The sequence below is a fragment of the Xylocopa sonorina genome, unplaced genomic scaffold (genome assembly GCF_050948175.1).
Source record: "Xylocopa sonorina isolate GNS202 unplaced genomic scaffold, iyXylSono1_principal scaffold0161, whole genome shotgun sequence".
NCBI classification, from domain to species: Eukaryota; Metazoa; Arthropoda; class Insecta; order Hymenoptera; family Apidae; genus Xylocopa; species Xylocopa sonorina.
The window spans coordinates 621597-765775 of NW_027490232.1; positions in this window are offsets into that span (position 1 = coordinate 621597).

Sequence of the window (144179 nt, forward strand, 5' to 3'; positions counted from 1 at the left end):
GCTTACCGGTCCAGAAATAAGGAAACCGACGGATGTCTACTCTTTAGTCTAGCTGTGGGCCGATGCAGTTAAGCGGCTGTCCTCTCTAACTGATCGGTTACCAAGTTTCGACTAAAGGTCAGAGCTCCCTGAATGTATGTGGAAGACGCGAGAACTCGAGGAAGACTTCACGCTAAATTATTATAGCAAGGAATAAAATGCAAATAACGAGAATTGTAGATACTGGTAAAAATACAATATATATATTCTAAATAATACCTGAGCTTACACTTACTACCCTATGCTAAACTTACTAAATACTAGATGTTGAATATAATTAGAATATAGGTGAAGTTAGAGTTAGGAACTTGAGTTAGAGTTTGAATTCGAAGTTTGAATTAGAACGATGTTGAAATAGTATATAACTCCGAGTGAGATGAAGTAAAGCCCGAAGGCATGAAAGTCCGTTCGCGTTGAGCTCAAGGCTCGATCTGATCATCGGCTCGCGGATCCGCGACCTCCTCGGATCGCGGGGCGCGCGAGTCGCAGGGCCCCAGAGTGGGGCGAAACGCTCGGCCCTCGAAGTGGGGCGGTCGGTTGTGGTGGGGACACGCGCGTTCAGCGTGAGCCGCGCGCGTCGGGCGCTCGCTCGGGCGCTTCGCTTGAAACTACTTATAATTAATCGCTTTCTAAAATTAAGATTATACAAGAAAATACTTATGCTATTTCTGTGTGTGTTGTTTTGTGTATGTACATGGAGTGTCGTGTACTTAAATACTAAAATTCGCTCGATTATGGATACAAATATGAATAGTATGAATATGGGTGCGATACGGCGGGCGACTCCTCGTGATACGTGGATTGGTCCTCGTGCGGAGGCTGTGGTTCATCTCTCTCCCAGCTATCTGATAGCGCGTCGTAGCGCGGTTGTGAAGTCGAACTCCTGGTTGCGAGGGTGACTGCCTTGGCACGGCGATCAGGTAGATTGACCATGTGTCGGTACGCTTGTCTCTGTGGCGGTGGCAGGCGGTGTATGTGGCTCTGCCGGGGAGTGCTGGAGGTACCGCGAGGTTCGGCGGACGTTACAGTCTACGTATCGAAGCAATAGATTTCAAATGCTTCTTAAAACGAGATATTGCATCTCATTTCTATGTTTCATGGTAAGATATAATATGATTTGCGAAGTGTCATGTATTCCTCGTCCACACTTCAAATGAATGTAAATGCGACACTTCCGTGCTAGGAAATAGCGTCTGCAGATGTCTAGGTATCGTAGAAATACAGTTCTAATGCTTCTTAAAACGCGATATCGCATCACATTTCTATGTTTCATGGTAAGATATAATATGATTTGCGAAGTGTTATGTATTCCTCGTCTACACTTCAAATGAATGTAAATGCGACACTTCCTTGCTAGGAAATAGCGTCTGCAGATGTCTAGGTATCGTAGCAATAGAGTTCTAATGCTTCTTAAAACGCGATATCGCATCTCATTTCTATGTTTCATGGTAAGATATAATATGATTTGCGAAGTGTTATGTATTCCTCGTCTACACGTCAAATGAATGTAAATGCGACACTTCCTTGCAAGGAAATAGCGTTTGCAGATGTCTACGTATCGTAGCAATAGAGTTCTAATGCTTCTTAAAACGCGATATCGCATCACATTTCTATGTTTCATGGTAAGATATAATATGATTTGCGAAGTGTCATGTATTCCTCGTTTACACTTCAAATGAATGCAAATGCGACACTTCCTTGCAAGGAAATAGCGTTTGCAGATGTCTACGTATCGTAGCAATAGAGTTCTAATGCTTCTTAAAACGCGATATCGCATTTCATATCTATGTTTCAAGATAAGATATAATATTCATTGCGAAGTGTTATGCATTCCTCGTCTACGATTCAAATGAAAGTAAATGCGACACATCGTTGCAAGGAAATAGCGATTGCAGATGTCTACGTATCGTAGCAATTGAGTTCTAATGCTTCTTAAAACGCGATATCGCATCTCATTTCTATGTTTCATGGTAAGATATAATATGATTTGCGAAGTATCATGTATTCCTCATCAACACATCAACTGAATTTAAATGCGACACTTCCTTGCAAGGAAGTAGCGTTTGCAGATGTCTACGTATCGTAGCAATAGAGTTCTTATGATTCTTAAAACGCGATATCGCATTTCATTTCTACGTTTCATGGTAGGATATTATATGATTTGCGAAGTATCATGTATTCCTCGTGTACACTTCAAGTGAATGTAAATGCGACACTTCCTTGCTAGGAAATAGCGTCTGCAGATGTCTAGGTATCGTAGCAGTAGTGTTCTAATGCTTCTTAGAACGCGATGTCGCATCTCATTTCTATGTTTCATGGTAAGATATATAATCTGCGAAGTGATGTGTATTCCTCGTCTACACTTCTAATGAATGTAAATGCGACACTTCTTTGCAAGGAAATAGCGATTGCAGATGTCTACGTATCGTAGCAATAGAGTTCTTATGATTCTTAAAACGCGATATCGCATCACATTTCTATGTTTCATGGTAAGATATGATATGATTTGCGAAGTGTTATGTATTCCTCGTCTACACATCAAATGAATGTAAATGCGACACTTTCTTGCAAGGAAATAGCATTTGCAGATGTCTACGTATCGTTGCAATGGATTTCTGCTGCTTCTTAAAACGCGATATCGCATCTCATTTCTATGTTTCATGGTAAGATATAATATGATTTGCGGAGTGTCATGTATTCCTCGTCTACACTTCAAATGAATGTAAATGCGACACTTCCCTGCAAGGAAATAGCGTTTGCAGATGTCTAGGTATCGTAGCAATAGTGTTCTAATGCTTCTTAAAACGCGATATCGCATCTCATTTCTATGTTTCATGGCAAGATATAATATGATTTGCGAAGTGTTATGTATACCTCGTCTACACATCAAATGAATGTAAATGCGACACTTCCTTGCAAGGAAATAGCGTTTGCAGATGTCTACGTATCGTAGCAATAGAGTTCTAATGCTTCTTAAAACGCGATATCGCATCACATTTCTATGTTTCATGGTAAGATATAATTTGATTTTCGAAGTGTCATGTATTCCTCGTTTACACTTCAAATGAATGCAAATGCGACACTTCCTTGCAAGGAAATAGCGTTTGCAGATGTCTACGTATCGTAGCAATAGAGTTCTAATGCTTCTTAAAACGCGATATCGCATCTCATTTCTATGTTTCATGGTAAGATATAATATGATTTGCGAAGTGTTATGTATTCCTCGTCTACACTTCAAATGAATGTAAATGCGACACTTCCTTGCAAGGAAATAGCGTTTGCAGATGTCTACGTATCGTAGCAATAGAGTTCTAATGCTTCTTAAAACGCGATATCGCATCTCGTTTCTATGTTTCATGGTAGGATGTTATATGATTTGCGAAGTGTCATGTATTCCTCGTGTACACTTCAAATGAATGTAAATGCGACACTTCCTTGCTAGGAAATAGCGTCTGCAGTTGTCTACGTATCGTAGCAATAGGGTTCTTATGATTCTTAAAACGCGATATCGCATCACATTTCTATGTTTCATGGTAAGATATGATATGATTTGCGAAGTGTTATGTATTCCTCGTCTACACTTCAAATGAATGTAAATGCGACACTTCCTTGCAAGGAAATAGCGTTTGCAATTGTCTACCTGTCGTAGCAATAGTTTTCTAATGCTTCTTAAAACGCGATATCGCATCTCATTTCTATGTTTCACGGTAAGATATAATATGATTTGCGAAGTGTCATGTATTCCTCGTTTACACTTCAAATGAATGTAAATGCGACACTTCCTTGCAAGGAAATAGCGTCTGCAGATGTCTAGGTATCGTAGCAATAGAATTCTAATGCTTCTTAAAACGCGATATCGCATCTCATTTCTATGTTTCATGGTAAGATATAATATGATTTGCGAAGTGTTATGTACTCCTCGTCTACACATCAAGTGAATGTAAATGCGACACTTCCTTGTTAGGAAATAGCGTTTGCAGATGTCTACGTATTGTAGCAATAGAGTTCTTATGATTCTTAAAACGCGATATCGCATCTCATTTCTATGTTTCATGGTAAGATATAATATGATTTGCGAAGTGTCATGTATTCCTCGTCTACACTTCAAATGAATGTAAATGCGACACTTCCTTGCAAGGAAATAGCGTTTGCAAATGTCTACCTATCGTAGCAATAGTGTTCTAATGCTTCTTAAAACGCGATATCGCATCTCATTTCTATGTTTCATGGTAAGATATAATATGATTTGCGAAGTGTCATGTATTCCTCTTCTACACTTCAAATGAATGTAAATGCGACACTTCCTTGCAAGGAAATAGCGTTTGCAGATGTCTAAGTATCGTAGCAATAGAGTTCTAATGCTTCTTAAAACGCGATATCGCATCTCGTTTCTATGTTTCATGGTAGGATGTTATATGATTTGCGAAGTGTCATGTATTCCTCGTGTACACTTCAAATGAATGTAAATGCGACACTTCCTTGCTAGGAAATAGCGTCTGCAGTTGTCTACGTATCGTAGCAATAGGGTTCTTATGATTCTTAAAACGCGATATCGCATCACATTTCTATGTTTCATGGTAAGATATGATATGATTTGCGAAGTGTTATGTATTCCTCGTCTACACTTCAAATGAATGTAAATGCGACACTTCCTTGCAAGGAAATAGCGTTTGCAGATGTCTACGTATCGAAGCAATAGATTTCAAATGCTTCTTAAAACGAGATATTGCATCTCATATCTACGCTTCATGATAAGATATAATATTCATTGCGAAGTGTTATGCATTCCTCGTCTACGATTCAAATGAAAGTAAATGCGACACTTCCTTGCAAGGAAATAGCGATTGCAGATGTCTACGTATCGTAGCAATAGAGTTCATATGATTCTTAAAACGCGATATCGCATCTCATATCTATGTTTCAAGATAAGATATAATATTCATTGCGAAGTGTTATGCATTCCTCGTCTACGATTCAAATGAAAGTAAATGCGACACTTCGTTGCAAGGAAATAGCGATTGCAGATGTCTACGTATCGTAGCAATAGAGTTCTAATGCTTCTTAAAACGCGATATCGCATCACATTTCTATGTTTCATGGTAAGATATAATATGATTTGCGAAGTGTTATGTATTCCTCGTCTACACTTCAAATGAATGTAAATGCGACACTTTCTTGCAAGGAAATAGCGTTTGCAGATGTCTACGTATCGTAGCAATAGAGTTCTTATGATTCTTAAAACGCGATATCGCATCTCATTTCTATGTTTCATGGTAAGACATAATATGATTTGCGAAGTGTCATGTATTCCTCGTCCACACTTCAAATGAATGTAAATGCGACACTTCCTTGCTAGGAAATAGCGTCTGCAGATGTCTAGGTATCGTAGAAATAGAGTTCTAATGCTTCTTAAAACGCGATATCGCATCTCATTTCTATGTTTCATGGTAAGATATAATATGATTTGCGAAGTGTTATGTATTCCTAGCCTACACTTCAAATGAATGTAAATGCGACACTTCCTTGCAAGGAAATAACGTTTGCAAATGTCTACCTATCGTAGCAATAGTGTTCTAATGCTTCTTAAAACGCGATATCGCATCTCATTTCTATGTTTCATGGTAAGATATAATATGATTTGCGAAGTGTCATGTATTCCTCTTCTACACTTCAAATGAATGTAAATGCGACACTTCCTTGCAAGGAAATAGCGTTTGCAGATGTCTACGTATAGTAGCAATATAGTTCTAATGCTTCTTAAAACGCGATATCGCATCTGATTTCTATGTTTCATGGTAAGATATAATATGATTTGCGAAGTGTTATGTATACCTCGTCTACACATCAAATGAATGTAAATGCGACACTTCCTTGCAAGGAAATAGCGTTTGCAGATGTCTACGTATCGTAGCAATAGAGTTCTAATGCTTCTTAAAACGCGATATCGCATCTCATTTCTATGTTTCATGGTAAGATATAATATGATTTGCGAAGTGTTATGTATTCCTCGTCTACACTTCAAATGAATGTAAATGCGACACTTCCTTGCAAGGAAATAGCGTTTGCAGATGTCTACGTATCGTAGCAATAGAGTTCTAATGCTTCTTAAAACGCGATATCGCATCTCGTTTCTATGTTTCATGGTAGGATGTTATATGATTTGCGAAGTGTCATGTATTCCTCGTGTACACTTCAAATGAATGTAAATGCGACACTTCCTTGCTAGGAAATAGCGTCTGCAGTTGTCTACGTATCGTAGCAATAGGGTTCTTATGATTCTTAAAACGCGATATCGCATCACATTTCTATGTTTCATGGTAAGATATGATATGATTTGCGAAGTGTTATGTATTCCTCGTCTACACTTCAAATGAATGTAAATGCGACACTTCCTTGCAAGGAAATAGCGTTTGCAATTGTCTACCTGTCGTAGCAATAGTTTTCTAATGCTTCTTAAAACGCGATATCGCATCTCATTTCTATGTTTCACGGTAAGATATAATATGATTTGCGAAGTGTCATGTATTCCTCGTTTACACTTCAAATGAATGTAAATGCGACACTTCCTTGCAAGGAAATAGCGTCTGCAGATGTCTAGGTATCGTAGCAATAGAATTCTAATGCTTCTTAAAACGCGATATCGCATCTCATTTCTATGTTTCATGGTAAGATATAATATGATTTGCGAAGTGTTATGTACTCCTCGTCTACACATCAAGTGAATGTAAATGCGACACTTCCTTGTTAGGAAATAGCGTTTGCAGATGTCTACGTATTGTAGCAATAGAGTTCTTATGATTCTTAAAACGCGATATCGCATCTCATTTCTATGTTTCATGGTAAGATATAATATGATTTGCGAAGTGTCATGTATTCCTCGTCTACACTTCAAATGAATGTAAATGCGACACTTCCTTGCAAGGAAATAGCGTTTGCAAATGTCTACCTATCGTAGCAATAGTGTTCTAATGCTTCTTAAAACGCGATATCGCATCTCATTTCTATGTTTCATGGTAAGATATAATATGATTTGCGAAGTGTCATGTATTCCTCTTCTACACTTCAAATGAATGTAAATGCGACACTTCCTTGCAAGGAAATAGCGTTTGCAGATGTCTACGTATCGTAGCAATAGAGTTCTAATGCTTCTTAAAACGCGATATCGCATCTCGTTTCTATGTTTCATGGTAGGATGTTATATGATTTGCGAAGTGTCATGTATTCCTCGTGTACACTTCAAATGAATGTAAATGCGACACTTCCTTGCTAGGAAATAGCGTCTGCAGTTGTCTACGTATCGTAGCAATAGGGTTCTTATGATTCTTAAAACGCGATATCGCATCACATTTCTATGTTTCATGGTAAGATATGATATGATTTGCGAAGTGTTATGTATTCCTCGTCTACACTTCAAATGAATGTAAATGCGACACTTCCTTGCAAGGAAATAGCGTTTGCAGATGTCTACGTATCGAAGCAATAGATTTCAAATGCTTCTTAAAACGAGATATTGCATCTCATATCTACGCTTCATGATAAGATATAATATTCATTGCGAAGTGTTATGCATTCCTCGTCTACGATTCAAATGAAAGTAAATGCGACACTTCCTTGCAAGGAAATAGCGATTGCAGATGTCTACGTATCGTAGCAATAGAGTTCATATGATTCTTAAAACGCGATATCGCATCTCATATCTATGTTTCAAGATAAGATATAATATTCATTGCGAAGTGTTATGCATTCCTCGTCTACGATTCAAATGAAAGTAAATGCGACACTTCGTTGCAAGGAAATAGCGATTGCAGATGTCTACGTATCGTAGCAATAGAGTTCTAATGCTTCTTAAAACGCGATATCGCATCACATTTCTATGTTTCATGGTAAGATATAATAAGATTTGCGAAGTGTTATGTATTCCTCGTCTACACTTCAAATGAATGTAAATGCGACACTTTCTTGCAAGGAAATAGCGTTTGCAGATGTCTACGTATCGTAGCAATAGAGTTCTTATGATTCTTAAAACGCGATATCGCATCTCATTTCTATGTTTCATGGTAAGACATAATATGATTTGCGAAGTGTCATGTATTCCTCGTCCACACTTCAAATGAATGTAAATGCGACGCTTCCTTGCTAGGAAATAGCGTCTGCAGATGTCTAGGTATCGTAGAAATAGAGTTCTAATGCTTCTTAAAACGCGATATCGCATCTCATTTCTATGTTTCATGGTAAGATATAATATGATTTGCGAAGTGTTATGTATTCCTAGTCTACACTTCAAATGAATGTAAATGCGACACTTCCTTGCAAGGAAATAACGTTTGCAAATGTCTACCTATCGTAGCAATAGTGTTCTAATGCTTCTTAAAACGCGATATCGCATCTCATTTCTATGTTTCATGGTAAGATATAATATGATTTGCGAAGTGTCATGTATTCCTCTTCTACACTTCAAATGAATGTAAATGCGACACTTCCTTGCAAGGAAATAGCGTTTGCAGATGTCTACGTATAGTAGCAATATAGTTCTAATGCTTCTTAAAACGCGATATCGCATCTGATTTCTATGTTTCATGGTAAGATATAATATGATTTGCGAAGTGTTATGTATACCTCGTCTACACATCAAATGAATGTAAATGCGACACTTCCTTGCAAGGAAATAGCGTTTGCAGATGTCTACGTATCGTAGCAATAGAGTTCTAATGCTTCTTAAAACGCGATATCGCATCTCGTTTCTATGTTTCATGGTAAGATATAATATGATTTGCGAAGTGTCATGTATTCCTCGTTTACACTTCAAATGAATGTAAATGCGACACTTCCTTGCAAGGAAATAGCGTTTGCAGATGTCTACGTATCGTAGCAATAGTGTTCTAATGCTTCTTAAAACGCGATATCGCATCTCATTTCTATGTTTCATGGTAAGATATAATATGATTTGCGAAGTGTTATGTATTCCTCATCAACACATCAACTGAATGTAAATGCGACACGTCCTCGCAAGGATATAGCGTTTGCAGATGTCTACGTATCGTAGCAATAGAGTTCTTATGATTCTTAAAACGCGATATCGCATCTCATTTCTACGTTTCATGGTAGGATATTATATGATTTGCGAAGTGTCATGTATTCCTCGTGTACACTTCAAATGAATGTAAATGCGACACTTCCTTGCTAGGAAATAGCGTCTGCAGATGTCTAGATATCGTAGCAGTAGTGTTCTAATGCTTCTTAGAACGCGATGTCGCATCTCATTTCTATGTTCCATGGTAAGATATAACATGATTTGCGAAGTGTTATGTATTCCTAGTCTACACTTCAAATGAATGTGAATGCGATACTTCCTCGCTAGGAAATAGTGTTTGCAGATGTCTACGTATCGTAGCAATAGCTTTCTAGTGCTTCTTAAAACGCGATATCGCATCTCATTTCTATGTTTCATGGTAAGATATTATATGAATTGCGAAGTGTCATGTATTCCTCTTCTACACTTCAAATGAATGTAAATGCGACACTTCCTTGCAAGGAAATAGCGTTTGCAGATGTCTACGTATCGTAGCAATAGAGTTCTAATGCTTCTTAAAACGCGATATAGCATCTCATTTCTATGTTTCATTGTAAGATATAATATGATTTGCGAAGTGTTATGTATACCTCGTCTACACATCAAATGAATGTAAATGCGACACTTCCTTGCAAGGAAATAGCGTTTGCAGATGTCTACGTATCGTAGCAATAGAGTTCTAATGCTTCTTAAAACGCGATATCGCATCTCGTTTCTATGTTTCATGGTAAGATATAATATGATTTGCGAAGTGTCATGTATTCCTCGTTTACACTTCAAATGAATGTAAATACGACACTTCCTTGCAAGGAAATAGCGTTTGCAGATGTCTACGTATCGAAGCAATAGATTTCAAATGCTTCTTAAAACGAGATATTGCATCTCATATCTACGCTTCATGATAAGATATAATATTCATTGCGAAGTGTTATGCATTCCTCGTCTACGATTCAAATGAAAGTAAATGCGACTCTTCCTTGCAAGGAAATAGCGATTGCAGATGTCTACGTATCGTAGCAATAGAGTTCATATGATTCTTAAAACGCGATATCGCATCTCATATCTATGTTTCAAGATAAGATATAATATTCATTGCGAAGTGTTATGCATTCCTCGTCTACGATTCAAATGAAAGTAAATGCGACACTTCGTTGCAAGGAAATAGCGATTGCAGATGTCTACGTATCGTAGCAATAGAGTTCTAATGCTTCTTAAAACGCGATATCGCATCTCATTTCTATGTTTCATGGTAAGATATAATATGATTTGCGAAGTGTTATGTATTCCTCGTCTACACTTCAAATGAATGTAAATGCGACACTTTCTTGCAGGGAAATAGCGTTTGCAGATGTCTACGTATCGTAGCAATAGAGTTCTTATGATTCTTAAAACGCGATATCGCATCTCATTTCTATGTTTCATGGTAAGATATAATATGATTTGCGAAGTGTCATGTATTCCTCGTCCACACTTCAAATGAATGTAAATGCGACACTTCCTTGCTAGGAAATAGCGTCTGCAGATGTCTAGGTATCGTAGAAATAGAGTTCCAATGCTTCTTAAAACGCGATATCGCATCTCATTTCTATGTTTCATGGTAAGATATAATATGATTTGCGAAGTGTTATGTATTCCTAGTCTACACTTCAAATGAATGTAAATGCGACACTTCCTTGCAAGGAAATAGCGTTTGCAAATGTCTACGTATCGTAGCAATAGAGTTCTAATGCTTCTTAAAACGCGATATCGCATCTCGTTTCTATGTTTCATGGTAAGATATAATATGATTTGCGAAGTGTCATGTATTCCTCGTTTACACTTCAAATGAATGTAAATGCGACACTTCCTTGCAAGGAAATAGCGTTTGCAGATGTCTACGTATCGTAGCAATAGTGTTCTAATGCTTCTTAAAACGCGATATCGCATCTCATTTCTATGTTTCATGGTAAGATATAATATGATTTGCGAAGTGTTATGTATTCCTCATCAACACATCAACTGAATGTAAATGCGACACTTCCTCGCAAGGATATAGCGTTTGCAGATATCTACGTATCGTAGCAATAGAGTTCTTATGATTCTTAAAACGCGATATCGCATCTCATTTCTACGTTTCATGGTAGGATATTATATGATTTGCGAAGTGTCATGTATTCCTCGTGTACACTTCAAATGAATGTAAATGCGACACTTCCTTGCTAGGAAATAGCGTCTGCAGATGTCTAGATATCGTAGCAGTAGTGTTCTAATGCTTCTTAGAACGCGATGTCGCATCTCATTTCTATGTTTCATGGTAAGATATAACATGATTTGCGAAGTGTTATGTATTCCTAGTCTACACTTCAAATGAATGTGAATGCGATACTTCCTCGCTAGGAAATAGTGTTTGCAGATGTCTACGTATCGTAGCAATAACCTTCTAGTGCTTCTTAAAACGCGATATCGCATCTCATTTCTATGTTTCATGGTAAGATATTATATGAATTGCGAAGTGTCATGTATTCCTCGTCTACACTTCAAATGAATGTAAATGCGACACTTCCTTGCTAGGAAATAGCGTCTGCAGATGTCTAGGTATCGTAGCAATAGAGTTCTAATGCTTCTTAAAACGCGATATCGCATTTCATTTCTATGTTTCATGGTAAGATATAATATGATTTGCGAAGTGTCATGTATTCCTCGTCTACACTTCAAATGAATGTAAATGCGACACTTCCTTGCAAGGAAATAGCGTTTGCAAACGTCTACCTATCGTAGCAATAGAGTTCTAATGCTTCTAAAACGCGATATAGCATCTCATTTCTATATTTCATGGTAAGATATAATATGGTTTGCGAAGTGTCATGTATTCCTCGTCTACACTTCAAATGAATGTAAATGCGACAATTCCTTGCTAGGAAATACCGTCTGCAGATGTCTAGGTATCGAAGCAATAGATTTCAAATGCTTCTTAAAACGAGATATTGCATCTCATATCTACGCTTCATGATAAGATATAATATTCATTGCGAAGTGCTATGCATTCCTCGTCTACGATTCAAATGAAAGTAAATGCGACACTTCCTTGCAAGGAAATAGCGATTGCAGATGTCTACGTATCGTAGCAATAGAGTTCTAATGCTTCTTAAAACGCGATATCGCATCTCGTTTCTATGTTTCATGGTAAGATATAATATGATTTGCGAAGTGTTATGCATTCCTCGTCTACGATTCAAATGAAAGTAAATGCGACACTTCGTTGCAAGGAAATAGCGATTGCAGATGTCTACGTATCGTAGCAATAGAGTTCTAATGCTACTTAAAACGCGATATCGCATCTCATTTCTATGTTTCATGGTAAGATATAATATGATTTGCGAAGTGTTATGTATTCCTCGTCTACACTTCAAATGAATGTAAATACGACACTTTCTTGCAAGGAAATAGCGTTTGCAGATGTCTACGTATCGTAGCAATAGAGTTCTTATGATTCTTAAAACGCGATATCGCATCTCATTTCTATGTTTCATGGTAAGATATAATATGATTTGCGAAGTGTCATGTATTCCTCGTCCACACTTCAAATGAATGTAAATGCGACACTTCGTTGCAAGGAAATAGCGATTGCAGATGTCTACGTATCGTAGCAATAGAGTTCTAATGCTTCTTAAAACGCGATATCGCATCACATTTCTATGTTTCATGGTAAGATATAATATGATTTGCGAAGTGTTATGTATCCCTCGTCTACACTTCAAATGAATGTAAATGCGGCACTTCCTTGCAAGGAAAAAGCGTTTGCAAATGTCTACCTATCGTAGCAGTAGTGTTCTAGTGCTTCTTAGAACGCGACGTCGCATCTCATTTCTATGTTTCATGGTAAGATATAATATGATTTGCGAAGTATTATGTATTCCTCGCCTACACATCAAATGAATGTAAATGCGACATTTCCTTGCAAGGAAATAGCGTTTGCAGATGTCTACGTATTGTAGCAATAGAGTTCTTATGATTCTTAAAACGCGATATCGCATCTCATTTCTATGTTTCATGGTAAGATATAATATGATTTGCGAAGTGTTATGTATTCCTCGTCTACACTTCAAATGAATGTAAATGCGACACTTCCTTGCAAGGAAATAGCGTTTGCAGATGTCTACGTATCGAAGCAATAGATTTCAAATGCTTCTTAAAACGAGATATTGCATCTCATATCTACGTTTCATGATAAGATATAATATTCATTGCGAAGTGTTATGCATTCCTCGTATACGATTCAAGTGAAAGTAAATGCGACACTTCCTTGCAAGGAAATAGCGATTGCAGATGTCTACGTATCGTAGCAATAGAGTTCATATGATTCTTAAAACGCGATATCGCATCTCATATCTATGTTTCAAGATAAGATATAATATTCATTGCGAAGTGTTATGCATTCCTCGTCTATGATTCAAATGATAGTAAATGCGACACTTCGTTGCAAGGAAATAGCGATTGCAGATGTCTACGTATCGTAGCAATAGAGTTCTAATGCTTCTTAAAACGCGATATCGCATCTCATTTCTATGTTTCATGGTAAGATATAATATGATTTGCGAAGTGTTATGTATTCCTCGTCTACACTTCAAATGAATGTAAATGCGACACTTTCTTGCAAGGAAATAGCGTTTGCAGATGTCTACTTATCGTAGCAATAGAGTACTTATGATTCTTAAAACGCGATATCGCATCTCATTTCTATGTTTCATGGTAAGATATAATATGATTTGCGAAGTGTCATGTATTCCTCGTCCACACTTCAAATGAATGTAAATGCGACACTTCCTTGCTAGGAAATACCGTCTGCAGATGTCTAGGTATCGAAACAATAGATTTCAAATGCTTCTTAAAACGAGATATTGCATCTCATATCTACGCTTCATGATAAGATATAATATTCATTGCGAAGTGTTATGCATTCCTCGTCTACGATTCAAATGAAAGTAAATGCGACACTTCCTTGCAAGGAAATAGCGATTGCAGATGTCTACGTATCGTAGCAATAGAGTTCATATGATTCTTAAAACGCGATATCGCATCTCATATCTATGTTTCAAGATAAGATATAATATTCATTGCGAAGTGTTATGCATTCCTCGTCTACGATTCAAATGAAAGTAAATGCGACACTTCGTTGCAAGGAAATAGCGATTGCAGATGTCTACGTATCGTAGCAATAGAGTTCTAATGCTTCTTAAAACGCGATATCGCATCTCATTTCTATCTTTCATGGTAAGATATAATATGATTTGCGAAGTGTTATGTATTCCTCGTCTACACTTCAAATGAATGTAAATGCGACACTTTCTTGCAAGGAAATAGCGTTTGCAGATGTCTACGTATCGTAGCAATAGAGTTCTTATGATTCTTAAAACGCGATATCGCATCTCATTTCTATGTTTCATGGTAAGATATAATATGATTTGCGAAGTGTCATGTATTCCTCGTCCACACTTCAAATGAATGTAAATGCGACACTTCCTTGCTAGGAAATAGCGTCTGCAGATGTCTAGGTATCGTAGAAATAGAGTTCTAATGCTTCTTAAAACGCGATATCGCATCTCATTTCTATGTTTCATGGTAAGATATAATATGATTTGCGAAGTGTTATGTATTCCTAGTCTACACTTCAAATGAATGTAAATGCGACACTTCCTTGCAAGGAAATAGCGTTTGCAAATGTCTACCTATCGTAGCAATAGTGTTCTAATGCTTCTTAAAACGCGATATCGCATCTCATTTCTATGTTTCATGGTAAGATATAATATGATTTGCGAAGTGTCATGTATTCCTCGTCTACACTTCAAATGAATGTAAATGCGACACTTCCTTGCAAGGAATTAGCGTTTGCAAATGTCTACCTATCGTAGCAATAGTGTTCTAATGCTTCTTAAAACGCGATATCGCATCTCATTTCTATGTTTCATGGTAAGATATAATATGATTTGCGAAGTGTCATGTATTCCTCTTCTACACTTCAAATGAATGTAAATGCGACACTTCCTTGCAAGGAAATAGCGTTTGCAGATGTCTACGTATCGTAGCAATATAGTTCTAATGCTTCTTAAAACGCGATATCGCATCTGATTTCTATGTTTCATGGTAAGATATAATATGATTTGCGAAGTATTATGTATTCCTCGCCTACACATCAAATGAATGTAAATGCGACATTTCCTTGCAAGGAAATAGCGTTTGCAGATGTCTACGTATTGTAGCAATAGAGTTCTTATGATTCTTAAAACGCGATATCGCATCTCATTTCTATGTTTCATGGTAAGATATAATATGATTTGCGAAGTGTCATGTATTCCTCGTCCACACTTCAAATGAATGTAAATGCGACACTTCCTTGCTAGGAAATACCGTCTGCAGATGTCTAGGTATCGAAGGAATAGATTTCAAATGCTTCTTAAAACGAGATATTGCATCTCATATCTACGCTTCATGATAAGATATAATATTCATTGCGAAGTGTTATGCATTCCTCGTCTACGATTCAAATGAAAGTAAATGCGACACTTCCTTGCAAGGAAATAGCGATTGCAGATGTCTACGTATCGTAGCAATAGAGTTCATATGATTCTTAGAACGCGATTTCGCATCTCATATCTATGTTTCAAGATAAGATATAATATTCATTGCGAAGTGTTATGCATTCCTCGTCTACGATTCAAATGAAAGTAAATGCGACACTTCGTTGCAAGGAAATAGCGATTGCAGATGTCTACGTATCGTAGCAATAGAGTTCTAATGCTCCTTAAAATGCGATATCGCATCTCATTTCTATGTTTCATGGTAAGATATAATATGATTTGCGAAGTGTTATGTATTCCTCGTCTACACTTCAAATGAATGTAAATGCGACACTTTCTTGCAAGGAAATAGCGTTTGCAGATGTCTACGTATCGTAGCAATAGAGTTCTAATGCTTCTTAAAACGCGATATCGCATCTCGTTTCTATGTTTCATGGTAAGATATAATATGATTTGCGAAGTGTCATGTATTCCTCGTTTACACTTCAAATGAATGTAAATGCGACACTTCCTTGCAAGGAAATAGCGTTTGCAGATGTCTACGTATCGTAGCAATAGTGTTCTAATGCTTCTTAAAACGCGATATCGCATCTCATTTCTATGTTTCATGGTAAGATATAATATGATTTGCGAAGTGTTATGTACTCCTCATCAACACATCAACTGAATGTAAATGCGACACTTCCTCGCAAGGATATAGCGTTTGCAGATGTCTACGTATCGTAGCAATAGAGTTCTTATGATTCTTAAAACGCGATATCGCATCTCATTTCTACGTTTCATGGTAGGATATTATATGATTTGCGAAGTGTCATGTATTCCTCGTGTACACTTCAAATGAATGTAAATGCGACACTTCCTTGCTAGGAAATAGCGTCTGCAGATGTCTAGATATCGTAGCAGTAGTGTTCTAATGCTTCTTAGAACGCGATGTCGCATCTCATTTCTATGTTTCATGGTAAGATATAATATGATTTGCGAAGTGTTATGTATTCCTCGTCTACACTTCAAATGAATGTAAATGCGACACTTCCTTGCAAGGAAATAGCGTTTGCAATTGTCTACCTATCGTAGCAATAGTTTTCTAATGCTTCTTAAAACGCGATATCGTATCTCATTTCTATGTTTCATGGTAAGATATAACATGATTTGCGAAGTGTTATGTATTCCTAGTCTACACTTCAAATGAATGTGAATGCGATACTTCCTCGCTAGGAAATAGTGTTTGCAGATGTCTACGTATCGTAGCAATAGCTTTCTAGTGCTTCTTAAAACGCGATATCGCATCTCATTTCTATGTTTCATGGTAAGATATTATATGAATTGCGAAGTGTCATGTATTCCTCGTCTACACTTCAAATGAATGTAAATGCGACACTTCCTTGCTAGGAAATAGCGTCTGCAGATGTCTAGGTATCGTAGCAATAGAGTTCTAATGCTTCTTAAAACGAGATATTGCATCTCATATCTACGTTTCATGATAAGATATAATATTCATTGCGAAGTGTTATGCATTCCTCGTCTACGATTCAAGTGAAAGTAAATGCGACACTTCCTTGCAAGGAAATAGCGATTGCAGATGTCTACGTATCGTAGCAATAGAGTTCTAATGCTTCTTAAAACGCGATATCGCATCTCATTTCTATGTTTCATGGTAAGATATAATATGATTTGCGAAGTGTTATGTATTCCTCGTCTACACTTCAAATGAATGTAAATGCGACACTTTCTTGCAAGGAAATAGCGTTTGCAGATATCTACGTATCGTAGCAATAGAGTACTTATGATTCTTAAAACGCGATATCGCATCTCATTTCTATGTTTCATGGTAAGATATAATATGATTTGCGAAGTGTCATGTATTCCTCGTCCACACTTCAAATGAATGTAAATGCGACACTTCCTTGCTAGGAAATACCGTCTGCAGATGTCTAGGTATCGTAGCAATAGAGTTCTAAAGCTTCTTAAAACGCGATATCGCATCTCGTTTCTATGTTTCATGGTAAGATATAATATGATTTGCGAAGTGTTGTGTATTCCTCGTCTACACTTCAAATGAATGTAAAAATGCGACACTTCCTTGCAAGGAAATAGCGTTTGCAGATGTCTGCGTATCGAAGCAATAGAGTTCAAATGCTTCTTAAAACGAGATATTGCATCTCATATCTATGTTTCATGATAAGATATAATATTCATTGCGAAGTGTTATGTATTCCTCGTCTACGATTCAAATGAATGTAAATGCAACACTTCCTTGCAAGGAAATAGCGTTTGCAGATGTCTACGTATCGTAGCAATAGAGTTCTAATGCTTCTTAAAACGCGATATCACATCTCGTTTCTATGTTTCATGGTAAGATATAATATGATTTGCGAAGTGTTGTGTATTCCTCGTCTACACTTCAAATGAATGTAAATGCGACACTTTCTTGCAAGGAAATAGCATTTGCAGATGTCTACGTATCGTAGCAATGGATTTCTGCTGCTTCTTAAAACGCGATATGGCATCTCATTTCTATGTTTCATGGTAAGATATAATATGATTTGCGAAGTGTCATGTATTCCTCGTCTACACTTCAAATGAATGTAAATGCGACACTTCCTTGCAAGGAAATAGCGTTTGCACATGTCTGCCTATCGTAGCAATAGTGTTCTAATGCTTCTTAAAACGCGATATCGCATCTCATTTCTATGTTTCATGGTAAGATATAATATGAATTGCGAAGTGTCATGTATTCCTCTTCTACACTTCAAATGAATGTAAATGCGACACTTCCTTGCAAGGAAATAGCGCTTGCAGATGTCTACGTATCGTAGCAATAGAGTTCTAATGCTTCTTAAAACGCGATATCGCATCTCATTTCTATGTTTCATGGTAAGATATAATATGACTTGCGAAGTGTTATGTATACCTCGTCTACACATCAAATGAATGTAAATGCGACACTTCCTTGCAAGGAAATAGCGTTTGCAGATGTCTACGTATCGTAGCAATAGAGTTCTAATGCTTCTTAAAACGCGATATCGCATCACATTTCTATGTTTCATGGTAAGATATAATATGATTTGCGAAGTGTCATGTATTCCTCGTTTACACTTCAAATGAATGTATATGCGACACTTCCTTGCAAGGAAATAGCGTTTGCAGATGTCTACGTATCGTAGCAATAGAGTTCTAATGCTTCTTAAAACGCGATATCGCATCTCATTTCTATGTTTCATGGTAAGATATAATATGATTTGCGAAGTGTTATGTATTCCTCATCAACACATCAACTGAATGTAAATGCGACACTTCCTTGCAAGGAAATAGCGTTTGCAGATGTCTACGTATCGTAGCAATAGAGTTCTTATGATTCTTAAAACGCGATATCGCATCTCATTTCTACGTTTCATGGTAGGATATTATATGATTTGCGAAGTGTCATGTATTCCTCGTGTACACTTCAAATGAATGTAAATGCGACATTTCCTTGCAAGGAAATAGCGTTTGCAGATGTCTACGTATCGTAGCAATAGATTTCTAATGCTTCTTAAAACGCGATATCGCATCTCATTTCTATGTTTCATGGTAAGGTATAATATGATTTGCGAAGTGTTATGCATTCCTCGCCTACGATTCAAATGAATGTAAATGCAACACTTCCTTGCAAGGAAATAGCGTTTGCAAATGTCTACCTATCGTAGCAATAGTGTTCTAATGCTTCTTAGAACGCGATATCGCATCTCATTTCTATGTTTCATGGTAAGATATAATATGACATGCGAAGTGTTATGTATTCCTCGTCTACACTTCAAATGAATGTGAATGCGACACTTTCTCGCTAGGAAATAGCGTTTTGCAGATGTCTACGTATCGTAGCAATAGAATTCTAATGCTTCTTGAAACGGGATATCGCATCTCATTTCTATGTATCATGGTAAGATATAATTTGATTTGCGAAGTGTCATGTATTCCTCGTCTACACTTCAAATGAATGTGAATGCGATACTTCCTCGCTAGGAAATAGTGTTTGCAGATGTCTACGTATCGTAGCAATAGCTTTCTAGTGCTTCTTAAAACGCGATATCGCATCTCATTTCTATGTTTCATGGTAAGATATTATATGAATTGCGAAGTGTCATGTATTCCTCGTCTACACTTCAAATGAATGTAAATGCGACACTTCCTTGCTAGGAAATAGCGTCTGCAGATGTCTAGGTATCGTAGCAATAGAGTTCTAATGCTTCATAAAACGCGATATCGCATTTCATTTCTATGTTTCATGGTAAGATATATGTTTTGCGAAGTGTCATGTATTCCTCGTCTACACTTCAAATGAATGTAAATGCGACACTTCCTTGCAAGGAAATAGCGTTTGCAAACGTCTACCTATCGTAGCAATAGAGTTCTAATGCTTCTAAAACGCGATATAGCATCTCATTTCTATATTTCATGGTAAGATATAATATGATTTGCGAAGTGTAATGTATTCCTCGTCTACACTTCAAATGAATGTAAATGCGACAATTCCTTGCTAGGAAATAGCGTCCGCAGATGTCTAGGTATCGTAGCAATAGAGTTCTAATGCTTCTTAAAACGCGATATCGCATCTCATTTCTATGTTTCATGGTAAGATATAATATGATTTGCGAAGTGTCATGTATTCCGCGTCTACACTTCAAATGAATGTAAATGCGACACTTCCCTGCAAGGAAATAGCGTTTGCAGATGTCTAGGTATCGTAGCAATAGAGTTCTAATGCTTCTTAAAACGCGATATCGCATCTCATTTCTATGTTTCATGGTAAGATATAATATGATTTGCGAAGTGTTATGTATCCCTCGTCTACACTTCAAATGAATGTAAATGCGACACTTCCTTGCAAGGAAATAGCGTTTGCACATGTCTACCTATCGTAGCAATAGTGTTCTAATGCTTCTTAAAACGAGATATCGCATCTCATTTCTATGTTTCATGGTAAGATATAATATGATTTGCGAAGTGTCATGTATTCCTCTTCTACACTTCAAATGAATGTAAATGCGACACTTCCTTGCAAGGAAATAGCGCTTGCAGATGTCTACGTATCGTAGCAATAGAGTTCTAATGCTTCTTAAAACGCGATATCGCATCTCATTTCTATGTTTCATGGTAAGATATAATATGATTTGCGAAGTGTTATGTATACCTCGTCTACACATCAAATGAATGTAAATGCGACACTTCCTTGCAAGGAAATAGCGTTTGCAGATGTCTACGTATCGTAGCAATAGAGTTCTAATGCTTCTTAAAACGCGATATCGCATCACATTTCCATGTTTCATGGTAAGATATAATATGATTTGCGAAGTGTCATGTATTCCTCGTTTACACTTCAAATGAATGTATATGCGACACTTCCTTGCAAGGAAATAGCGTTTGCAGATGTCTACGTATCGTAGCAATAGAGTTCTAATGCTTCTTAAAACGCGATATCGCATCTCATTTCTATGTTTCATGGTAAGATATAATATGATTTGCGAAGTGTCATGTATTCCTCGTCTACACTTCAAATGAATGTAAATGCGACACTTCCTTGCAAGGAAATAGCGTTTGCACATGTCTGCCTATCGTAGCAATAGTGTTCTAATGCTTCTTAAAACGCGATATCGCATCTCATTTCTATGTTTCATGGTAAGATATAATATGATTTGCGAAGTGTCATGTATTCCTCTTCTACACTTCAAATGAATGTAAATGCGACACTTCCTTGCAAGGAAATAGCGCTTGCAGATGTCTACGTATCGTAGCAATAGAGTTCTAATGCTTCTTAAAACGCGATATCGCATCTCATTTCTATGTTTCATGGTAAGATATAATATGACTTGCGAAGTGTTATGTATACCTCGTCTACACATCAAATGAATGTAAATGCGACACTTCCTTGCAAGGAAATAGCGTTTGCAGATGTCTACGTATCGTAGCAATAGAGTTCTAATGCTTCTTAAAACGCGATATCGCATCACATTTCTATGTTTCATGGTAAGATATAATATGATTTGCGAAGTGTCATGTATTCCTCGTTTACACTTCAAATGAATGTATATGCGACACTTCCTTGCAAGGAAATAGCGTTTGCAGATGTCTACGTATCGTAGCAATAGAGTTCTAATGCTTCTTAAAACGCGATATCGCATCTCATTTCTATGTTTCATGGTAAGATATAATATGATTTGCGAAGTGTTATGTATTCCTCATCAACACATCAACTGAATGTAAATGCGACACTTCCTTGCAAGGAAATAGCGTTTGCAGATGTCTACGTATCGTAGCAATAGAGTTCTTATGATTCTTAAAACGCGATATCGCATCTCATTTCTACGTTTCATGGTAGGATATTATATGATTTGCGAAGTGTCATGTATTCCTCGTGTACACTTCAAATGAATGTAAATGCGACATTTCCTTGCAAGGAAATAGCGTTTGCAGATGTCTACGTATCGTAGCAATAGATTTCTAATGCTTCTTAACACGCGATATCGCATCTCATTTCTATGTTTCATGGTAAGGTATAATATGATTTGCGAAGTGTTATGCATTCCTCGCCTACGATTCAAATGAATGTAAATGCAACACTTCCTTGCAAGGAAATAGCGTTTGCAAATGTCTACCTATCGTAGCAATAGTGTTCTAATGCTTCTTAGAACGCGATATCGCATCTCATTTCTATGTATCATGGTAAGATATAATATGACTTGCGAAGTGTTATGTATTCCTCGTCTACACTTCAAATGAATGTGAATGCGACACTTTCTCGCTAGGAAATAGCGTTTTGCAGATGTCTACGTATCGTAGCAATAGAATTCTAATGCTTCTTAAAACGGGATATCGCATCTCATTTCTATGTATCATGGTAAGATATAATTTGATTTGCGAAGTGTCATGTATTCCTCGTCTACACTTCAAATGAATGTGAATGCGATACTTCCTCGCTAGGAAATAGTGTTTGCAGATGTCTACGTATCGTAGCAATAGCTTTCTAGTGCTTCTTAAAACGCGATATCGCATCTCATTTCTATGTTTCATGGTAAGATATTATATGAATTGCGAAGTGTCATGTATTCCTCGTCTACACTTCAAATGAATGTAAATGCGACACTTCCTTGCTAGGAAATAGCGTCTGCAGATGTCTAGGTATCGTAGCAATAGAGTTCTAATGCTTCTTAAAACGCGATATCGCATTTCATTTCTATGTTTCATGGTAAGATATATGTTTTGCGAAGTGTCATGTATTCCTCGTCTACACTTCAAATGAATGTAAATGCGACACTTCCTTGCAAGGAAATAGCGTTTGCAAACGTCTACCTATCGTAGCAATAGAGTTCTAATGCTTCTAAAACGCGATATAGCATCTCATTTCTATATTTCATGGTAAGATATAATATGATTTGCGAAGTGTAATGTATTCCTCGTCTACACTTCAAATGAATGTAAATGCGACAATTCCTTGCTAGGAAATAGCGTCTGCAGATGTCTAGGTATCGTAGCAATAGAGTTCTAATGCTTCTTAAAACGCGATATCGCATCTCATTTCTATGTTTCATGGTAAGATATAATATGATTTGCGAAGTGTCATGTATTCCGCGTCTACACTTCAAATGAATGTAAATGCGACACTTCCCTGCAAGGAAATAGCGTCTGCAGATGTCTACGTATCGTAGCAATAGAGTTCTAATGCTTCTTAAAACGCGATATCGCATCTCATTTCTATGTTTCATGGTAAGATATAATATGATTTGCAAAGTGTCATGTATTCCTCTTCTACACTTCAAATGAATGTAAATGCGACACTTCCTTGCAAGGAAATAGCGCTTGCAGATGTCTACGTATCGTAGCAATAGAGTTCTAATGCTTCTTAAAACGCGATATCGCATCTCATTTCTATGTTTCATGGTAAGATATAATATGATTTGCGAAGTGTTATGTATACCTCGTCTACACATCAAATGAATGTAAATGCGACACTTCCTTGCAAGGAAATAGCGTTTGCAGATGTCTACGTATCGTAGCAATAGAGTTCTAATGCTTCTTAAAACGCGATATCGCATCACATTTCTATGTTTCATGGTAAGATATAATATGATTTGCGAAGTGTCATGTATTCCTCGTTTACATTTCAAATGAATGTATATGCGACACTTCCTTGCAAGGAAATAGCGTTTGCAGATGTCTACGTATCGTAGCAATAGAGTTCTAATGCTTCTTAAAACGCGATATCGCATCTCATTTCTATGTTTCATGGTAAGATATAATATGATTTGCGAAGTGTTATGTATTCCTCATCAACACATCAACTGAATGTAAATGCGACACTTCCTTGCAAGGAAATAGCGTTTGCAGATGTCTACGTATCGAAGCAATAGATTTCAAATGCTTCTTAAAACGAGATATTGCATCTCATATCTATGTTTCATGATAAGATATAATATTCATTGCGAAGTGTTATGCATTCCTCGTCTACGATTCAAATGAATGTAAATGCAACACTTCCTTGCAAGGAAATAGCGTTTGCAGATGTCTACGTATCGTAGCAATAGCTTTCTAGTGCTTCTTAAAACGCGATATCGCATCTCATTTCTATGTTTCATGGTAAGATATTATATGAATTGCGAAGTGTCATGTATTCCTCGTCTACACTTCAAATGAATGTAAATGCGACACTTCCTTGCTAGGAAATAGCGTCTGCAGATGTCTAGGTATCGTAGCAATAGAGTTCTAATGCTTCTTAAAACGCGATATCGCATTTCATTTCTATGTTTCATGGTAAGATATAATATGTTTTGCGAAGTGTCATGTATTCCTCGTCTACACTTCAAATGAATGTAAATGCGACACTTCCTTGCAAGGAAATAGCGTTTGCAAACGTCTACCTATCGTAGCAATAGAGTTCTAATGCTTCTAAAACGCGATATAGCATCTCATTTCTATATTTCATGGTAAGATATAATATGATTTGCGAAGTGTCATGTATTCCTCGTCTACACTTCAAATGAATGTAAATGCGACAATTCCTTGCTAGGAAATAGCGTCTGCAGATGTCTAGGTATCGTAGCAATAGTGTTCTAATGCTTCTTAAAACGCGATATCGCATCTCATTTCTATGTTTCATGGTAAGATATAATATGATTTGCGAAGTGTCATGTATTCCGCGTCTACACTTCAACTGAATGTAAATGCGACACTTCCCTGCAAGGAAATAGCGTTTGCAGATGTCTAGGTATCGTAGCAATAGAGTTCTAATGCTTCTTAAAACGCGATATCGCATCTCATTCCTATGTTTCATGGTAAGATATAATATGATTTGCGAAGTGTTATGTATCCCTCGTCTACACTTCAAATGAATGTAAATGCGACACTTCCTTGCAAGGAAAAAGCGTTTGCAAATGTCTACCTATCGTAGCAGTAGTGTTCTAGTGCTTCTTAGAACGCGATGTCGCATCTCATTTCTATGTTTCATGGTAAGATATAATATGATTTGCGATGTATTATGTATTCCTCGTCTACACATCAAATGAATGTAAATGCGACATTTCCTTGCAAGGAAATAGCGTTTGCAGATGTCTACGTATTGTAGCAATAGAGTTCTTATGATTCTTAAAACGCGATATCGCATCTCATTTCTATGTTTCATGGTAAGATATAATATGATTTGCGAAGTGTTATGTATTCCTCGTCTACACTTCAAATGAATGTAAATGCGACACTTCCTTGCAAGGAAATAGCGTTTGCAGATGTCTACGTATCGAAGCAATAGATTTCAAATGCTTCTTAAAACGAGATATTGCATCTCATATCTACGTTTCATGATAAGATATAATATTCATTGCGAAGTGTTATGCATTCCTCGTCTACGATTCAAGTGAAAGTAAATGCGACACTTCCTTGCAAGGAAATAGCGATTGCAGATGTCTACGTATCGTAGCAATAGAGTTCATATGATTCTTAAAACGCGATATCGCATCTCATATCTATGTTTCAAGATAAGATATAATATTCATTGCGAAGTGTTATGCATTCCTCGTCTATGATTCAAATGATAGTAAATGCGACACTTCGTTGCAAGGAAATAGCGATTGCAGATGTCTACGTATCGTAGCAATAGAGTTCTAATGCTTCTTAAAACGCGATATCGCATCTCATTTCTATGTTTCATGGTAAGATATAATATGATTTGCGAAGTGTTATGTATTCCTCGTCTACACATCAAATGAATGTAAATGCGACACTTTCTTGCAAGGAAATAGCGTTTGCAGATGTCTACGTATCGTAGCAATAGAGTACTTATGATTCTTAAAACGCGATATCGCATCTCATTTCTATGTTTCATGGTAAGATATAATATGATTTGCGAAGTGTCATGTATTCCTCGTCCACACTTCAAATGAATGTAAATGCGACACTTCCTTGCTAGGAAATACCGTCTGCAGATGTCTAGGTATCGTAGAAATAGAGTTCTATTGCTTCTTAATACGCGATATCGCATCACATTTCTATGTTTAATGGTAAGATATAATATGATGTGCGAAGTGTTATGTATTCCTCGTCTACACGTCAAATGAATGTAAATGCGACACTTCCTTGCAAGGAAATAGCGTTTGCAGATGTCTACGTATCGAAGCAATAGATTTCAAATGCTTCTTAAAACGAGATATTGCATCTCATATCTATGTTTCATGATAAGATATAATATTCATTGCGAAGTGTTATGCATTCCTCGTCTACGATTCAAATGAATGTAAATGCAACACTTCCTTGCAAGGAAATAGCGTTTGCAGATGTCTACGTATCGTAGCAATAGAGTTCTAATGCTTCTTAAAACGCGATATAGCATCTCATTTCTATATTTCATGGTAAGATATAATATGATTTGCGAAGTGTCATGTATTCCTCGTCTACACTTCAAATGAATGTAAATGCGACAATTCCTTGCTAGGAAATAGCGTCTGCAGATGTCTAGGTATCGTAGCAATAGTGTTCTAGTGCTTCTTAAAACGCGATATCGCATCTCATTTCTATGTTTCATGGTAAGATATAATATGATTTGCGAAGTGTCATGTATTCCGCGTCTACACTTCAAATGAATGTAAATGCGACACTTCCCTGCAAGGAAATAGCGTTTGCAGATGTCTAGGTATCGTAGCAATAGAGTTCTAATGCTTCTTAAAACGCGATATCGCATCTCATTTCTATGTTTCATGGTAAGATATAATATGATTTGCGAAGTGTTATGTATCCCTCGTCTACACTTCAAATGAATGTAAATGCGACACTTCCTTGCAAGGAAAAAGCGTTTGCAAATGTCTACCTATCGTAGCAGTAGTGTTCTAGTGCTTCTTAGAACGCGATGTCGCATCTCATTTCTATGTTTCATGGTAAGATATAATATGATTTGCGAAGTGTTATGTATTCCTCGTCTACACTTCAAATGAATGTAAATGCGACACTTCCTTGCAAGGAAATAGCGTTTGCAGATGTCTACGTATCGAAGCAATAGATTTCAAATGCTTCTTAAAACGAGATATTGCATCTCATATCTACGTTTCATGATAAGATATAATATTCATTGCGAAGTGTTATGCATTCCTCGTCTACGATTCAAGTGAAAGTAAATGCGACACTTCCTTGCAAGGAAATAGCGATTGCAGATGTCTACGTATCGTAGCAATAGAGTTCATATGATTCTTAAAACGCGATATCGCATCTCATATCTATGTTTCAAGATAAGATATAATATTCATTGCGAAGTGTTATGTCACGTCCGGCGAAATAACTTTTCGTATATCCGGAGGCTTCACGACACTAGCCTATTTGTTCGAAATTCGGTCCGCGGAAACGCGTTACGACCGGGTTCGACTATTTCAGCTAACGCGACACGGACAAAACACTCGCGATTCGCGGATATTAGGAGTTGGAAATATTACCTTTGCTGATTTCGTTCTCGATACGTTGGTAAAATTCTCGCCGTGGATCGTTGATTGGTATCGACGTAGGAGCTGGCCTGTTGATTGAGGTTGATAATTCAATGAGCTTCCAGCGAAGCGGGAAACTGCGACTCGGATGCGAAGCGGATTCGGTGGAGACTGTAGATATCGCAGCAACCTCGGCTGCGGAAACAGAAGACTCGGCGTTGCTGGAGACTTCGGAGAGATGCTGCTGAACAGGTGCGGAGACAGGTTGCTGGTACAAGGGGATCCGGGATACGTTACCCACGTATCCACGCACAAGTGAGCGAAGGAAATTCTTCCTACCCGCGCGTCGTGTTCTTCGCGAACCGGGATCACGCCCCATTCACCCAGAGTTTTCTGTACTAACAGACAATGCTCGGAAGGATAAGCGGCGGTCCGCTCTATCGCAACTCTGCAAAGCTGAGTTCTATACTCCTTCGAGGTGATGGGAAGCTACCCAGTTGTATGGAAGAGACACGTGGAAGAATTCGTTGTTACTGTTTGTATTAAGCGCGAGAAGTGGTATTTTGATTTAGTAGATATAGGAATTAGTAGATATGGTATTAAACTCAAAACTAGATGTAGTAAAATAAATGGAATATATTCTAAGTTAAAATTATACAAAGTTGAAATTATTCTAAGTTAGAACTAAGGAAATAGAAATACTAGCGCGTAGCCTAGACCCCACATTGAGGCGGCTAATGGCTCGAGTATAAGAAATGGTACTGGAGGATTCGACTCCTCGGGCTGGAATCTCGAAGTAGACTGACTCTCTGGAGTCGCGTCTCGGACCTCCTCGGTTCGCGAGGCGCTTCGGTCGCGGGCGCTCGTAGTGGGGAGCGCGAAGTCCAGCGAGTGGGGACTCGCGGCTCGTGGTGGGGCTAGCTGCGCGTGTCGTTGGCGCAGGCGCGTCTTAATATATAATCATATACCTACGGACTTAGAATTACGTGTGTGTTGTGGTGTGTTACAATATGTGTCATGAGTACTTAGATTTAGGATTATAATACATGTACATAGATGTAATATATGAGTTAAAAATAGTATACAGGGTCTGGCAATGTTGGTTCCCTAAACTGGAACAGTCCCCATTCCGGTGACGGGCTGCGACTTCTTCCCTCTGGACGGAGTCCTCGATGCGAGGGAGGCGGGGATGCTCGTAGGTGCGAGCGAGACAGCGTTGCTCGTTGGTGCGAGCGAGACAGCGTTGCTCGTTGGTGCGAGCGAGACAGCGTTGCTCGTTGGTGCGAGCGAGAAAGAGGTGTTCCTACGTGTGTGTGAGCGCGTGCGCCCGTGCGCGCGCGAACGCTGCTGGTTGCTGAATCTGCAGGCGTGTACGGCAGGTTGCCTGCGTGCAGGGGTTGATGCTGGAGGCGGTGAGGAGGCTGATGGGTGGCAGGCGCTACGCCTGACGTCACACCTCCCCCCATTGAAAAAGAATTTCGGCAATGCCGAAATCTCTGGACTGTGTTTGTCTGAGCGGACAACTGCGGATGGATTACTCCTTTTCCGTGGCTCTCGTCCTGTTCTCGTCCTTGTAGATGCGAATGCATTGGATTCCGCGGTTGCTGCGGATGCTGTGGATTCTGCGGTTTCAGCGGATTCTGCATCTTCTGTGGATTCAGCGGATTCAGCGTATTTTGTTGGTTCTTCGGATTCTGCGTGCGCTGCGGATGATGTGCGCTCTGCGGCCTCTGCGTATGCTGTGGATACTGCGGATGCTGCGCTGCTGGTGTTCTGGCCTTTTCCTGTGTTGCTACACTGCTGGCACTAGTCACACTTTTAAATGCGTCTTTGGGTTTTGCTTTTACACATAGTTCGTCGTGATTTTCAGTTTTTAGATTAGCGGTGCACTGAACACTGTCACTGGATCTGTCATACGTGCATACGTTCGCTCTCACAGTTCTCGCTTGCAGCCGTTTACAAAGTTTTAACTTATTGGTGTGTACTATCTTATGTCTACCCTTAACGTTAATTTTGGCATTGTTATTATCTAGAATTTCCAAGATTTTATATGGCCCGGTGTATTGAGATTGAAACTTGTGCTTCAATGGCTCTCGTAGCAAATATACCCATTGGCCTGCTTGGAAATTCTGTACATTCAGTTTTTTGTCGTAATAATGCTTAGCTCGGACTTTAGCTCCATCTAAGTTCTTTTTAGCGAGTTCCTGCGAAGTTCGGATCCTATCGCTTAGTTCGTCAAGATAATTGGCGTAAGATTCGTTCTCGGACGTATCTTGAAAAGGAATTGCTGAAGGAGGCCTGGCGATTTTACCATATACGAGCTCGTACGGTGTGTAGCGTGTGCCCTCGTGCGTGCTCGTATTATACGAAAACATTGCAAATGGGAGCCATTTTTCCCAATTATTACGATTGCCGATAAACTGTTTCAAATATTCCGCGAGTACATGATGAGACCGTTCTACAGAGCCATTAGTTTGAGGGTGGAAAGCTGTGGTTTTGAACTGTTGAATTTTAAATCTTTTTGCTATTGTTTTCATGAGTGAGTTAATAAAATTTGACCCTTGGTCCGTAAGGATTCCCTTAGGACATCCGAATTGGCAAATGAAATGTGTGATGAATGCGTCGGCGATATCTACCGCTGTTGTGCGTTTTAAAGGAATGGCTAAGGAATATTTTGTTAGTAGACATTGTATAGTGAGAATGTTAGTAAAGCCGTCTGGTGTTGGAGGTAAGGGACCCATCACGTCCATGGATATTTTTTCAAAAGCGGTGCCGGGAGTGTCCGTTAGTGTCAATGGTTGTCGTGTCTTTACTCGCGTTAACTTTTGTCTCTGGCATTGGTCACAATTATCGATATAAGCTTGTATTTCGGTTTTCATATTGGGCCAAAAATGCCACTCGCGAATTCTAGAATATGTCTTGTTAATTCCTTTGTGGCCTCCGAGTGGCGTGTCGTGGTTTTCGCGAATTATGTCGGTTCTACGTTCCGGTGGTGGAATTTGAATCAAGCCTTGACAAATTGTAATTTGTACGTTTGTTTCGTAGAAAAGATCTAGAAGTATTCTTTTTATTTGAGAGAAAGGTACCGTGTCTATTGAAGCTTGCGAAATACTGAAAGTTTGAATTTGAAGTTCTGTTACGGCGTCATACAGAGATCTTAGTGATTCTAGTAAAATTTCGTTATCGATTGCTTTTCTTTCATGTTCAGTTACAGGAAGAGCGATTTGGAAATAACCGTTATCAGATTTTACTTTAGCTCTTGCTAAAGTGATATGGTCCTTGTGTTGGAAAAATTTTCCTGATTTTTGTAACTCGAGGGCGCCTCTGTCGAAAGGGCGGCCTCCTTTTGTTATAAAACAAACTAGATTATCGCGTCGTGCTGCTATAGAGTCTCTAGTTGTTACGAATACGTGTCGTTGTCGTACGGGTGAGTCGGTGTCGGCGGTCGGTAATTCAGTGGGTGGTGTCGGTAAAGTAGATTTTTCTTGTTTCGTCGAAGGATAAGGGGTATTGAGACTCTCGGAAGAGGATGCTGGCGTTGGCGGTGGAGCGGTTGGAATTGAATGTGAGGAGGGTCGTCGGATGTCGAAAAGGTCGTTTTCAGAATCAGTGGAATTGGAAATTGGTTGCACGGTTACAGGATTACGAGATAAGGCGTCTGCATTCATATTAACTTTTCCTGGTTTGTAAATGATTTCGTATTCGTATTCCGCCAATTTGAGTCTCCAACGAATTAACCTGCTCGATGGGTCTTTCACTGAGTTCATCCAAACTAGTGGCCTGTGATCGGTAACTAGTTTGAACGTTTTCCCGTAAATGTAAGGCCTAAAGAAGTGAACCGCGTATATAATCGCCAGACATTCCTTTTCAATGGTGGAGTAATTTTTCTCGGCACTATTTAGTAATCTGGATGTATAAGCGATTGGAAGGTCTTTTCCTATAGGGCCCTGACTCAATACGGCGCCAATTGCGTCGGCAGATGCATCGGATGTGATTATGAATGGCTTTGTAAAATCAGGATATTGTAAGATCGGAGCTTCGCAGAGCATGTCACGAAGAGTTACGAATGCGTTCTCGTGATCGTTGCGCCAAATGAATTTTGCGTCTTTCTTCAAAAGATTCGTTAACGGTTTTGCGAGTGCAGAGAAATTTGCTATAAAACGACGATAGTAGCCAGCGAGACCGAGAAATTGTTTAATTTGCTTAGGATTTTGTGGTCTCGGAAAGTCCTTTACGGCGCGAACTTTATTCGGATCTGGTTTTACTCCTTTCTCGCTTATTATATGACCAAGATAGTTAACCTCCCGACGCAGAAACTCGCATTTATCTGGTTGCAGTACCAGATTTGCGGCCCGTAATCGCTCCGCGAGTTTATTAAACTTATTTCTATGTTCTTGTAACGAGCTGGCATATATAACGATATCATCGAGGTACACGAACATTTCGTTCCCTTGCAAACCCGTTAGCACGCTGTCCATGAGTCTCTGGAACGTGGCTGGGGCGTTACGCAAGCCAAAGGGCATTCGTTGGAACTCGAAATGTCCGTGTGGTGTCGAAAATGCGGTTTTCGCGGCGTCGGACGGAGACATCGGAATTTGGTGAAAACCACTGGCCAGATCAAACGTACTAAAGTACTTTGAGCTGCCCAGCTGGTCCAGGATTTCCGTAATACAGGGGAGAGGGTACGCATCGGCTACCGATCTTTCGTTCAAAGCGCGATAATCGATTACAACGCGCCACCTCTTGTTCCCTGCAGAATCCGGTTTTTTCGGAACCACCCAGAGCGGGGAATTATACGGTGATTTCGATGGTCTAATTATATCGTCGCTTAGAAGTTGTTCCATCTGTTTCTGGATTTCTTGTTTGTGAACCGGAGGGAATCTGTACTGTTTGACGTTCACGGGTTGGTCATTGACGGTTGGTATGCGGTGTGAAGTTACATTTGTGAAGCCTAATTTGTCGCCGGGTAAGTGGAAAAGATCTTGTGCGTTGGAAATTAAATCTAGGATGTCTGTTTTTTCTTCTTTGTTAAGGTGATCGAGGCGTAAGGCGGATATTATTTTGTTGAACCTACTCTCGGGTTGTGACGCACTCGACTCGCTTCGCGTTATCTCCGGTTTCGGGTTTCGTTTAAGTATATCGGCGTACGAAGTTTTGTTTAGGTTCCCAGCTCTGGGGTTCTTAGAAAAGGTTTTGTTTGTTATATTTTGGTGATTGATATTGACTCGATGGTTTGAATATTTGTTTGAAAAAAAAACTGTGGTTTTTAGAGGTTCGGCATTGATGGATTTGGTATAATTGGATGCGGCGCTTGGTAATTTTTGATCTGGAAGAGTTTGTTGTTCGTTGGAATTTGAAAATAGAGGATACAGCGTAGGATTAGGATTTGAAATTAGACTGGATACGGGAAGTGGATCCACATGTACTTCGGGAATGGGAATCGTTACTTCGCTGTCGGTTGCATTTATTATGCGTGTTACAGCGTATCCTTCTTTGACGCGTACTATAGCGTTGCCGAAATAAACTCCCTCCGCGAGCTCAACTCTGGGGATTATACCCTCATCGACGCTCGAGTTAATTACGCGAACGCGTATACCTGAATTGGTTCGCGGAGGAAGTGTAATATGTTCTATTATATCCCTTGGGGACGCAAATGGTATACGATTGCCGTGCCAAAGGATAAATTTATTTTTAAACGAAATATCCGTGTCCGCGCAGAAGCCTGATCCTAAGATGCCGGCTGTTTTGATAGGAAAATCTGCGCTTACAATATTAAAAGGTATATCGCGTGAAAATATGGATAACGTAACCGTCCCTAAGGTGGTTACGGTGCCATCGGTAATCCCGGTGATTGTTAAACGTTCGGCGCGGTTTATTTGGAGATTTTTCCTAATCGCGCTTTCTTTTATTACATTTATTTCTGCCCCGGTGTCTATCATCATAACGACAGGCTTAATTAGCGATTTCGAATTAATGATGACCGTAGGGACACTCGTTTTTCCAGTTACATTAACTGCGGCTCGAAAATTTACATCTCCTCGATTTCTTCCGTTAGTGCGAGAACGTGACGATTCGATGCGGCCTCGCGTACCGTCTCGCGGCGGGTTGGGAGGCCGTTCGCGTTTCCCTGGTATTGACGGGTGTTATTTTCGATGGCTCTACTAGCTATCGCGTTATTGTGTTGGCGTTTTCGGCACTCATCGATTGTGTGCCCTGGGAATTTGCAATACCTGCAAGTAATTTCGACGCGGTCGCGTGGTGCGTACTGACCGCGCGGAGGTCCCGTTATTTGCGGTCTTGTGTCCTGGACGCGGCGCGAGTCCCTCGGCGGTTCATCGCGAGGGTAAGAGTTATATGGCCGAGGGTTGTTAATAGCCCTACAGTCACGCGTAGTATGATTCCTACTAATGCACTTATGACAAAAGGTTTCTACTCGGCGTTCGTTAGGGACGAATTCGCTACGCGAGCGCGGTGTGACTAATCTTTCCTTGTCGAGTTCGTACCTGCGATAAAGTTCCTTTGCGTGTGCGAACGCGTCGTTGTATGTCTCGTATATTCGGGTATTCATAGATAAGCGGATTTCCGGGATAAGGCCGTCGCAAAAACACCTTAAGGTGAGCGAATCTATCCCCGAGCGCGAACTAATTATTTCGTCCGAATCATAACGTTCGCAGTCAATCGCTGCGTTCCTCAAATCTTTAATTCGGCCGATAAAGTCTAAAATATGTTCCCCGGGTCGCATAAACGTGTTTGCCAACTCGCCACGGTAATGGTCGGTAGATTTCGTTGACCCGAAAGCCGACCGTAGAATTTCAGTTAATTGTCTAATCGAGGTGCACGGTTCGTCCTCGACGGCCAGGTAGGCGCGGCCACGAAGACGGTTAATTATTAGCCGAGTAAGTGAAGGCTCCCCTTCTGGCGAAACTAAGTCCTTTGCTCGTTTACAGGCCCGAATAAATTGGAGCAGTGGAATATTCTTTCCGTCGAATATTGGAACTGTCTCTAGAGCTTCTCGGAACGAAAGTTTGTCTGTTTGCGGCGTTAACGTTTCAGATATGGAGGTAGCAAACGGTTGTGTACGAGGCGTACCGACAGAAATTGTTTCAGCGTTACTTGAACGAGTTGCGCGAAGGGAATCTAATTCTTGCCGTAGTAATTCGATTTGGTTTGTAAGGTTCATAACTGTCTGATCCCTATCTCTATTCGCGGAAGTAGTAGCAATCGGGGTTGTAGGTGCGGCGGCGGCACCGTTTGAAGCGAGCGGTTCATGGAAATCCAAAGTTCGGCGGTGTTCGGTTTCGATAGCGGAATCCTTTTGAGTTTGCAGTCGCGTGCGTTTTATTGGCGTGCGCGTAGCCATGGCTGTTCGCGTACCCTATCAGTCGAATTACAGCAGAGTATGCGCGACTATCCCACCGCTGTCACCAATTTTATGTCACGTCCGGCGAAATAACTTTTCGTATATCCGGAGGCTTCACGACACTAGCCTATTTGTTCGAAATTCGGTCCGCGGAAACGCGTTACGACCGGGTTCGACTATTTCAGCTAACGCGACACGGACAAAACACTCGCGATTCGCGGATATTAGGAGTTGGAAATATTACCTTTGCTGATTTCGTTCTCGATACGTTGGTAAAATTCTCGCCGTGGATCGTTGATTGGTATCGACGTAGGAGCTGGCCTGTTGATTGAGGTTGATAATTCAATGAGCTTCCAGCGAAGCGGGAAACTGCGACTCGGATGCGAAGCGGATTCGGTGGAGACTGTAGATATCGCAGCAACCTCGGCTGCGGAAACAGAAGACTCGGCGTTGCTGGAGACTTCGGAGAGATGCTGCTGAACAGGTGCGGAGACAGGTTGCTGGTACAAGGGGATCCGGGATACGTTACCCACGTATCCACGCACAAGTGAGCGAAGGAAATTCTTCCTACCCGCGCGTCGTGTTCTTCGCGAACCGGGATCACGCCCCATTCACCCAGAGTTTTCTGTACTAACAGACAATGCTCGGAAGGATAAGCGGCGGTCCGCTCTATCGCAACTCTGCAAAGCTGAGTTCTATACTCCTTCGAGGTGATGGGAAGCTACCCAGTTGTATGGAAGAGACACGTGGAAGAATTCGTTGTTACTGTTTGTATTAAGCGCGAGAAGTGGTATTTTGATTTAGTAGATATAGGAATTAGTAGATATGGTATTAAACTCAAAACTAGATGTAGTAAAATAAATGGAATATATTCTAAGTTAAAATTATACAAAGTTGAAATTATTCTAAGTTAGAACTAAGGAAATAGAAATACTAGCGCGTAGCCTAGACCCCACATTGAGGCGGCTAATGGCTCGAGTATAAGAAATGGTACTGGAGGATTCGACTCCTCGGGCTGGAATCTCGAAGTAGACTGACTCTCTGGAGTCGCGTCTCGGACCTCCTCGGTTCGCGAGGCGCTTCGGTCGCGGGCGCTCGTAGTGGGGAGCGCGAAGTCCAGCGAGTGGGGACTCGCGGCTCGTGGTGGGGCTAGCTGCGCGTGTCGTTGGCGCAGGCGCGTCTTAATATATAATCATATACCTACGGACTTAGAATTACGTGTGTGTTGTGGTGTGTTACAATATGTGTCATGAGTACTTAGATTTAGGATTATAATACATGTACATAGATGTAATATATGAGTTAAAAATAGTATACAGGGTCTGGCAATGTTGGTTCCCTAAACTGGAACAGTCCCCATTCCGGTGACGGGCTGCGACTTCTTCCCTCTGGACGGAGTCCTCGATGCGAGGGAGGCGGGGATGCTCGTAGGTGCGAGCGAGACAGCGTTGCTCGTTGGTGCGAGCGAGACAGCGTTGCTCGTTGGTGCGAGCGAGACAGCGTTGCTCGTTGGTGCGAGCGAGAAAGAGGTGTTCCTACGTGTGTGTGAGCGCGTGCGCCCGTGCGCGCGCGAACGCTGCTGGTTGCTGAATCTGCAGGCGTGTACGGCAGGTTGCCTGCGTGCAGGGGTTGATGCTGGAGGCGGTGAGGAGGCTGATGGGTGGCAGGCGCTACGCCTGACGTCACAGTTATGCATTCCTCGTCTATGATTCAAATGATAGTAAATGCGACACTTCGTTGCAAGGAAATAGCGATTGCAGATGTCTACGTATCGTAGCAATAGAGTTCTAATGCTTCTTAAAACGCGATATCGCATCTCATTTCTATGTTTCATGGTAAGATATAATATTCATTGCGAAGTGTTATGCATTCCTCGTCTACGATTCAAATGAATGTAAATGCAACACTTCCTTGCAAGGAAATAGCGTTTGCAGATGTCTACGTATCGTAGCAATAGAGTTCTAATGCTTCTTAAAACGCGATATAGCATCTCATTTCTATATTTCATGGTAAGATATAATATGATTTGCGAAGTGTCATGTATTCCTCGTCTACACTTCAAATGAATGTAAATGCGACAATTCCTTGCTAGGAAATAGCGTCTGCAGATGTCTAGGTATCGTAGCAATAGTGTTCTAATGCTTCTTAAAACGCGATATCGCATCTCATTTCTATGTTTCATGGTAAGATATAATATGATTTGCGAAGTGTCATGTATTCCGCGTCTACACTTCAAATGAATGTAAATGCGACACTTCCCTGCAAGGAAATAGCGTTTGCAGATGTCTAGGTATCGTAGCAATAGAGTTCTAATGCTTCTTAAAACGCGATATCGCATCTCATTTCTATGTTTCATGGTAAGATATAATATGATTTGCGAAGTGTTATGTATCCCTCGTCTACACTTCAAATGAATGTAAATGCGACACTTCCTTGCAAGGAAAAAGCGTTTGCAAATGTCTACCTATCGTAGCAGTAGTGTTCTAGTGCTTCTTAGAACGCGATGTCGCATCTCATTTCTATGTTTCATGGTAAGATATAATATGATTTGCGAAGTGTTATGTATTCCTCGTCTACACTTCAAATGAATGTAAATGCGACACTTCCTTGCAAGGAAATAGCGTTTGCAGATGTCTACGTATCGAAGCAATAGATTTCAAATGCTTCTTAAAACGAGATATTGCATCTCATATCTACGTTTCATGATAAGATATAATATTCATTGCGAAGTGTTATGCATTCCTCGTCTACGATTCAAGTGAAAGTAAATGCGACACTTCCTTGCAAGGAAATAGCGATTGCAGATGTCTACGTATCGTAGCAATAGAGTTCATATGATTCTTAAAACGCGATATCGCATCTCATATCTATGTTTCAAGATAAGATATAATATTCATTGCGAAGTGTTATGCATTCCTCGTCTATGATTCAAATGATAGTAAATGCGACACTTCGTTGCAAGGAAATAGCGTCTGCAGATGTCTAGGTATCGTAGCAGTAGTGTTCTAATGCTTCTTAAAACGCGATATCGCATCTCATTTCTATGTTTCATGGTAAGATATTATGATTTGCGAAGTGTTATGTATTCCTCGTCTACACTTCAAATGAATGTAAATACGACACTTCCTTGCAAGGAAATAGCGTTTACAAATGTCTACCTATCGTAGCAATAGTGTTCTAATGCTTCTTAAATCGCGATATCGCATCTCATTTCTATGTTTCATGGTAAGATATAATATGATTTGCGAAGTGTTATGTAATCCTCATCAACACATCAACTGAATGTAAATGCGACACTTCGTTGCAAGGAAATAGCGATTGCAGATGTCTACGTATCGTAGCAATAGAGTTCTAATGCTTCTTAAAACGCGATATCGGATCTCATTTCTATGTTTCATGGTAAGAAATAATATTATTTGCGAAGTGTTATGTATTCCTCGTCTACACTTCAAATGAATGTAAATGCGACACTTCCTTGCAAGGAAATAGCGTTTGCAGATGTCTGCGTATCGAAGCAATAGAGTTCAAATGCTTCTTAAAACGAGATATTGCATCTCATATCTATGTTTCATGATAAGATATAATATTCATTGCGAAGTGTTATGCATTCCTCGTCTACGATTCAAATGAATGTAAATGCAACACTTCCTTGCAAGGAAATAGCGTTTGCAGATGTCTACGTATCGTAGCAATAGAGTTCTAATGCTTCTTAAAACGCGATATCACATCTCGTTTCTATGTTTCATGGTAAGATATAATATGATTTGCCAAGTGTTGTGTATTCCTCGTCTACACTTCAAATGAATGTAAATGCGACACTTTCTTGCAAGGAAATAGCATTTGCAGATGTCTACGTATCGTAGCAATGGATTTCTGCTGCTTCTTAAAACGCGATATCGCATCTCATTTCTATGTTTCATGGTAAGATATAATATGATTTGCGAAGTGTCATGTATTCCTCGTCTACACTTCAAATGAATGTAAATGCGACACTTCCTTGCAAGGAAATAGCGTTTGCACATGTCTACCTATCGTAGCAATAGTGTTCTAATGCTTCTTAAAACGCGATATCGCATCTCATTTCTATGTTTCATGGTAAGATATAATATGATTTGCGAAGTGTCATGTATTCCTCTTCTACACTTCAAATGAATGTAAATGCGACACTTCCTTGCAAGGAAATAGCGCTTGCAGATGTCTACGTATCGTAGCAATAGAGTTCTAATGCTTCTTAAAACGCGATATCGCATCTCATTTCTATGTTTCATGGTAAGATATAATATGATTTGCGAAGTGTTATGTATACCTCGTCTACACATCAAATGAATGTAAATGCGACACTTCCTTGCAAGGAAATAGCGTTTGCAGATTTCTACGTATCGTAGCAATAGAGTTCTAATGCTTCTTAAAACGCGATATCGCATCACATTTCTATGTTTCATGGTAAGATATAATATGATTTGCGAAGTGTCATGTATTCCTCGTTTACACTTCAAATGAATGTATATGCGACACTTCCTTGCAAGGAAATAGCGTTTGCAGATGTCTACGTATCGTAGCAATAGAGTTCTAATGCTTCTTAAAACGCGATATCGCATCTCATTTCTATGTTTCATGGTAAGATATAATATGATTTGCGAAGTGTTATGTATTCCTCATCAACACATCAATTGAATGTAAATGCGACACTTCCTTGCAAGGAAATAGCGTTTGGAGATGTCTACGTATCGTAGCAATAGATTTCAAATGCTTCTTAAAACGAGATATTGCATCTCATATCTATGTTTCATGATAAGATATAATATTCATTGCGAAGTGTTATGCATTCCTCGTCTACGATTCAAATGAATGTAAATGCAACACTTCCTTGCAAGGAAATAGCGTTTGCAGATGTCTACGTATCGTAGCAATAGCTTTCTAGTGCTTCTTAAAACGCGATATCGCATCTCATTTCTATGTTTCATGGTAAGGTATAATATGATTTGCGAAGTGTTATGCATTCCTCGCCTACGATTCAAATGAATGTAAATGCAACACTTCCTTGCAAGGAAATAGCGTTTGCAAATGTCTACCTATCGTAGCAATAGTGTTCTAATGCTTCTTAGAACGCGATATCGCATCTCATTTCTATGTTTCATGGTAAGATATAATATGACTTGCGAAGTGTTATGTATTCCTCGTCTACACTTCAAATGAATGTGAATGCGACACTTTCTCGCTAGGAAATAGCGTCTGCAGATGTCTACGTATCGTAGCAATAGAATTCTAATGCTTCTTAAAACGGGATATCGCATCTCATTTCTATGTATCATGGTAAGATATAATTTGATTTGCGAAGTGTCATGTATTCCTCGTCTACACTTCAAATGAATGTAAATGCGACACTTCCTTGCTAGGAAATAGCGTCTGCAGATGTCTAGGTATCGTAGCAATAGAGTTCTAATGCTTCTTAAAACGCGATATCGCATTTCATTTCTATGTTTCATGGTAAGATATAATATGATTTGCGAAGTGTTATGTATTCCTCGTCTACACTTCAAATGAATGTGAATGCGACACTTTCTCGCTAGGAAATAGCGTTTGCAGATGTCTACGTATCGTAGCAATAGAATTCTAATGCTTCTTAAAACGGGATATCGCATCTCATTTCTATGTATCATGGTAAGATATAATATGATTTGCGAAGTGTCATGTATTCCTCGTCTACACTTCAAATGAATGTAAATGCGACACTTCCTTGCTATGAAATAGCGTTTGCAAACGTCTACGTATCGTAGCAATAGAGTTCTAATGCTTCTTAAAACGCGATATCGCATCTCATTTCTATACTTCATGGTAAGATATAATATGATTTGCGAAGTGTTATGTATTCCTCGTCTACACTTCAAATGAATGTAAATGCGACACTTCCTTGCAAGGAAATAGCGTTTGCAGATGTCTACGAATCGTAGCAATAGATTTCTTATGATTCTTAAAATGCGATATCGCATCTCATTTCTATGTTTCATGGTAAGATATAATATGATTTGCGAAGTGTTATGTATTCCTCGTCTACACTTCAAACGAATGTAAATGCGACACTTCCTTGCAAGGAAATAGCGTTTGGAGATGTCTACGTATCGTAGCAATAGATTTCAAATGCTTCTTAAAACGAGATATTGCATCTCATATCTATGTTTCATGATAAGATATAATATTCATTGCGAAGTGTTATGCATTCCTCGTCTACGATTCAAATGAATGTAAATGCAACACTTCCTTGCAAGGAAATAGCGTTTGCAGATGTCTACGTATCGTAGCAATAGCTTTCTAGTGCTTCTTAAAACGCGATATCGCATCTCATTTCTATGTTTCATGGTAAGGTATAATATGATTTGCGAAGTGTTATGCATTCCTCGCCTACGATTCAAATGAATGTAAATGCAACACTTCCTTGCAAGGAAATAGCGTTTGCAAATGTCTACCTATCGTAGCAATAGTGTTCTAATGCTTCTTAGAACGCGATATCGCATCTCATTTCTATGTTTCATGGTAAGATATAATATGACTTGCGAAGTGTTATGTATTCCTCGTCTACACTTCAAATGAATGTGAATGCGACACTTTCTCGCTAGGAAATAGCGTTTGCAGATGTCTACGTATCGTAGCAATAGAATTCTAATGCTTCTTAAAACGGGATATCGCATCTCATTTCTATGTATCATGGTAAGATATAATTTGATTTGCGAAGTGTCATGTATTCCTCGTCTACACTTCAAATGAATGTAAATGCGACACTTCCTTGCTAGGAAATAGCGTCTGCAGATGTCTAGGTATCGTAGCAATAGAGTTCTAATGCTTCTTAAAACGCGATATCGCATTTCATTTCTATGTTTCATGGTAAGATATAATATGATTTGCGAAGTGTTATGTATTCCTCGTCTACACTTCAAATGAATGTGAATGCGACACTTTCTCGCTAGGAAATAGCGTTTGCAGATGTCTACGTATCGTAGCAATAGAATTCTAATGCTTCTTAAAACGGGATATCGCATCTCATTTCTATGTATCATGGTAAGATATAATATGATTTGCGAAGTGTCATGTATTCCTCGTCTACACTTCAAATGAATGTAAATGCGACACTTCCTTGCTATGAAATAGCGTTTGCAAACGTCTACGTATCGTAGCAATAGAGTTCTAATGCTTCTTAAAACGCGATATCGCATCTCATTTCTATACTTCATGGTAAGATATAATATGATTTGCGAAGTGTTATGTATTCCTCGTCTACACTTCAAATGAATGTAAATGCGACACTTCCTTGCAAGGAAATAGCGTTTGCAGATGTCTACGAATCGTAGCAATAGATTTCTTATGATTCTTAAAATGCGATATCGCAGCTCATTTCTATGTTTCATGGTAAGATATAATATGATTTGCGAAGTGTTATGTATTCCTCGTCTACACTTCAAACGAATGTAAATACGACACTTCCTCGCTAGGAAATAGCGATTGCAGATGTCTACGTATCGTAGCAATAGAGTTCATATGATTCGATATCGCATCTCATTCCTTTGTTTCATGGTAAGATATAATATGATTTGCGAAGTGTTATGTATCCCTCGTCTACACTTCAAATGAATGTAAATGCGACACTTCCTTGCAAGGAAATAGCGTTTGCAGATGTCTACGTATCGTAGCAATGGATTTCTGCTGCTTCTTAAAACGCGATATCGCATCTCATTTCTATGTTTCATGGTAAGATATAATATGATTTGCGAAGTGTCATGTATTCCTCATCAACACATCAACTGAATGTAAATGCGACACTTCCTTGCAAGGAAATAGCGTTTGCAGATGTCTACGTATCGAAGCAATAGATTTCAAATGCTTCTTAAAACGAGATATTGCATTTCATATCTATGTTTCATGATAAGATATAATATTCATTGCGAAGTGTTATGCATTCCTCGTCTACGATTCAAATGAATGTAAATGCAACACTTCCTTGCAAGGAAATAGCGTTTGCAGATGTCTACGTATCGTAGCAATAGCTTTCTAGTGCTTCTTAAAACGCGATATCGCATCTCATTTCTATGTTTCATGGTAAGATATTATATGAATTGCGAAGTGTCATGTATTCCTCGTCTACACTTCAAATGAATGTAAATGCGACACTTCATTGCTAGGAAATAGCGTCTGCAGATATCTAGGTATCGTAGCAATAGAGTTCTAATGCTTCTTAAAACGCGATATCGAATCTCATTTTTATGTTTCATGGTAAGATGTAATATTCATTGCGAAGTGTTATGCATTCCTCGTCTACGATTCAAATGAATGTAAATACGACACTACCTTGCAAGGAAATAGCGTTTGCAGATGTCTACGTATCGTAGCAATAGAGTTCTTGTGATTCTTAAAACGCGATATCGCATCTCATTTCTATGTTTCATGGTAAGATATAACATGATTTGCGAAGTGTCATGTATTCCTCGTCTACACTTCAAATGAATGTAAATGCGACACTTCCTCGCTAGGAAATAGCGATTGCAGATGTCTACGTATCGTATCAATAGAGTTCATATGATTCGATATCGCATCTCATTTCTATGTTTCATGGTAAGATATAACATGATTTGCGAAGTGTTCTGTATTCCTAGTCTACACTTCAAATGAATGTGAATGCGATACTTCCTCGCTAGGAAATGGCGTTTGAAGATGTCTACGTATCGTAGCAATAGCTGTCTAGTGCTTCTTAAAACGCGATATCGCATCTCATTTCTATGTTTCATGGTAAGATATAATATGATTTGCGAAGTGTCATGTATTCCTCGTCTACACTTCAAATGAATGTAAATGCTACACTTCCTTGCTAGGAAATAGCGTCTGCAGATGTCTAGGTATCGTAGCAATAGAGTTCTAATCCTTCTTAGAACGCGATATCGCATTTCATTTCTATGTTTCATGGTAAGATATAATATGATTTGCGAAGTGTTATGTACTCCTCGTCTACACTTCAATTGAATGTAAATGCGACACTTCCTTGCAAGGAAATAGCGTTTGCAAATGTCTATCTATCGTAGCAGTAGTGTTCTAATGCTTCTTAGAAAGCGATATCGCATCTCATTCCTATGTTTCATGGTAAGATATAATATGATTTGCGAAGTGTTATGTATTCCTCGTCTACACTTCAAATGAATGTGAATGCGACACTTTCTCGCTAGGAAATAGCGTTTGCAGATGTCCACGTATCGTAGCAATAGATTTCTAATGCTTCTTAAAACGCGATATCGCATCTCATTTCTATGTATCATGGTAAGATATAAAATGATTTGCGAAGTGTCATGTATCCCTCGTCTACACTTCAAATGAATGTAAATGCGACACTTCCTTCTAGGAAATAGCGTCTGCAGATGTCTAGGTATCGTAGCAATAGGGTTCTAATGCTTCTTAAAACGCGATATCGCATTTCATTTCTATGTTTCATGGTAAGATATAATATGATTTGCGAAGTGTTATGTATTCCTCGTCTACACTTCAAATGAATGTAAATGCGACACTTCCTTGCTAGGAAATAACGTCTGCAGATGTCTAGGTATCGTAGCAATAGAGTTCTAATGCTTCTTAAAACGCGATATCGCATCTCATTTCTATGTTTCATGGTAAGATATAATATGATTTGCGAAGTGTTATGTATTCCTCATCCACACTTCAAATGAATGTAAATGTGACACTTGTTTGCTAGGAAATAACGTCTGCAGATGTCTAGGTATCGTAGCAATAGAGTTCTAATGCTTCTTAAAACGCGATATCGCATCTCATTTCTATGTTTCATGGTAAGATATAATATGATTTGCGAAGTGTTATGTATTCCTCGCCTACACTTCAAATGAATGTAACTACGACACTTCCTTGCAAGGAAATAGCTTTTGCAAACGTCTACCTATCGTAGCAATAGAGTTCTAATGCTTCTTAAAACGCGATATCGCATCTCATTTCTATATTTCATGCTAAGATAAAATATGATTTGCGAAGTGTTATGTATTCCTCGTCTACACTTCAAATGAATGTAAATGCGACACTTCCTTGCAAGCAAATAGCGTTTGCAGATGTCTACGTATCGTAGCAATAGAGTTCTATTGCTTCTTAAAACGCGATATCGCATCTCATTTCTATGTTTCATGGTAAGATATAATATGATTTGCGAAGTGTTATGTATTCCTAGTCTACACTTCAAATGAATGTGAATGCGATACTTCCTCGCTAGGAAATAGCGTTTGCAGATGTCTACGTATCGTAGCAATAGCTTTCTAGTGCTTCTTAAGACGCGATATCGCATTTCATTTCTATGTTTCATGGTAAGATATAATATGATTTGCGAAGTGTCATGTATTCCTCGTCTACACTTCAAATGAATGTAAATGCTACACTTCCTTGCTAGGAAATAGCGTCTGCAGATGTCTAGGTATCGTAGCAATAGAGTTCTAATCCTTCTTAGAACGCGATATCGCATTTCATTTCTATGTTTCATGGTAAGATATAATATGATTTGCGAAGTGTTATGTACTCCTCGTCTACACTTCAATTGAATGTAAATGCGACACTTCCTTGCAAGGAAATAGCGTTTGCAAATGTCTATCTATCGTAGCAGTAGTGTTCTAATGCTTCTTAGAAAGCGATATCGCATCTCATTCCTATGTTTCATGGTAAGATATAATATGATTTGCGAAGTGTTATGTATTCCTCGTCTACACTTCAAATGAATGTGAATGCGACACTTTCTCGCTAGGAAATAGCGTTTGCAGATGTCCACGTATCGTAGCAATAGATTTCTAATGCTTCTTAAAACGCGATATCGCATCTCATTTCTATGTATCATGGTAAGATATAAAATGATTTGCGAAGTGTCATGTATCCCTCGTCTACACTTCAAATGAATGTAAATGCGACACTTCCTTCTAGGAAATAGCGTCTGCAGATGTCTAGGTATCGTAGCAATAGGGTTCTAATGCTTCTTAAAACGCGATATCGCATTTCATTTCTATGTTTCATGGTAAGATATAATATGATTTGCGAAGTGTTATGTATTCCTCGTCTACACTTCAAATGAATGTAAATGCGACACTTCCTTGCTAGGAAATAACGTCTGCAGATGTCTAGGTATCGTAGCAATAGAGTTCTAATGCTTCTTAAAACGCGATATCGCATCTCATTTCTATGTTTCATGGTAAGATATAATATGATTTGCGAAGTGTCATGTATTCCTCGTCTACACTTCAAATGAATGTAAATGCGACACTTCATTGCTAGGAAATAGCGTCTGCAGATATCTAGGTATCGTAGCAATAGAGTTCTAATGCTTCTTAAAACGCGATATCGAATCTCATTTTTATGTTTCATGGTAAGATGTAATATTCATTGCGAAGTGTTATGCATTCCTCGTCTACGATTCAAATGAATGTAAATACGACACTACCTTGCAAGGAAATAGCGTTTGCAGATGTCTACGTATCGTAGCAATAGAGTTCTTGTGATTCTTAAAACGCGATATCGCATCTCATTTCTATGTTTCATGGTAAGATATAACATGATTTGCGAAGTGTCATGTATTCCTCGTCTACACTTCAAATGAATGTAAATGCGACACTTCCTCGCTAGGAAATAGCGATTGCAGATGTCTACGTATCGTATCAATAGAGTTCATATGATTCGATATCGCATCTCATTTCTATGTTTCATGGTAAGATATAACATGATTTGCGAAGTGTTCTGTATTCCTAGTCTACACTTCAAATGAATGTGAATGCGATACTTCCTCGCTAGGAAATGGCGTTTGAAGATGTCTACGTATCGTAGCAATAGCTGTCTAGTGCTTCTTAAAACGCGATATCGCATCTCATTTCTATGTTTCATGGTAAGATATAATATGATTTGCGAAGTGTCATGTATTCCTCGTCTACACTTCAAATGAATGTAAATGCTACACTTCCTTGCTAGGAAATAGCGTCTGCAGATGTCTAGGTATCGTAGCAATAGAGTTCTAATCCTTCTTAGAACGCGATATCGCATTTCATTTCTATGTTTCATGGTAAGATATAATATGATTTGCGAAGTGTTATGTACTCCTCGTCTACACTTCAATTGAATGTAAATGCGACACTTCCTTGCAAGGAAATAGCGTTTGCAAATGTCTATCTATCGTAGCAGTAGTGTTCTAATGCTTCTTAGAAAGCGATATCGCATCTCATTCCTATGTTTCATGGTAAGATATAATATGATTTGCGAAGTGTTATGTATTCCTCGTCTACACTTCAAATGAATGTGAATGCGACACTTTCTCGCTAGGAAATAGCGTTTGCAGATGTCCACGTATCGTAGCAATAGATTTCTAATGCTTCTTAAAACGCGATATCGCATCTCATTTCTATGTATCATGGTAAGATATAAAATGATTTGCGAAGTGTCATGTATCCCTCGTCTACACTTCAAATGAATGTAAATGCGACACTTCCTTCTAGGAAATAGCGTCTGCAGATGTCTAGGTATCGTAGCAATAGGGTTCTAATGCTTCTTAAAACGCGATATCGCATTTCATTTCTATGTTTCATGGTAAGATATAATATGATTTGCGAAGTGTTATGTATTCCTCGTCTACACTTCAAATGAATGTAAATGCGACACTTCCTTGCTAGGAAATAACGTCTGCAGATGTCTAGGTATCGTAGCAATAGAGTTCTAATGCTTCTTAAAACGCGATATCGCATCTCATTTCTATGTTTCATGGTAAGATATAATATGATTTGCGAAGTGTTATGTATTCCTCATCCACACTTCAAATGAATGTAAATGTGACACTTGTTTGCTAGGAAATAACGTCTGCAGATGTCTAGGTATCGTAGCAATAGAGTTCTAATGCTTCTTAAAACGCGATATCGCATCTCATTTCTATGTTTCATGGTAAGATATAATATGATTTGCGAAGTGTTATGTATTCCTCGCCTACACTTCAAATGAATGTAACTACGACACTTCCTTGCAAGGAAATAGCTTTTGCAAACGTCTACCTATCGTAGCAATAGAGTTCTAATGCTTCTTAAAACGCGATATCGCATCTCATTTCTATATTTCATGCTAAGATAAAATATGATTTGCGAAGTGTTATGTATTCCTCGTCTACACTTCAAATGAATGTAAATGCGACACTTCCTTGCAAGCAAATAGCGTTTGCAGATGTCTACGTATCGTAGCAATAGAGTTCTATTGCTTCTTAAAACGCGATATCGCATCTCATTTCTATGTTTCATGGTAAGATATAATATGATTTGCGAAGTGTTATGTATTCCTAGTCTACACTTCAAATGAATGTGAATGCGATACTTCCTCGCTAGGAAATAGCGTTTGCAGATGTCTACGTATCGTAGCAATAGCTTTCTAGTGCTTCTTAAGACGCGATATCGCATTTCATTTCTATGTTTCATGGTAAGATATAATATGATTTGCGAAGTGTCATGTATTCCTCGTCTACACTTCAAATGAATGTAAATGCTACACTTCCTTGCTAGGAAATAGCGTCTGCAGATGTCTAGGTATCGTAGCAATAGAGTTCTAATCCTTCTTAGAACGCGATATCGCATTTCATTTCTATGTTTCATGGTAAGATATAATATGATTTGCGAAGTGTTATGTACTCCTCGTCTACACTTCAATTGAATGTAAATGCGACACTTCCTTGCAAGGAAATAGCGTTTGCAAATGTCTATCTATCGTAGCAGTAGTGTTCTAATGCTTCTTAGAAAGCGATATCGCATCTCATTCCTATGTTTCATGGTAAGATATAATATGATTTGCGAAGTGTTATGTATTCCTCGTCTACACTTCAAATGAATGTGAATGCGACACTTTCTCGCTAGGAAATAGCGTTTGCAGATGTCCACGTATCGTAGCAATAGATTTCTAATGCTTCTTAAAACGCGATATCGCATCTCATTTCTATGTATCATGGTAAGATATAAAATGATTTGCGAAGTGTCATGTATCCCTCGTCTACACTTCAAATGAATGTAAATGCGACACTTCCTTCTAGGAAATAGCGTCTGCAGATGTCTAGGTATCGTAGCAATAGGGTTCTAATGCTTCTTAAAACGCGATATCGCATTTCATTTCTATGTTTCATGGTAAGATATAATATGATTTGCGAAGTGTCATGTATTCCTCGTCTACACTTCAAATGAATGTAAATGCGACACTTCATTGCTAGGAAATAGCGTCTGCAGATATCTAGGTATCGTAGCAATAGAGTTCTAATGCTTCTTAAAACGCGATATCGAATCTCATTTTTATGTTTCATGGTAAGATGTAATATTCATTGCGAAGTGTTATGCATTCCTCGTCTACGATTCAAATGAATGTAAATACGACACTACCTTGCAAGGAAATAGCGTTTGCAGATGTCTACGTATCGTAGCAATAGAGTTCTTGTGATTCTTAAAACGCGATATCGCATCTCATTTCTATGTTTCATGGTAAGATATAACATGATTTGCGAAGTGTCATGTATTCCTCGTCTACACTTCAAATGAATGTAAATGCGACACTTCCTCGCTAGGAAATAGCGATTGCAGATGTCTACGTATCGTATCAATAGAGTTCATATGATTCGATATCGCATCTCATTTCTATGTTTCATGGTAAGATATAACATGATTTGCGAAGTGTTCTGTATTCCTAGTCTACACTTCAAATGAATGTGAATGCGATACTTCCTCGCTAGGAAATGGCGTTTGAAGATGTCTACGTATCGTAGCAATAGCTGTCTAGTGCTTCTTAAAACGCGATATCGCATCTCATTTCTATGTTTCATGGTAAGATATAATATGATTTGCGAAGTGTCATGTATTCCTCGTCTACACTTCAAATGAATGTAAATGCTACACTTCCTTGCTAGGAAATAGCGTCTGCAGATGTCTAGGTATCGTAGCAATAGAGTTCTAATCCTTCTTAGAACGCGATATCGCATTTCATTTCTATGTTTCATGGTAAGATATAATATGATTTGCGAAGTGTTATGTACTCCTCGTCTACACTTCAATTGAATGTAAATGCGACACTTCCTTGCAAGGAAATAGCGTTTGCAAATGTCTATCTATCGTAGCAGTAGTGTTCTAATGCTTCTTAGAAAGCGTGTGACGTCAGGCGTAGCGCCTGCCACCCATCAGCCTCCTCACCGCCTCCAGCATCAACCCCTGCACGCAGGCAACCTGCCGTACACGCCTGCAGATTCAGCAACCAGCAGCGTTCGCGCGCGCACGGGCGCACGCGCTCACACACACGTAGGAACACCTCTTTCTCGCTCGCACCAACGAGCAACGCTGTCTCGCTCGCACCAACGAGCAACGCTGTCTCGCTCGCACCAACGAGCAACGCTGTCTCGCTCGCACCTACGAGCATCCCCGCCTCCCTCGCATCGAGGACTCCGTCCAGAGGGAAGAAGTCGCAGCCCGTCACCGGAATGGGGACTGTTCCAGTTTAGGGAACCAACATTGCCAGACCCTGTATACTATTTTTAACTCATATATTACATCTATGTACATGTATTATAATCCTAAATCTAAGTACTCATGACACATATTGTAACACACCACAACACACACGTAATTCTAAGTCCGTAGGTATATGATTATATATTAAGACGCGCCTGCGCCAACGACACGCGCAGCTAGCCCCACCACGAGCCGCGAGTCCCCACTCGCTGGACTTCGCGCTCCCCACTACGAGCGCCCGCGACCGAAGCGCCTCGCGAACCGAGGAGGTCCGAGACGCGACTCCAGAGAGTCAGTCTACTTCGAGATTCCAGCCCGAGGAGTCGAATCCTCCAGTACCATTTCTTATACTCGAGCCATTAGCCGCCTCAATGTGGGGTCTAGGCTACGCGCTAGTATTTCTATTTCCTTAGTTCTAACTTAGAATAATTTCAACTTTGTATAATTTTAACTTAGAATATATTCCATTTATTTTACTACATCTAGTTTTGAGTTTAATACCATATCTACTAATTCCTATATCTACTAAATCAAAATACCACTTCTCGCGCTTAATACAAACAGTAACAACGAATTCTTCCACGTGTCTCTTCCATACAACTGGGTATCTTCCCATCACCTCGAAGGAGTATAGAACTCAGCTTTGCAGAGTTGCGATAGAGCGGACCGCCGCTTATCCTTCCGAGCATTGTCTGTTAGTACAGAAAACTCTGGGTGAATGGGGCGTGATCCCGGTTCGCGAAGAACACGACGCGCGGGTAGGAAGAATTTCCTTCGCTCACTTGTGCGTGGATACGTGGGTAACGTATCCCGGATCCCCTTGTACCAGCAACCTGTCTCCGCACCTGTTCAGCAGCATCTCTCCGAAGTCTCCAGCAACGCCGAGTCTTCTGTTTCCGCAGCCGAGGTTGCTGCGATATCTACAGTCTCCACCGAATCCGCTTCGCATCCGAGTCGCAGTTTCCCGCTTCGCTGGAAGCTCATTGAATTATCAACCTCAATCAACAGGCCAGCTCCTACGTCGATACCAATCAACGATCCACGGCGAGAATTTTACCAACGTATCGAGAACGAAATCAGCAAAGGTAATATTTCCAACTCCTAATATCCGCGAATCGCGAGTGTTTTGTCCGTGTCGCGTTAGCTGAAATAGTCGAACCCGGTCGTAACGCGTTTCCGCGGACCGAATTTCGAACAAATAGGCTAGTGTCGTGAAGCCTCCGGATATACGAAAAGTTATTTCGCCGGACGTGACATAAAATTGGTGACAGCGGTGGGATAGTCGCGCATACTCTGCTGTAATTCGACTGATAGGGTACGCGAACAGCCATGGCTACGCGCACGCCAATAAAACGCACGCGACTGCAAACTCAAAAGGATTCCGCTATCGAAACCGAACACCGCCGAACTTTGGATTTCCATGAACCGCTCGCTTCAAACGGTGCCGCCGCCGCACCTACAACCCCGATTGCTACTACTTCCGCGAATAGAGATAGGGATCAGACAGTTATGAGCCTTACAAACCAAATCGAATTACTACGGCAAGAATTAGATTCCCTTCGCGCAACTCGTTCAAGTAACGCTGAAACAATTTCTGTCGGTACGCCTCGTACACAACCGTTTGCTACCTCCATATCTGAAACGTTAACGCCGCAAACAGACAAACTTTCGTTCCGAGAAGCTCTAGAGACAGTTCCAATATTCGACGGAAAGAATATTCCACTGCTCCAATTTATTCGGGCCTGTAAACGAGCAAAGGACTTAGTTTCGCCAGAAGGGGAGCCTTCACTTACTCGGCTAATAATTAACCGTCTTCGTGGCCGCGCCTACCTGGCCGTCGAGGACGAACCGTGCACCTCGATTAGACAATTAACTGAAATTCTACGGTCGGCTTTCGGGTCAACGAAATCTACCGACCATTACCGTGGCGAGTTGGCAAACACGTTTATGCGACCCGGGGAACATATTTTAGACTTTATCGGCCGAATTAAAGATTTGAGGAACGCAGCGATTGACTGCGAACGTTATGATTCGGACGAAATAATTAGTTCGCGCTCGGGGATAGATTCGCTCACCTTAAGGTGTTTTTGCGACGGCCTTATCCCGGAAATCCGCTTATCTATGAATACCCGAATATACGAGACATACAACGACGCGTTCGCACACGCAAAGGAACTTTATCGCAGGTACGAACTCGACAAGGAAAGATTAGTCACACCGCGCTCGCGTAGCGAATTCGTCCCTAACGAACGCCGAGTAGAAACCTTTTGTCATAAGTGCATTAGTAGGAATCATACTACGCGTGACTGTAGGGCTATTAACAACCCTCGGCCATATAACTCTTACCCTCGCGATGAACCGCCGAGGGACTCGCGCCGCGTCCAGGACACAAGACCGCAAATAACGGGACCTCCGCGCGGTCAGTACGCACCACGCGACCGCGTCGAAATTACTTGCAGGTATTGCAAATTCCCAGGGCACACAATCGATGAGTGCCGAAAACGCCAACACAATAACGCGATAGCTAGTAGAGCCATCGAAAATAACACCCGTCAATACCAGGGAAACGCGAACGGCCTCCCAACCCGCCGCGAGACGGTACGCGAGGCCGCATCGAATCGTCACGTTCTCGCACTAACGGAAGAAATCGAGGAGATGTAAATTTTCGAGCCGCAGTTAATGTAACTGGAAAAACGAGTGTCCCTACGGTCATCATTAATTCGAAATCGCTAATTAAGCCTGTCGTTATGATGATAGACACCGGGGCAGAAATAAATGTAATAAAAGAAAGCGCGATTAGGAAAAATCTCCAAATAAACCGCGCCGAACGTTTAACAATCACCGGGATTACCGATGGCACCGTAACCACCTTAGGGACGGTTACGTTATCCATATTTTCACGCGATATACCTTTTAATATTGTAAGCGCAGATTTTCCTATCAAAACAGCCGGCATCTTAGGATCAGGCTTCTGCGCGGACACGGATATTTCGTTTAAAAATAAATTTATCCTTTGGCACGGCAATCGTATACCATTTGCGTCCCCAAGGGATATAATAGAACATATTACACTTCCTCCGCGAACCAATTCAGGTATACGCGTTCGCGTAATTAACTCGAGCGTCGATGAGGGTATAATCCCCAGAGTTGAGCTCGCGGAGGGAGTTTATTTCGGCAACGCTATAGTACGCGTCAAAGAAGGATACGCTGTAACACGCATAATAAATGCAACCGACAGCGAAGTAACGATTCCCATTCCCGAAGTACATGTGGATCCACTTCCCGTATCCAGTCTAATTTCAAATCCTAATCCTACGCTGTATCCTCTATTTTCAAATTCCAACGAACAACAAACTCTTCCAGATCAAAAATTACCAAGCGCCGCATCCAATTATACCAAATCCATCAATGCCGAACCTCTAAAAACCACAGTTTTTTTTTCAAACAAATATTCAAACCATCGAGTCAATATCAATCACCAAAATATAACAAACAAAACCTTTTCTAAGAACCCCAGAGCTGGGAACCTAAACAAAACTTCGTACGCCGATATACTTAAACGAAACCCGAAACCGGAGATAACGCGAAGCGAGTCGAGTGCGTCACAACCCGAGAGTAGGTTCAACAAAATAATATCCGCCTTACGCCTCGATCACCTTAACAAAGAAGAAAAAACAGACATCCTAGATTTAATTTCCAACGCACAAGATCTTTTCCACTTACCCGGCGACAAATTAGGCTTCACAAATGTAACTTCACACCGCATACCAACCGTCAATGACCAACCCGTGAACGTCAAACAGTACAGATTCCCTCCGGTTCACAAACAAGAAATCCAGAAACAGATGGAACAACTTCTAAGCGACGATATAATTAGACCATCGAAATCACCGTATAATTCCCCGCTCTGGGTGGTTCCGAAAAAACCGGATTCTGCAGGGAACAAGAGGTGGCGCGTTGTAATCGATTATCGCGCTTTGAACGAAAGATCGGTAGCCGATGCGTACCCTCTCCCCTGTATTACGGAAATCCTGGACCAGCTGGGCAGCTCAAAGTACTTTAGTACGTTTGATCTGGCCAGTGGTTTTCACCAAATTCCGATGTCTCCGTCCGACGCCGCGAAAACCGCATTTTCGACACCACACGGACATTTCGAGTTCCAACGAATGCCCTTTGGCTTGCGTAACGCCCCAGCCACGTTCCAGAGACTCATGGACAGCGTGCTAACGGGTTTGCAAGGGAACGAAATGTTCGTGTACCTCGATGATATCGTTATATATGCCAGCTCGTTACAAGAACATAGAAATAAGTTTAATAAACTCGCGGAGCGATTACGGGCCGCAAATCTGGTACTGCAACCAGATAAATGCGAGTTTCTGCGTCGGGAGGTTAACTATCTTGGTCATATAATAAGCGAGAAAGGAGTAAAACCAGATCCGAATAAAGTTCGCGCCGTAAAGGACTTTCCGAGACCACAAAATCCTAAGCAAATTAAACAATTTCTCGGTCTCGCTGGCTACTATCGTCGTTTTATAGCAAATTTCTCTGCACTCGCAAAACCGTTAACGAATCTTTTGAAGAAAGACGCAAAATTCATTTGGCGCAACGATCACGAGAACGCATTCGTAACTCTTCGTGACATGCTCTGCGAAGCTCCGATCTTACAATATCCTGATTTTACAAAGCCATTCATAATCACATCCGATGCATCTGCCGACGCAATTGGCGCCGTATTGAGTCAGGGCCCTATAGGAAAAGACCTTCCAATCGCTTATACATCCAGATTACTAAATAGTGCCGAGAAAAATTACTCCACCATTGAAAAGGAATGTCTGGCGATTATATACGCGGTTCACTTCTTTAGGCCTTACATTTACGGGAAAACGTTCAAACTAGTTACCGATCACAGGCCACTAGTTTGGATGAACTCAGTGAAAGACCCATCGAGCAGGTTAATTCGTTGGAGACTCAAATTGGCGGAATACGAATACGAAATCATTTACAAACCAGGAAAAGTTAATATGAATGCAGACGCCTTATCTCGTAATCCTGTAACCGTGCAACCAATTTCCAATTCCACTGATTCTGAAAACGACCTTTTCGACATCCGACGACCCTCCTCACATTCAATTCCAACCGCTCCACCGCCAACGCCAGCATCCTCTTCCGAGAGTCTCAATACCCCTTATCCTTCGACGAAACAAGAAAAATCTACTTTACCGACACCACCCACTGAATTACCGACCGCCGACACCGACTCACCCGTACGACAACGACACGTATTCGTAACAACTAGAGACTCTATAGCAGCACGACGCGATAATCTAGTTTGTTTTATAACAAAAGGAGGCCGCCCTTTCGACAGAGGCGCCCTCGAGTTACAAAAATCAGGAAAATTTTTCCAACACAAGGACCATATCACTTTAGCAAGAGCTAAAGTAAAATCTGATAACGGTTATTTCCAAATCGCTCTTCCTGTAACTGAACATGAAAGAAAAGCAATCGATAACGAAATTTTACTAGAATCACTAAGATCTCTGTATGACGCCGTAACAGAACTTCAAATTCAAACTTTCAGTATTTCGCAAGCTTCAATAGACACGGTACCTTTCTCTCAAATAAAAAGAATACTTCTAGATCTTTTCTACGAAACAAACGTACAAATTACAATTTGTCAAGGCTTGATTCAAATTCCACCACCGGAACGTAGAACCGACATAATTCGCGAAAACCACGACACGCCACTCGGAGGCCACAAAGGAATTAACAAGACATATTCTAGAATTCGCGAGTGGCATTTTTGGCCCAATATGAAAACCGAAATACAAGCTTATATCGATAATTGTGACCAATGCCAGAGACAAAAGTTAACGCGAGTAAAGACACGACAACCATTGACACTAACGGACACTCCCGGCACCGCTTTTGAAAAAATATCCATGGACGTGATGGGTCCCTTACCTCCAACACCAGACGGCTTTACTAACATTCTCACTATACAATGTCTACTAACAAAATATTCCTTAGCCATTCCTTTAAAACGCACAACAGCGGTAGATATCGCCGACGCATTCATCACACATTTCATTTGCCAATTCGGATGTCCTAAGGGAATCCTTACGGACCAAGGGTCAAATTTTATTAACTCACTCATGAAAACAATAGCAAAAAGATTTAAAATTCAACAGTTCAAAACCACAGCTTTCCACCCTCAAACTAATGGCTCTGTAGAACGGTCTCATCATGTACTCGCGGAATATTTGAAACAGTTTATCGGCAATCGTAATAATTGGGAAAAATGGCTCCCATTTGCAATGTTTTCGTATAATACGAGCACGCACGAGGGCACACGCTACACACCGTACGAGCTCGTATATGGTAAAATCGCCAGGCCTCCTTCAGCAATTCCTTTTCAAGATACGTCCGAGAACGAATCTTACGCCAATTATCTTGACGAACTAAGCGATAGGATCCGAACTTCGCAGGAACTCGCTAAAAAGAACTTAGATGGAGCTAAAGTCCGAGCTAAGCATTATTACGACAAAAAACTGAATGTACAGAATTTCCAAGCAGGCCAATGGGTATATTTGCTACGAGAGCCATTGAAGCACAAGTTTCAATCTCAATACACCGGGCCATATAAAATCTTGGAAATTCTAGATAATAACAATGCCAAAATTAACGTTAAGGGTAGACATAAGATAGTACACACCAATAAGTTAAAACTTTGTAAACGGCTGCAAGCGAGAACTGTGAGAGCGAACGTATGCACGTATGACAGATCCAGTGACAGTGTTCAGTGCACCGCTAATCTAAAAACTGAAAATCACGACGAACTATGTGTAAAAGCAAAACCCAAAGACGCATTTAAAAGTGTGACTAGTGCCAGCAGTGTAGCAACACAGGAAAAGGCCAGAACACCAGCAGCGCAGCATCCGCAGTATCCACAGCATACGCAGAGGCCGCAGAGCGCACATCATCCGCAGCGCACGCAGAATCCGAAGAACCAACAAAATACGCTGAATCCGCTGAATCCACAGAAGATGCAGAATCCGCTGAAACCGCAGAATCCACAGCATCCGCAGCAACCGCGGAATCCAATGCATTCGCATCTACAAGGACGAGAACAGGACGAGAGCCACGGAAAAGGAGTAATCCATCCGCAGTTGTCCGCTCAGACAAACACAGTCCAGAGATTTCGGCATTGCCGAAATTCTTTTTCAATGGGGGGAGGTGTGACGTCAGGCGTAGCGCCTGCCACCCATCAGCCTCCTCACCGCCTCCAGCATCAACCCCTGCACGCAGGCAACCTGCCGTACACGCCTGCAGATTCAGCAACCAGCAGCGTTCGCGCGCGCACGGGCGCACGCGCTCACACACACGTAGGAACACCTCTTTCTCGCTCGCACCAACGAGCAACGCTGTCTCGCTCGCACCAACGAGCAACGCTGTCTCGCTCGCACCAACGAGCAACGCTGTCTCGCTCGCACCTACGAGCATCCCCGCCTCCCTCGCATCGAGGACTCCGTCCAGAGGGAAGAAGTCGCAGCCCGTCACCGGAATGGGGACTGTTCCAGTTTAGGGAACCAACATTGCCAGACCCTGTATACTATTTTTAACTCATATATTACATCTATGTACATGTATTATAATCCTAAATCTAAGTACTCATGACACATATTGTAACACACCACAACACACACGTAATTCTAAGTCCGTAGGTATATGATTATATATTAAGACGCGCCTGCGCCAACGACACGCGCAGCTAGCCCCACCACGAGCCGCGAGTCCCCACTCGCTGGACTTCGCGCTCCCCACTACGAGCGCCCGCGACCGAAGCGCCTCGCGAACCGAGGAGGTCCGAGACGCGACTCCAGAGAGTCAGTCTACTTCGAGATTCCAGCCCGAGGAGTCGAATCCTCCAGTACCATTTCTTATACTCGAGCCATTAGCCGCCTCAATGTGGGGTCTAGGCTACGCGCTAGTATTTCTATTTCCTTAGTTCTAACTTAGAATAATTTCAACTTTGTATAATTTTAACTTAGAATATATTCCATTTATTTTACTACATCTAGTTTTGAGTTTAATACCATATCTACTAATTCCTATATCTACTAAATCAAAATACCACTTCTCGCGCTTAATACAAACAGTAACAACGAATTCTTCCACGTGTCTCTTCCATACAACTGGGTAGCTTCCCATCACCTCGAAGGAGTATAGAACTCAGCTTTGCAGAGTTGCGATAGAGCGGACCGCCGCTTATCCTTCCGAGCATTGTCTGTTAGTACAGAAAACTCTGGGTGAATGGGGCGTGATCCCGGTTCGCGAAGAACACGACGCGCGGGTAGGAAGAATTTCCTTCGCTCACTTGTGCGTGGATACGTGGGTAACGTATCCCGGATCCCCTTGTACCAGCAACCTGTCTCCGCACCTGTTCAGCAGCATCTCTCCGAAGTCTCCAGCAACGCCGAGTCTTCTGTTTCCGCAGCCGAGGTTGCTGCGATATCTACAGTCTCCACCGAATCCGCTTCGCATCCGAGTCGCAGTTTCCCGCTTCGCTGGAAGCTCATTGAATTATCAACCTCAATCAACAGGCCAGCTCCTACGTCGATACCAATCAACGATCCACGGCGAGAATTTTACCAACGTATCGAGAACGAAATCAGCAAAGGTAATATTTCCAACTCCTAATATCCGCGAATCGCGAGTGTTTTGTCCGTGTCGCGTTAGCTGAAATAGTCGAACCCGGTCGTAACGCGTTTCCGCGGACCGAATTTCGAACAAATAGGCTAGTGTCGTGAAGCCTCCGGATATACGAAAAGTTATTTCGCCGGACGTGACAAGCGATATCGCATCTCATTCCTATGTTTCATGGTAAGATATAATATGATTTGCGAAGTGTTATGTATTCCTCGTCTACACTTCAAATGAATGTGAATGCGACACTTTCTCGCTAGGAAATAGCGTTTGCAGATGTCCACGTATCGTAGCAATAGATTTCTAATGCTTCTTAAAACGCGATATCGCATCTCATTTCTATGTATCATGGTAAGATATAAAATGATTTGCGAAGTGTCATGTATCCCTCGTCTACACTTCAAATGAATGTAAATGCGACACTTCCTTCTAGGAAATAGCGTCTGCAGATGTCTAGGTATCGTAGCAATAGGGTTCTAATGCTTCTTAAAACGCGATATCGCATTTCATTTCTATGTTTCATGGTAAGATATAATATGATTTGCGAAGTGTTATGTATTCCTCGTCTACACTTCAAATGAATGTAAATGCGACACTTCCTTGCTAGGAAATAACGTCTGCAGATGTCTAGGTATCGTAGCAATAGAGTTCTAATGCTTCTTAAAACGCGATATCGCATCTCATTTCTATGTTTCATGGTAAGATATAATATGATTTGCGAAGTGTTATGTATTCCTCATCCACACTTCAAATGAATGTAAATGTGACACTTGTTTGCTAGGAAATAACGTCTGCAGATGTCTAGGTATCGTAGCAATAGAGTTCTAATGCTTCTTAAAACGCGATATCGCATCTCATTTCTATGTTTCATGGTAAGATATAATATGATTTGCGAAGTGTTATGTATTCCTCGCCTACACTTCAAATGAATGTAACTACGACACTTCCTTGCAAGGAAATAGCTTTTGCAAACGTCTACCTATCGTAGCAATAGAGTTCTAATGCTTCTTAAAACGCGATATCGCATCTCATTTCTATATTTCATGCTAAGATAAAATATGATTTGCGAAGTGTTATGTATTCCTCGTCTACACTTCAAATGAATGTAAATGCGACACTTCCTTGCAAGCAAATAGCGTTTGCAGATGTCTACGTATCGTAGCAATAGAGTTCTATTGCTTCTTAAAACGCGATATCGCATCTCATTTCTATGTTTCATGGTAAGATATAATATGATTTGCGAAGTGTTATGTATTCCTAGTCTACACTTCAAATGAATGTGAATGCGATACTTCCTCGCTAGGAAATAGCGTTTGCAGATGTCTACGTATCGTAGCAATAGCTTTCTAGTGCTTCTTAAGACGCGATATCGCATTTCATTTCTATGTTTCATGGTAAGATATAATATGATTTGCGAAGTGTCATGTATTCCTCGTCTACACTTCAAATGAATGTAAATGCTACACTTCCTTGCTAGGAAATAGCGTCTGCAGATGTATAGGTATCGTAGCAATAGAGTTCTAATCCTTCTTAGAACGCGATATCGCATTTCATTTCTATGTTTCATGGTAAGATATAATATGATTTGCGAAGTGTTATGTACTCCTCGTCTACACTTCAATTGAATGTAAATGCGACACTTCCTTGCAAGGAAATAGCGTTTGCAAATGTCTATCTATCGTAGCAGTAGTGTTCTAATGCTTCTTAGAAAGCGATATCGCATCTCATTCCTATGTTTCATGGTAAGATATAATATGATTTGCGAAGTGTTATGTATTCCTCGTCTACACTTCAAATGAATGTGAATGCGACACTTTCTCGCTAGGAAATAGCGTTTGCAGATGTCCACGTATCGTAGCAATAGATTTCTAATGCTTCTTAAAACGCGATATCGCATCTCATTTCTATGTATCATGGTAAGATATAAAATGATTTGCGAAGTGTCATGTATCCCTCGTCTACACTTCAAATGAATGTAAATGCGACACTTCCTTCTAGGAAATAGCGTCTGCAGATGTCTAGGTATCGTAGCAATAGGGTTCTAATGCTTCTTAAAACGCGATATCGCATTTCATTTCTATGTTTCATGGTAAGATATAATATGATTTGCGAAGTGTTATGTATTCCTCGTCTACACTTCAAATGAATGTAAATGCGACACTTCCTTGCTAGGAAATAACGTCTGCAGATGTCTAGGTATCGTAGCAATAGAGTTCTAATGCTTCTTAAAACGCGATATCGCATCTCATTTCTATGTTTCATGGTAAGATATAATATGATTTGCGAAGTGTTATGTATTCCTCATCCACACTTCAAATGAATGTAAATGTGACACTTGTTTGCTAGGAAATAACGTCTGCAGATGTCTAGGTATCGTAGCAATAGAGTTCTAATGCTTCTTAAAACGCGATATCGCATCTCATCTCTATGTTTCATGGTAAGATATAATATGATTTGCGAAGTGTTATGTATTCCTCGCCTACACTTCAAATGAATGTAACTACGACACTTCCTTGCAAGGAAATAGCTTTTGCAAACGTCTACCTATCGTAGCAATAGAGTTCTAATGCTTCTTAAAACGCGATATCGCATCTCATTTCTATATTTCATGCTAAGATAAAATATGATTTGCGAAGTGTTATGTATTCCTCGTCTACACTTCAAATGAATGTAAATGCGACACTTCCTTGCAAGCAAATAGCGTTTGCAGATGTCTACGTATCGTAGCAATAGAGTTCTATTGCTTCTTAAAACGCGATATCGCATCTCATTTCTATGTTTCATGGTAAGATATAATATGATTTGCGAAGTGTTATGTATTCCTAGTCTACACTTCAAATGAATGTGAATGCGATACTTCCTCGCTAGGAAATAGCGTTTGCAGATGTCTACGTATCGTAGCAATAGCTTTCTAGTGCTTCTTAAGACGCGATATCGCATTTCATTTCTATGTTTCAATGTAAGATATAATATGATTTGCGAAGTGTTATGTATTCCTCGTCTACACTTCAATTGAATGTGAATGCGACACTTCCTTGCTAGGAAATAACGTTGGCAGATGTCTACCTATCGTAGCAGTAGAGTTCTAATGCTTCTTCAAACGCGATATCGCTTCTCATTTCTATATTTCATGGTAAGATATAATCTGATTTGCGAAGTGTCATGTATTCCTCGTCTACACGTCAAATGAATGTAAATGCGACACTTCCATGCAAGGAAATAGTGTTTGCAGATGTCTACGTATCGTAGCAATAGAGCTCTTATGATTCTTAAAACGCGATATCGCATCTCATTTCCATGTTTCATAGTAAGATATAATATGATTTGCGAAGTGTTATGTATTCCTCGTCCACACTACAAATGAATGTAAATGCGACACTTCCTCGTAAGGAAATAGCGTTTGCAGATGTCTACCTATCGTAGCAATAGAGTTCTTATGATTCTTAAAACGCGATATCGCATCTCATTTCTATGTTTCATGGTAAGATATAATATGATTTGCGAAGTGTCATGTATTCCTCGTCTACACTTCAAATGAATGTAAATGCGACACTTCCTTGCAAGGAAATAGCGCTTGCAGATGTCTACGTATCGTGGCAATAGATTTCTAATGCTTCTTAAAACGCGATATCGCATTTCATTTCTATGTTTCATGGTAAGATATAATATGATTTGCGAAGTGTTATGTATTCCTCGTCTACACTTCAAGTGAATGTAAATGCGACACTTCCTTGCAAGGAAATAGCGTTTGCAGATGTCTACGAATCGTAGCAATAGAGTTCTTATGATTCTTAAAACGCGATATTGCATCTCATATCTATGTTTCATGATAAGATATAATATTCATTGCGAAGTGTTATGCATTCCTCGTCTACACTTCAATTGAATGTAAATGCGACACTTCCTTGCAAGGAAATAGCGTTTGCAAATGTCTATCTATCGTAGCAGTAGTGTTCTAATGCTTCTTAGAAAGCGATATCGCATCTCATTCCTATGTTTCATGGTAAGATATAATATGATTTGCGAAGTGTTATGTATTCCTCGTCTACACATCAAATGAATGTGAATGCGACACTTTCTCGCTAGGAAATAGCGTTTGCAGATGTCCACGTATCGTAGCAATAGATTTCTAATGCTTCTTAAAACGCGATATCGCATCTCATTTCTATGTATCATGGTAAGATATAAAATGATTTGCGAAGTGTCATGTATCCCTCGTCTACACTTCAAATGAATGTAAATGCGACACTTCCTTCTAGGAAATAGCGTCTGCAGATGTCTAGGTATCGTAGCAATAGGGTTCTAATGCTTCTTAAAACGCGATATCGCATTTCATTTCTATGTTTCATGGTAAGATATAATATGATTTGCGAAGTGTTATGTATTCCTCGTCTACACTTCAAATGAATGTAAATGCGACACTTCCTTGCTAGGAAATAACGTCTGCAGATGTCTAGGTATCGTAGCAATAGAGTTCTAATGCTTCTTAAAACGCGATATCGCATCTCATTTCTATGTTTCATGGTAAGATATAATATGATTTGCGAAGTGTTATGTATTCCTCGTCTACACTTCAAATGAATGTAAATGCGACACTTCCTTGCTAGGAAATAACGTCTGCAGATGTCTAGGTATCGTAGCAATAGAGTTCTAATGCTTCTTAAAACGCGATATCGCATCTCATTTCTATGTTTCATGGTAAGATATAATATGATTTGCGAAGTGTTATGTATTCCTCATCCACACTTCAAATGAATGTAAATGTGACACTTGTTTGCTAGGAAATAACGTCTGCAGATGTCTAGGTATCGTAGCAATAGAGTTCTAATGCTTCTTAAAACGCGATATCGCATCTCATTTCTATGTTTCATGGTAAGATATAATATGATTTGCGAAGTGTTATGTATTCCTCGCCTACACTTCAAATGAATGTAACTACGACACTTCCTTGCAAGGAAATAGCTTTTGCAAACGTCTACCTATCGTAGCAATAGAGTTCTAATGCTTCTTAAAACGCGATATCGCATCTCATTTCTATATTTCATGCTAAGATAAAATATGATTTGCGAAGTGTTATGTATTCCTCGTCTACACTTCAAGTGAATGTAAATGCGACACTTCCTTGCAAGCAAATAGCGTTTGCAGATGTCTACGTATCGTAGCAATAGAGTTCTATTGCTTCTTAAAACGCGATATCGCATCTCATTTCTATGTTTCATGGTAAGATATAATATGATTTGCGAAGTGTTATGTATTCCTAGTCTACACTTCAAATGAATGTGAATGCGATACTTCCTCGCTAGGAAATAGCGTTTGCAGATGTCTACGTATCGTAGCAATAGCTTTCTAGTGCTTCTTAAGACGCGATATCGCATTTCATTTCTATGTTTCAATGTAAGATATAATATGATTTGCGAAGTGTTATGTATTCCTCGTCTACACTTCAAATGAATGTGAATGCGACACTTCCTTGCTAGGAAATAACGTTGGCAGATGTCTACCTATCGTAGCAGTAGAGTTCTAATGCTTCTTCAAACGCGATATCGCTTCTCATTTCTATATTTCATGGTAAGATATAATCTGATTTGCGAAGTGTCATGTATTCCTCGTCTACACGTCAAATGAATGTAAATGCGACACTTCCATGCAAGGAAATAGTGTTTGCAGATGTCTACGTATCGTAGCAATAGAGCTCTTATGATTCTTAAAACGCGATATCGCATCTCATTTCCATGTTTCATGGTAAGATATAATATGATTTGCGAAGTGTTATGTATTCCTCGTCCACACTACAAATGAATGTAAATGCGACACTTCCTCGCAAGGAAATAGCGTTTGCAGATGTCTACCTATCGTAGCAATAGAGTTCTTATGATTCTTAAAACGCGATATCGCATCTCATTTCTATGTTTCATGGTAAGATATAATATGATTTGCGAAGTGTCATGTATTCCTCGTCTACACTTCAAATGAATGTAAATGCGACACTTCCTTGCAAGGAAATAGCGCTTGCAGATGTCTACGTATCGTGGCAATAGATTTCTAATGCTTCTTAAAACGCGATATCGCATTTCATTTCTATGTTTCATGGTAAGATATAATATGATTTGCGAAGTGTTATGTATTCCTCGTCTACACTTCAAGTGAATGTAAATGCGACACTTCCTTGCAAGGAAATAGCGTTTGCAGATGTCTACGAATCGTAGCAATAGAGTTCTTATGATTCTTAAAACGCGATACCGCATCTCATTTCTATGTTTCATGGTAAGATATAATATGATTTGCGAAGTGTTATGTATTCCTCGTCTGCACTTCAAATGAATGTAAATGCGACACTTCCTTGCAAGGAAATAGCGTTTGCAAACGTCTACCTATCGTAGCAATAGAGTTCTAATGCTTCTTAAAGCGAGATATTGCATCTCATATCTATGTTTCATGATAAGAAATAATATTCATTGCGAAGTGTTATGCATTCCTCGTCTACGATTCAAATGAATGTAAAAGCGACACTTCCTTGCTAGGAAATAGCGTTTGCAGATGTCTACGAATCGTAGCAATAGAGTTCTTATGATTCTTAAAACGCGATATCGCATCTCATTTCTATGATTCATGGTAAGATATAATATGATTTGCGAAGTGTTATGTATTCCTCGTCTACACTTCAAATGAATGTAAATGCGACACTTCCTTGCAAGCAAATAGCGTTTGCAGATGTCTACGAATCGTAGCAATAGAGTTCTTATGATTCTTAAAACGCGATACCGCATCTCATTTCTATGTTTCATGGTAAGATATAATATGATTTGCGAAGTGTTATGTATTCCTCGTCTGCACTTCAAATGAATGTAAATGCGACACTTCCTTGCAAGGAAATAGCGTTTGCAAACGTCTACCTATCGTAGCAATAGAGTTCTAATGCTTCTTAAAGCGAGATATTGCATCTCATATCTATGTTTCATGATAAGAAATAATATTCATTGCGAAGTGTTATGCATTCCTCGTCTACGATTCAAATGAATGTAAAAGCGACACTTCCTTGCTAGGAAATAGCGTTTGCAGATGTCTACGAATCGTAGCAATAGAGTTCTTATGATTCTTAAAACGCGATATCGCATCTCATTTCTATGATTCATGGTAAGATATAATATGATTTGCGAAGTGTTATGTATTCCTCGTCTACACTTCAAATGAATGTAAATGCGACACTTCCTTGCAAGCAAATAGCGTTTGCAGATGTCTACGTATCGTAGCAATAGTGTTCTAATGCTTCTTAAAACGCGATATCGCATCTCATTTCTATGTTTCATGGTAAGATATAATATGATATGCGAAGTGTTATGTATTCCTCGTCTACACATCAACTGAATGTAAATGCGACACTTCCTTGCAAGGAAATAGCGTTTGCAGATGTCTACGTATCGTAGCAATAGAGTTCTTATGATTCTTAAAACGCGATATCGCATCTCATTTCTACGTTTCATGGTAAGATATTATATGATTTGCGAAGTGTCATGCATTCCTCGTCTACGATTCAAATGAAAGTAAGTGCGACACTTCCTTGCAAGGAAATAGCGATTGCAGATGTCTACGTATCGTAGCAATAGAATTCAAATGCTTCTTAAAACGAGATATTGCATCTCATATCTATGTTTCATGATAAGATATAATATTCATTGCGAAGTGTTATGTATTCCTCGTCTACACTTCAAATGAATGTAAATGCAACACTTCCTTGCAAGGAAATAGCGTTTGCAGATGTCTACGTATCGTAGCAATGGATTTCTGATGCTTCTTAAAACGCGATATCGCATCTCATTTCTATGTTTCATGGTAAGATATAATATGATTTGCGAAGTGTCATGTATTCCTCGTCTACACTTCAATTGAATGTAAATGCGACACTTCCTTGCAAGCAAGTAGCGTTTGCAGATGTCTACGTATCGTAGCAATAGGGTTCTTATGATTCTTAAAACGCGATATCGGATCTCATTTCTATGTTTCATGGTAAGATATAATATGATTTGCGAAGTGTTATGTATTCCTCGTCTACACTTCAAATGAATGTAAATGCGACACTTCCTTGCAAGGAAATAGCGTTTGCAGATGTCTACGAATCGTAGCAATAGAGTTCTTATGATTCTTAAAACGCGATATCGCATCTCATTTCTATGTTTCATGGTAAGATATAATATGATTTGCGAAGTGTTATGTATTCCTCGTCTGCACTTCAAATGAATGTAAATGCGACACTTCCTTGCAAGGAAATAGCGTTTGCAAACGTCTACCTATCGTAGCAATAGAGTTCTAATGCTTCTTAAAGCGAGATATTGCATCTCATATTTATGTTTCATGATAAGAAATAATATTCATTGCGAAGTGTTATGCATTCCTCGTCTACGATTCAAATGAATGTAAAAGCGACACTTCCTTGCTAGGAAATAGCGTTTGCAGATGTCTACGAATCGTAGCAATAGAGTTCTTATGATTCTTAAAACGCGATATCGCATCTCATTTCTATGATTCATGGTAAGATATAATATGATTTGCGAAGTGTTATGTATTCCTCGTCTACACTTCAAATGAATGTAAATGCGACACTTCCTTGCAAGCAAATAGCGTTTGCAGATGTCTACGTATCGTAGCAATAGTGTTCTAATGCTTCTTAAAACGCGATATCGCATCTCATTTCTATGTTTCATGGTAAGATATAATATGATATGCGAAGTGTTATGTATTCCTCGTCTACACATCAACTGAATGTAAATGCGACACTTCCTTGCAAGGAAATAGCGTTTGCAGATGTCTACGTATCGTAGCAATAGAGTTCTTATGATTCTTAAAACGCGATATCGCATCTCATTTCTACGTTTCATGGTAAGATATTATATGATTTGCGAAGTGTCATGCATTCCTCGTCTACGATTCAAATGAAAGTAAGTGCGACACTTCCTTGCAAGGAAATAGCGATTGCAGATGTCTACGTATCGTAGCAATAGAATTCAAATGCTTCTTAAAACGAGATATTGCATCTCATATCTATGTTTCATGATAAGATATAATATTCATTGCGAAGTGTTATGTATTCCTCGTCTACACTTCAAATGAATGTAAATGCAACACTTCCTTGCAAGGAAATAGCGTTTGCAGATGTCTACGTATCGTAGCAATGGATTTCTGATGCTTCTTAAAACGCGATATCGCATCTCATTTCTATGTTTCATGGTAAGATATAATATGATTTGCGAAGTGTCATGTATTCCTCGTCTACACTTCAATTGAATGTAAATGCGACACTTCCTTGCAAGCAAGTAGCGTTTGCAGATGTCTACGTATCGTAGCAATAGGGTTCTTATGATTCTTAAAACGCGATATCGGATCTCATTTCTATGTTTCATGGTAAGATATAATATGATTTGCGAAGTGTTATGTATTCCTCGTCTACACTTCAAATGAATGTAAATGCGACACTTCCTTGCAAGGAAATAGCGTTTGCAGATGTCTACGAATCGTAGCAATAGAGTTCTTATGATTCTTAAAACGCGATATCGCATCTCATTTCTATGTTTCATGGTAAGATATAATATGATTTGCGAAGTGTTATGTATTCCTCGTCTGCACTTCAACTGAATGTAAATGCGACACTTCCTTGCAAGGAAATAGCGTTTGCAAACGTCTACCTATCGTAGCAATAGAGTTCTAATGCTTCTTAAAGCGAGATATGGCATCTCATATCTATGTTTCATGATATGATATAATATTCATTGCGAAGTGTTATGCATTCCTCGTCTACGATTCAAATGAATGTAAAAGCGACACTTCCTTGCTAGGAAATAGCGTTTGCAGATGTCTACGAATCGTAGCAATAGAGTTCTTATGATTCTTAAAACGCGATATCGCATCTCATTTCTATGATTCATGGTAAGATATAATATGATTTGCGAAGTGTTATGTATTCCTCGTCTACACTTCAAATGAATGTAAATGCGACACTTCCTTGCAAGCAAATAGCGTTTGCAGATGTCTACGTATCGTAGCAATAGTGTTCTAATGCTTCTTAAAACGCGATATCGCATCTCATTTCTATGTTTCATGGTAAGATATAATATGATATGCGAAGTGTTATGTATTCCTCGTCTACACATCAACTGAATGTAAATGCGACACTTCCTTGCAAGGAAATAGCGTTTGCAGATGTCTACGTATCGTAGCAATAGAGTTCTTATGATTCTTAAAACGCGATATCGCATCTCATTTCTACGTTTCATGGTAAGATATTATATGATTTGCGAAGTGTCATGCATTCCTCGTCTACGATTCAAATGAAAGTAAGTGCGACACTTCCTTGCAAGGAAATAGCGATTGCAGATGTCTACGTATCGTAGCAATAGAATTCAAATGCTTCTTAAAACGAGATATTGCATCTCATATCTATGTTTCATGATAAGATATAATATTCATTGCGAAGTGTTATGTATTCCTCGTCTACACTTCAAATGAATGTAAATGCAACACTTCCTTGCAAGGAAATAGCGTTTGCAGATGTCTACGTATCGTAGCAATGGATTTCTGATGCTTCTTAAAACGCGATATCGCATCTCATTTCTATGTTTCATGGTAAGATATAATATGATTTGCGAAGTGTCATGTATTCCTCGTCTACACTTCAATTGAATGTAAATGCGACACTTCCTTGCAAGCAAGTAGCGTTTGCAGATGTCTACGTATCGTAGCAATAGGGTTCTTATGATTCTTAAAACGCGATATCGGATCTCATTTCTATGTTTCATGGTAAGATATAATATGATTTGCGAAGTGTTATGTATTCCTCGTCTACACTTCAAATGAATGTAAATGCGACACTTCCTTGCAAGGAAATAGCGTTTGCAGATGTCTACGAATCGTAGCAATAGAGTTCTTATGATTCTTAAAACGCGATATCGCATCTCATTTCTATGTTTCATGGTAAGATATAATATGATTTGCGAAGTGTTATGTATTCCTCGTCTGCACTTCAAATGAATGTAAATGCGACACTTCCTTGCAAGGAAATAGCGTTTGCAAACGTCTACCTATCGTAGCAATAGAGTTCTAATGCTTCTTAAAGCGAGATATTGCATCTCATATCTATGTTTCATGATAAGATATAATATTCATTGCGAAGTGTTATGCATTCCTCGTCTACGATTCAAATGAATGTAAAAGCGACACTTCCTTGCTAGGAAATAGCGTTTGCAGATGTCTACGAATCGTAGCAATAGAGTTCTTATGATTCTTAAAACGCGATATCGCATCTCATTTCTATGATTCATGGTAAGATATAATATGATTTGCGAAGTGTTATGTATTCCTCGTCTACACTTCAAATGAATGTAAATGCGACACTTCCTTGCAAGCAAATAGCGTTTGCAGATGTCTACGTATCGTAGCAATAGTGTTCTAATGCTTCTTAAAACGCGATATCGCATCTCATTTCTATGTTTCATGGTAAGATATAATATGATATGCGAAGTGTTATGTATTCCTCGTCTACACATCAACTGAATGTAAATGCGACACTTCCTTGCAAGGAAATAGCGTTTGCAGATGTCTACGTATCGTAGCAATAGAGTTCTTATGATTCTTAAAACGCGATATCGCATCTCATTTCTACGTTTCATGGTAAGATATTATATGATTTGCGAAGTGTCATGCATTCCTCGTCTACGATTCAAATGAAAGTAAGTGCGACACTTCCTTGCAAGGAAATAGCGATTGCAGATGTCTACGTATCGTAGCAATAGAATTCAAATGCTTCTTAAAACGAGATATTGCATCTCATATCTATGTTTCATGATAAGATATAATATTCATTGCGAAGTGTTATGTATTCCTCGTCTACACTTCAAATGAATGTAAATGCAACACTTCCTTGCAAGGAAATAGCGTTTGCAGATGTCTACGTATCGTAGCAATGGATTTCTGATGCTTCTTAAAACGCGATATCGCATCTCATTTCTATGTTTCATGGTAAGATATAATATGATTTGCGAAGTGTCATGTATTCCTCGTCTACACTTCAATTGAATGTAAATGCGACACTTCCTTGCAAGCAAGTAGCGTTTGCAGATGTCTACGTATCGTAGCAATAGGGTTCTTATGATTCTTAAAACGCGATATCGGATCTCATTTCTATGTTTCATGGTAAGATATAATATGATTTGCGAAGTGTTATGTATTCCTCGTCTACACTTCAAATGAATGTAAATGCGACACTTCCTTGCAAGGAAATAGCGTTTGCAGATGTCTACGAATCGTAGCAATAGAGTTCTTATGATTCTTAAAACGCGATATCGCATCTCATTTCTATGTTTCATGGTAAGATATAATATGATTTGCGAAGTGTTATGTATTCCTCGTCTGCACTTCAAATGAATGTAAATGCGACACTTCCTTGCAAGGAAATAGCGTTTGCAAACGTCTACCTATCGTAGCAATAGAGTTCTAATGCTTCTTAAAGCGAGATATTGCATCTCATATCTATGTTTCATGATAAGATATAATATTCATTGCGAAGTGTTATGCATTCCTCGTCTACGATTCAAATGAATGTAAAAGCGACACTTCCTTGCTAGGAAATAGCGTTTGCAGATGTCTACGAATCGTAGCAATAGAGTTCTTATGATTCTTAAAACGCGATATCGCATCTCATTTCTATGATTCATGGTAAGATATAATATGATTTGCGAAGTGTTATGTATTCCTCGTCTACACTTCAAATGAATGTAAATGCGACACTTCCTTGCAAGCAAATAGCGTTTGCAGATGTCTACGTATCGTAGCAATAGTGTTCTAATGCTTCTTAAAACGCGATATCGCATCTCATTTCTATGTTTCATGGTAAGATATAATATGATATGCGAAGTGTTATGTATTCCTCGTCTACACATCAACTGAATGTAAATGCGACACTTCCTTGCAAGGAAATAGCGTTTGCAGATGTCTACGTATCGTAGCAATAGAGTTCTTATGATTCTTAAAACGCGATATCGCATCTCATTTCTACGTTTCATGGTAAGATATTATATGATTTGCGAAGTGTCATGCATTCCTCGTCTACGATTCAAATGAAAGTAAATGCGACACTTCCTTGCAAGGAAATAGCGATTGCAGATGTCTACGTATCGTAGCAATAGAATTCAAATGCTTCTTAAAACGAGATATTGCATCTCATATCTATGTTTCATGATAAGATATAATATTCATTGCGAAGTGTTATGTATTCCTCGTCTACACTTCAAATGAATGTAAATGCAACACTTCCTTGCAAGGAAATAGCGTTTGCAGATGTCTACGTATCGTAGCAATGGATTTCTGATGCTTCTTAAAACGCGATATCGCATCTCGTTTCTATGTTTCATGGTAAGGTATAATATGATTTGCGAAGTGTCATGTATTCCTCGTCCACGCTTCAGATGAATGTAAATGCGACACTTCCTTGCAAGGAAATAGCGTTTGCAGATGTCTACGTATCGTAGCAATAGAGTTCTTATGATTCTTAAAACGCGATATCGGATCTCAATTCTATGTTTCATGGTAAGATATAATATGATTTGCGAAGTGTTATGTATTCCTCGTCTACACTTCAAATGAATGTAAATGCGACACTTCCTTGCAAGGAAATAGCGTTTGCAGATGTCTACGTATCGTAGCAATAGAGTTCAAATGCTTCTTAAAACGAGATATTGCATCTCATATCTATGTTTCATGATAAGATATAATATTCATTGCGAAGTGTTATGCATTCCTCGTCTACACTTCAAATGAATGTGAATGCGACACTTCCTCGCTAGGAAATAGCGCTTGCAGATGTCTACGTATCGTAGCAATAGATTTCTAATGCTTCGTAAAACGCAATATCGCATCTCATTTCTATGCTTCATGGTAAGATATAATATGATTTGCGAAGTGTTATGTATTCCTCGTCTACACTTCAAATGAATGTAAATGCGACACTTTCTTGCAAGGAAATAGCGTTTGCAGATGTCTACGTGTCGAAGCAATAGAGTTCAAATGCTTCTTAAAACGAGATATTGCATCTCATATCTACGTTTCATGGTAAGATATAATATTCTTTGCGAAGTGTTATGCATTCCTCGTCTACGATTCAAATGAATGTAAATGCAACACTTCCTTGCAAGGAAATAGCGTTTGCAGATGTCTACGTATCGTAGCAATAGAGTTCTAATGCTTCTTAAAACGCGATATCGCATCTCATTTCTATGTTTCATGGTAAGATATAATATGATTTGCGAAGTGTTATGTATTCCTCGTCTACACAGCAAATGAATGTAAATGCGACACTTCCTTGCAAGCAAATAGCGTTTGCAGATGTCTACGTATCGTAGCAATAGAGTTCTTATGATTCTTAAAGCGCGATATCGCATCTCATTTCTATGTTTCATGGTAAGATATAATATGATTTGCGAAGTGTCATGTATTCCTCGTCTACACATCAAATGAATGTAAATGCGACACTTCCTTGCTAGGAAATAGCGTCTGCAGATGTCTAGGTATCGTAGCAATAGAGTTCTAATGCTCCTTCAAACGCGATATCGCATTTCATTTCTATGTTTCATGGTAAGATATAATATGATTTGCGAAGTGTCATGTATTCCTCGTCTACACTTCAAATGAATGTAAATGCGACACTTCCTTGCAAGGAAATAGCGTTTGCAAACGTCTACCTATCGTAGCAATGGAGTTCTAATGCTTCTTAAAACGCGATATCGCATCTCATTTCTATATTTCATGGTAAGATTTAATATGACTTGCGAAGTGTCATGTATTCCTCGTCTACACTTCAAATGAATGTAAATGCGACACTTCCTTGCAAGGAAATAGCGTTTGCAGATTTCTACGTATCGTAGCAATAGAGATCTTATGATTCTTAAAACGCGATATCGCATCTCAGTTCTATGTTTCATGGTAAGGTATAATATGATTTGCGAAGTGTTATGTATCCGTCGTCTACACTTCAAATGAATGTAAATGCGACACTTCCTTGCAAGGAAATAGCGTTTGCAGATGTCTACGTGTCGAAGCAATAGAGTTCAAATGCTTCTTAAAACGAGATATTGCATCTCATATCTATGTTTCATGGTAAGATATAATATTCATTGCGAAGTGTTATGCATTCCTCGTCTACGATTCAAATGAAAGTAAATGCGACACTTCCTTGCAAGGAAATAGCGATTACAGATGTCTACGTATCGTAGCAATAGAGTTCATATGATTCTTAAAACGCGATATCGCATCTCATATCTATGTTTCAAGGTAAGATATAATATTCATTGCGAAGTGTTATGCATTCCTCGTCTACGATTCAAATGAAAGTAAATGCCACACTTCCTTGCAAGGAAATAGCGTTTGCAGATGTCTACGTATCGAAGCAATAGAGTTCAAATGCTTCTTAAAACGAGATATTGCATCTCATATCTATCTTTCATGATAAAATATAATATTCTTTGCGAAGTGTTATGCATTCCACGTCTACACATCAAATGAATGTAAGTGCGACACTTCCTTGCTAGGAAATAACGTCTGTAGATGTCTAGGTATCGTAGCAATAGAGTTCTAATGCTTCTTAAAACGCGATATCGCATCTCATTTCTATGCTTCATGGTAAGATATAATATGATTTGCGAAGTGTTATGTATTCCTCGTCTACACTTTAAATGAATGTAAATGCGACACTTCCTTGCAAGGAAATAGCGTTTGCAGATGTCTACCTATCGTAGCAATTGGGTTCTTATGATCCTTAAAACGCGATATCGCATCTCATTTCTATGTTTCATGGTAAGGTATAATATGATTTGCGAAGTGTTATGTATTCCTCGTCTACACTTCAAATGAATGTAAATGCGACACTTCCTTGCAAGGAAATAGCGTTTGCAGATGTCTATGTATCGCAGCAATAGAGTTCTAATGCTTCTTAAAACACGATATCGCATCTCATTCCTATGTTTCATGGTAAGATATAATATGATTTGCGAAGTGTCATGTATTCCTCGTCTACACTTCAAATGAATGTAAATGCGACACTTCCTTGCAAGGAAATAGCGTTTGCAGATCTCTACGTATCGTAGCAATAGAATTCTAATGCTTCTTAAAACGCGATATCGCATCTCATTTCTATGTTTCATGGTAAGATATAATATGATTTGCGAAGTGTCATGTATTCCTCGTTTACACTTCAAATGAATGTAAATGCGACACTTCCTTGCTAGGAAATAGCGTCTGCAGATGTCTAGGTATCGTAGCAATAGACTTCTAATGCTTCTTAAAACGCGATATCGCATTTCATTTCTATGTTTCATGGTAAGATATAATACGATTTGCGAAGTGTTATGTATTCCTCGTCTACACTTCAGATGAATGTAAATGCGACACTTCCTTGTAAGGAAATAGCGTTTGCAGATATCTACCTATCGTAGCAACAGAGTTCCAATGCTTCTTAAAACGCGATATCGCATCTCATTTCTATGTTTCATGGTAAGATATAATATGATTTGCGAAGTGTCATGTATTCCTAGTCTACACTTCAAGTGAATGTAAATGCGACACTTCCTTGCAAGGAAATAGCGTTTGCAAACGTCTACCTATCGTAGCAATAGAGTTCTAATGCTTCTTAAAACGCGATATCGCATCTCATTTCTATGTTTCATGGGAAGATATAATATGATTTGCGAAGTGTCATGTATTCCTCGTCTACACTTCAAATGAATGTAAATGCGACACTTCCTTGCAAGGAAATAGCGTATGCAGATGTCTACGTATCGAAGCAATAGAGTTCAAATGCTTCTTAAAACGAGATATTGCATCTCATATCTATGTTTCATGATAAGATATAATATGATTTGCGAAGTGTTATGTATTCCTCGTCTGCACTTCAAATGAATGTAAATGCGACACTTCCTTGCTAGGAAATAGCGTCTGCAGATATCTAGGTATCGTTGCAATAGAGTTCTAATGCTTCTTAAAACGCGATATCGCATTTCATTTCTATGTTTCATGGTAAGATATAATATGATTTGCGAAGTGTTATGTATTCCTCGTCTGCACTTCAAATGAATGTAAATGCGACACTTCCTTGCTAGGAAATAGCGTCTGCAGATTTCTAGGTATCGTAGCAATAGAGTTCTAATGCTCCTTCAAACGCGATATCGCATTTCATTTCTATGTTTCATGGTAAGATTTAATATGACTTGCGAAGTGTCATGTATTCCTCGTCTACACATCAAATGAATGTAAATGCGACACTTCCTTGCTAGGAAATAGCGTCTGCAGATTTCTAGGTATCGTAGCAATAGAGTTCTAATGCTCCTTCAAACGCGATATCGCATTTCATTTCTATGTTTCATGGTAAGATTTAATATGACTTGCGAAGTGTCATGTATTCCTCGTCTACACTTCAAATGAATGTAAATGCGACACTTCCTTGCAAGGAAATAGCGTTTGCAGATTTCTACGTATCTTAGCAATAGAGATCTTATGATTCTTAAAACGCGATATCGCATCTCAGTTCTATGTTTCATGGTAAGGTATAATATGATTTGCGAAGTGTTATGTATCCGTCGTCTACACTTCAAATGAATGTAAATGCGACACTTTCTTGCAAGGAAATAGCGTTTGCAGATGTCTACGTGTCGAAGCAATAGAGTTCAAATGCTTCTTAAAACGAGATATTGCATCTCATATCTACGTTTCATGGTAAGATATAATATTCTTTGCGAAGTGTTATGCATTCCTCGTCTACGATTCAAATGAATGTAAATGCAACACTTCCTTGCAAGGAAATAGCGTTTGCAGATGTCTACGTATCGTAGCAATAGAGTTCTAATGCTTCTTAAAACGCGATATCGCATCTCATTTCTATGTTTCATGGTAAGATATAATATGATTTGCGAAGTGTTATGTATTCCTCGTCTACACATCAAATGAATGTAAATGCGACACTTCCTTGCAAGCAAATAGCGTTTGCAGATGTCTACGTATCGTAGCAATAGAGTTCTTATGATTCTTAAAGCGCGATATCGCATCTCATTTCTATGTTTCATGGTAAGATATAATATGATTTGCGAAGTGTCATGTATTCCTCGTCTACACATCAAATGAATGTAAATGCGACACTTCCTTGCTAGGAAATAGCGTCTGCAGATGTCTAGGTATCGTAGCAATAGAGTTCTAATGCTCCTTCAAACGCGATATCGCATTTCATTTCTATGTTTCATGGTAAGATATAATATGATTTGCGAAGTGTCATGTATTCCTCGTCTACACTTCAAATGAATGTAAATGCGACACTTCCTTGCAAGGAAATAGCGTTTGCAAACGTCTACCTATCGTAGCAATGGAGTTCTAATGCTTCTTAAAACGCGATATCGCATCTCATTTCTATATTTCATGGTAAGATTTAATATGACTTGCGAAGTGTCATGTATTCCTCGTCTACACTTCAAATGAATGTAAATGCGACACTTCCTTGCAAGGAAATAGCGTTTGCAGATTTCTACGTATCGTAGCAATAGAGATCTTATGATTCTTAAAACGCGATATCGCATCTCAGTTCTATGTTTCATGGTAAGGTATAATATGATTTGCGAAGTGTTATGTATCCGTCGTCTACACTTCAAATGAATGTAAATGCGACACTTCCTTGCAAGGAAATAGCGTTTGCAGATGTCTACGTGTCGAAGCAATAGAGTTCAAATGCTTCTTAAAACGAGATATTGCATCTCATATCTATGTTTCATGGTAAGATATAATATTCATTGCGAAGTGTTATGCATTCCTCGTCTACGATTCAAATGAAAGTAAATGCGACACTTCCTTGCAAGGAAATAGCGATTACAGATGTCTACGTATCGTAGCAATAGAGTTCATATGATTCTTAAAACGCGATATCGCATCTCATATCTATGTTTCAAGGTAAGATATAATATTCATTGCGAAGTGTTATGCATTCCTCGTCTACGATTCAAATGAAAGTAAATGCCACACTTCCTTGCAAGGAAATAGCGTTTGCAGATGTCTACGTATCGAAGCAATAGAGTTCAAATGCTTCTTAAAACGAGATATTGCATCTCATATCTATCTTTCATGATAAAATATAATATTCTTTGCGAAGTGTTATGCATTCCACGTCTACACATCAAATGAATGTAAGTGCGACACTTCCTTGCTAGGAAATAACGTCTGTAGATGTCTAGGTATCGTAGCAATAGAGTTCTAATGCTTCTTAAAACGCGATATCGCATCTCATTTCTATGCTTCATGGTAAGATATAATATGATTTGCGAAGTGTTATGTATTCCTCGCCTACACTTTAAATGAATGTAAATGCGACACTTCCTTGCAAGGAAATAGCGTTTGCAGATGTCTATGTATCGCAGCAATAGAGTTCTAATGCTTCTTAAAACACGATATCGCATCTCATTCCTATGTTTCATGGTAAGATATAATATGATTTGCGAAGTGTCATGTATTCCTCGTCTACACTTCAAATGAATGTAAATGCGACACTTCCTTGCAAGGAAATAGCGTTTGCAGATCTCTACGTATCGTAGCAATAGAATTCTAATGCTTCTTAAAACGCGATATCGCATCTCATTTCTATGTTTCATGGTAAGATATAATATGATTTGCGAAGTGTCATGTATTCCTCGTTTACACTTCAAATGAATGTAAATGCGACACTTCCTTGCTAGGAAATAGCGTCTGCAGATGTCTAGGTATCGTAGCAATAGACTTCTAATGCTTCTTAAAACGCGATATCGCATTTCATTTCTATGTTTCATGGTAAGATATAATACGATTTGCGAAGTGTTATGTATTCCTCGTCTACACTTCAGATGAATGTAAATGCGACACTTCCTTGTAAGGAAATAGCGTTTGCAGATATCTACCTATCGTAGCAACAGAGTTCCAATGCTTCTTAAAACGCGATATCGCATCTCATTTCTATGTTTCATGGTAAGATATAATATGATTTGCGAAGTGTCATGTATTCCTAGTCTACACTTCAAGTGAATGTAAATGCGACACTTCCTTGCAAGGAAATAGCGTTTGCAAACGTCTACCTATCGTAGCAATAGAGTTCTAATGCTTCTTAAAACGCGATATCGCATCTCATTTCTATGTTTCATGGGAAGATATAATATGATTTGCGAAGTGTCATGTATTCCTCGTCTACACTTCAAATGAATGTAAATGCGACACTTCCTTGCAAGGAAATAGCGTATGCAGATGTCTACGTATCGAAGCAATAGAGTTCAAATGCTTCTTAAAACGAGATATTGCATCTCATATCTATGTTTCATGATAAGATATAATATTCATTGCGAAGTGTTATGCATTCCTCGTCTATACTTCAAATGAACGTGAATGCGACACTTCCTCGCTAGGAAATAGCGCTTGCAGATATCTACGTATCGTAGAAATTGATTTCTAATGCTTCTTAAAGCGCGATATCGCATCTCATTTCTATGTTTCATGGTAAGATGTAATATTCATTGCGAAGTGTTATGCATTCCTCGTCTACGATTCAAATGAATGTAAATGCGACACTTCCTTGCAAGGAAATAGCGTCTGCAGATGTCTATGTATCGTAGCAATAGTTTTCTAATGCTTCTTAAAGCGTGATATCGCATCTCATTTCTATGTTTCATGGTAAGATATAATATGATTTGCGAAGTTTCATGTATTCCTCGTCTACACGTCAAATGAATGTAAATGCGACACCTCCATGCAAGGAAATAGCGTTTGCAGATGTCTACGTATCGTAGCAATAGAGCACTTATGATTCTTAAAACGCGATATCGCATCTCATTTCTATGTTTCATGGTAAGATATAATATGATTTGCGAAGTGTTATGTATTCCTCGTCTACACTTCAAATGAATGTAAATGCGACCCTTCCTTGTAAGGAAATAGCGTTTGCAGAAGTCTACCTATCGTAGCAATAGAGTTCTAATGCTTCTTAAAACGCGATATCGCATCTCATTTCTATGTTTCATGGTAAGATGTAATATGATTTGCGAAGTGTCATGTATTCCTCGTCTACACTTCAAATGAATGTAAATGCGACACTTCCTTGCAAGGAAATAGCGTTTGCGGATGTCTACGTATCGATGCAATAGAGTTCAAATGCTTCTTAAAACGAGATATTGCATCTCATATCTATGTGTCATGATATGATATAATATTCATTGCGTAGTGCTATGCATTCCTCGTCTACGATTCAAATAAATGTAAATGCGACACTTCCTTGCAAGGAAATAGCGTTTGCAGATGTCTACGTATAGCAGCAATAGATTTCTGATGCTTCTCAAAGCGCGATATCGCATCTCATTTCTATGTTTCATGGTAAGATATAATATGATTTGCGAAGTGTTATGTATTCCTCGTCTACACTTCAAATGAATGTAAATGCGACACTTCCTTGCAAGGAAATAGCGTTTGCAGATGTCTACGTATCGTAGCAATTGGGTTCTTATGATCCTTAAAACGCGATATCGCATCTCATTTCTATGTTTCATGGTAAGGTATAATATGTTTTGCGAAGTGTTATGTATTCCTCGTCTACACTTCAAATGAATGTAAATGCGACACTTCCTTGCAAGGAAATAGCGTTTGCAGATGTCTATGTATCGTAGCAATAGAGTTCTAATGCTTCTTAAAACGCGATATCGCATCTCATTTCTATGTTTCATGGTAAGATATAATATGATTTGCGAAGTGTCATGTATTCCTCGTCTACACTTCAAATGAATGTAAATGCGACACTTCCTTGCAAGGAAATAGCGTTTGCAGATCTCTACGTATCGTAGCAATAGAATTCTAATGCTTCTTAAAACGCGATATCGCATCTCATTTCTATGTTTCATGGTAAGATATAATATGATTTGCGAAGTGTCATGTATTCCTCGTCTACACTTCAAATGAATGTAAATGCGACACTTCCTTGCTAGGAAATAGCGTCTGCAGATGTCTAGGTATCGTAGCAATAGACTTCTAATGCTTCTTAAAACGCGATATCGCATTTCATTTCTATGTTTCATGGTAAGATATAATACGATTTGCGAAGTGTTATGTATTCCTCGTCTACACTTCAGATGAATGTAAATGCGACACTTCCTTGTAAGGAAATAGCGTTTGCAGATATCTACCTATCGTAGCAACAGAGTTCCAATGCTTCTTAAAACGCGATATCGCATCTCATTTCTATGTTTCATGGTAAGATATAATATGATTTGCGAAGTGTCATGTATTCCTAGTCTACACTTCAAGTGAATGTAAATGCGACACTTCCTTGCAAGGAAATAGCGTTTGCAAACGTCTACCTATCGTAGCAATAGAGTTCTAATGCTTCTTAAAACGCGATATCGCATCTCATTTCTATGTTTCATGGGAAGATATAATATGATTTGCGAAGTGTCATGTATTCCTCGTCTACACTTCAAATGAATGTAAATGCGACACTTCCTTGCAAGGAAATAGCGTATGCAGATGTCTACGTATCGAAGCAATAGAGTTCAAATGCTTCTTAAAACGAGATATTGCATCTCATATCTATGTTTCATGATAAGATATAATATTCATTGCGAAGTGTTATGCATTCCTCGTCTATACTTCAAATGAACGTGAATGCGACACTTCCTCGCTAGGAAATAGCGCTTGCAGATATCTACGTATCGTAGAAATTGATTTCTAATGCTTCTTAAAGCGCGATATCGCATCTCATTTCTATGTTTCATGGTAAGATGTAATATTCATTGCGAAGTGTTATGCATTCCTCGTCTACGATTCAAATGAATGTAAATGCGACACTTCCTTGCAAGGAAATAGCGTCTGCAGATGTCTATGTATCGTAGCAATAGTTTTCTAATGCTTCTTAAAGCGTGATATCGCATCTCATTTCTATGTTTCATGGTAAGATATAATATGATTTGCGAAGTTTCATGTATTCCTCGTCTACACGTCAAATGAATGTAAATGCGACACCTCCATGCAAGGAAATAGCGTTTGCAGATGTCTACGTATCGTAGCAATAGAGCACTTATGATTCTTAAAACGCGATATCGCATCTCATTTCTATGTTTCATGGTAAGATATAATATGATTTGCGAAGTGTTATGTATTCCTCGTCTACACTTCAAATGAATGTAAATGCGACCCTTCCTTGTAAGGAAATAGCGTTTGCAGAAGTCTACCTATCGTAGCAATAGAGTTCTAATGCTTCTTAAAACGCGATATCGCATCTCATTTCTATGTTTCATGGTAAGATGTAATATGATTTGCGAAGTGTCATGTATTCCTCGTCTACACTTCAAATGAATGTAAATGCGACACTTCCTTGCAAGGAAATAGCGTTTGCGGATGTCTACGTATCGATGCAATAGAGTTCAAATGCTTCTTAAAACGAGATATTGCATCTCATATCTATGTGTCATGATATGATATAATATTCATTGCGTAGTGCTATGCATTCCTCGTCTACGATTCAAATAAATGTAAATGCGACACTTCCTTGCAAGGAAATAGCGTTTGCAGATGTCTACGTATAGCAGCAATAGATTTCTGATGCTTCTCAAAGCGCGATATCGCATCTCATTTCTATGTTTCATGGTAAGATATAATATGATTTGCGAAGTGTTATGTATTCCTCGTCTACACTTCAAATGAATGTAAATGCGACACTTCCTTGCAAGGAAATAGCGTTTGCAGATGTCTACGTATCGTAGCAATTGGGTTCTTATGATCCTTAAAACGCGATATCGCATCTCATTTCTATGTTTCATGGTAAGGTATAATATGTTTTGCGAAGTGTTATGTATTCCTCGTCTACACTTCAAATGAATGTAAATGCGACACTTCCTTGCAAGGAAATAGCGTTTGCAGATGTCTATGTATCGTAGCAATAGAGTTCTAATGCTTCTTAAAACGCGATATCGCATCTCATTTCTATGTTTCATGGTAAGATATAATATGATTTGCGAAGTGTCATGTATTCCTCGTCTACACTTCAAATGAATGTAAATGCGACACTTCCTTGCAAGGAAATAGCGTTTGCAGATCTCTACGTATCGTAGCAATAGAATTCTAATGCTTCTTAAAACGCGATATCGCATCTCATTTCTATGTTTCATGGTAAGATATAATATGATTTGCGAAGTGTCATGTATTCCTCGTCTACACTTCAAATGAATGTAAATGCGACACTTCCTTGCTAGGAAATAGCGTCTGCAGATGTCTAGGTATCGTAGCAATAGACTTCTAATGCTTCTTAAAACGCGATATCGCATTTCATTTCTATGTTTCATGGTAAGATATAATACGATTTGCGAAGTGTTATGTATTCCTCGTCTACACTTCAAATGAATGTAAATGCGACACTTCCTTGCAGGGAAATAGCGTTTGCAGATGTCTACGAATCGTAGCAATAGATTTCTTATGATTCTTAAAATGCGATTTCGCATCTCATTTCTATGTTTCATGGTAAGATATAATACGATTTGCGAAGTGTTATGTATTCCTCACCTACACTTCAAATGAATGTAAACGCGACACTTCCTTGCAAGGAAATAGCGTTTGCAAACGTCTACCTATCGTAGCAATAGAGTACTAATGCTTCTTAAAACGCGATATCGCATCTCATTTCTATGTTTCATGGTAAGGTATAATATGATTTGCGAAGTGTTATGTATTCCTCGTCTACACTTCAAGTGAATGTAAATGCGACACTTCCTTGCAAGGAATTAGCGTTTGCAGATGTCTGCGTATCGTAGCAATAGAGTTCTTATGATTCTTAGAACGCGATATCGCATCTCATTTCTATGTTTCATGGTAAGATATAATATGATTTGCGAAGTGTTATATATTCCTCGTCTACACTTCAAATGAATGTAAATGCGACACTTCCTTGAAAGGAAATAGCGTTTGCAGATGTCTACCTATCGTAGCAATAGAGTTCTAATGCTTCCTAAAACGCGATATCGCATCTCATTTCTATGTATCATGGTAAGATATAATATGATTTGCGAAGTGTTATGTATTCCTCGTCTACACTTCAAATGAATGTAAATGCGACACTTCCTTGTAAGGAAATAGCGTTTGCAGATGTCTACCTATCGTAGCAATAGAGTTCTAATTCTTCTTAAAACGCGATATCGCACCTCATTTCTATGTCTCATGGTAAGATATAATATGATTTGCGAAGTGTCATGTATTCCTCGTCTACACTTCAAATGAATGTAAGCGCGACACTTCCTTGCAAGGAAATAGCGTTTGCAGATGTCTACGTATCGTAGCAATAGTGTTCTTATGTTTCTTAAAACGCGATATCGCATCACATTTCAATGTTTCATGGTAAGATATAATATGATTTGCGAAGTGTTATGTATTCCTCGTCTACACTTCAAATGAATGTAAATGCGACACTTCCTTGTAAGGAAATAGCGTTTGCAGATGTCTACCTATTGTAGCAATAGAGTTCTAATGCTTCTTAAAACGCGATATCGCATCTCATTTCTATGTTTCATGGTAAGATATAATATGATTTGCGAAGTGTCATGTATTCCTAGTCTACACTTCATTTGAATGTAAATGCGACACTTCCTTGCAAGGAAATAGCGTTTGCAAACGTCTACCTATCGTAGCAATAGAGTTCTAATGCTTCTTAAAACGCGATATCGCATCTCATTTCTATGATTCATGGTAAGATATAATATGATTTGCGAAGTGTTATGTATTACTCGTCTACACTTCAAATGAATGTAAATGCGACACTTCCTTGCTAGGAAATAGCGTCTGCAGATGTCTAGGTATCGTAGCAATAGAGTTCTAATGCTTCTTAAAACGCGATATCGCATTTCATTTCTATGTTTCATGGTAAGATATAATACGATTTGCGAAGTGTTATGTATTGCTCGTCTACACTTCAGATGAATGTAAATGCGACACTTCCTTGTAAGGAAATAGCGTTTGCAGATATCTACCTATCGTAGCAATAGAGTTCTAATGCTTCTTAAAACGCGATATCGCATCTCATTTCTATGTTTCATGGTAAGATATAATATGATTTGCGAAGTGTCATGTATTCCTCGTCTACACTTCAAATGAATGTAAATGCGACACTTCCTTGCAAGGAAATAGCGTATGCAGATGTCTACGTATCGAAGCAATAGGGTTCAAATGCTTCTTAAAACGAGATATTGCATCTCATATCTATGTTTCATGATAAGATATAATATTCATTGCGAAGTGTTATGCATTCCTCGTCTATACTTCAAATGAACGTGAATGCGACACTTCCTCGCTAGGAAATAGCGCTTGCAGATATCTACGTATCGTAGAAATTGATTTCTAATGCTTCTTAAAGCGCGATATCGCATCTCATTTCTATGTTTCATGGTAAGATGTAATATGATTTGCGAAGTGTCATGTATTCCTCGTCTACACTTCAAATGAATGTAAATGCGACACTTCCTTGCAAGGAAATAGCGTTTGCGGATGTCTACGTATCGATGCAATAGAGTTCAAATGCTTCTTAAAACGAGATATTGCATCTCATATCTATGTGTCATGATATGATATAATATTCATTGCGTAGTGCTATGCATTCCTCGTCTACGATTCAAATAAATGTAAATGCGACACTTCCTTGCAAGGAAATAGCGTTTGCAGATGTCTAGGTATCGTAGCAATAGAGTTCTAATGCTTCTTGAAACGCGATATCGCATCTCATTTCTATGTTTCATGGTAAGATATAATATGATTTGCGAAGTGTTATGTATTCCTCGTTTACACTTCAGATGAATGTAAATGCGACACTTCCTTGTAAGGAAATAGCGTTTGCAGATGTCTACCTATCGTAGCAATAGAGTTCTAATGCTCCTTAAAAGGCGATATCGCATCTCATTTCTATGTTTCATGGTAAGATATAATATGATCTGCGATGTATCATGTATTCCTCGTCTACACTTCAAATGAATGTAAATGCGACACTTCCTTGTAAGGAAATAGCATTTGCAGATGTCTACGTATCGCAGCAATAGATTTCTGATGCTTCTTAAAACGCGATATCGCATCTCATTTCTATGTTTCATGGTAAGATATAATATGATTTGCGAAGTGTTATGCATTCCTCGTCTACACTTCAAATGAATGTGAATGCGACACTTCCTCGCTAGGAAATAGCGCTTGCAGATGCCTACGTATCGTAGCAATAGATTTCTAATGCTTCTTAAAGCGCGATACCGCATCTCATTTCCATGTTTCGTGGTAAGATATAATATGATTTGCGAAGTGTTATGTATTCCTCGTCTACACTCCAAATGAGTGTAAATGCGACACTTCCTTGCTAGGAAATAGCGTCTGTTGATGGCTAGGTATCGTACCAATAAAGTTCTAATGCTTCTTAAAACGCGATATCGCATCTCATTTCTATGTTTCATGGTAAGATATAATATGATTTGCGAAGTGTTATGTATTCCTCGTCTACACTTCAAATGAATGTAAATGCGACACTTCCTTGCAAGGAAATAGCGTTTGCAGATGTCTACGTATCGTAGCAATAGGGTTCTTATGATCCTTAAAACGCGATATCGCATCTCATTTCTATGTTTCATGGTAAGGTATAATATGATTTGCGAAGTGTTATGTATTCCTCGTCTACACTTCAAATGAATGTAAATGCGACACTTCCTTGCAAGGAAATAGCGTTTGCAGATGTCTATGTACCGTAGCAATAGAGTTCTAATGCTTCTTAAAACGCGATATCGCATCTCATTTCTATGTTTCATGGTAAGATATAATATGATTTGCGAAGTGTCATGTATTCCTCGTCTACACTTCAAATGAATGTAAATGCGACACTTCCTTGCTAGGAAATAACGTCTGTAGATGTCTAGGTATCGTAGCAATAGAGTTCTAATGCTTCTTCAAACGCGATATCGCATCTCATTTCTATGTTTCATGGTAAGATATAATATGACTTGCGAATTGTTATGTATTCCTCGTCTACACTTCAGATGAATGTAGATGCGACACTTCCTTGTAAGGAAATAGTGTTTGCAGATGTCTACCTATCGTAGCAATAGAGTTCTAATGCTTCTTAAAACGCGATATCGCATGTCATTTCTATGTTTCATGGTAAGATATAATATGATCTGCGATGTATCATGTATTCCTTGTCTACACTTCAAATGAATGTAAATGCGACACTTCCTTGTAAGGAAATAGCGTTTGCAGATGTCTACGTATCGTAGCAATAGAGTTCTAATGCTTCTTAAAACGCGATATCGCATCTAATTTCTGTGTTTCATGGTAAGATATAATATGATTTGCGAAGTGTCATGTATTCCTCGTCTACACTTCAAATGAATGTAAATGCGACACTTCCTTGCAAGGAAATAGCGTTTGCAGATGTCTACGAATCGTAGCAACAAATTTCTTATGATTCTTAAAATGCGATATCGCATCTCATTTCTATGTTTCATGGTAAGATATAATATGATTTGCGAAGTGTTATGTATTCCTCACCTACACTTCAAATGAATGTAAACGCGACACTTCCTTGCAAGGAAATAGCGTTTGCAAACGTCTACCTATCGTAGCAATAGAGTACTAATGCTTCTTAAAACGCGATATCGCATCTCATTTCTATGTTTCATGGTAAGGTATAATATGATTTGCGAAGTGTTATGTATTCCTCGTCTACACTTCAAGTGAATGTAAATGCGACACTTCCTTGCAAGGAAATAGCGTTTGCAGATGTCTACGTATCGTAGCAATAGAGTTCTTATGAATCTTAGAACGCGATATCGCATCTCATTTCTATGTTTCATGGTAAGGTATAATATGATTTGCGAAGTGTTATATATTCCTCGTCTACACTTCAAATGAATGTAAATGCGACACTTCCTTGAAAGGAAATAGCGTTTGCAGATGTCTACCTATCGTAGCAATAGAGTTCTAATGCTTCTTAAAACGCGATATCGCATCTCATTTCTATGTTTCATGGTAAGATATAATATGATTTGCGAAGTGTCATGTATTCCTCGTCTACACTTCAAGTGAATGTAAATGCGACACTTCCTTGTAAGGAAATAGCGTTTGCAGATGTCTACGTATCGAAGCAATAGAGTTCAAATGCTTCTTAAAACGAGATATTGCATCTCATATCTATGTTTCATGATAAGATATAATATTCATTGCGAAGTGTTATGCATTCCTCGTCTACGATTCAAATGAATGTAAATGCGACACTTCCTTGCAAGGAAATAGCGTTTGCAGATGTCTACGTATCGTAGCAATAGAGTTCTTATGATTCTTAAAACGCGATATCGCATCTCATTTCTATGTTTCATGGTAAGATATATTATGATTTGCGAAGTGTTACGTATTCCTCGTCTACACTTCAAATGAATGTGAATGCGAAGCTTCCTCGCTAGGAAATAGCGTTTGCAGATGTCTACGTATCGTAGCAATAGATTTCTAATGCTTCTTAAAACGCGATATCGCATCTCATTTCTATGTTTCATGGTAAGATATAATATGATTTGCGAAGTGTTATGTATTCCTCGTCTACACTTCAGATGAATGTAGATGCGACACTTCCTTGTAAGGAAATAGTGTTTGCAGATGTCTACCTATCGTAGCAATAGAGTTCTAATGCTTCTTAAAACGCGATATCGCATGTCATTTCTATGTTTCATGGTAAGATATAATATGATCTGCGATGTATCATGTATTCCTCGTCTACACTTCAAATGAATGTAAATGCGACACTTCCTTGTAAGGAAATAGCGTTTGCAGATGTCTACGTATCGTAGCAATAGAGTTCTAATGCTTCTTAAAACGCGATATCGCATCTAATTTCTGTGTTTCATGGTAAGATATAATATGATTTGCGAAGTGTCATGTATTCCTCGTCTACACTTCAAATGAATGTAAATGCGACACTTCCTTGCAAGGAAATAGCGTTTGCAGATGTCTACGAATCGTAGCAACAAATTTCTTATGATTCTTAAAATGCGATATCGCATCTCATTTCTATGTTTCATGGTTAGATATAATATGATTTGCGAAGTGTTATGTATTCCTCACCTACACTTCAAATGAATGTAAACGCGACACTTCCTTGCAAGGAAATAGCGTTTGCAAACGTCTACCTATCGTAGCAATAGAGTACTAATGCTTCTTAAAACGCGATATCGCATCTCATTTCTATGTTTCATGGTAAGGTATAATATGATTTGCGAAGTGTTATGTATTCCTCGTCTACACTTCAAGTGAATGTAAATGCGACACTTCCTTGCAAGGAAATAGCGTTTGCAGATGTCTACGTATCGTAGCAATAGAGTTCTTATGATTCTTAGAACGCGATATCGCATCTCATTTCTATGTTTCATGGTAAGGTATAATATGATTTGCGAAGTGTTATATATTCCTCGTCTACACTTCAAATGAATGTAAATGCGACACTTCCTTGAAAGGAAATAGCGTTTGCAGATGTCTACCTATCGTAGCAATAGAGTTCTAATGCTTCTTAAAACGCGATATCGCATCTCATTTCTATGTTTCATGGTAAGATATAATATGATTTGCGAAGTGTCATGTATTCCTCGTCTACACTTCAAGTGAATGTAAATGCGACACTTCCTTGTAAGGAAATAGCGTTTGCAGATGTCTACGTATCGAAGCAATAGAGTTCAAATGCTTCTTAAAACGAGATATTGCATCTCATATCTATGTTTCATGATAAGATATAATATTCATTGCGAAGTGTTATGCATTCCTCGTCTACGATTCAAATGAATGTAAATGCGACACTTCCTTGCAAGGAAATAGCGTTTGCAGACGTCTACGTATCGTAGCAATAGAGTTCTTATGATTCTTAAAACGCGATATCGCATCTCATTTCTATGTTTCATGGTAAGATATATTATGATTTGCGAAGTGTTACGTATTCCTCGTCTACACTTCAAATGAATGTGAATGCGAAGCTTCCTCGCTAGGAAATAGCGTTTGCAGATGTCTACGTATCGTAGCAATAGATTTCTAATGCTTCTTAAAACGCGATATCGCATCTCATTTCTATGTTTCATGGTAAGATATAATATGATTTGCGAAGTGTTATGTTTTCCTCGTCTACACTTCAAATGAATGTGAATGCGACACTTCCTTGCAAGGAAATAGCGTTTGCGAATGTCTACCTATTGTAGCAATAGTGTTCTAATGCTTCTTAAAACGCGATATCGCATCTCATTCCTATGTTTCATGGTATGATATATTATGATTTGCGAAGTGTTATGCATTCCTCGTCTACGATTCAAATGAATGTAAATGCGACACTTCCTTGCAAGGAAATTGCGTTTGCAGATGTCTACGTATCGTAGCAATAGAGTTCTTATGATTCTTAAAACGCGATATCGCATCTCATTTCTATGTTTCATGGTAAGATATAATATGATTTGCGAAGTGTTATGTATTCCTCGCCTACACTTCAAATGAATGTAAATGCGACACTTCCTTGCAAGGAAATAGCGTTTGCGAATGTCTACTGTGACGTCAGGCGTAGCGCCTGCCACCCATCAGCCTCCTCACCGCCTCCAGCATCAACCCCTGCACGCAGGCAACCTGCCGTACGCGCCTGCAGATTCAGCAACCAGCAGCGTTCGCGCGCGCACGGGCGCACGCGCTCACACACACGTAGGAACACCTCTTTCTCGCTCGCACCAACGAGCAACGCTGTCTCGCTCGCACCAACGAGCAACGCTGTCTCGCTCGCACCAACGAGCAACGCTGTCTCGCTCGCACCTACGAGCATCCCCGCCTCCCTCGCATCGAGGACTCCGTCCAGAGGGAAGAAGTCGCAGCCCGTCACCGGAATGGGGACTGTTCCAGTTTAGGGAACCAACATTGCCAGACCCTGTATACTATTTTTAACTCATATATTACATCTATGTACATGTATTATAATCCTAAATCTAAGTACTCATGACACATATTGTAACACACCACAACACACACGTAATTCTAAGTCCGTAGGTATATGATTATATATTAAGACGCGCCTGCGCCAACGACACGCGCAGCTAGCCCCACCACGAGCCGCGAGTCCCCACTCGCTGGACTTCGCGCTCCCCACTACGAGCGCCCGCGACCGAAGCGCCTCGCGAACCGAGGAGGTCCGAGACGCGACTCCAGAGAGTCAGTCTACTTCGAGATTCCAGCCCGAGGAGTCGAATCCTCCAGTACCATTTCTTATACTCGAGCCATTAGCCGCCTCAATGTGGGGTCTAGGCTACGCGCTAGTATTTCTATTTCCTTAGTTCTAACTTAGAATAATTTCAACTTTGTATAATTTTAACTTAGAATATATTCCATTTATTTTACTACATCTAGTTTTGAGTTTAATACCATATCTACTAATTCCTATATCTACTAAATCAAAATACCACTTCTCGCGCTTAATACAAACAGTAACAACGAATTCTTCCACGTGTCTCTTCCATACAACTGGGTAGCTTCCCATCACCTCGAAGGAGTATAGAACTCAGCTTTGCAGAGTTGCGATAGAGCGGACCGCCGCTTATCCTTCCGAGCATTGTCTGTTAGTACAGAAAACTCTGGGTGAATGGGGCGTGATTCCGGTTCGCGAAGAACACGACGCGCGGGTAGGAAGAATTTCCTTCGCTCACTTGTGCGTGGATACGTGGGTAACGTATCCCGGATCCCCTTGTACCAGCAACCTGTCTCCGCACCTGTTCAGCAGCATCTCTCCGAAGTCTCCAGCAACGCCGAGTCTTCTGTTTCCGCAGCCGAGGTTGCTGCGATATCTACAGTCTCCACCGAATCCGCTTCGCATCCGAGTCGCAGTTTCCCGCTTCGCTGGAAGCTCATTGAATTATCAACCTCAATCAACAGGCCAGCTCCTACGTCGATACCAATCAACGATCCACGGCGAGAATTTTACCAACGTATCGAGAACGAAATCAGCAAAGGTAATATTTCCAACTCCTAATATCCGCGAATCGCGAGTGTTTTGTCCGTGTCGCGTTAGCTGAAATAGTCGAACCCGGTCGTAACGCGTTTCCGCGGACCGAATTTCGAACAAATAGGCTAGTGTCGTGAAGCCTCCGGATATACGAAAAGTTATTTCGCCGGACGTGACACTTGCAAGGAAATAGGGTTTGCAGATGTCTACGTATCGTAGCAATAGATTTCTTATGATTCTTAAAACGCGATATCGCATATCATTTCTATGTTTCACGGTAAGATATAATATGATTTGCGAAGTGTTATGCATTCCTCGTCTACACTTCAAATGAATGTGAATGCGACACATCCTTGCAAGGAAATAGCGTTTGCGAATGTCTACCTATCGTAGCAATAGTGTTCTAATGCTTCTTAAAACGCGATATCGCAACTCATTTCTATGTTTCATGGTAAGATATAATATGAATTGCGAAGTGTCATGTATACCTCGTCTACACTTCAAATGAATGTAAATCTGACACTTCCTTGCAAGGAAATAGCGTTTGCGAATGTCTATCTATCGTAGCAATAGTGTTCTAATGCTTCTTCAAACGCGATATCGCATCTCATTTCTATGTTTCATGGTAAGATATAATATGATTTGCGAAGTGTTATGTATTCCTCGTCTACACTTCAAATGAATGTAAATGCGACACTTCCTTGCAAGGAAATAGCGTTTGCAGATGTCTACGTATCGTAGCAATAGAGTTCTTGTGATTCTTAAAACGCGAAATCGGATCTCATTTCTATGTTTCATGGTAAGATGTAATATGATTTGCGAAGTGTCATGTATTCCTCGTCTACACTTCAAATAAATGTATATGCGACACTACCTTGCTAGGAAATAGCGTCTGCAGATGTCTAGGTATCGCAGCAATAGTGTTCTAATGCTTCTTCAAACGCGATATCGCATCTCATTTCTATGTTTCATGGTAAGATATAATATGATTTGCGAAGTGTCATGTATACCTCGTCTACACTTCAAATGAATGTAAATGCGACACTTCCTTGCAAGGAAATAGCGTTTGCGAATGTCTATCTATTGTAGCAATAGTGTTCTAATGCTTCTTAAAACGCGATATCGCATCTCATTTCTATGTTTCATGGTAAGATATAATATGATTTGCGAAGTGTTATGCATTCCTCGTCTACGATTCAAATGAATGTAAATGCGACACTTCCTTGCAAGGAAATAGCGTTTGCAGATGTCTACGTATCGTAGCAATAGAGTTCTTATGATTCTTAAAACGCGATATCGCATCTCATTTCTATGTTTCATGGTAAGATGTAATATGATTTGCGAAGTGTCATGTATTCCTCGTCTACACTTCAAATGAATGTATATGCGACACTACCTTGCTAGGAAATAGCGTCTGCAGATGTCTAGGTATCGCAGCAATAGTGTTCTAATGCTTCTTAAAACGCGATATCGCATCTCATATCTATGTATCATGATATGATATAATATTCATTGCGAAGTGTTATGCATTCCTCGTCTACGATACAAATGAATGTGAATGCGACACTTCCTCGCTAGGAAATAGCGTTTGGAGATGTCTACGTATCGTAGCAATAGATTTCCAATGCCACTTAAAACGCGATATCGCATCTCATTTCTATCTTTCATGGTAAGATATAATATGATTTGCGAAGTATCATGTATTCCTCGTCTACACTTCAAATGAATGTGAATGCGACACTTCCTCGCTAGGAAATAGCGTCTGCAGATGTCCAGGTATCGTAGCAATAGAGTTCTAATGCTTCTTAAAACGCGATATCGCATCTCATTTCTATGTTTCATGGTAAGATATAATATGATTTGCGAAGTGTTATGTATTCCTCGTCTACACTTCAAATGAATGTAAATGCGACACTTCCTTGTAAGGAAATAGCGTTTGCAGATGTCTACGTATCGTAGGAATAGAGTTCTAATGCTTCTTAAAACGCGATATCGCACCTCATTTCTATGTTTCATGGTAAGATGTAATATTCATTGCGAAGTGTTGTGCATTTCTCGTCTGCGATTCAAATGAGTGTAAATGTGACACTTCCTTGCAAGGAAATAGCGTCTGCAGATGTCTAGGTATCGTAGCAATAGAGTTCTGATGCTTCTTAAAACGCGATATCGCATCTCATTTCTATGTTTCATGGTAAGATGTAATATGATTTGCGAAGTGTTATGTATTCCTCGTCTACACTTCAAATGAATGTAAATGCGACACTTCCTTGCTAGGAAATAGCGTTTGCGGATGTCTACGTATCGAAGCAATAGAGTTCAAATGCTCCTTAAAACGAGATATTGCATCTCATATCTATGTTTCATGATAAGATATAATATTCATTGCGAAGTGTTATGTATTCCTCGTCTACACTTCAAATGAATGTGAATGCGACACTTCCTCGCTAGGAAATAGCGTCTGCAGATGTCTAGGTATCGTAGCAATAGAGTTCTAATGCTTCTTAAAACGCGATATCGCATCTCATATCTATGTATCATGATATGATATAATATTCATTGCGAAGTGTTATGCATTCCTCGTCTACGATACAAATGAATGTAAATGCGACACTTCCTTGCAAGGAAATAGCGTTTGCAGATGTCTACGTATCGTAGCAATAGAGTTCTTATGATTCTTAAAACGCGATATCGCATCTCATTTCTATGTTTAATGGTAAGGTATAATATGATTTGCGAAGTGTTATGTATTCCTCGTCTACACTACAAATGAATGTAAATGCGACACTTCCTTGCTAGGAAATAGCGATTGCAGATGTCTACGTATCGTAGCAATGGAGTTCTTATGATTCTTAGAACGCGATATCGCATCTCATTTCTATGTTTCATGGTAAGGTATAATATGATTTGCGAAGTGTTATGTATTCCTCGTCTACACTTCAAATGAATGTAAATGCGACACTTCCTTGCAAGGAAATAGCGTTTGCAAGCGTCTACCTATCGTAGCAATAGAGTTCTAATGCTTCTTAAAACGCGATATCGCATATCATTTCTATGTTTCATGGTAAGATATAATATTCATTGCGAAGTGTTATGCATTCCTCGTCTACGATTCAAATGAAAGTAAATGCGACACTTCCTTGCAAGGAAATAGCGATTGCAGATGTCTACGTATCGTAGCAATAGAGTTCAAATGCTTCTTAAAACGAGATATTGCATCTCATATCTATGTTTCATGATAAGATATAATATTCATTGCGAAGTGTTATGCATTCCTCGTCTACTATTCAAATGCATGTAAATGTGACACTTCCTTGCAAGGAAATAGCGTCTGCAGATGTCTAGGTATCTTAGCAATGGAGTTCTTATGATTCTTAAAACGCGATATCGCATCTCATTTCTATGTTTCATGGTAAGATATAATATGATTTGCGAAGTGTCATGTATACCTTGTCTACACTTCAAATGAATGTAAATGCGACACTTCCTTGCAAGGAAATAGCGTTTGCGAATGTCTATCTATTGTAGCAATAGTGTTCTAATGCTTCTTAAAACGCGATATCGCATCTCATTTCTATGTTTCATGGTAAGATATAATATGATTTGCGAAGTGTTATGCATTCCTCGTCTACGATTCAAATGAATGTAAATGCGACACTTCCTTGCAAGGAAATAGCGTTTGCAGATGTCTACGTATCGTAGCAATAGAGTTCTTATGATTCTTAAAACGCGATATCGCATCTCATTTCTATGTTTCATGGTAAGATGTAATATGATTTGCGAAGTGTCATGTATTCCTCGTCTACACTTCAAATGTATGTATATGCGACACTACCTTGCTAGGAAATAGCGTCTGCAGATGTCTAGGTATCGCAGCAATAGTGTTCTAATGCTTCTTAAAACGCGATATCGCATCTCATTTCTATGTTTCATGGTAAGATATAATATGATTTGCGAAGTGTTATGTATTCCTCGTCTACACTTCAAATGAATGTGAATGCGACACATCCTTGCAGGGAAATAGCGTTTGCGAATGTCTACCTATCGTAGCAATAGTGTTCTAATGCTTCTTAAAACGCGATATCGCATCTCATTTCTATGTTTCATGGTAAGATATAATATGATTTGCGAAGTGTTATGTATTCCTCGTCTACACTTCAAATGAATGTGAATGCGACACTTCCTCGCTAGGAAATAGCGTCTGCAGATGTCCAGGTATCGTAGCAATAGAGTTCTAATGCTTCTTAAAACGCGATATCGCATCTCATTTCTATGTTTCATGGTAAAATATAATATGAATTGCGAAGTGTCATGTATACCTCGTCTACACTTCAAATGAATGTAAATGCGACACTTCCTTGCAAGGAAATAGCGTTTGCGAATGTCTATCTATTGTAGCAATAGTGTTCTAATGCTTCTTAAAACGCGATATCGCATCTCATTTCTATGTTTCATGGTATGATATAATATGATTTGCGAAGTGTTATGTATTCCTCGTCTACACTTCAAATGAATGTGAATGCGACACTTCCTCGCTAGGAAATAGCGTTTGCGAATGTCTACCTATCGTAGCAATAGTGTTCTAATGCTTCTTAAAACGCGATATCGCATCTCATTTCTATGTTTCATGGTAAGATATAATATGATTTGCGAAGTGTCATGTATTCCTCGTCAACACTTCAAATGAATGTAAATGCCACACTTCCCTGCTAGGAAATAGCGTCTGCAGATGTCCAGGTATCGTAGCAATAGAGTTCTAATGCTTCTTAAAACGCGATATCGCATCTCATTTCTATGTTTCATGGTAAGATATAATATGAATTGCGAAGTGTCATGTATACCTCGTCTACACTTCAAATGAATGTAAATGCGACACTTCCTTGCAAGGAAATAGCGTTTGCGAATGTCTATCTATTGTAGCAATAGTGTTCTAATGCTTCTTAGAACGCGATATCGCATCTCATTTCTATGTTTCATGGTAAGATATAATATGATTTGCGAAGTGTTATGCATTCCTCGTCTACACTTCAAATGAATGTATATGCGACACTACCGTGCTAAGAAATAGCGTCTGCAGATGTCTAGGTATCGCAGCAATAGTGTTCTAATGCTTCTTAAAACGCGATATCGCATCTCATTTCTATGTTTCATGGTAAGATATAATATGATTTGCGAAGTGTTATGTATTCCTCGTCTACACTTCAAATGAATGTAAATGCGACACTTCCTTGCAAGGAAATAGCGTTTGCAGATGTCTACGTATCGTAACAATAGATTTCTTGTGATTCTTAAAACGCGATATCGGATCTCATTTCTATGTTTCATGGTAAGATGTAATATGATTTGCGAAGTGTCATGTATTCCTCGTCTACACTTCAAATGAATGTAAATCTGACACTTCCTTGCAAGGAAATAGCGTTTGCGAATGTCTATCTATCGTAGCAATAGAGTTCTAATGCTTCTTCAAACGCGATATCGCATCCCATTTCTATGTTTCATGGTAAGATATAATATGATTTGCGAAGTGCTTTGTATTCCTCGTCTACACTTCAAATGAATGAAAATGCGACACTTCCTTGCAAGGAAATAGGGTTTGCAGATGTCTACGTATCGTAGCAATAGATTTCTTATGATTCTTAAAACGCGATATCGCATATCATTTCTATGTTTCACGGTAAGATATAATATGATTTGCGAAGTGTTATGCATTCCTCGTCTACACTTCAAATGAATGTGAATGCGACACATCCTTGCAAGGAAATAGCGTTTGCGAATGTCTACCTATCGTAGCAATAGTGTTCTAATGCTTCTTAAAACGCGATATCGCAACTCATTTCTATGTTTCATGGTAAGATATAATATGAATTGCGAAGTGTCATGTATACCTCGTCTACACTTCAAATGAATGTAAATCTGACACTTCCTTGCAAGGAAATAGCGTTTGCGAATGTCTATCTATCGTAGCAATAGTGTTCTAATGCTTCTTCAAACGCGATATCGCATCTCATTTCTATGTTTCATGGTAAGATATAATATGATTTGCGAAGTGTTATGTATTCCTCGTCTACACTTCAAATGAATGTAAATGCGACACTTCCTTGCAAGGAAATAGCGTTTGCAGATGTCTACGTATCGTAGCAATAGAGTTCTTGTGATTCTTAAAACGCGAAATCGGATCTCATTTCTATGTTTCATGGTAAGATGTAATATGATTTGCGAAGTGTCATGTATTCCTCGTCTACACTTCAAATAAATGTATATGCGACACTACCTTGCTAGGAAATAGCGTCTGCAGATGTCTAGGTATCGCAGCAATAGTGTTCTAATGCTTCTTCAAACGCGATATCGCATCTCATTTCTATGTTTCATGGTAAGATATAATATGATTTGCGAAGTGTCATGTATACCTCGTCTACACTTCAAATGAATGTAAATGCGACACTTCCTTGCAAGGAAATAGCGTTTGCGAATGTCTATCTATTGTAGCAATAGTGTTCTAATGCTTCTTAAAACGCGATATCGCATCTCATTTCTATGTTTCATGGTAAGATATAATATGATTTGCGAAGTGTTATGCATTCCTCGTCTACGATTCAAATGAATGTAAATGCGACACTTCCTTGCAAGGAAATAGCGTTTGCAGATGTCTACGTATCGTAGCAATAGAGTTCTTATGATTCTTAAAACGCGATATCGCATCTCATTTCTATGTTTCATGGTAAGATGTAATATGATTTGCGAAGTGTCATGTATTCCTCGTCTACACTTCAAATGAATGTATATGCGACACTACCTTGCTAGGAAATAGCGTCTGCAGATGTCTAGGTATCGCAGCAATAGTGTTCTAATGCTTCTTAAAACGCGATATCGCATCTCATATCTATGTATCATGATATGATATAATATTCATTGCGAAGTGTTATGCATTCCTCGTCTACGATACAAATGAATGTGAATGCGACACTTCCTCGCTAGGAAATAGCGTTTGGAGATGTCTACGTATCGTAGCAATAGATTTCCAATGCCACTTAAAACGCGATATCGCATCTCATTTCTATCTTTCATGGTAAGATATAATATGATTTGCGAAGTATCATGTATTCCTCGTCTACACTTCAAATGAATGTGAATGCGACACTTCCTCGCTAGGAAATAGCGTCTGCAGATGTCCAGGTATCGTAGCAATAGAGTTCTAATGCTTCTTAAAACGCGATATCGCATCTCATTTCTATGTTTCATGGTAAAATATAATATGAATTGCGAAGTGTCATGTATACCTCGTCTACACTTCAAATGAATGTAAATGCGACACTTCCTTGCAAGGAAATAGCGTTTGCGAATGTCTATCTATTGTAGCAATAGTGTTCTAATGCTTCTTAAAACGCGATATCGCATCTCATTTCTATGTTTCATGGTAAGATATAATATGATTTGCGAAGTGTTATGCATTCCTCGTCTACACTTCAAATGAATGTATATGCGACACTACCGTGCTAAGAAATAGCGTCTGCAGATGTCTAGGTATCGCAGCAATAGTGTTCTAATGCTTCTTAAAACGCGATATCGCATCTCATTTCTATGTTTCATGGTAAGATATAATATGATTTGCGAAGTGTTATGTATTCCTCGTCTACACTTCAAATGAATGTAAATGCGACACTTCCTTGTAAGGAAATAGCGTTTGCAGATGTCTACGTATCGTAGGAATAGAGTTCTAATGCTTCTTAAAACGCGATATCGCACCTCATTTCTATGTTTCATGGTAAGATGTAATATTCATTGCGAAGTGTTGTGCATTTCTCGTCTGCGATTCAAATGAGTGTAAATGTGACACTTCCTTGCAAGGAAATAGCGTCTGCAGATGTCTAGGTATCGTAGCAATAGAGTTCTGATGCTTCTTAAAACGCGATATCGCATCTCATTTCTATGTTTCATGGTAAGATGTAATATGATTTGCGAAGTGTTATGTATTCCTCGTCTACACTTCAAATGAATGTAAATGCGACACTTCCTTGCTAGGAAATAGCGTTTGCGGATGTCTACGTATCGAAGCAATAGAGTTCAAATGCTCCTTAAAACGAGATATTGCATCTCATATCTATGTTTCATGATAAGATATAATATTCATTGCGAAGTGTTATGTATTCCTCGTCTACACTTCAAATGAATGTGAATGCGACACTTCCTCGCTAGGAAATAGCGTCTGCAGATGTCTAGGTATCGTAGCAATAGAGTTCTAATGCTTCTTAAAACGCGATATCGCATCTCATATCTATGTATCATGATATGATATAATATTCATTGCGAAGTGTTATGCATTCCTCGTCTACGATACAAATGAATGTAAATGCGACACTTCCTTGCAAGGAAATAGCGTTTGCAGATGTCTACGTATCGTAGCAATAGAGTTCTTATGATTCTTAAAACGCGATATCGCATCTCATTTCTATGTTTAATGGTAAGGTATAATATGATTTGCGAAGTGTTATGTATTCCTCGTCTACACTACAAATGAATGTAAATGCGACACTTCCTTGCTAGGAAATAGCGATTGCAGATGTCTACGTATCGTAGCAATGGAGTTCTTATGATTCTTAGAACGCGATATCGCATCTCATTTCTATGTTTCATGGTAAGGTATAATATGATTTGCGAAGTGTTATGTATTCCTCGTCTACACTTCAAATGAATGTAAATGCGACACTTCCTTGCAAGGAAATAGCGTTTGCAAGCGTCTACCTATCGTAGCAATAGAGTTCTAATGCTTCTTAAAACGCGATATCGCATATCATTTCTATGTTTCATGGTAAGATATAATATTCATTGCGAAGTGTTATGCATTCCTCGTCTACGATTCAAATGAAAGTAAATGCGACACTTCCTTGCAAGGAAATAGCGATTGCAGATGTCTACGTATCGTAGCAATAGAGTTCAAATGCTTCTTAAAACGAGATATTGCATCTCATATCTATGTTTCATGATAAGATATAATATTCATTGCGAATTGTTATGCATTCCTCGTCTACTATTCAAATGAATGTAAATGTGACACTTCCTTGCAAGGAAATAGCGTCTGCAGATGTCTAGGTATCTTAGCAATGGAGTTCTTATGATTCTTAAAACGCGATATCGCATCTCATTTCTATGTTTCATGGTAAGATATAATATGATTTGCGAAGTGTCATGTATACCTTGTCTACACTTCAAATGAATGTAAATGCGACACTTCCTTGCAAGGAAATAGCGTTTGCGAATGTCTATCTATTGTAGCAATAGTGTTCTAATGCTTCTTAAAACGCGATATCGCATCTCATTTCTATGTTTCATGGTAAGATATAATATGATTTGCGAAGTGTTATGCATTCCTCGTCTACGATTCAAATGAATGTAAATGCGACACTTCCTTGCAAGGAAATAGCGTTTGCAGATGTCTACGTATCGTAGCAATAGAGTTCTTATGATTCTTAAAACGCGATATCGCATCTCATTTCTATGTTTCATGGTAAGATGTAATATGATTTGCGAAGTGTCATGTATTCCTCGTCTACACTTCAAATGTATGTATATGCGACACTACCTTGCTAGGAAATAGCGTCTGCAGATGTCTAGGTATCGCAGCAATAGTGTTCTAATGCTTCTTAAAACGCGATATCGCATCTCATTTCTATGTTTCATGGTAAGATATAATATGATTTGCGAAGTGTTATGTATTCCTCGTCTACACTTCAAATGAATGTGAATGCGACACATCCTTGCAGGGAAATAGCGTTTGCGAATGTCTACCTATCGTAGCAATAGTGTTCTAATGCTTCTTAAAACGCGATATCGCATCTCATTTCTATGTTTCATGGTAAGATATAATATGATTTGCGAAGTGTTATGTATTCCTCGTCTACACTTCAAATGAATGTGAATGCGACACTTCCTCGCTAGGAAATAGCGTCTGCAGATGTCCAGGTATCGTAGCAATAGAGTTCTAATGCTTCTTAAAACGCGATATCGCATCTCATTTCTATGTTTCATGGTAAAATATAATATGAATTGCGAAGTGTCATGTATACCTCGTCTACACTTCAAATGAATGTAAATGCGACACTTCCTTGCAAGGAAATAGCGTTTGCGAATGTCTATCTATTGTAGCAATAGTGTTCTAATGCTTCTTAAAACGCGATATCGCATCTCATTTCTATGTTTCATGGTATGATATAATATGATTTGCGAAGTGTTATGTATTCCTCGTCTACACTTCAAATGAATGTGAATGCGACACTTCCTCGCTAGGAAATAGCGTTTGCGAATGTCTACCTATCGTAGCAATAGTGTTCTAATGCTTCTTAAAACGCGATATCGCATCTCATTTCTATGTTTCATGGTAAGATATAATATGATTTGCGAAGTGTCATGTATTCCTCGTCAACACTTCAAATGAATGTAAATGCCACACTTCCCTGCTAGGAAATAGCGTCTGCAGATGTCCAGGTATCGTAGCAATAGAGTTCTAATGCTTCTTAAAACGCGATATCGCATCTCATTTCTATGTTTCATGGTAAGATATAATATGAATTGCGAAGTGTCATGTATACCTCGTCTACACTTCAAATGAATGTAAATGCGACACTTCCTTGCAAGGAAATAGCGTTTGCGAATGTCTATCTATTGTAGCAATAGTGTTCTAATGCTTCTTAGAACGCGATATCGCATCTCATTTCTATGTTTCATGGTAAGATATAATATGATTTGCGAAGTGTTATGCATTCCTCGTCTACACTTCAAATGAATGTATATGCGACACTACCGTGCTAAGAAATAGCGTCTGCAGATGTCTAGGTGTCGCAGCAATAGTGTACTAATGCTTCTTAAAACGCGATATCGCATCTCATTTCTATGTTTCATGGTAAGATATAATATGATTTGCGAAGTGTTATGTATTCCTCGTCTACACTTCAAATGAATGTAAATGCGACACTTCCTTGCAAGGAAATAGCGTTTGCAGATGTCTACGTATCGTAACAATAGATTTCTTGTGATTCTTAAAACGCGATATCGGATCTCATTTCTATGTTTCATGGTAAGATGTAATATGATTTGCGAAGTGTCATGTATTCCTCGTCTACACTTCAAATGAATGTAAATCTGACACTTCCTTGCAAGGAAATAGCGTTTGCGAATGTCTATCTATCGTAGCAATAGAGTTCTAATGCTTCTTCAAACGCGATATCGCATCCCATTTCTATGTTTCATGGTAAGATATAATATGATTTGCGAAGTGCTTTGTATTCCTCGTCTACACTTCAAATGAATGAAAATGCGACACTTCCTTGCAAGGAAATAGGGTTTGCAGATGTCTACGTATCGTAGCAATAGATTTCTTATGATTCTTAAAACGCGATATCGCATATCATTTCTATGTTTCACGGTAAGATATAATATGATTTGCGAAGTGTTATGCATTCCTCGTCTACACTTCAAATGAATGTGAATGCGACACATCCTTGCAAGGAAATAGCGTTTGCGAATGTCTACCTATCGTAGCAATAGTGTTCTAATGCTTCTTAAAACGCGATATCGCAACTCATTTCTATGTTTCATGGTAAGATATAATATGAATTGCGAAGTGTCATGTATACCTCGTCTACACTTCAAATGAATGTAAATCTGACACTTCCTTGCAAGGAAATAGCGTTTGCGAATGTCTATCTATCGTAGCAATAGTGTTCTAATGCTTCTTCAAACGCGATATCGCATCTCATTTCTATGTTTCATGGTAAGATATAATATGATTTGCGAAGTGTTATGTATTCCTCGTCTACACTTCAAATGAATGTAAATGCGACACTTCCTTGCAAGGAAATAGCGTTTGCAGATGTCTACGTATCGTAGCAATAGAGTTCTTGTGATTCTTAAAACGCGAAATCGGATCTCATTTCTATGTTTCATGGTAAGATGTAATATGATTTGCGAAGTGTCATGTATTCCTCGTCTACACTTCAAATAAATGTATATGCGACACTACCTTGCTAGGAAATAGCGTCTGCAGATGTCTAGGTATCGCAGCAATAGAGTTCTAATGCTTCTTCAAACGCGATATCGCATCTCATTTCTATGTTTCATGGTAAGATATAATATGATTTGCGAAGTGTCATGTATACCTCGTCTACACTTCAAATGAATGTAAATGCGACACTTCCTTGCAAGGAAATAGCGTTTGCGAATGTCTATCTATTGTAGCAATAGTGTTCTAATGCTTCTTAAAACGCGATATCGCATCTCATTTCTATGTTTCATGGTAAGATATAATATGATTTGCGAAGTGTTATGCATTCCTCGTCTACGATTCAAATGAATGTAAATGCGACACTTCCTTGCAAGGAAATAGCGTTTGCAGATGTCTACGTATCGTAGCAATAGAGTTCTTATGATTCTTAAAACGCGATATCGCATCTCATTTCTATGTTTCATGGTAAGATGTAATATGATTTGCGAAGTGTCATGTATTCCTCGTCTACACTTCAAATGAATGTATATGCGACACTACCTTGCTAGGAAATAGCGTCTGCAGATGTCTAGGTATCGCAGCAATAGTGTTCTAATGCTTCTTAAAACGCGATATCGCATCTCATATCTATGTATCATGATATGATATAATATTCATTGCGAAGTGTTATGCATTCCTCGTCTACGATACAAATGAATGTGAATGCGACACTTCCTCGCTAGGAAATAGCGTTTGGAGATGTCTACGTATCGTAGCAATAGATTTCCAATGCCACTTAAAACGCGATATCGCATCTCATTTCTATGTTTCATGGTAAGTTATAATATGATTTGCGAAGTGTCATGTATTCCTCGTCTACACTTCAAATGAATGTAAATGCCACACTTCCCTGCTAGGAAATAGCGTCTGCATATGTCCAGGTATCGTAGCAATAGAGTTCTAATGCTTCTTAAAACGCTATATCGCATCTCATTTCTATCTTTCATGGTAAGATATAATATGATTTGCGAAGTATCATGTATTCCTCGTCTACACTTCAAATGAATGTGAATGCGACACTTCCTCGCTAGGAAATAGCGTCTGCAGATGTCCAGGTATCGTAGCAATAGAGTTCTAATGCTTCTTAAAACGCGATATCGCATCTCATTTCTATGTTTCATGGTAAAATATAATATGAATTGCGAAGTGTCATGTATACCTCGTCTACACTTCAAATGAATGTAAATGCGACACTTCCTTGCAAGGAAATAGCGTTTGCGAATGTCTATCTATTGTAGCAATAGTGTTCTAATGCTTCTTAAAACGCGATATCGCATCTCATTTCTATGTTTCATGGTAAGATATAATATGATTTGCGAAGTGTTATGCATTCCTCGTCTACACTTCAAATGAATGTATATGCGACACTACCGTGCTAAGAAATAGCGTCTGCAGATGTCTAGGTATCGCAGCAATAGTGTTCTAATGCTTCTTAAAACGCGATATCGCATCTCATTTCTATGTTTCATGGTAAGATATAATCTGATTTGCGAAGTGTTATGTATTCCTCGTCTACACTTCAAATGAATGTAAATGCGACACTTCCTTGCAAGGAAATAGCGTTTGCAGATGTCTACGTATCGTAACAATAGATTTCTTGTGATTCTTAAAACGCGATATCGGATCTCATTTCTATGTTTCATGGTAAGATGTAATATGATTTGCGAAGTGTCATGTATTCCTCGTCTACACTTCAAATGAATGTAAATCTGACACTTCCTTGCAAGGAAATAGCGTTTGCGAATGTCTATCTATCGTAGCAATAGAGTTCTAATGCTTCTTCAAACGCGATATCGCATCCCATTTCTATGTTTCATGGTAAGATATAATATGATTTGCGAAGTGCTTTGTATTCCTCGTCTACACTTCAAATGAATGAAAATGCGACACTTCCTTGCAAGGAAATAGGGTTTGCAGATGTCTACGTATCGTAGCAATAGATTTCTTATGATTCTTAAAACGCGATATCGCATCTCATTTCTATGTTTCATGGTAAGATATAATATGAATTGCGAAGTGTCATGTATACCTCGTCTACACTTCAAATGAATGTAAATGCGACACTTCCTTGCAAGGAAATAGCGTTTGCGAATGTCTATCTATTGTAGCAATAGTGTTCTAATGCTTCTTAGAACGCGATATCGCATCTCATTTCTATGTTTCATGGTAAGATATAATATGATTTGCGAAGTGTTATGCATTCCTCGTCTACACTTCAAATGAATGTATATGCGACACTACCGTGCTAAGAAATAGCGTCTGCAGATGTCTAGGTGTCGCAGCAATAGTGTACTAATGCTTCTTAAAACGCGATATCGCATCTCATTTCTATGTTTCATGGTAAGATATAATATGATTTGCGAAGTGTTATGTATTCCTCGTCTACACTTCAAATGAATGTAAATGCGACACTTCCTTGCAAGGAAATAGCGTTTGCAGATGTCTACGTATCGTAACAATAGATTTCTTGTGATTCTTAAAACGCGATATCGGATCTCATTTCTATGTTTCATGGTAAGATGTAATATGATTTGCGAAGTGTCATGTATTCCTCGTCTACACTTCAAATGAATGTAAATCTGACACTTCCTTGCAAGGAAATAGCGTTTGCGAATGTCTATCTATCGTAGCAATAGAGTTCTAATGCTTCTTCAAACGCGATATCGCATCCCATTTCTATGTTTCATGGTAAGATAAAATATGATTTGCGAAGTGCTTTGTATTCCTCGTCTACACTTCAAATGAATGAAAATGCGACACTTCCTTGCAAGGAAATAGGGTTTGCAGATGTCTACGTATCGTAGCAATAGATTTCTTATGATTCTTAAAACGCGATATCGCATATCATTTCTATGTTTCACGGTAAGATATAATATGATTTGCGAAGTGTTATGCATTCCTCGTCTACACTTCAAATGAATGTGAATGCGACACATCCTTGCAAGGAAATAGCGTTTGCGAATGTCTACCTATCGTAGCAATAGTGTTCTAATGCTTCTTAAAACGCGATATCGCAACTCATTTCTATGTTTCATGGTAAGATATAATATGAATTGCGAAGTGTCATGTATACCTCGTCTACACTTCAAATGAATGTAAATCTGACACTTCCTTGCAAGGAAATAGCGTTTGCGAATGTCTATCTATCGTAGCAATAGTGTTCTAATGCTTCTTCAAACGCGATATCGCATCTCATTTCTATGTTTCATGGTAAGATATAATATGATTTGCGAAGTGTTATGTATTCCTCGTCTACACTTCAAATGAATGTAAATGCGACACTTCCTTGCAAGGAAATAGCGTTTGCAGATGTCTACGTATCGTAGCAATAGAGTTCTTGTGATTCTTAAAACGCGAAATCGGATCTCATTTCTATGTTTCATGGTAAGATGTAATATGATTTGCGAAGTGTCATGTATTCCTCGTCTACACTTCAAATAAATGTATATGCGACACTACCTTGCTAGGAAATAGCGTCTGCAGATGTCTAGGTATCGCAGCAATAGAGTTCTAATGCTTCTTCAAACGCGATATCGCATCTCATTTCTATGTTTCATGGTAAGATATAATATGATTTGCGAAGTGTCATGTATACCTCGTCTACACTTCAAATGAATGTAAATGCGACACTTCCTTGCAAGGAAATAGCGTTTGCGAATGTCTATCTATTGTAGCAATAGTGTTCTAATGCTTCTTAAAACGCGATATCGCATCTCATTTCTATGTTTCATGGTAAGATATAATATGATTTGCGAAGTGTTATGCATTCCTCGTCTACGATTCAAATGAATGTAAATGCGACACTTCCTTGCAAGGAAATAGCGTTTGCAGATGTCTACGTATCGTAGCAATAGAGTTCTTATGATTCTTAAAACGCGATATCGCATCTCATTTCTATGTTTCATGGTAAGATGTAATATGATTTGCGAAGTGTCATGTATTCCTCGTCTACACTTCAAATGAATGTATATGCGACACTACCTTGCTAGGAAATAGCGTCTGCAGATGTCTAGGTATCGCAGCAATAGTGTTCTAATGCTTCTTAAAACGCGATATCGCATCTCATATCTATGTATCATGATATGATATAATATTCATTGCGAAGTGTTATGCATTCCTCGTCTACGATACAAATGAATGTGAATGCGACACTTCCTCGCTAGGAAATAGCGTTTGGAGATGTCTACGTATCGTAGCAATAGATTTCCAATGCCACTTAAAACGCGATATCGCATCTCATTTCTATGTTTCATGGTAAGTTATAATATGATTTGCGAAGTGTCATGTATTCCTCGTCTACACTTCAAATGAATGTAAATGCCACACTTCCCTGCTAGGAAATAGCGTCTGCATATGTCCAGGTATCGTAGCAATAGAGTTCTAATGCTTCTTAAAACGCTATATCGCATCTCATTTCTATCTTTCATGGTAAGATATAATATGATTTGCGAAGTATCATGTATTCCTCGTCTACACTTCAAATGAATGTGAATGCGACACTTCCTCGCTAGGAAATAGCGTCTGCAGATGTCCAGGTATCGTAGCAATAGAGTTCTAATGCTTCTTAAAACGCGATATCGCATCTCATTTCTATGTTTCATGGTAAAATATAATATGAATTGCGAAGTGTCATGTATACCTCGTCTACACTTCAAATGAATGTAAATGCGACACTTCCTTGCAAGGAAATAGCGTTTGCGAATGTCTATCTATTGTAGCAATAGTGTTCTAATGCTTCTTAAAACGCGATATCGCATCTCATTTCTATGTTTCATGGTAAGATATAATATGATTTGCGAAGTGTTATGCATTCCTCGTCTACACTTCAAATGAATGTATATGCGACACTACCGTGCTAAGAAATAGCGTCTGCAGATGTCTAGGTATCGCAGCAATAGTGTTCTAATGCTTCTTAAAACGCGATATCGCATCTCATTTCTATGTTTCATGGTAAGATATAATCTGATTTGCGAAGTGTTATGTATTCCTCGTCTACACTTCAAATGAATGTAAATGCGACACTTCCTTGCAAGGAAATAGCGTTTGCAGATGTCTACGTATCGTAACAATAGATTTCTTGTGATTCTTAAAACGCGATATCGGATCTCATTTCTATGTTTCATGGTAAGATGTAATATGATTTGCGAAGTGTCATGTATTCCTCGTCTACACTTCAAATGAATGTAAATCTGACACTTCCTTGCAAGGAAATAGCGTTTGCGAATGTCTATCTATCGTAGCAATAGAGTTCTAATGCTTCTTCAAACGCGATATCGCATCCCATTTCTATGTTTCATGGTAAGATATAATATGATTTGCGAAGTGCTTTGTATTCCTCGTCTACACTTCAAATGAATGAAAATGCGACACTTCCTTGCAAGGAAATAGGGTTTGCAGATGTCTACGTATCGTAGCAATAGATTTCTTATGATTCTTAAAACGCGATATCGCATATCATTTCTATGTTTCACGATAAGATATAATATGATTTGCGAAGTGTTATGCATTCCTCGTCTACACTTCAAATGAATGTGAATGCGACACATCCTTGCAAGGAAATAGCGTTTGCGAATGTCTACCTATCGTAGCAATAGTGTTCTAATGCTTCTTAAAACGCGATATCGCAACTCATTTCTATGTTTCATGGTAAGATATAATATGAATTGCGAAGTGTCATGTATACCTCGTCTACACTTCAAATGAATGTAAATCTGACACTTCCTTGCAAGGAAATAGCGTTTGCGAATGTCTATCTATCGTAGCAATAGTGTTCTAATGCTTCTTCAAACGCGATATCGCATCTCATTTCTATGTTTCATGGTAAGATATAATATGATTTGCGAAGTGTTATGTATTCCTCGTCTACACTTCAAATGAATGTAAATGCGACACTTCCTTGCAAGGAAATAGCGTTTGCAGATGTCTACGTATCGTAGCAATAGAGTTCTTGTGATTCTTAAAACGCGAAATCGGATCTCATTTCTATGTTTCATGGTAAGATGTAATATGATTTGCGAAGTGTCATGTATTCCTCGTCTACACTTCAAATAAATGTATATGCGACACTACCTTGCTAGGAAATAGCGTCTGCAGATGTCTAGGTATCGCAGCAATAGAGTTCTAATGCTTCTTCAAACGCGATATCGCATCTCATTTCTATGTTTCATGGTAAGATATAATATGATTTGCGAAGTGTCATGTATACCTCGTCTACACTTCAAATGAATGTAAATGCGACACTTCCTTGCAAGGAAATAGCGTTTGCGAATGTCTATCTATTGTAGCAATAGTGTTCTAATGCTTCTTAAAACGCGATATCGCATCTCATTTCTATGTTTCATGGTAAGATATAATATGATTTGCGAAGTGTTATGCATTCCTCGTCTACGATTCAAATGAATGTAAATGCGACACTTCCTTGCAAGGAAATAGCGTTTGCAGATGTCTACGTATCGTAGCAATAGAGTTCTTATGATTCTTAAAACGCGATATCGCATCTCATTTCTATGTTTCATGGTAAGATGTAATATGATTTGCGAAGTGTCATGTATTCCTCGTCTACACTTCAAATGAATGTATATGCGACACTACCTTGCTAGGAAATAGCGTCTGCAGATGTCTAGGTATCGCAGCAATAGTGTTCTAATGCTTCTTAAAACGCGATATCGCATCTCATATCTATGTATCATGATATGATATAATATTCATTGCGAAGTGTTATGCATTCCTCGTCTACGATACAAATGAATGTGAATGCGACACTTCCTCGCTAGGAAATAGCGTTTGGAGATGTCTACGTATCGTAGCAATAGATTTCCAATGCCACTTAAAACGCGATATCGCATCTCATTTCTATGTTTCATGGTAAGTTATAATATGATTTGCGAAGTGTCATGTATTCCTCGTCTACACTTCAAATGAATGTAAATGCCACACTTCCCTGCTAGGAAATAGCGTCTGCATATGTCCAGGTATCGTAGCAATAGAGTTCTAATGCTTCTTAAAACGCTATATCGCATCTCATTTCTATCTTTCATGGTAAGATATAATATGATTTGCGAAGTATCATGTATTCCTCGTCTACACTTCAAATGAATGTGAATGCGACACTTCCTCGCTAGGAAATAGCGTCTGCAGATGTCCAGGTATCGTAGCAATAGAGTTCTAATGCTTCTTAAAACGCGATATCGCATCTCATTTCTATGTTTCATGGTAAAATATAATATGAATTGCGAAGTGTCATGTATACCTCGTCTACACTTCAAATGAATGTAAATGCGACACTTCCTTGCAAGGAAATAGCGTTTGCGAATGTCTATCTATTGTAGCAATAGTGTTCTAATGCTTCTTAAAACGCGATATCGCATCTCATTTCTATGTTTCATGGTAAGATATAATATGATTTGCGAAGTGTTATGCATTCCTCGTCTACGATTCAAATGAATGTAAATGCGACACTTCCTTGCAAGGAAATAGCGTTTGCAGATGTCTATGTATCGTAGCAATAGAGTTCTTATGATTCTTAAAACGCGATATCGCATCTCATTTCTATGTTTCATGGTAAGATGTAATATGATTTGCGAAGTGTCATGTATTCCTCGTCTACACTTCAAGTGAATGTATATGCGACACTACCTTGCTAGGAAATAGTGTCACGTCCGGCGAAAGAATTTTTCGTTTATCCGGAGGCTTCACGACACGAGCCTATTTATACGGGTTTCGGTCCGCGGGAACGCGTTACGACCGGGTCCGATATTTTTGGCTTACGCGACGCGGTAAAAACACTCGCGATATGATGGAAAAGCCTTACCTTTCGCTGGCTTCAGTCTCGATACGCAGGTAGAATGTGCGTCGAGGGTCGTTGGTAGGTATCGATGCAGCGATCGGTCGGTTGATGTTGACGGTGACTTCGATTAACTTCCAGCAAAACGGGAAACAGCGGTCTGGATGCAGAGTAGATTCAGCGGAGACTGTGGATATTGCAGAGACGTTGGCTGCAGAGGCAGGCGAATCAGCATTGATCGGGGTTTCGGAAAACTGTGACTGAACCGGAACGATGACGACAGGCTGCTGCGGTACGAGGACTCGGGGTGTATCTCCCAGGTATTCACGAACAAGTGAACGTATAAAATTCTTACGACCCGCGCGTCGTGTTCTTCGCGAACCGGATCCACGTTTCATTCACCCAGTTTTTCTGTACTTTCAGGCAATGTTCAGAAGGATAAGCGGCGGTCCGCTCTATCGCAACGTCGCAAAGCTGAGTTCTATACTCCTTCAAGGTGAACAAACGCAACCCAGTTGTTGGAAGGAACACGTCGTAGAATTCGTAGTTTAAGAATAATGTTTTAACGTAAGAACTAGTATATTATGTTTAGATTTAGTAATTATTGGAATAGGAACTAGTAGAACTGGTAAAAGAACTTGTAGATTGGATTTAGTAGCTAAAGTAAAATATATTCTAAGTTAAAGTGTACAAAAGTGAAATTATTCTAAGTTAGAACTAGTAAAATGGAAATAGCAACGCGTAGCCTAGACCCCACATTGAGGCGGCTTGAGATGGAAGATCGATGTTAACTCTAGAAGCCCGAGGACCCGAATGTGTCTCTCGAGGCGCGTCTGGGACCTCCTCGGTTCGCGAGGCGCTACGGTCGCAGGCGCTCGTGGTAGGGAGCGCGCGGTCCAGCGAGTGGGGACTCGCGGCTCGTGGTGGGGCTAGCGGCTCGTGCCGATAGCCCAGGCGCATCTTAGCGTCTAATCTTAAGAATAAGGACTTAGAATTACATGTGTGTTGTGGTGTGTTACAATTCGTGTCGAGTACTTATATCTATGAGTATTATAGACTTATTCTAGAAATAGTACGTAGGTTCAGGCAACGTAGATTCCCTGAACTGGAAAAGTCCCCATTGCGGCGACGGACTGCGGCTTCTTCTCTCTGTTGGGCGGAATTCCTGATGAGAGGGCGATAGGGTTGCTCGTAGGTGCGAACGAGACAGCGGTCCTTGCAGGTACGAATGAGTGCGTGCGATCGTGCGCGCGCGAACTCTGCTGTTTGCCGATACCTCAGGCGAGTATTGCAGGTTGCCTGTGTCCAGGGGTCGATGCTGGAGGTTACGAGGATGCTGACGTATGTAATGGGTGGCAGGCGCTACGCCTGACGTCACAATAGCGTCTGCAGATGTCTAGGTATCGCAGCAATAGTGTTCTAATGCTTCTTAAAACGCGATATCGCATCTCATTTCTATGTTTCATGGTAAGATATAATATGATTTGCGAAGTGTTATGCATTCCTCGTCTACACTTCAAATGAATGTGAATGCGACACATCCTTGCAAGGAAATAGCGTTTGCGAATGTCTACCTATCGTAGCAATAGTGTTCTAATGCTTCTTAAAACGCGATATCGCAACTCATTTCTATGTTTCATGGTAAGATATAATATGAATTGCGAAGTGTCATGTATACCTCGTCTACACTTCAAATGAATGTAAATCTGACACTTCCTTGCAAGGAAATAGCGTTTGCGAATGTCTATCTATCGTAGCAATAGTGTTCTTATGATTCTTAAAACGCGATATCGCATCTCATTTCTATGTTTCATGGTAAGATGTAATATGATTTGCGAAGTGTCATGTATTCCTCGTCTACACTTCAAATGAATGTATATGCGACACTACCTTGCTAGGAAATAGCGTTTGCAGATGTCTACGTATCGTAGCAATAGAGTTCTAATGCTTCTTCAAACGCGATATCGCATCTCATTTCTATGTTTCATGGTAAGATATAATATGATTTGCGAAGTGTTATGTATTCCTCGTCTACACTTCAAATGAATGTAAATGCGACACTTCCTTGCAAGGAAATAGCGTTTGCAGATGTCTACGTATCGTAGCAATAGAGTTCTTGTGATTCTTAAAACGCGAAATCGGATCTCATTTCTATGTTTCATGGTAAGATGTAATATGATTTGCGAAGTGTCATGTATTCCTCGTCTACACTTCAAATAAATGTATATGCGACACTACCTTGCTAGGAAATAGCGTCTGCAGATGTCTAGGTATCGCAGCAATAGAGTTCTAATGCTTCTTCAAACGCGAAATCGCATCTCATTTCTATGTTTCATGGTAAGATATAATATGATTTGCGAAGTGTTATGTATTCCTCGTCTACACTTCAAATGAATGTAAATGCGACACTTCCTTGCAAGGAAATAGAGTTTGCAGATGTCTACGTATCGTAGCAATAGATTTCTTATGATTCTTAAAACGCGATATCGCATCTCATTTCTATGTTTCATGGTAAGATATAATATGATTTGCGAAGTGTTATGTATTCCTCGTCTACACTTCAAATGAATGTGAATGCGACACATCCTTGCAGGGAAATAGCGTTTGCGAATGAATACCTATCGTAGCAATAGTGTTCTAATTCTTCTTAAAACGCGATATCGCATCTCATTTCTATGTTTCATGGTAAGATATAATATGATTTGCGAAGTGTTATGTATTCCTCGTCTACACTTCAAATGAATGTGAATGCGACACTTCCTCGCTAGGAAATAGCGTTTGCGAATGTCTACCTATCGTAGCAATAGTGTTCTAATGCTTCTTAAAACGCGATATCGCATCTCATTTCTATGTTTCATGGTAAGATATAATATGATTTGCGAAGTGTCATGTATTCCTCGTCTACACTTCAAATGAATGTATATGCGACACTACCTTGCTAGGAAATAGCGTCTGCAGATGTCTAGGTATCGCAGCAATAGTGTTCTAATGCTTCTTAAAACGCGATATCGCATCTCATTTCTATGTTTCATGGTAAGATATAATATGATTTGCGAAGTGTTATGTATTCCTCGCCTACACTTCAAATGAATGTGAATGCGACACATCCTTGCAGGGAAATAGCGTTTGCGAATGTCTACCTATCGTAGCAATAGTGTTCTAATGCTTTTTAAAACGCGATATCGCATCTCATTTCTATGTTTCATGGTAAGATATAATATGATTTGCGAAGTGTTATGTATTCCTCGTCTACACTTCAAATGAATGTGAATGCGACACTTCCTCGCTAGGGAATAGCGTTTGGAGATGTCTACGTATCGTAGCAATAGATTTCCAATGCCACTTAAAACGCGATATCGCAACTCATTTCTATGTTTCATGGTAAGATATAATATGATTTGCGAAGTGTCATGTATTCCTCGTCTACACTTCAAATGTATGTAAATGCGTCACTTCCTTGCTAGGAAATAGCGTTTGCAGTTGTCCACGTATCGTAGCAATAGATTTCTAATGTTTCTTAAAACGCGATATCGCATCTCATTTCTATGTTTCATGGTAAGATATAATATGATTTGCGAAGTGTTATGTATTCCTCGTCTACACTTCAAATGAATATAAATGCGACACTTCCTTGCAAGGAAATAGCGTTTGCAGATGTCTACGTATCGTAGCAATAGAGTTCTTGTGATTCTTAAAACGCGATATCGGATCTCATTTCTATATTTCATGGTAAGATGTAATATGATTTGCGAAGTGTCATGTATTCCTCGTCTACACTTCAAATGAATGTATATGCGACACTACCTTGCTAGGAAATAGCGTCTGCAGATGTCTAGGTATCGCAGCAATAGAGTTCTAATGCTTCTTCAAACGCGATATCGCATCTCATTTCTATGTTTCATGGTAAGATAAAATATGATTTGCGAAGTGTTATGTATTCCTCGTCTACACTTCAAATGAATGTAAATGCGACACTTCCTTGCAAGGAAATAGGGTTTGCAGATGTCTACGTATCGTAGCAATAGATTTCTTATGATTCTTAAAACGCGATATCGCATCTCATTTCTATGTTTCACGGTAAGATATAATATGATTTGCGAAGTGTTATGCATTCCTCGTCTACACTTCAAATGAATGTGAATGCGACACATCCTTGCAAGGAAATAGCGTTTGCGAATGTCTACCTATCGTAGCAATAGTGTTCTAATGCTTCTTAAAACGCGATATCGCAACTCATTTCTATGTTTCATGGTAAGATATAATATGATTTGCGAATGTCATGTATTCCTCGTCTACACTTCAAATGAATGTAAATGCCACACTTCCCTGCTAGGAAATAGCGTCTGCAGATGTCCAGGTATCGTAGAAATAGAGTTCTAATGCTTCTTAAAACGCTATATCGCATCTCACTTCTATGTTTCATGGTAAGATATAATATGATTTGCGAAGTATCATGTATTCCTCGTCTACACTTCAAATGAATGTAAATGCGACACTTCCTCGCTAGGAAATAGCGTTTGCAGATGTCTACGTATCGTAGCAATAGATTTCTAATGCTTCTTAAAACGCGATATCGCAACTCATTTCTATGTTTCATGGTAAGATATAATATGATTTGCGAAGTATCATGTATTCCTCGTCTACACTTCAAATGAATGTAAATGCGACACTTCCTCGCTAGGAAATAGCGGTTGCAGATGTCCACGTATCGTAGCAGTAGATTTCTAATGTTTCTTAAAACGCGATATCGCATCTCATTTCTATGTTTCATGGTAAGATATAATATGATTTGCGAAGTGTCATGTATTCCTCGTCTACACTTCAAATGAGTGTAAATCTGACACTTTCTTGCAAGGAAATAGCGTTTGCGAATGTCTATCTATCGTAGCAATAGTGTTCTTATGATTCTTAAAACGCGATATCGCATCTCATTTCTATGTTTCATGGTAAGATATAATATGATTTGCGAAGTGTCATGTATTCCTCGTCTGCACTTCAAATGAATGTGAATGCGACACTTCCTCGCTAGGAAATAGCGTTTGCAGATGTCTACGTATCGTAGCAATAGAGTTCTAATGCTTCTTAAAACGCGATATCGCATCTCATTTCTATGTTTCATGGTAAGATATAATATGATTTGCGAAGTGTTATGTATTCCTCGTCTACACTTCAAATGAATGTAAATGCGACACTTCCTTGCAAGGAAATAGCGTTTGCAGATGTCTACGTATCGTAGCAATAGAGTTCTTGTGATTCTTAAATCGCGATATCGGATCTCATTTCTATGTTTCATTGTAAGATATAATATGATTTGCGAAGTGTCATGTATTCCTCGTCTACACTTCAAATGAATGTATATGCGACACTACCTTGCTAGGAAATAGCGTCTGCAGATGTCCAGATATCGTAGCAATAGAGTTCTAATGCTTCTTAAAACGCGATATCGCATCTCATTTCTATGTTTCATGGTAAAATATAATATGAATTGCGAAGTGTCATGTATACCTCGTCTACACTTCAAATGAATGTAAATGCGACACTTCCTTGCAAGGAAATAGCGTTTGCGAATGTCTATCTATTGTAGCAATAGTGTTCTAATGCTTCTTAAAACGCGATATCGCATCTCATTTCTATGTTTCATGGTAAGATATAATATGATTTGCGAAGTGTTATGCATTCCTCGTCTACGATTCAAATGAATGTAAATGCGACACTTCCTTGCAAGGAAATAGCGTTTGCAGATGTCTACGTATCGTAGCAATAGAGTTCTTATGATTCTTAAAACGCGATATCGCATCTCATTTCTATGTTTCATGGTAAGATGTAATATGATTTGCGAAGTGTCATGTATTCCTCGTCTACACTTCAAATGAATGTATATGCGACACTACCTTGCTAGGAAATAGCGTCTGCAGATGTCTAGGTATCGCAGCAATAGTGTTCTAATGCTTCTTAAAACGCGATATCGCATCTCATTTCTATGTTTCATGGTAAGATATAATATGATTTGCGAAGTGTCATGTATTCCTCGTCTACACTTCAAATGAATGTATATGCGACACTACCTTGCTAGGAAATAGCGTCTGCAGATGTCTAGGTATCGCAGCAATAGTGTTCTAATGCTTCTTAAAACACGATATCGCATCTCATTTCTATGTTTCATGGTAAGATATAATATGATTTGCGAAGTGTTATGCATTCCTCGTCTACACTTCAAATGAATGTAAATGCGACACTTCCTTGCAAGGAAATAGCGTTTGCAGATGTCTACGTATCGTAACAATAGATTTCTTGTGATTCTTAAAACGCGATATCGGATCTCATTTCTATGTTTCATGGTAAGATGTAATATGATTTGCGAAGTGTCATGTATTCCTCGTCTACACTTCAAATGAATGTAAATCTGACACTTCCTTGCAAGGAAATAGCGTTTGCGAATGTCTATCTATCGTAGCAATAGAGTTCTAATGCTTCTTCAAACGCGATATCGCATCCCATTTCTATGTTTCATGGTAAGATATAATATGATTTGCGAAGTGCTTTGTATTCCTCGTCTACACTTCAAATGAATGTAAATGCGACACTTCCTTGCAAGGAAATAGGGTTTGCAGATGTCTACGTATCGTAGCAATAGATTCCTTATGATTCTTAAAACGCGATATCGCATATCATTTCTATGTTTCACGGTAAGATATAATATGATTTGCGAAGTGTTATGCATTCCTCGTCTACACTTCAAATGAATGTGAATGCGACACATCCTTGCAAGGAAATAGCGTTTGCGAATGTCTACCTATCGTAGCAATAGTGTTCTAATGCTTCTTAAAACGCGATATCGCAACTCATTTCTATGTTTCATGGTAAGATATAATATGAATTGCGAAGTGTCATGTATACCTCGTCTACACTTCAAATGAGTGTAAATCTGACACTTCCTTGCAAGGAAATAGCGTTTGCGAATGTCTATCTATCGTAGCAATAGTGTTCTTATGATTCTTAAAACGCGATATCGCATCTCATTTCTATGTTTCATGGTAAGATATAATATGATTTGCGAAGTGTCATGTATTCCTCGTCTACACTTCAAATGAATGTATATGCGACACTACCTTGCTAGGAAATAGCGTTTGCAGATGTCTACGTATCGTAGCAATAGAGTTCTAATGCTTCTTCAAACGCGATATCGCATCTCATTTCTATGTTTCATGGTAAGATATAATATGATTTGCGAAGTGTTATGTATTCCTCGTCTACACTTCAAATGAATGTAAATGCGACACTTCCTTGCAAGGAAATAGCGTTTGCAGATGTCTACGTATCGTAGCAATAGAGTTCTTGTGATTCTTAAAACGCGAAATCGGATCTCATTTCTATGTTTCATGGTAAGATGTAATATGATTTGCGAAGTGTCATGTATTCCTCGTCTACACTTCAAATAAATGTATATGCGACACTACCTTGCTAGGAAATAGCGTCTGCAGATGTCTAGGTATCGCAGCAATAGAGTTCTAATGCTTCTTCAAACGCGATATCGCATCTCATTTCTATGTTTCATGGTAAGATATAATATGATTTGCGAAGTGTTATGTATTCCTCGTCTACACTTCAAATGAATGTAAATGCGACACTTCCTTGCAAGGAAATAGAGTTTGCAGATGTCTACGTATCGTAGCAATAAATTTCTTATGATTCTTAAAACGCGATATCGCATCTCATTTCTATGTTTCATGGTAAGATATAATATGATTTGCGAAGTGTTATGTATTCCTCGTCTACACTTCAAATGAATGTGAATGCGACACATCCTTGCAGGGAAATAGCGTTTGCGAATGTCTACCTATCGTAGCAATAGTGTTCTAATTCTTCTTAAAACGCGATATCGCATCTCATTTCTATGTTTCATGGTAAGATATAATATGATTTGCGAAGTGTTATGTATTCCTCGTCTACGATTCAAATGAATGTAAATGCGACACTTCCTTGCAAGGAAATAGCGTTTGCAGATGTCTACGTATCGTAGCAATAGAGTTCTTATGATTCTTAAAACGCGATATCGCATATCATTTCTATGTTTCACGGTAAGATATAATATGATTTGCGAAGTGTTATGCATTCCTCGTCTACACTTCAAATGAATGTGAATGCGACACATCCTTGCAAGGAAATAGCGTTTGCGAATGTCTACCTATCGTAGCAATAGTGTTCTAATGCTTCTTAAACCGCGATATCGCAACTCATTTCTATGTTTCATGGTAAGATATAATATGAATTGCGAAGTGTCATGTATACCTCGTCTACACTTCAAATGAGTGTAAATCTGACACTTCCTTGCAAGGAAATAGCGTTTGCGAATGTCTATCTATCGTAGCAATAGTGTTCTTATGATTCTTAAAACGCGATATCGCATCTCATTTCTATGTTTCATGGTAAGATATAATATGATTTGCGAAGTGTCATGTATTCCTCGTCTGCACTTCAAATGAATGTGAATGCGACACTTCCTCGCTAGGAAATAGCGTTTGCAGATGTCTACGTATCGTAGCAATAGAGTTCTAATGCTTCTTCAAACGCGATATCGCATCTCATTTCTATGTTTCATGGTAAGATATAATATGATTTGCGAAGTGTTATGTATTCCTCGTCTACACTTCAAATGAATGTAAATGCGACACTTCCTTGCTAGGAAATAGCGTTTGCAGTTGTCCACGTATCGTAGCAATAGATTTCTAATGTTTCTTAAAACGCGATATCGCATCTCATTTCTATGTTTCATGGTAAGATATAATATGATTTGCGAAGTGTCATGTATTCCTCGTCTACACTTCAAATGAATGTATATGCGACACTACCTTGCTAGGAAATAGCGTCCGCAGATGTCTAGGTATCGCAGCAATAGAGTTCTAATGCTTCTTCAAACGCGATATCGCATCTCATTTCTATGTTTCATGGTAAGATAAAATATGATTTGCGAAGTGTTATGTATTCCTCGTCTACACTTCAAATTAATGTAAATGCGACACTTCCTTGCAAGGAAATAGGGTTTGCAGATGTCTACGTATCGTAGCAATAGATTTCTTATGATTCTTAAAACGCGATATCGCATCTCATTTCTATGTTTCACGGTAAGATATAATATGATTTGCGAAGTGTTATGCATTCCTCGTCTACACTTCAAATGAATGTGAATGCGACACATCCTTGCAAGGAAATAGCGTTTGCGAATGTCTACCTATCGTAGCAATAGTGTTCTAATTCTTCTTAAAACGCGATATCGCAACTCATTTCTATGTTTCATGGTAAGATATAATATGATTTGCGAATGTCATGTATTCCTCGTCTACACTTCAAATGAATATAAATGCCACACTTCCCTGCTAGGAAATAGCGTCTGCAGATGTCCAGGTATCGTAGCAATAGAGTTCTAATGCTTCTTAAAACGCTATATCGCATCTCACTTCTATGTTTCATGGTAAGATATAATATGATTTGCGAAGTATCATGTATTCCTCGTCTACACTTCAAATGAATGTAAATGCGACACTTCCTCGCTAGGAAATAGCGTTTGAAGATGTCTACGTATCGTAGCAATAGATTTCTAATGCTTCTTAAAACGCGATATCGCAACTCATTTCTATGTTTCATGGTAAGATATAATATGATTTGCGAAGTATCATGTATTCCTCGTCTACACTTCAAATGAATGTAAATGCGACACTTCCTCGCTAGGAAATAGCGGTTGCAGATGTCCACGTATCGTAGCAATAGATTTCTAATGTTTCTTAAAACGCGATATCGCATCTCATTTCTATGTTTCATGGTAAGATATAATATGATTTGCGAAGTGTCATGTATTCCTCGTCTACACTTCAAATGTATGTAAATGCGTCACTTCCTTGCTAGGAAATAGCGTCTGCAGATGTCTAGGTATCGTAGCAATAGAGTTCTAATGCTTCTTCAAACGCGATATCGCATCTCATTTCTATGTTTCATGGTAAGATATAATATGATTTGCGAAGTGTCATGTATTCCTCGTCTACACTTCAAATGTATGTAAATGCGTCACTTCCTTGCTAGGAAATAGCGTCTGCAGATGTCTAGGTATCGTAGCAATAGAGTTCTAATGCTTCTTCAAACGCGATATCGCATCTCATTTCTATGTTTCATGGTAAGATATAATATGATTAGCGAAGTGTCATGTATTCCTCGTCTACACTTCAAATGAATGTAAATCTGACACTTCCTTGCAAGGAAATAGCGTTTGCGAATGTCTATCTATCGTAGCAATAGTGTTCTAATGATTCTTAAAACGCGATATTGCATCTCATTTCTATGTTTCATTGTAAGATATAATATGATTTGCGAAGTGTCATGTATTCCTCGTCTACACTTCAAATGAATGTAAATCTGACACTTCCTTGCAAGGAAATAGCGTTTGCGAATGTCTATCTATCGTAGCAATAGTGTTCTAATGCTTCTTAAAACGCGATATCGCATCTCATTTCTATGTTTCATGGTAAGATATAATATGATTTGCGAAGTGTTATGCATTCCTCGTCTACGATTCAAATGAATGTAAATGCGACACTTCCTTGCAAGGAAATAGCGTTTGCAGATGTCTACGTATCGTAGCAATAGAGTTCTTATGATTCTTAAAACGCGATATCGCATCTCATTTCTATGTTTCATGGTAAGATATAGTATGAGTTGCGAAGTGTCATGTATTCCTCGTCTACACTTCAAATGAATGTGAATGCGAAACTTCCTCGCTAGGAAATAGCGTTTGCAGATGTCTACGTATCGTAGGAATAGATTTCTTATGATTCTTAAAACGCGATATCGCATCTCATTTCTATGTTTCATGGTAAGATATAATATGATTTGCGAAGTGTTATGTATTCCTCGTCTACACTTCAAATGAATGTGAATGCGACACATCCTTGCAGGGAAATAGCGTTTGCGAATGTCTGCCTATCGTAGCAATAGTGTTCTAATGCTTCTTAAAACGCGATATCGCATCTCATTTCTATGTTTCATGGTAAGATATAATATGATTTGCGAAGTGTTATGTATTCCTCGTCTACACTTCAAATGAATGTGAATGCGACACTTCCTCGCTAGGAAATAGCGTTTGGAGATGTCTACGTATCGTAGCAATAGATTTCCAATGCCACTTAAAACGCGATATCGCATCTCATTTCTATGTTTCATGGTAAGTTATAATATGATTTGCGAAGTGTCATGTATTCCTCGTCTACACTTCAAATGAATGTAAATGCCACACTTCCCTGCTAGGAAATAGCGTCTGCATATGTCCAGGTATCGTAGCAATAGAGTTCTAATGCTTCTTAAAACGCTATATCGCATCTCATTTCTATCTTTCATGGTAAGATATAATATGATTTGCGAAGTATCATGTATTCCTCGTCTACACTTCAAATGAATGTGAATGCGACACTTCCTCGCTAGGAAATAGCGTCTGCAGATGTCCAGGTATCGTAGCAATAGAGTTCTAATGCTTCTTAAAACGCGATATCGCATCTCATTTCTATGTTTCATGGTAAAATATAATATGAATTGCGAAGTGTCATGTATACCTCGTCTACACTTCAAATGAATGTAAATGCGACACTTCCTTGCAAGGAAATAGCGTTTGCGAATGTCTATCTATTGTAGCAATAGTGTTCTAATGCTTCTTAAAACGCGATATCGCATCTCATTTCTATGTTTCATGGTAAGATATAATATGATTTGCGAAGTGTTATGCATTCCTCGTCTACGATTCAAATGAATGTAAATGCGACACTTCCTTGCAAGGAAATAGCGTTTGCAGATGTCTACGTATCGTAGCAATAGAGTTCTTATGATTCTTAAAACGCGATATCGCATCTCATTTCTATGTTTCATGGTAAGATGTAATATGATTTGCGAAGTGTCATGTATTCCTCGTCTACACTTCAAATGAATGTATATGCGACACTACCTTGCTAGGAAATAGCGTCTGCAGACGTCTAGGTATCGCAGCAATAGTGTTCTAATGCTTCTTAAAACGCGATATCGCATCTCATTTCTATGTTTCATGGTAAGATATAATATGATTTGCGAAGTGTTATGTATTCCTCGTCTACACTTCAAATGAATGTGAATGCGACACATCCTTGCAGGGAAATAGCGTTTGCGAATGTCTACCTATCGTAGCAATAGTGTTCTAATGCTTCTTAAAACGCGATATCGCATCTCATTTCTATGTTTCATGGTAAGATATAATATGATTTGCGAAGTGTTATGTATTCCTCGTCTACACTTCAAATGAATGTGAATGCGACACTTCCTCGCTAGGAAATAGCGTTTGGAGATGTCTACGTATCGTAGCAATAGATTTCCAATGCCACTTAAAACGCGATATCGCAACTCATTTCTATGTTTCATGGTAAGATATAATATGATTTGCGAAGTGTCATGTATTCCTCGTCTACACTTCAAATGTATGTAAATGCGTCACTTCCTTGCTAGGAAATAGCGTTTGCAGTTGTCCACGTATCGTAGCCATAGATTTCTAATGTTTCTTAAAACGCGACATCGCATCTCATTTCTATGTTTCATGGTAAGATATAATATGATTTGCGAAGTGTTATGTATTCCTCGTCTACACTTCAAATGAATATAAATGCGACACTTCCTTGCAAGGAAATAGCGTTTGCAGATGTCTACGTATCGTAGCAATAGAGTTCTTGTGATTCTTAAAACGCGATATCGGATCTCATTTCTATATTTCATGGTAAGATGTAATATGATTTGCGAAGTGTCATGTATTCCTCGTCTACACTTCAAATGAATGTATATGCGACACTTCCTTGCACGGAAATAGGGTTTGCAGATGTCTACGTATCGTAGCAATAGATTTCTTATGATTCTTAAAACGCGATATCGCATCTCATTTCTATGTTTCACGGTAAGATATAATATGATTTGCGAAGTGTTATGCATTCCTCGTCTACACTTCAAATGAATGTGAATGCGACACATCCTTGCAAGGAAATAGCGTTTGCGAATGTCTACCTATCGTAGCAATAGTGTTCTAATGCTTCTTAAAACGCGATATCGCAACTCATTTCTATGTTTCATGGTAAGATATAATATGATTTGCGAATGTCATGTATTCCTCGTCTACACTTCAAATGAATGTAAATGCCACACTTCCCTGCTAGGAAATAGCGTCTGCAGATGTCCAGGTATCGTAGCAATAGAGTTCTAATGCTTCTTAAAACGCTATATCGCATCTCACTTCTATGTTTCATGGTAAGATATAATATGATTTGCGAAGTATCATGTATTCCTCGTCTACACTTCAAATGAATGTAAATGCGACACTTCCTCGCTAGGAAATAGCGTTTGCAGATGTCTACGTATCGTAGCAATAGATTTCTAATGCTTCTTAAAACGCGATATCGCAACTCATTTCTATGTTTCATGGTAAGATATAATATGATTTGCGAAGTATCATGTATTCCTCGTCTACACTTCAAATGAATGTAAATGCGACACTTCCTCGCTAGGAAATAGCGGTTGCAGATGTCCACGTATCGTAGCAATAGATTTCTAATGTTTCTTAAAACGCGATATCGCATCTCATTTCTATGTTTCATGGTAAGATATAATATGATTTGCGAAGTGTCATGTATTCCTCGTCTACACTTCAAATGTATGTAAATGCGTCACTTCCTTGCTAGGAAATAGCGTCTGCAGATGTCTAGGTATCGTAGCAATAGAGTTCTAATGCTTCTTCAAACGCGATATCTCATCTCATTTCTATGTTTCATGGTAAGATATAATATGATTTGCGAAGTGTCATGTATTCCTCGTCTACACATCAAATGTATGTAAATGCGTCACTTCCTTGCTAGGAAATAGCGTCTGCAGATGTATAGGTATCGTAGCAATAGCGTTCTAATCCTTCTTCAAACGAGATATCGCATCTCATTTCTATGTTTCATGGTAAGATATAATATGATTTGCGAAGTGTTATGTATTCCTCGGCTACACTTCAAATGAATGTGAATGCGACACATCCTTGCAAGGAAATGGCGTTTGCGAATGTCTACCTATCGTAGCAATAGTGTTCTAATGCTTCTTAAAACGCGATATCGCAACTCATTTCTATGTTTCATGGTAAGATATAATATGATTTGCGAATGTCATGTATTCCTCGTCTACACTTCAAATGAATGTAAATGCCACACTTCCCTGCTAGGAAATAGCGTCTGCAGATGTCCAGGTATCGTAGCAATAGAGTTCTAATGCTTCTTAAAACGCTATATCGCATCTCACTTCTATGTTTCATGGTAAGATATAATATGATTTGCGAAGTATCATGTATTCCTCGTCTACACTTCAAATGAATGTAAATGCGACACTTCCTCGCTAGGAAATAGCGTTTGCAGATGTCTACGTATCGTAGCAATAGATTTCTAATGCTTCTTAAAACGCGATATCGCAACTCATTTCTATGTTTCATGGTAAGATATAATATGATTTGCGAAGTATCATGTATTCCTCGTCTACACTTCAAATGAATGTAAATGCGACACTTCCTCGCTAGGAAATAGCGGTTGCAGATGTCCACGTATCGTAGCAATAGATTTCTAATGTTTCTTAAAACGCGATATCGCATCTCATTTCTATGTTTCATGGTAAGATATAATATGATTTGCGAAGTGTCATGTATTCCTCGTCTACACTTCAAATGTATGTAAATGCGTCACTTCCTTGCTAGGAAATAGCGTCTGCAGATGTCTAGGTATCGTAGCAATAGAGTTCTAATGCTTCTTCAAACGCGATATCGCATCTCATTTCTATGTTTCATGGTAAGATATAATATGATTTGCGAAGTGTTATGTATTCCTTGGCTACACTTCAAATGAATGTAAATGCGACACTTTCTTGCAAGGAAATAGCGTTTGCGGATGTCTACGTATCGTAGCAATAGAGTTCTTATGATTCTTAAAACGCGATATCGCATCTCATTTCTATGTTTCATGGTAAGATATAGTATGAGTTGCGAAGTGTCATGTATTCCTCGTCTACACTTCAAATGAATGTGAATGCGAATCTTCCTCGCTAGGAAATAGCGTTTGCAGATGTCTACGTATCGTAGCAATAGATTTCTTATGATTCTTAAAACGCGATATCGCATCTCATTTCTATGTTTCATGGTAAGATATAATATGATTTGCGAAGTGTTATGTATTCCTCGTCTACACTTCAAATGAATGTGAATGCGACACATCCTTGCAGGGAAATAGCGTTTGCGAATGTCTACCTATCGTAGCAATAGTGTTCTAATGCTTCTTAAAACGCGATATCGCATCTCATTTCTATGTTTCATGGTAAGATATAATATGATTTGCGAAGTGTTATGTATTCCTCGTCTACACTTCAAATGAATGTGAATGCGACACTTCCTCGCTAGGAAATAGCGTTTGGAGATGTCTACGTATCGTAGCAATAGATTTCCAATGCCACTTAAAACGCGATATCGCATCTCATTTCTATGTTTCATGGTAAGTTATAATATGATTTGCGAAGTGTCATGTATTCCTCGTCTACACTTCAAATGAATGTAAATGCCACACTTCCCTGCTAGGAAATAGCGTCTGCATATGTCCAGGTATCGTAGCAATAGAGTTCTAATGCTTCTTAAAACGCTATATCGCATCTCATTTCTATCTTTCATGGTAAGATATAATATGATTTGCGAAGTATCATGTATTCCTCGTCTACACTTCAAATGAATGTGAATGCGACACTTCCTCGCTAGGAAATAGCGTCTGCAGATGTCCAGGTATCGTAGCAATAGAGTTCTAATGCTTCTTAAAACGCGATATCGCATCTCATTTCTATGTTTCATGGTAAAATATAATATGAATTGCGAAGTGTCATGTATACCTCGTCTACACTTCAAATGAATGTAAATGCGACACTTCCTTGCAAGGAAATAGCGTTTGCGAATGTCTATCTATTGTAGCAATAGTGTTCTAATGCTTCTTAAAACGCGATATCGCATCTCATTTCTATGTTTCATGGTAAGATATAATATGATTTGCGAAGTGTTATGCATTCCTCGTCTACGATTCAAATGAATGTAAATGCGACACTTCCTTGCAAGGAAATAGCGTTTGCAGATGTCTACGTATCGTAGCAATAGAGTTCTTATGATTCTTAAAACGCGATATCGCATCCCATTTCTATGTTTCATGGTAAGATGTAATATGATTTGCGAAGTGTCATGTATTCCTCGTCTACACTTCAAATGAATGTATATGCGACACTACCTTGCTAGGAAATAGCGTCTGCAGATGTCTAGGTATCGCAGCAATAGTGTTCTAATGCTTCTTAAAACGCGATATCGCATCTCATTTCTATGTTTCATGGTAAGATATAATATGATTTGCGAAGTGTTATGTATTCCTCGTCTACACTTCAAATGAATGTGAATGCGACACATCCTTGCAGGGAAATAGCGTTTGCGAATGTCTACCTATCGTAGCAATAGTGTTCTAATGCTTCTTAAAACGCGATATCGCATCTCATTTCTATGTTTCATGGTAAGATATAATATGATTTGCGAAGTGTTATGTATTCCTCGTCTACACTTCAAATGAATGTGAATGCGACACTTCCTCACTAGGAAATAGCGTTTGGAGATGTCTACGTATCGTAGCAATAGATTTCCAATGCCACTTAAAACGCGATATCGCAACTCATTTCTATGTTTCATGGTAAGATATAATATGATTTGCGAAGTGTCATGTATTCCTCGTCTACACTTCAAATGTATGTAAATGCGTCACTTCCTTGCTAGGAAATAGCGTTTGCAGTTGTCCACGTATCGTAGCAATAGATTTCTAATGTTTCTTAAAACGCGATATCGCATCTCATTTCTATGTTTCATGGTAAGATATAATATGATTTGCGAAGTGTTATGTATCCCTCGTCTACACTTCAAATGAATATAAATGCGACACTTCCTTGCAAGGAAATAGCGTTTGCAGATGTCTACGTATCGTAGCAATAGAGTTCTTGTGATTCTTAAAACGCGATATCGGATCTCATTTCTATATTTCATGGTAAGATGTAATATGATTTGCGAAGTGTCATGTATTCCTCGTCTACACTTCAAATGAATGTATATGCGACACTACCTTGCTAGGAAATAGCGTTTGCAGATGTCTACGTATCGTAGCAATAGATTTCTAATGCTTCTTAAAACGCGATATCGCAACTCATTTCTATGTTTCATGGTAAGATATAATATGATTTGCGAAGTATCATGTATTCCTCGTCTACACTTCAAATGAATGTAAATGCGACACTTCCTCGCTAGGAAATAGCGGTTGCAGATGTCCACGTATAGTAGCAATAGATTTCTAATGTTTCTTAAAACGCGATATCGCATCTCATTTCTATGTTTCATGGTAAGATATAATATGATTTGCGAAGTGTCATGTATTCCTCGTCTACACTTCAAATGTATGTAAATGCGTCACTTCCTTGCTAGGAAATAGCGTCTGCAGATGTCTAGGTATCGTAGCAATAGAGTTCTAATGCTTCTTCAAACGCGATATCGCATCTCATTTCTATGTTTCATGGTAAGATATAATATGATTTGCGAAGTGTCATGTATTCCTCGTCTACACTTCAAATGTATGTAAATGCGTCACTTCCTTGCTAGGAAATAGCGTCTGCAGATGTCTAGGTATCGTAGCAATAGCGTTCTATTCCTTCTTCAAACGAGATATCGCATCTCATTTCTATGTTTCATGGTAAGATATAATATGATTTGCGAAGTGTTATGTATTCCTCGGCTACACTTCAAATGAATGTAAATGCGACACTTTCTTGCAAGGAAATAGCGTTTGCGGATGTCTACGTATCGTAGCAATAGAGTTCTTATGATTCTTAAAACGCGATATCGCATCTCATTTCTATGTTTCATGGTAAGATATAGTATGAGTTGCGAAGTGTCATGTATTCCTCGTCTACACTTCAAATGAATGTGAATGCGAATCTTCCTCGCTAGGAAATAGCGTTTGCAGATGTCTACGTATCGTAGCAATAGATTTCTTATGATTCTTAAAACGCGATATCGCATCTCATTTCTATGTTTCATGGTAAGATATAATATGATTTGCGAAGTATCATGTATTCCTCGTCTACACTTCAAATGAATGTGAATGCGACACTTCCTCGCTAGGAAATAGCGTCTGCAGATGTCCAGGTATCGTAGCAATAGTGTTCTAATGCTTCTTAAAACGCGATATCGCATCTCATTTCTATGTTTCATGGTAAGATATAATATGATTTGCGAAGTGTTATGTATTCCTCGTCTACACTTCAAATGAATGTGAATGCGACACTTCCTCGCTAGGAAATAGCGTTTGGAGATGTCTACGTATCGTAGCAATAGATTTCCAATGCCACTTAAAACGCGATATCGCATCTCATTTCTATGTTTCATGGTAAGTTATAATATGATTTGCGAAGTGTCATGTATTCCTCGTCTACACTTCAAATGAATGTAAATGCCACACTTCCCTGCTAGGAAATAGCGTCTGCATATGTCCAGGTATCGTAGCAATAGAGTTCTAATGCTTCTTAAAACGCTATATCGCATCTCATTTCTATCTTTCATGGTAAGATATAATATGATTTGCGAAGTATCATGTATTCCTCGTCTACACTTCAAATGAATGTGAATGCGACACTTCCTCGCTAGGAAATAGCGTCTGCAGATGTCCAGGTATCGTAGCAATAGAGTTCTAATGCTTCTTAAAACGCGATATCGCATCTCATTTCTATGTTTCATGGTAAAATATAATATGAATTGCGAAGTGTCATGTATACCTCGTCTACACTTCAAATGAATGTAAATGCGACACTTCCTTGCAAGGAAATAGCGTTTGCGAATGTCTATCTATTGTAGCAATAGTGTTCTAATGCTTCTTAAAACGCGATATCGCATCTCATTTCTATGTTTCATGGTAAGATATAATATGATTTGCGAAGTGTTATGCATTCCTCGTCTACGATTCAAACGAATGTAAATGCGACACTTCCTTGCAAGGAAATAGCGTTTGCAGATGTCTACGTATCGTAGCAATAGAGTTCTTATGATTCTTAAAACGCGATATCGCATCCCATTTCTATGTTTCATGGTAAGATGTAATATGATTTGCGAAGTGTCACGTATTCCTCGTCTACACTTCAAATGAATGTATATGCGACACTACCTTGCTAGGAAATAGCGTCTGCAGATGTCTAGGTATCGCAGCAATAGTGTTCTAATGCTTCTTAAAACGCGATATCGCATCTCATTTCTATGTTTCATGGTAAGATATAATATGATTTGCGAAGTGTTATGTATTCCTCGTCTACACTTCAAATGAATGTGAATGCGACACATCCTTGCAGGGAAATAGCGTTTGCGAATGTCTACCTATCGTAGCAATAGTGTTCTAATGCTTCTTAAAACGCGATATCGCATCTCATTTCTATGTTTCATGGTAAGATATAATATGATTTGCGAAGTGTTATGTATTCCTCGTCTACACTTCAAATGAATGTGAATGCGACACTTCCTCGCTAGGAAATAGCGTTTGGAGATGTCTACGTATCGTAGCAATAGATTTCCAATGCCACTTAAAACGCGATATCGCAACTCATTTCTATGTTTCATGGTAAGATATAATATGATTTGCGAAGTGTCATGTATTCCTCGTCTACACTTCAAATGTATGTAAATGCGTCACTTCCTTGCTAGGAAATAGCGTTTGCAGTTGTCCACGTATCGTAGCAATAGATTTCTAATGTTTCTTAAAACGCGATATCGCATCTCATTTCTATGTTTCATGGTAAGATATAATATGATTTGCGAAGTGTTATGTATCCCTCGTCTACACTTCAAATGAATATAAATGCGACACTTCCTTGCAAGGAAATAGCGTTTGCAGATGTCTACGTATCGTAGCAATAGAGTTCTTGTGATTCTTAAAACGCGATATCGGATCTCATTTCTATATTTCATGGTAAGATGTAATATGATTTGCGAAGTGTCATGTATTCCTCGTCTACACTTCAAATGAATGTATATGCGACACTACCTTGCTAGGAAATAGCGTCTGCAGATGTCTAGGTATCGCAGCAATAGAGTTCTAATGCTTCTTCAAACGCGATATCGCATCTCATTTCTATGTTTCATGGTAAGATATAATATGATTTGCGAAGTGTTATGTATTCCTCGTCTACACTTCAAATGAATGTAAATGCGACACTTCCTTGCAAGGAAATAGCGTTTGCAGATGTCTACGTATCGTAGCAATAGAGTTCTTGTGATTCTTAAAACGCGATATCGGATCTCATTTCTATGTTTCATTGTAAGATGTAATATGATTTGCGAAGTGTCATGTATTCCTCGTCTACACTTCAAATGAATGTATATGCGACACTACCTTGCTAGGAAATAGCGTCTGCAGATGTCTAGGTATCGCAGCAATAGAGTTCTTATGATTCTTAAAACGCGATATCGCATCTCATTTCTATGTTTCATGGTAAGATGTAATATGATTTGCGAAGTGTCATGTATTCCTCGTCTACACTTCAAATGAATGTATATGCGACACTACCTTGCTAGGAAATAGCGTCTGCAGATGTCTAGGTATCGCAGCAATAGTGTTCTAATGCTTCTTAAAACGCGATATCGCATCTCATTTCTATGTTTCATGGTAAGATATAATATGATTTGCGAAGTGTTATGTATTCCTCGTCTACACTTCAAATGAATGTGAATGCGACACATCCTTGCAGGGAAATAGCGTTTGCGAATGTCTACCTATCGTAGCAATAGTGTTCTAATGCTTCTTAAAACGCGATATCGCATCTCATTTCTATGTTTCATGGTAAGATATAATATGATTTGCGAAGTGTTATGTATTCCTCGTCTACACTTCAAATGAATGTGAATGCGACACTTCCTCGCTAGGAAATAGCGTTTGGAGATGTCTACGTATCGTAGCAATAGATTTCCAATGCCACTTAAAACGCGATATCGCAACTCATTTCTATGTTTCATGGTAAGATATAATATGATTTGCGAAGTGTCATGTATTCCTCGTCTACACTTCAAATGTATGTAAATGCGTCACTTCCTTGCTAGGAAATAGCGTTTGCAGTTGTCCACGTATCGTAGCCATAGATTTCTAATGTTTCTTAAAACGCGACATCGCATCTCATTTCTATGTTTCATGGTAAGATATAATATGATTTGCGAAGTGTTATGTATTCCTCGTCTACACTTCAAATGAATATAAATGCGACACTTCCTTGCAAGGAAATAGCGTTTGCAGATGTCTACGTATCGTAGCAATAGAGTTCTTGTGATTCTTAAAACGCGATATCGGATCTCATTTCTATATTTCATGGTAAGATGTAATATGATTTGCGAAGTGTCATGTATTCCTCGTCTACACTTCAAATGAATGTATATGCGACACTTCCTTGCAAGGAAATAGGGTTTGCAGATGTCTACGTATCGTAGCAATAGATTTCTTATGATTCTTAAAACGCGATATCGCATCTCATTTCTATGTTTCACGGTAAGATATAATATGATTTGCGAAGTGTTATGCATTCCTCGTCTACACTTCAAATGAATGTGAATGCGACACATCCTTGCAAGGAAATAGCGTTTGCGAATGTCTACCTATCGTAGCAATAGTGTTCTAATGCTTCTTAAAACGCGATATCGCAACTCATTTCTATGTTTCATGGTAAGATATAATATGATTTGCGAATGTCATGTATTCCTCGTCTACACTTCAAATGAATGTAAATGCCACACTTCCCTGCTAGGAAATAGCGTCTGCAGATGTCCAGGTATCGTAGCAATAGAGTTCTAATGCTTCTTAAAACGCTATATCGCATCTCACTTCTATGTTTCATGGTAAGATATAATATGATTTGCGAAGTATCATGTATTCCTCGTCTACACTTCAAATGAATGTAAATGCGACACTTCCTCGCTAGGAAATAGCGTTTGCAGATGTCTACGTATCGTAGCAATAGATTTCTAATGCTTCTTAAAACGCGATATCGCAACTCATTTCTATGTTTCATGGTAAGATATAATATGATTTGCGAAGTATCATGTATTCCTCGTCTACACTTCAAATGAATGTAAATGCGACACTTCCTCGCTAGGAAATAGCGGTTGCAGATGTCCACGTATCGTAGCAATAGATTTCTAATGTTTCTTAAAACGCGATATCGCATCTCATTTCTATGTTTCATGGTAAGATATAATATGATTTGCGAAGTGTCATGTATTCCTCGTCTACACTTCAAATGTATGTAAATGCGTCACTTCCTTGCTAGGAAATAGCGTCTGCAGATGTCTAGGTATCGTAGCAATAGAGTTCTAATGCTTCTTCAAACGCGATATCGCATCTCATTTCTATGTTTCATGGTAAGATATAATATGATTTGCGAAGTGTCATGTATTCCTCGTCTACACTTCAAATGTATGTAAATGCGTCACTTCCTTGCTAGGAAATAGCGTCTGCAGATGTCTAGGTATCGTAGCAATAGCGTTCTAATCCTTCTTCAAACGAGATATCGCATCTCATTTCTATGTTTCATGGTAAGATATAATATGATTTGCGAAGTGTTATGTATTCCTCGGCTACACTTCAAATGAATGTAAATGCGACACTTTCTTGCAAGGAAATAGCGTTTGCGGATGTCTACGTATCGTAGCAATAGATTTCTTATGATTCTTAAAACGCGATATCGCATCTCATTTCTATGTTTCATGGTAAGATATAATATGATTTGCGAAGTGTTATGTATTCCTCGTCTACACTTCAAATGAATGTAAATGCGACACTTCATTGCAAGGAAATAGCGTTTGCAGATGTCTACGGATCGTAGCAATAGTGTTCTTATGATTCTTAAAACGCGATATAGCATCACATTTCTATGTTTCATGGTAAAATATAATATGATTTGCGAAGTGTTATGTATTCCTCGTCTACACTTCAAATGAATGTAAATGCGACACTTCCTTGCAAGGAAATAGCGTTTGCAGATGTCTACGTATCGTAGCAATAGAGTTCTGATGATTCTTAAAACGCGATATCGCATCTCATTTCTATGTTTCATGGTAAGATATAATATGATTTGCGAAGTGTTATGTATTCTTCGTCTACACTTCAAATGAATGTAAATGCGACACTTTCTTGCAAGGAAATAGCGTTTGCTGATGTCTACGTATCGTAGCAATGGATTTCTGCTGCTTCTTAAAACGCGATATCGCATCTCATTTCTATGTTTCATGCTAAGATATAATATGATTTGCGAAGTGTTATGTATTCCTCGCCTATACTTCAAATGAATGTAAATGCGACACTTCCTTGCAAGGAAATATCGTTTGCAAATGTCTACCTATCGTAGCAATAGTGCTCTAATGCTTCTTATAACGCGATATCGCATCTCATTTCTATGTTTCATGGTAAGATATAATATGATTTGCGAAGTGTTATGTATTCCTCGTCTACACTTCAAATGAATGTAAATGCGACACTTCTTTGCAAGGAAATAGCGTTTGCAGATGTCTACGGATCGTAGCAATAGTGTTCTTATGATTCTTAAAACGCGATATAGCATCACATTTCTATGTTTCATGGTAAAATATAATATGATTTGCGAAGTGTCATGTATTCCTCGTCTACACTTCAAATGAATGTAAATGCGACACTTTCTTGCAAGGAAATAGCGTTTGCTGATGTCTACGTATCGTAGCAATGGATTTCTGCTGCTTGTTAAAACGCGATATCGCATCTCATTTCTATGTTTCATGCTAAGATATAATATGATTTGCGAAGTGTTATGTATTCCTCGTCTACACTTCAAATGAATGTAAATGCGACACTTCCTTGCAAGGAAATAGCGTTTGCAGATGTCTACGTATCGTAGCAATAGATTTCTAATGCTTCTTAAAACGCGATATCGCAACTCATTTCTATGTTTCATGGTAAGATATAATATGATTTGCGAAGTATCATGTATTCCTCGTCTACACTTCAAATGAATGTAAATGCGACACTTCCTCGCTAGGAAATAGCGGTTGCAGATGTCCACGTATCGTAGCAATAGATTTCTAATGTTTCTTAAAACGCGATATCGCATCTCATTTCTATGTTTCATGGTAAGATATAATATGATTTGCGAAGTGTCATGTATTCCTCGTCTACACTTCAAATGTATGTAAATGCGTCACTTCCTTGCTAGGAAATAGCGTCTGCAGATGTCTAGGTATCGTAGCAATAGAGTTCTAATGCTTCTTCAAACGCGATATCGCATCTCATTTCTATGTTTCATGGTAAGATATAATATGATTTGCGAAGTGTCATGTATTCCTCGTCTACACTTCAAATGTATGTAAATGCGTCACTTCCTTGCTAGGAAATAGCGTCTGCAGATGTCTAGGTATCGTAGCAATAGCGTTCTAATCCTTCTTCAAACGAGATATCGCATCTCATTTCTATGTTTCATGGTAAGATATAATATGATTTGCGAAGTGTTATGTATTCCTCGGCTACACTTCAAATGAATGTGAATGCGACACATCCTTGCAAGGAAATAGCGTTTGCGAATGTCTACCTATCGTAGCAATAGTGTTCTATTGCTTCTTAAAACGCGATATCGCAACTCATTTCTATGTTTCATGGTAAGATATAATATGATTTGCGAAGTGTCATGTATTCCTCGTCTACACTTCAAATGTATGTAAATGCGTCACTTCCTTGCTAGGAAATAGCGTCTGCAGATGTCTAGGTATCGTAGCAATAGAGTTCTAATGCTTCTTCAAACGCGATATCGCATCTCATTTCTATGTTTCATGGTAAGATATAATATGATTTGCGAAGTGTCATGTATTCCTCGTCTACACTTCAAATGTATGTAAATGCGTCACTTCCTTGCTAGGAAATAGCGTCTGCAGATGTCTAGGTATCGTAGCAATAGCGTTCTAATCCTTCTTCAAACGAGATATCGCATCTCATTTCTATGTTTCATGGTAAGATATAATATGATTTGCGAAGTGTTATGTATTCCTCGGCTACACTTCAAATGAATGTAAATGCGACACTTTCTTGCAAGGAAATAGCGTTTGCAGATGTCTACGTATCGTAGCAATAGAGTTCTTATGATTCTTAAAACGCGATATCGCATCTCATTTCTATGTTTCATGGTAAGATATAGTATGAGTTGCGAAGTGTCATGTATTCCTCGTCTACACTTCAAATGAATGTGAATGCGAATCTTCCTCGCTAGGAAATAGCGTTTGCAGATGTCTACGTATCGTAGCAATAGATTTCTTATGATTCTTAAAACGCGATATCGCATCTCATTTCTATGTTTCATGGTAAGATATAATATGATTTGCGAAGTGTTATGTATTCCTCGTCTACACTTCAAATGAATGTGAATGCGACACATCCTTGCAGGGAAATAGCGTTTGCGAATGTCTACCTATCGTAGCAATAGTGTTCTAATGCTTCTTAAAACGCGATATCGCATCTCATTTCTATGTTTCATGGTAAGATATAATATGATTTGCGAAGTGTTATGTATTCCTCGTCTACACTTCAAATGAATGTGAATGCGACACTTCCTCGCTAGGAAATAGCGTTTGGAGATGTCTACGTATCGTAGCAATAGATTTCCAATGCCACTTAAAACGCGATATCGCATCTCATTTCTATGTTTCATGGTAAAATATAATATGAATTGCGAAGTGTCATGTATACCTCGTCTACACTTCAAATGAATGTAAATGCGACACTTGCTTGCAAGGAAATAGCGTTTGCGAATGTCTATCTATTGTAGCAATAGTGTTCTAATGCTTCTTAAAACGCGATATCGCATCTCATTTCTATGTTTCATGGTAAGATATAATATGATTTGCGAAGTGTTATGCATTCCTCGTCTACGATTCAAATGAATGTAAATGCGACACTTCCTTGCAAGGAAATAGCGTTTGCAGATGTCTACGTATCGTAGCAATAGAGTTCTTATGATTCTTAAAACGCGATATCGCATCCCATTTCTATGTTTCATGGTAAGATGTAATATGATTTGCGAAGTGTCATGTATTCCTCGTCTACACTTCAAATGAATGTATATGCGACACTACCTTGCCAGGAAATAGCGTCTGCAGATGTCTAGGTATCGCAGCAATAGTGTTCTAATGCTTCTTAAAACGCGATATCGCATCTCATTTCTATGTTTCATGGTAAGATATAATATGATTTGCGAAGTGTTATGTATTCCTCGTCTACACTTCAAATGAATGTGAATGCGACACATCCTTGCAGGGAAATAGCGTTTGCGAATGTCTACCTATCGTAGCAATAGTGTTCTAATGCTTCTTAAAACGCGATATCGCATCTCATTTCTATGTTTCATGGTAAGATATAATATGATTTGCGAAGTGTTATGTATTCCTCGTCTACACTTCAAATGAATGTGAATGCGACACTTCCTCGCTAGGAAATAGCGTTTGGAGATGTCTACGTATCGTAGCAATAGATTTCCAATGCCACTTAAAACGCGATATCGCATCTCATTTCTATGTTTCATGGTAAGTTATAATATGATTTGCGAAGTGTCATGTATTCCTCGTCTACACTTCAAATGAATGTAAATGCCACACTTCCCTGCTAGGAAATAGCGTCTGCATATGTCCAGGTATCGTAGCAATAGAGTTCTAATGCTTCTTAAAACGCTATATCGCATCTCATTTCTATCTTTCATGGTAAGATATAATATGATTTGCGAAGTATCATGTATTCCTCGTCTACACTTCAAATGAATGTGAATGCGACACTTCCTCGCTAGGAAATAGCGTCTGCAGATGTCCAGGTATCGTAGCAATAGAGTTCTAATGCTTCTTAAAACGCGATATCGCATCTCATTTCTATGTTTCATGGTAAAATATAATATGAATTGCGAAGTGTCATGTATACCTCGTCTACACTTCAAATGAATGTAAATGCGACACTTGCTTGCAAGGAAATAGCGTTTGCGAATGTCTATCTATTGTAGCAATAGTGTTCTAATGCTTCTTAAAACGCGATATCGCATCTCATTTCTATGTTTCATGGTAAGATATAATATGATTTGCGAAGTGTTATGCATTCCTCGTCTACGATTCAAATGAATGTAAATGCGACACTTCCTTGCAAGGAAATAGCGTTTGCAGATGTCTACGTATCGTAGCAATAGAGTTCTTATGATTCTTAAAACGCGATATCGCATCCCATTTCTATGTTTCATGGTAAGATGTAATATGATTTGCGAAGTGTCATGTATTCCTCGTCTACACTTCAAATGAATGTATATGCGACACTACCTTGCCAGGAAATAGCGTCTGCAGATGTCTAGGTATCGCAGCAATAGTGTTCTAATGCTTCTTAAAACGCGATATCGCATCTCATTTCTATGTTTCATGGTAAGATATAATATGATTTGCGAAGTGTTATGTATTCCTCGTCTACACTTCAAATGAATGTGAATGCGACACATCCTTGCAGGGAAATAGCGTTTGCGAATGTCTACCTATCGTAGCAATAGTGTTCTAATGCTTCTTAAAACGCGATATCGCATCTCATTTCTATGTTTCATGGTAAGATATAATATGATTTGCGAAGTGTTATGTATTCCTCGTCTACACTTCAAATGAATGTGAATGCGACACTTCCTCGCTAGGAAATAGCGTTTGGAGATGTCTACGTATCGTAGCAATAGATTTCCAATGCCACTTAAAACGCGATATCGCAACTCATTTCTATGTTTCATGGTAAGATATAATATGATTTGCGAAGTGTCATGTATTCCTCGTCTACACTTCAAATGTATGTAAATGCGTCACTTCCTTGCTAGGAAATAGCGTTTGCAGTTGTCCACGTATCGTAGCAATAGATTTCTAATGTTTCTTAAAACGCGATATCGCATCTCATTTCTATGTTTCATGGTAAGATATAATATGATTTGCGAAGTGTTATGTATTCCTCGTCTACACTTCAAATGAATGTAAATGCGACACTTCCTTGCAAGGAAATAGCGTTTGCAGATGTCTACGTATCGTAGCAATAGAGTTCTTGTGATTCTTAAAACGCGATATCGGATCTCATTTCTATGTTTCATGGTAAGATATAATATGATTTGCGAAGTCTTATGTATTCCTCGTCTACACATCAAATGAACGTAAATGCGACAATTCCTTGCAAGGAAAAAGCGTTTGCAGATGTCTACGTATCGTAGCAATAGAGTTCTTGTGATTCTTAAAACGCGATATCGCACCTCATTTCTATGTTTCATGGTAAGGTATAACATGATTTGCGAATTGTTATGTATTCATCGTCTACACTTCAAATGAATGTAAATGCGACACTTCCTTGCAAGGAAATAGCGTTTGCAGATGTCTACGTATCGTAGCAATAGAGTTCTTATGATTCTTAAAACGCGATATCGCATCTCATTTCTATGTTTCATGGTAAGATATAATATGATTTGCTAAGTGTTATGTATTCCTCGTCTACACTTCAAATGAATGTAAATGCGACACTTCCTTGCAAGGAAATAACGTTTGCAGATGTCGACGTATGGTAGCAATAGAGTTCTTATGATGCTTAAAACGCGAAATCGCATCTCATTTCTATGTTTCACGGCAAGATATAATATGACTTGCGAAGTGTTATGTATTCCTCGTCTACACTTCAAATGAATGTAAATGCGACACTTCCTTGCAAGGAAATAGCGTTTGCAGATGTCGACGTATGGTAGCAATAGAGTTCTTATGATTCTTAAAACGCGATATCGCATCTCATTTCTATGCTTCACGGCAAGATATAATAGGATTTGCGAAGTGTTATGTATTCCTCGTCTACACTTCAAATGAATGTAAATGCGACACTTCCTTGCAAGGAAATAGCGTTTGCAGATGTCTACGTATCGTAGCAATAGAGTTCAAATGCTTCATAAAACCAGATATCGCATGTCATTTCTATGTTTCATGGTAAGATATAATATGATTTGCGAAGTCTTATGTATTCCTCGTCTACACTTCAAATGAACGTAAATGTGACAATTCCTTGCAAGGAAATAGCGTTTGCAGATGTCTACGTATCGTAGCAATAGATTTCTAATGCTTCTTAAAACGCGATATCGCATCTCATTTCTATGTTTCATGGTAAGATATAATATGATTTGCGAAGTGTCATGTATTCCTCGTCTACACTTCAAATGAATGTAAATGCGACACTTCCTTGCAAGGAAATAACCTTTGCAGATGTCTACGTATCAAAGAAATAGAGTTCAAATGCTTCTTAAAACGCGATATCGCATCTCACTTCTATGTTGCATGATAAAAATAATATTCATTGTAAAGTGTTATGCATTCCTCGTCTACACTTCAAGTGAATGTAAATGCGACACTTCCTTGCAAGGAAATAGCGTTTGCAAATGTCTACCTATCGCAGCAATGGTGTTCTAATGCTCCTTAAAACGCGATATCGCACCTCATTTCTATGTTTCATGGTAAGATATAATATGATTTGCGAAGTGTCATGTATTCCTCGTCTACACTTCAAATGAATGTAAATGCGACACTTCCTTGCTAGGAAATAGCGTCTGCAGATGTCTAGGTATCGTAGCAATTCAGTTCTAATGCTTCTTAAAACGCGATATCGCATCTCATTTCTATGTTTCATGGTAAGATATAATATTCATTGCGAAGTGTTATGCATTCCTCATCTACACTTCAAATGAATGTAAGTGCGACACTTCCTTGCAAGGAAATAGCGTTTGCAGATGTCTACGTATCGAAGCAATAGAGTTCAAATGCTTCTTAAAACGAGATATCGCATCTCATTTCTATGTTTCATGGTAAGATATAATATGATTTGCGAAGTGTTATGCACTCCTCGTCTACACTTCAAGTGAATGTAAATGCGACAGTTCCTTGCAAGGAAAGAGCGTTTGCAGATGTCTACGTATCGTAGCAATAGAGTTCCTATGATTCTTAAAACGCGATATCGCATCTCATTTCTATGTTTCATGGTAAGATATAATATGATTTGCGAAGTGTTATGTATTCCTCGTCTACACTTCAAATGAATGTAAATGCGACACTTCCTTGCAAGGAAATAGCGTTTGCAAACGTCTACCTATCGTAGCAATAGAGTTCCAATTCTTCTTAAAACGCGATATCGCATCTCATTTCTATGTTTCATGGTAAGATATAATATGATTTGCGAAGTGTTATGTATTCCTCGTCTACACTTCAAATGAATGTAAATGCGACACTTCCTTGCAAGGAAATAGCCTTCGCAGATGTCTATGTATCGTAGTAATAGGTTTCTAATGCTTCTTAAAACGCGATATCGCATCTCATTTCTATGTTTCATGGTAAGATATAATATGATTTGCGAAGTGTTATGTATTCCTCGTCTACACTTCAAATGAATGTAAATGCGACACTTCCTTGCAAGGAAATAGCGTTTGCAGATGTGTACGAATCGTAGCAATAGAGTTCTTATGATTCTTAGAACGCGATATCGCATCTCATTTCTATGTTTCATGGTAAGATATAATATGATTTGCGAAGTGTTATGTATTCCTCACCTACACTTCAAATGAATGTAAATGCGACACTTCCTTGCAAGGAAATAGCGTTTGCACACGTCTACCTATCGTAGCAATAGAGTTCTAATGCTTCTTAAAACGCGATCTCGCATCTCATTTCTATGTTTCATGGTAAGATATAATATGATTTGCGAAGTGTTATGTATTCCTCGTCTACACTTGAAATGAATGTAAATGCGACACTTCCTTGCAAGGAAATAGCGTTTGCAAACGTCTACCTATCGTAGCAATAGTGTTCTAATGCTTCTTAAAACGCGATATCGCATCTCATTTCTATATTTCATGGTAAGATATAATATAATTTGCGAAGTGTCATGTATTCCTCGTCTACACTTCAAATGAATGTAGATGCCACACTTCCCTGCTAGGAAATAGCGTCTGCAGATGTCTAGGTATCGTAGCAATAGAGTTCGAATGCTCCTTAAAACGCGATATCGCACCTCATTTCTATGTTTCATGGTAAGATATAATATGATTTGCGAAGTGTTATGTATTCCTCGTCTACACTTCAAATGAATGTAAATGCGACTCTTCCTTGCAAGGAAATAGCGTTTGCAGATGTCGACGTATCGTAGCAATAGAGTTCTTATGATTCTTAAAACGCGATATCACATCTCATTTCTATGTTTCATGGCAAGATATAATATGATTTGCGAAGTGTTATGTATTCCTCGTCTACACATCAAATGAATGTAAACGCGACACTTCCTTGCAAGGAAATAGCGTTTACAGATGTCTACGTATCGAAGCAATAGAGTTCAAATGCTTCATAAAACGAGATATCGCATCTCATTTCTATGTTTCATGGTAAGATATAATATTCATTGCGAAGTGTTATGCATTCCTCGTCTACACTTCAAATGAATGTAAATGCGACACTTCCTTGCAAGGAAATAGCGTTTGCAGATGTCTACGTATCGTAGCAATAGAGTTCTTATGATTCTTAAAACGAGATGTCGCATCTCATTTCTATGTTTCATGGTAAGATATAATATGGTTTGCGATGTGTTATGTATTCCTCGTCTACACTTCAAATGAATGTGAATGCGACACTTCCTCGCTAGGAAGTAGCGTTTGGAGATGTCTACGTATCGTAGCAATAGATTTCTAATGCTTCTTAAAACGCGATATCGCATCTCATTTCTGTGTTTCATGGTAGGATATAATATGATTTGCGAAGTGTTATGTATTCCTCGTCTACACTTCAAATGAATGTAAATGCGACACTTCCTTGCAAGGAAATAGCGTTTGCAGATGTCTACGTATCGAAGCAATAGATTTCAAATGCTTCTTAAAACGAGATATCGCATCTCATTTCTATGTTTAATGGTAACATATAATATGATTTGCGAAGTGTTATGCACTCCTCGTCTACTGTGACGTCAGGCGTAGCGC